This window comes from Dryobates pubescens, chromosome 13, assembly GCF_014839835.1.
Source record: "Dryobates pubescens isolate bDryPub1 chromosome 13, bDryPub1.pri, whole genome shotgun sequence".
Taxonomy (NCBI): Eukaryota; Metazoa; Chordata; class Aves; order Piciformes; family Picidae; genus Dryobates; species Dryobates pubescens.
The window spans coordinates 1,914,620-2,058,798 of NC_071624.1; the positions used below are offsets into that span (position 1 = coordinate 1,914,620).

The 144,179-nt window shown below is 41.8% G+C and overlaps 1 protein-coding gene across 1 annotated transcript; it reads left to right on the forward strand.

Moving 5' to 3' along the window:
• Positions 1-13,881: 13,881 nt before the first annotated feature.
• SPSB4 (splA/ryanodine receptor domain and SOCS box containing 4) lies at positions 13,882-106,623 on the forward strand. The gene is made up of 3 exons (XM_054166577.1): positions 13,882-14,182; positions 37,214-38,070; positions 106,426-106,623. Exons 2-3 carry the CDS (start codon positions 37,377-37,379, stop codon positions 106,551-106,553), a joined length of 822 nt encoding a protein of 273 aa, XP_054022552.1. The 5' UTR covers positions 13,882-14,182; positions 37,214-37,376; the 3' UTR covers positions 106,554-106,623.
• The last annotated feature ends 37,556 nt before the right edge of the window (positions 106,624-144,179 follow it).

Below are 144,179 nucleotides of genomic sequence, written 5' to 3' on the forward strand. Positions count from 1 at the left end.
GAGGAGCCGCATTGACTTGCTGAAGTCCACTGGAAGTTAGTGTTTCATCAGAAGCAAGTGTCCAGTTGTGCTTGCTGTTGCTGGGGGCACCTGCATACTCCAGGGAGCTCATGTTCAGCCAGTGTCAAAAATACTGAGTGTGTATTGCTAGGACAATCCCTCAAACTGTCTCTGATATCTAACATTACGCTGGTGAATGTGATTAATTCAAGTCATATTGAAACGTGAACTGATCTTGTGATAAAATACCCATGTAGCAGACCTCTGAGCATCATCTGAAATTCAAAAGTTACGGAAATACCCTAATGTGTTTTAGAGTTGGACTTACTGCTGTAAAATATGAGGGAACAAAATTCATATAGAAACACAGAATCATAGAATGGCTTGGGTAGGAAGGGACTTCCAGAGGTCACCTAATCCACCGCTATGCAGTGAGAAGGGATGTACTCCACTAGATCAGGTTGCTCAGAATATTGCTGAGCCTGACCTTGAATATCTTCAGGGACTGCCCTGGGCAAGCTGTTCTAGTGTTCCACCACGTTCATGGTAAGGAGCTTGTTCCTAACATCCCTCTAACTTAAAACCATTGCTACAGCCCTTTGTACAAACAGTCCTTTTCCAGCCTTCTTGTAGGCCCCTTTCAAGTATTGAAATGCCACTATTAGGTCTTCCTAGAGCCTTCTCTTCTCCAGGCTGTACAACACCAGCTCCCTTGGCCTGTCCTCACAGGAGAGGTGTTACAGCCCTCGATCATTTTTGTGGCACTCTTGTAAACCTGTTCCATCAGCCTCATGTCCTTCCTGTGTTGAGGGCACCAGAGCTGGATGCAGCACACCAGGTGAGGTCTTGCCAGAGTAAAGTGGTAGAATCACCTCTCATCTTCTGGCCATGCTACTTTCGATACAGCCTAGGATGTGATTTGCCTTCTGGGCTGCAAGTGTACATTGTTGGCTGATGTCCAGCTTCTCGTCCATAGCTCCCAAGTCCTTTTCTGCAGGGCTGCTTTCTGTCACCTCACGCCCCAGGAATCCCCCACGGAAAATGAGGATTTTTCTTACCCAGGTGCAGGACCCTGCTCTTGGTCTTGTTGAACCTCATGAGGTTCAGCTGGGCCCATGTCTCCAGCTTCCAGAAGTTTAAATGCTAAACTTTCATTTCATAACCCACAATTATCTATATTTAGTGCTTTCTTCATGTGAAAAAATCTATGGCAAAAGCAGTTAGGTCTTCAGTAACATAAAGGATGTGTAATTTTGATCTGGCTCAAGCTGAGGGTGTTTATCTACTGTGTGAAAACAAGGAGAGGTGACCAAATGACAATCTTTCCTTATCTGGAAGAAGGGAACAAAGAGAAGAAGATTTTCATATGTATTTCACATTAAACATTTTATTTCTCCTGTCTTTTTTCATCAAATGTTGTCTTGCTTTTTTTCATACACCTGAAATAAACTCCATCTTTTAATTTGTAATGAATACAGCTGTACAGTCAGTTGTTGCTAGAAGGCAAAAATGTCTGAGATATTTGACATAAAAGGAAAACACTGTTTTATATGCCTGTATATATATACTTAGGTATTGTCAATATATGTATGCTTTGAACGGTCTGATGGTTTGTTTTGTAAGCCTAGGATATGGTGGGAAGCTAATGTGAAAAATGTAGATGGGCTTGCTGGCTGAGTGGGCTGTGTCCAGCGGGGCAGAGCCAGGTGAGTCAGTTTGTTCTGTGGCACCGCACCATAACTCACTCTCTTTAGATCAAAACTCAGCAAACAAATCTTTGTGAGTGTATTAGCATTTTTGGTGTTGAGTTTTTATCTAAATGGTAAATCATAGGCTTCAAATAAAATAAGAGCATCAGTTATCCCCAAATATACTGCAGAAACTTGCTGGTTGAAAGGCAATTCTGTTGGGTTTGAGTATTCTGCTGAAGCACTTGTAGATAGGAATGCTGTGCTGCAGACAATGTGTTGATCCAATTAACTGGGGAAAAAAGAAAATGAAAGCAGCAGAGTAGAATCTATCAGTTCCTTGTTTCACTCCCGGCACAGAAAAAAAAGTAAATTTTTCCCTCTCTCACTCTCCACAGTTTCCATTAAATGCCCTTTCCTCATAGTGAACTCAAGGAAACTCAAGCTGCTAACTAGTGTCTAGGATGATTGTGCTGTGCTAGTTTTTGTCAAGCTAAAATTTGGGAAGCAGACTCACTTTAGGGACAAAATACACAGCAGTACTAACTACTAAGCAAAACAAGTTGATATAATGGAAGTTCTGCATAGATCTAAGCTATACCAATATGAACAGGGACATTTGATTTCTGACTTCTTGTATTACTCCAAAGGTGGAAAACCAAAGCATGTCTTCAACTGCACAGCCACTTCATTTTCATTTCTCAGGGCTGAAGCCCTGCTGTGATGGAGATGCAAAAGAAATCATGGATCTCAAGGTTTAGGAGCTTTTACACCAAAATTGTAGACATCCAAGGAGACTCTATATTAGACCTGAATAGCTTTCCTTCTTTCCCTAAATAAACTAACTCAGTTTTCTTTATCTTTTACAACTTTAAACTTGCATTGTATCTTCTCTGTACTGATATGGCAGTGACACATTTCTATATTTGCTCATCTTGATCTCATTCAGAATTCACCCACCTCCTGAATATTAGCCCTGCTCACTTTACTCTTCATCCTTATTTTTCTGTGACCTGCTGTACTTGTTGGAGCAGATGTTACTATGATCCCACCTTTTCTCCCATCTGGAAGGCAGATGGACTAATTCACAAAGAGTCACTATTTGTTCATGGATCAATTTTCAGAGGCTCTGAAGTGAACAACTGACAACCTTCCCAAAGATGCTGAACATGTCCACGCCTGGGCAATGTTCCACAAAACGAGAAAACTCTTTTAAGACTTTTATATATATTCCTCTGTATTTATAGGAGTGGGAAGACAGGCAGACCCTTGTAATATTTTTGAAGTTAGGAGATTGCTTTGTGTACCCCCTTATGCAAGTGCCTCTGCATTTTTATTTCATTCTATTTTTCAAGAGAGAAAATGATGCAAAAAGAAAAAAAAAAAAAAAAGAAGCAGTTATTCTCCTCACAGCAACTGTGATAGTTGAAATATCTTACAAATTCAGCAAGGATTGTTTATATTGACCTGTGATCTCTTAGATTTTTCAGTTTCCCTGCTGGCATCCTGCTCTTGATTTAAATATTTGGTTTTTGTTGCCTGGAGAGTCACTATAGCCTTGCTGTTTAAATATGACATAAAACTATTTATCCTCTGCTTTCAGAAACGTTGGAGAAGTACAAGATGGTCTGGAAGTACACTTAGTCTTTCAGAGTTTAGTTACCTGGGGGATGTGCACCACACTGTATCTGACATGATGCAAATTGCAGATATATTACCATAAGGAAAAGCTCTGTCAGAGGACAACTTGTTACTTCATGAATCCTATTTTAGAAATAAGTGAATAATGATTTTCAAGGTGGGTTCTTTGTGGTTTTGTTTTGTTTTGTTGCGAGTTAGATGATGAGGTTGTTTTCTTTGTCTTCTAAGATCCTGAGTTTCTGTTTTAAAAGACAGTCAGATGTGTTCCTCTAGACAAACAATTACGCCAGACCAGTATCTCCACTGCAGTCAGTGTTGTTTTTCCTCGCAGATCCTATCTCTTCTGTGCATTGTCCCAGGTCAGGCAGGCAATAGTTAAGAGAGAATATGAACAGAGACTCTGTATGTACTGTCGGTTGCTGGAAAGTGGCCCTGTCAACATGACAGTCCCATAAAGAAAGTGATACATTTTTGCTTCCAACACAGGATGGCACAAGAGTCGTAACACATTTTAATTGAGAAGTGGAAGGGCTTTCTTGTACAAGCTGGCCCATGCGTATTGTGTGCTTTTCACCTTTGTTCACCATCTGTCCTTGCTGGATCTGATGTCTGCCATCTGAGGGCTGCCTCCCTGATGCTTAATTCTCTGATTAGATGCTTATGGCCCCCTCAAAAAAAACCCCAAACCCAACAGAAACCCAAAGACAATCAAGTGTCTTTGTATGCTACATGCTTCCATATCCCCATGGTGCTTTTGTGTGTATACCCTTATGAACAGCCTTTTGTGTGTCCAGACCCCAGATGGTTGCTGCAGTCACAGCCTTTAGGAGAAGAATCATATTCAAATTGTCTAACAGATAATAAACTGTATTGACTTCGGTTTTGATGTGAATGGATGTTTTCAAGTTGAAGCAACAAAAGATCTCCTGGGGAAAATTGTTGAAGATATGTGCCATTGTAAATCTTGGTGAGGGGGGGTGGGCTGTGGGGGTGGAGTGTGCGGGCAAGGTGAATACATTGCAACGACTTACAGGGCTTGCTGAGGAAACAAACACTGCAAACTTTTAACTTTAAACTAGAAAACATAGTAGAATTAGTAGAAATTATCTTAAACCCTATCAGATGGATGCTTTTGTACATTCTGGATTCATACACACCATATTTGATACCTGCAATATTGTGCAGTTTAATTTTACTGAAACAAAATGCTTTCAAGAAAAAGTTTTTTGTCATGATTAAGTTAGAACAGTGATGTGACTTTTCAGCTCAGTCTCTTCTCAGTAGTGGCACTTTCTGAAGTTTATGGCACGTTCTCAAAGAGAGTGGCTGCTTCTAGCAGTGATAATGCTGACGTTCAGAGTTGTTACCAAGGGGTGGTGTACAGACCAAGGTCACTGCTAAATCTTGTGTACCACATTGGGGTGCAGTAAGCAAAAGGTAGCACCTGTGGGGAGGAGCAGACAGGACAGGTGACCCTAAACTGACCAACGAGGAATTCTATTCCATGGATATAATTTTCAATATAAAGCTGAGGGATCACTAGGGTAAATCATTTTCTTCAATGGCTGCTGTCTGAGGAGGACCCTGTTCTGCCATTGATCTCAATCCATGTGTGCCAGAATCCAGTTCCCATCTGCCACTGAGTCAAGTCTGGGACTAATAACACAGAATCAGTGGTGACAGTGATATCATTGCCATCAGAGAGTTGGGTTTGATATTGGTTTCTATTGATTTAATTTTATTACATTTTTTGTTAAAGCTGGTTTAGTTTCTTTCCCAACCCATCAGTCTCTCCTTTATTCCCTTTCTCTTCCCTTTGGCAAGGAAGAAGGCTTCATAGTGAGTGTCTGTCACTCCTTTAGTGGCTGGTTCAGCCATAACTCTTGACAACTTTACAATTGCTAGGGTATTCCCAGATATTTGCAATGGCAATAACTGAAAACCTTTGAGACTCTCTCCCCTCCTCTCTGTCCTTTAAATCGGGGAAGAGAAAAATGTGACATAACCTGAGAGTTGCAGATGTTTTCAGATGTTTGAGCAAAACAGAGTCCATACAGATATTATTCAAGCTTAAGTGGCATCCCTGAGTAAGTATTATAGGGCTGGAAAACAAACAAAACAAAACAAGCCAACCAAACACTTGTGGGGTTTTTAATTTGTTTTGTTTGTTTTAACATAAGGAAATATGTATTGATGTATTTTTTTCTTTTTTAGCTTTCTGAGTTGTGCTGCTAAAACATGGTTTTCTAACAACTGTGTGGGGTTTTACAGGTCTTTTTAGAAGCTGTAATTAGCATTGGATTTCTTTTTTTGTTTAACATAGAAGGTAAGATTATGAAACAGTAGAACTCTTAGATAAACCTAATACTCCTGGAAAAAAAAAAAAGTAGTATGTAAACCCCTATAAAATGAAGGTTCATGTCTGGAATATACTGGGTAACAGCAGCAGTGTATTTTTACAGGGGGGATGTGAATAAATTAATTTTTCATAGTGTTTTGGAACATGCAGGATTGTTCTTCCAGGGGCAAGGCAGAACACAGGCTAAATTCTCTCTTTTCAAAGGGGAAGATTGTTTTAGGAGCTACTTCTTCATTTGCCTGGTAGTTATATTTTAAAATCTCATAGAAATTACCCACTAAGCAGTTTAGGAAAGTAGTTTTGAAATTAAAACCAATCTGTTTCAGCAAAAGAAAAACACCACCAAAAAAAAAAAAAAAGCACTGTTTATGACTGATACAGTTATTATTCATACATAAATACAAGTAGTATTTCCCCCCAAAATACAAGTAAATATTTTCCCCAGAGATACATTTTAGGGAAATCTTGGTGCCAGATCTATCTATGCTAACTCCTTGTAACAGCCAATGTGAAAGAACAGCTAATGTGACATGGTTTTGTACACTCAAGTTGCCTGTGACCCAAGGAATGTATCTTGTGGTGATTCAAAAGTAATTATTTTGGAATGTCATATTCGTATTAAAATAAAAAGTCAGGAGAGAAAATCATTACAGTCACTTCTTGCTAGCTGTGAAGGCAAAACTCCTATGGGAGGCCGTAAAGACCTGTTCTCTCATTTGACTGACTCAGTGGACAAGAATTGACTGGCCGCCAGCTGGAGACTCAGGGGTGACCTTATTGCTTTCTACAACTACCTGAGGGGGGGTTGTAGTGAGGCGGCGGTTGGTCTCTTCTCCCAGGCAACCAGTACCAGAACAAGAGGGCACAGTCTCAGGCTGTGCCAGGGGAGGTTTAGGCTGGAGGTTAGGAGGAAGTTTTACACAGAGAGAGTGATTGCCCATTGGAATGGGCTGCCTGAGGAGGTGGTGGGGTCGCCGTCGCTGGGGGTGTTCAGGGCGAGGCTTGACAGGATGCTTGGTTGTATGGTTTAGTTGATTGGGTAGTGTTGGATGATAGGTTGGACACGATGATCTCGAAGGTCTCTTCCAACCTGGTCTATTCTATTCTATTCTATTCTATTCTATTCTATTCTATTCTATTCTATTCTATTCTATTCTATTCTATTCTATTCACCACCACTCTCTGGGCTCCACCCTCCAGCCAGTTCCTAATCCAGCACAGAGTGCTGCTGTCCAAGCCGTGGGCTGACAGCTTGGCCAGGAATTTGCTGTGGGAGATGGTGTCATGATTCAGTCTAAATCAAGCTAAGGTGATATTGATACATTGAAGAGACTTAAGTAAGCTCCACTTGCACCCCAAACTCATTAGTGTCACTGTACTTTTGCACAATTGAGTACATTATATACTGCAGTGTTACCAGTCTTGTATACTTCGTATGAACTTGTTCTTTTGCCAGCTGTTGTCCCAAAGTCTATATCCATCCTTCTTACAGAGAATTTTGTATGTGATTTGTCTCCTGAAATAGACCTTCCTACAGCTGCATTTGACTGCTATAATGTAGCCTGCGACTTGAGAGTTCAAGCTTGGGCAAAATATGATTATGTGCATTATTAGATTTCAAAGAAGAGATCACAATGCCAGAGTCTTGTGATGTGAAGTAGCTGCCAGTTAGCTCCTGAAGGGGTTTGTGGCATTATGACTTGAAAGGGTCTAAAGTAGTTTTCAAAGCAAGATCTTAAAAACTGTCTCTTTGTACTGGACTGCAGCAACGGTGAAGGTACAGCCTCTCTAGGCTTTCCAAACAGGAACCACCTTTCCAGAGATCATTCTCAGATAGAGGTCTCTGTGTTGGAACTTAACCACTGGAACTTGCTCTTTAGGTTGTGCAGAACTCAAAATAAGGAAGTAGAATGAGTTTTGGATTGTAGTCAGTACTGTAATCATCATCATCGAATCAGAGTGGCTTGGGTTAGAAGGGACCTTTAAAGGTTGTCTAGTCCAACCCCCCTACAGCGAGCAGGGACATCTTCAACTAGATCAGGTTGCTCAGAGCCCTGCCCAACGTCACCTAGAATGCTTCTAGGGATGGGACATCTTCACCTTCTCTAGGCAACCTGTGCTAGTGTCTCTCCACCTCCATTGTAAAATATTTCTTCATTCTCTCTAGTCTGAATCTTTTAGTCTAAAATCATTACCCCATTGTCCTGTCACAAGAAGACCTGCTAAAAAGTCTGTCCCCTTTTAAAATAAGCTACTTTTGCAGGGTTAAGTATTTCTGAATGTCATCCTTATTTCTCACATACAGCATGAAGGATTCTGTTTAGAATCTTTGATCTAATGAGACATTTATGTACATGGCAATTTCCTAATCTCTGTGGGTATTCCTCTCTGGGATCATAGGGAGATATTACTCTAAGAAGGAAAATTCTAACTTCTGCCCAGTGTCTTGTGAGAGAGATCTCAGTCTCAGTAGCAGTTTATCAATTCATTAAGAAATGCATGTGGTTTAGTTTCCTGATTAATAGCTTTAGTAGACTCCAAGTAGCATCATAGAATGCTTTATGTTGGAAGGGATATTTAAAGGTCATCTAGTCCAACCTTCTGCAGGCATCAGGGCCATCTTTAACTAACCAGGTTGCTCAGAACCCTGTCCAACATTATCTTGAAGGTTTCCAGAGATGAGGCTTCTACCACCTCTCTGAGCAATGTGAGCCAGTGTTTCACCACCATCATTGTCTGAATCTCCCCTCTTTTAGTTTACAACCATCACTGCTGTTCCTGTTGCAATAAGCCCTGCTGAGAAGTCTGTCCTTATCTGACAGTGCCAGGTTAATAGTTGGAGCCAATGATTTTAAAGGCCTTTTCCAACCTAAATAATTCTGTGATTTTAGGATTCTCCCCTTTAAGTACAGAAAGCCCACAATAAGGTCTCCCCTGAACAACCTCTTAGACTCTCCTAACAGCCCTTGGATAATTTTTGTGGCCTCCAGTCCTGCTCCAACAGGTTAATGTCCTTTTTGTGATGAGGAATCCAGAGCTGGACCATGTATCCCAGGTGAGGTCTTACCAGAGTGGCATAATCCCCTTCCTCAACCTGCAGTGGTAATATCTGAATTCACTGTTACAAGCACGTGGCTGTGTCAGAAAGAAAACCCCGGTGCAGAGGAAGCTCTTGTCACCAGATAGTGCTTTGAATGGCTAGAAGGTGGATGCTTTGGTGTTTCCCTTTGTTACAAATGTTCAGCACTTGTGGAAGCAGAGCTTTAGCACTGGAGTACATTTTAAGACTTAAACATCTTAGGTGGGAATTTTGTGAACTTGAGACAGTTATAGATAAGGTCTACAAGAATGGTGACAGTAGTACTATCATACCTAAGAGGTCTATTAGAAGTCATGGGTTGCTTGATCACTTTAAATAGAAAATATGATAAAATGGTATGTTGTTCTTACAATCCATAAATCTCAGTTGTGTATTTGTGCTGCCTGGAGGACTTCAAGTTGGGCTTTGTCCATACTGTCCATTCTGCTGATAGCCTTATTTTGTGGCCTTGCACAACTCTTCCCCTTGTCCTTATTGGGAGCTCGCCCCAAACTCAGACCTACATTCAGGCCTGCACCCTAACAGGAAGAATTCCAGGGATGTAGGCATATCTGTATATGTATCTCTACATCCTAAGATGTAGAGATACAGAAGCAGTGTCCAAATGATCTTTTATTGTCTGCTGTTCCTGCCTGTGCTGTCAGGCAGCTCTGACTGGAAAGTGAGATGGCTGCAGGGCTGCTGTCAGCAGAGCAGTTCAACGTGGTACTAAAACCCAGAGCACAAGTTGCCACTTTGAGTATAGCAACACCAGAAGCCCAGAAACCAAGTGGGTAAAATAACAGTTAATTGATTTATTTAGGTCAGGGCTCAGTACTTTGTAGGAAAGATTTTTTTCATTACTCTCATGGAGTTGAGAGTAGATAAAGATTCACCATGTAATAAGTGTGGAATTTAGCTTCACGATGAGTCTTTACAGGAAGAACTGCCCAGTTGGGCAGTACACACCTCTTGGTCTGTTTGCCAAGATCAGATGACAAGATACAACATAAAACTAGGAGAACTGTGAGACAATTAGAAAGCAAATTGTTGCTGTCATCTAAACCAGCCCTTTTCCCCCCCCCCCCCTCATCTATTTTTTCTGTACTGCACTTACTCTTGCATGGGCAGCTTTTAGCTTCAACTGTCTGCCCAGAAGTTCCAAGCAGATAGGAAAGGCAGAAGAGTTCTCACCTGCCCCTCACCATCTGTAGGGGTGTTCTCCTATCATGTAGAGACATGTGTTACTATTATTAAGCTTTCTTTTCTGACTGTGATTTTTATTTCATGAGGTTTAGGTTGGATACTAGGAAAAATTTCTTCTCTGAAAGTGAAATTTATTACATCCCCTCTCAGTCTTGTCTCCAGACTAAAAAGCCCCATGGCTCTCAACCTTTCCTCACAAGGCACATCCTCCAGTCCCTTAATCATCCTTGTAGCCCTCTGTTGGACTCTCTGAAGTAGATCCCTGTTCCCTTGAACTGGGGAGCCCAGAACTGGATGCAGTATTCTAGGTGGGGCCTCTCTAGGGCAGAGTAGATGGGGAAGAGAACCTGCCTCCATCAGCTGGACACACTCTTAATGTATCCCAGGATACCATTGGCCTTCGTGGCCACAAGGGCACATTGCTGTCCCATGGATACCTTGTTGTCCACCAGGACTCTCAGGTCCTTCACAGGGCTGCTTTCTAGCAGATCACCTCCTAACCTGCACTGGTGCAGTTTATTACTCCTTCCCAGGTGCAGGAATGATTGTGTGTGTCACTGGGTTATCTTGAAAAGTTATAGCATTGTTACACAAATGTGCACCTATTCCTTATTTTCCCAGGTATTGCTGAGATCAGCTCAGAAGAACTGGCAGTGTCTATATGTATTGTAGGGCCAAACGGCCCCAGCACAAACCCAGACAGACACTAAGATGTCTAGACATGGTCCCCCTCTCCCCCCTCCTTCCTGCAGAAGGTCAGGGTAATGTGGGAAGAGGAACAAAGGGGACAGGACCATGTGTTTCTGGTAAATATGCCTTGGTTAGCCTTGCTCAAGCCTTGCGTGCTTGAACCTGTTTGGACCTTGTCTGGCTTGAAGTTGCCTTGAGTTACATAGCCTCCAGTTGCCCAGTCTAGCGCCTGGGATAAAGCCACAAGCCTACACACCACAAGCTACGAGAGAAGCCACGAGCTTAGGAGTCAGAGCCAAGCCTGCTTCCCATTGCAACCAGGATTTTGCCGTGCTTCAATTCACCCAGGAAAAAGCAAGCACCTGTTGCAATAGTGTCATTAATAGCCCACCGTCTGCTGAAGCCAAACCAGCCATCGAAGACCGCATGGCATTCCTGCGGGCAACATGCTGTGCCTGGCACATGAAAGCACCCCAAAGCCTCTAATACACAGCAGCAGCACTCCCCCCACCTTGGGTGGAATTATCTGTGAGTAATTAATTCACTGCCTCTTTTGCTTAACTGTTCTTGTCGAGTCTTCCCCCCCACTGTGGTCGAGCACCATTTCACTCCTGGGGTATTCTCTTTCTGTTACGTTCCTCCCGGTTTGTATAAAATAGTTAAACTGTTATAGTTGCCTAAATACTGTACATTCCCATTGTAAATGTATTCTAACCGTACACCCAACCTTTTGATAAGTTTTGGCAATTTTCATATTAATAAAAGGTTATTAATATTTTGATTAATATTGACATATTGTTTATAAATAAAGGAAATATTATGTCCTTCGACATTATACATGTTCAAGGTCGGGTTTAAAATCTTGTTAATATTTTCATACAATTGTTTGCTCTTCTCTTAATGAGCCCTGTGGAGAGGTGTATATGTTCTCATCTATATACAAATAGCATGTTCTAACCTTCATAAGTCAAAATGACACTTTCTGTACCCTCAAGTGTTTTCACATTTGCACATGAAGCATCTTCCCAAAACTGTGATTGATCTCTGCATTGTTTAATTTTCAGACCTACGTGCCTAAAGCTGGCTAAAAAGACAGAAAAGTTGACTTCTGATGTAATTTCTTTAGTCTTCTTTCACAGAATTAGTATTGCAAACCACGTACAGAGTCTTTCCAAGTTCTTTTTTGCATCAATCCTGGCACAGACACGAAGGACCACATCCTTACTGAAAAACATACCACTTAGTCCCAAAAGAAGCGTTAGGAGACACTTCTGCTGTGGGAAAGTGTAAGAGAAACAAGTCTGTTAGGCAATGAGGAAAACAAAGTAAAATATCCTTGAAAGCACAAGCTTGCCCAACTTACTGTACTCAAACATTGTCCATTCCAGGGCTCCTCTCTCAAATGAGTGCTGTGGAAGATATATTAACCAATAGCAGGTTTCAAATGCAGAAACTTTTCTGCTAGTAAGAAGCACAGATAACTACTCATTTCAAGACTTCCATGTGTGTGTATAAACCAGGCAAAGTCTGCTGGAGGGAATGGGAAGCAGCAGAAAGCCTTTTCTGTGCTTAAAGAACTGTGGAGCACATAGAAAATCCTCAGTCAGCCTGGTTTTGGCAGGGTCTGGAGGGGAGCTTGAGTTCACTGATGCTTTCTCAAATATTTTAGCAGGGTTCTGGAGTGTCTGACCCGTGGGACACACCTCCAGGTTCCCACAGAAGGCGTGCTGCTGTTATCTTACCCTTTTTTTCCCCCATGGCATGTGTGAAACACACGGCCAGTTTTAATACAACTTATACTCGGGGTTTCTTGACTGAAGACTCTCAAAGAATTTGCAGAATTTCCTCTCCAGTTTTTTTATGGTCTAAGTGTGGGTATTTCTCTTGTCTGGTGCAGTTCTTTACTAAAAGCCTGTCTGACCCTAGTAAAAGAAATAACATAGAAATAAATACCACTGTGAAATAATAGGGGGTGAAATCTTGCCTTTGTATCCTCGAAAGTGTAAAGCACAGGAAGAACAGGAGAATTTGAGGAGAAATACTTACTTATGTATGTTCTCACCTTTGCAAGGGTTTTTTGTCTCATCCTGCAAGAGACACTTATTAAATATCACCTTTATGACTGCTTTAAAGCCTCTGAGAGAGTTTAATCTAGTTTTGGAGTGGAAAACACATAGCCGACTTGAGGAGAAGCAGCACCTGACACTCTTCTCTGGAGCGCTGAGCCAAGCGCTCTGTGTGTGAGAGGGAAAATGCAACATCTCTGTAAGCCTGTGCTGGTGTTTGTGGTGGGGTTTGGCACCAGAAACTTAATAAAAACCTCATTGTTTTTCAGGCTGGTATTAATGAGTAGTGATGGCAGCTCACCCCTTTGTTTTGTAACGTGCACTGGTTTGACTGGACTTGTCCTGAAGAAGACTCGAAGCTTACCTGGAAGTGTGGGTTTGGTTTTGGCATCCAGAAGCGTAATTAGAGCTTCACCTGCATGTCTGTGGCCTAGAGAGATCAAATAATGCAAGGAAAATACAGATGCCTATCTTTGATGGCAGAGCCAAGCGCGCAGGACTAAATCCATGTGCAATCTGCCAGGTGTCCAGCCCCGGCTCTCCCATGCAGACCACGAGGTGCCAGCAGGAACCCACGAGCAGGATCTTTGGCGTTTTCCTGCTGCTTCCTTCTCAGCGAGGCAAGCTGGCAGCCTTGGCGGGGGCTGGTGTCTTCTCCCGGAGGTGCTAGGCAGGCTCCGGGCGGCGGCGGGAGGAGGGCGGGGGGCAGCTGAGCTCCGTGCTGGCCGTTCAGAAAAGTTTGTAGGTGATCGAGGGCGAGTTCCGGGCTTGAGCGGCTGCGGGGGGCAACCGGGCCCCGCTACGTGGAGCGGGCGGCGGCACTTGCGGCGCTCCGCGCCCGCGGGATCCGGGGCGGGCCTGGACGGGGGGGGAAGGGGCGTCGCCATCTGTTGTTAATTCCCCGGTCACTGGATTAGTGACCCGCGGTGATGAGATCAGCGGGATCGGCTTTCGGAGGAGGCACGGCACTAGCCGCGCTCCCCAGCTGCGCCGGCTCTCGCATGAGGCGGCGGTGGCGGCGGGCAGGCGGCCCAGAGGGAAGCAGCGCGCACAAAGCCCGGTAGCCGGGCCACGGGGCCGCCTCCCGCCCCCCACCCCGGGCACCGGGCGGGGCTCCCGGGCGGCCCGGCCCAGCCCAGCTGAGCGGAGCCCGGCAGAGCGGGGCTGCGCCGCGCCGAGCCCCGGAGCTGCCCGCAGCCCTGCGGGCGCGGTGCCCGCCTAGGTGCCGGGCCGCGGCGTCTCCCGGCTGCTCACAGGAGCAGCAGCTCGCTGGGCTGGAAGGCAGCGGCTAGGATCGGTCCGTCTGCCGGGGAGAGCACGGTGTGTGTGGACGGTCCTGCGAGTCACGGCGGCCGGGGACTGAGTTTCTTAATTTGTGACCCGCGTCTCATCCTCCGGATTCTGTTTCTCCTCGCTTAACGGATCGACGGAGGAGCTCGGATGGGGTTTTGCGGTGAGTTTGCCAGGGATGGGTTCCTCCGTTCGTGGAAATTCCGCGTTTTGTAGTAGAGGGTATAGAGACGAGGTGTTTTTTTGTGGTTTGTGGTGGGGTTTGTTGTTTGTTGGGGTTTTTTGGTTGTTGTTTGGGTGTGGGTTTTCTTTTGTTGTTGTGAACAGTGCTGTTTTTCAAGCTGGTATTTAAAGAAACGCGCTTGTAACCCTCTTTCTGGTTTACCGTGAAACATTTTACTATAGTTATTAGTTATTGCCATGGTTATTAGTTTCCTGAGTTGTAAAAGAGAATTATTTGTAGACGTTAGATAGCGCGAGGTTTGTATGTCTTATAAACTGAGTTTATTTAACTTCGTGCTGGTGAAAGCAAAACCTCTTGCCCGATGATGGCCACAAGCTGACATTTTACAGTGATCACTTGGTGCTTTTTCAGGTTGTAGAAACCAGATCTCAGTTCAACTGTTCCAGCATTGACCTGTCCATTCAGTAAAGGCTAGAGGCAAGCTAAACCTCTGTGCAGCCAGGGCTGGATTCGTAGGCGAGCCTTGGGTTTCAACAAAGGAAGGTATTGACTGACTTTGCCCTGGCGCTGCTCCGAACTCTCCCAGCCGGGCGGGTTTGCTGGCGCTGGCTGGTCGCTGTGCCCACAGAAGGACCAGCGTCTGGAGCTGAGCTGCCCTCCCAGTCTTGCTTATCCCTGAGGAGACGCTCCGGCGTCAGGGCATACCAGGAGGCTGATGTGGCAGCGTCCATGCTGGCAGCCTACCGGTTTTATTTCTTTGTGTCTAGGACATAGCTGTTACAGGAGGAACGCGTCCTGTCTAGGGAGATGGCCAGCTGCTACCTAAGTTGCTGGCTTGATGTTGGCTGCAGCCCTCGTGCTTTAAGTCACGCCTGATATTCTCGCAGCGCCCTGTTTGTCTTCGGTGACAGAAGCGATCTTTGTAAGGTATCGCCGCATTGTGAAAGAACTTACTCTCCGGGGAAAAAACAGCTTGTGGACGAAAGTGGCCTGGCTTGTGCAGCGTGTCCCTGGATGGTGCATTGTTAATGTTGTTTCTGTAACTGAAGCATCTTGTGGGGATGCGACTATCAAGTTGCCGTTCGGTTATTTAGTGCTGCTGACGGAGCAATGCCAGATACCGCACGACCTCCTGACAACGAGCGGAAGTTTTGTAACTGGTCTTGGTAATCGAAGTCTGTTTTTTCCTGGGAGCTCATACACCTTAGTGTCTTGCTGCTGACTCTGGATGTCCTTGGACGACCGTCCTACTCCTTAGTGTCCGTGCCAGGGCTGAAGGTACTTCCCTGCGTCACAAGGATGGTAAAACTTCCCAGCTCGGTGCCTTGCTGAGGCCCTCATGTGGGTGTTGCTCTGGAAGTGCATACTGGAGCTGCTGGGCTGGGAGAGCCCTGTGCTCACACAGATCACCTGCTCTCTGGATGTCTGTTTGGCTTTGTAAATGTCACTTCAGCTTGTTTGAAACCCCAAGCTTCCTGTTCTACAGGCTTTGAGACTTAGGAATAATAAAGCAGTGGCACTCTTTTGCAAGGAGCGTTTCAGCATGAGATGTTTTCTTTTGTATAGAAGCATAGAAAATACCTCCTAGAGAAATACTAATTGGCTATGTTGCTTCTTTAAAGAACCAGAACGTCTGATTTTTGGTTTAACCAAATTTCTGAATGATGGACCGTCTCTCCTGCGACTCCATGAGCAACAGCTCATTAGTGTGTGAGGTTTCATTGTTGCTGTGTAAACTTCTGTAATGGATTTTCCATGTACCAAGAAAAATTGAGCAAGCTATTTTTGTCCCATTTGCCTTCACAGTTGTTGTTTGTTCCTCTTCTGTGCATAGGTCACTGTCCTCTTTGTGGGGAAGGAAAATAATTTTCACAGTGGCACTCAATGCCATATTGCAGGACTTTGTATAATGGTTGCTCTGGGTTGGTTTCTTTATTTCAGACAGCTGGTGACTATTCCTTTGAGACATAGTGACTGCAGCTGAAGAGAACAGAGCTTAGGTTCCTGAGATACTAAAGATACTTGGTTCAGGTGATTAGCAGCATCAGGTTAGATACTCAGTTGTCCCATTCTCATAATTCTTCTTGATCAGAAGGAGGGTAGAAAGAGAGATTTCTTCACCAGGTGTAAGTTCTGTAAGCCATGCTATGTATTAACTGTCTTCAGTCTGCTTGGCTACTCACTACTACTGCACTGGCATCCTTTACTCTTTATGTGCCGGGGCAGTGTCACTTTAGTGCAAATTTAAGGCCTTCTAAGTGCTTCCAGGCATGGTAAATCCCAGCCTGAATAACAATAACATAGAACAGCCTTGATACATGCTTTCATCTTTTCAGTTAGTAAGGATAAATGCACTCATCTTCTTAATAGAATATCTCTGTAAAGCAAATATGGATGCATCTTCTTCTTAGCAGGTTCCCAAGGATAGGGGTTTGACACAAATGTTGATGGACTTAATGCCAAGACAAGACTGACTGATTACAGATAGGAGCAGAGACTGATATCTATCTTCCTGACACCTTCTCGGAGGCAAACCCGGGCTTGTGACTGAAGTGAAAGACTCAGTGTTGGCAAAACTCTGTTTAGATGGATGCAGCAAACTCATTCTAGTCTCAGTGAGCTACACAGCTTGAGGCTAGTGGTGATGCAGGCAAAATATGTCGTCCTGAAGACTTAAAACATTTATTAAGCCAGTATAGATTCATTCTCTGTGATGAAGGCAAGGCTTAAGGCTGCCCCTTGAACAGTTAACCAATTACTTGGAGACAAAACTCAACTATGTACTAATTCTGGAAGTTAGTGTTGTTTGGCTTATTGTTTTAAAATAAACATGTGCTGTGAGTTGAAACTTGCCAGACCAGATAGCTCCCTCACCCACACATATTTTTCCATGGGGCTGTGTACATGGTAGTGAACCCACGTCACTCTCTGCAGCACACCTGCCCTTCAGGGATGGCTTTAAGCTGGCTTTGTAATGTGCCATTTAGGCAGCTGAGAACTCCTCTGAGCTGATGCAGAGTTGTGCTGTAGGATAAGATGTTAATGCATCATGTACTTCCTGGAAGAGTTTATGGCTTTGGACTTCTTTTACTTTACTCAACTTCTCTTCAGGTCATCTGTGGGAGTTGGTTGGTTGTGGCATTTTGTTTATTTGCTTTTAAAAACAAGGCTGATAGATCATATCCTACAAATACATTAGAATGTAATGTATTTGTATAGAATGTTACATTAGAATGTAACACCAAGATCCAATCTGGAGTTTGCTGATAACAAAGAATCAGTAGTTGGCCATTGAGAAAGTTGTTTGTTACACTGTCCGAGCTTTGAAGACAAGCTGTGTGCTTCGCTTGTGCTCTCTCCAGGGTAAAAGCATTGGAGATGGCGGAAGGTGCTATTGGAATCTTGCTTTAAGGTGATGCCCAGCATAATGTCAGGAAATGCCTTTGCTTTGCCTCAGTTGCTTGTACTGCTCTGCAGCACACGGTCACTTAGATTGTGTGGTGATAAAATTTGGTTTGGGGTTTTTCTGTGTGATTAGAAAGCTGACAATATCAGTAATCAGTAGCATTCACAGCCTATCAAGGAAAAATCCTTGCCCTGAAGAGATTTTATTTTAAAGCAAAGCTTAAAGAAAAGAATATGCCCCAGAGCCTTGGTGACAGTATAGAAAAACGCATATAAGAGGGGAGTATGAAAACATGAATTATATTTTAGGAGAGGTGCTTGTGGGGTGCCACAACTTTGAGCTGAGAACTGCAGCATCAAGTTCACTGGTAATGTTGGATGGTTCTAGTTTGATTGTCTCTGCTCTATTAAAGATTGAGCCTGCCCATCAAGAGTACTGGGTTGAGGTCACTGCTTCCCTTCCTTTGCCTCCTTTTGCACCAAAAATGGAGTAGTGACAGCTACTAGTTTGTTTAAATTTACCTGTGTGTTATTTATATTTTGGGGGGCTAGATGGCTGTCCTCTTTACATCAGAGACTAATGCAACTCTTAATTTGTATGACAACTGAAATGCAGAAATTGAACATAATTCGCTCTGTTTTGGCCAAAGCAAAAAAAACAATGATAAAACCCAAACCAACCAAACAAAACCCCAACCAACCAAAACAAATACCCCCAAATGAAACAAACCAAACAATACATGAGAGAGCATTTATATATGTTGTTGTAGTGTGGTGTTTGGGTTTTATTGTTTGTTTGTTTTGTTACCCCCCTCCTTAGGAAGAGGTGCAGTACCTAGGCTAAACATGGGTGCTGGGCTGTGACCTGAATCTGTTCATAACTGAAGTCACTTGAACTTAGACCAGCACGGAGGAGTATTTTGTATGTGTTTTTGCTTTTCCCTGCTTAGTTTTTTGTGTCTTTGCATTGAACATTGTGGAGTGATCCTGCTTATGATGACTGGTGTTGGATAATAAGTTTTATTGTGCTGCACTGCAGAGTGGGATGACTTGGCAACTTTATCTTTGAGGATTTGTCAGAGGCTGAAGTGACAGGCAAACTTTGGTGTGCAGCACAGAGTGCAGCACTGTATGAAATCAATCTTTGAGCTGACTGGAAACTAATTCTTTGAGAGCTGGACAGCCGACTCTTTAGTTGAGTTTGCTTTCTTGATTTAAACACATACATTTCCAAAAACTTGTTCTGGTACTGCCCTGTCATTTTACCTAACCACCAAAGCCTGGTGTGCAATTGTCTGCTTTTAGACTGGGTTGTCTCTGTCAGCAATTCCTAAAGAAGATCATGGAATCATAGAGTGGCTTAGTTTGGAAGGAGCCTTAAAAAGTCATGTAGTACAACGCCCCTGTAGTCAACAGGGACCAGGCAGGTTGCTCAGAGCCTCATCCAGCCTGTCCTGGAACGTTTCCAAGGATGGGGCATCTACCACCTCTCTGGGCAACCTGTGACAGTGTTTCATCACTCTGTGTGAAAAATTTCTTCCTTACGTCTACAATATGAATCTTCCCTCTTTTAGTTTAGAAATGTCATCCCTAGTCCTGTCACAACAGGTCCTCCTAAAAAGTCTGTCCCCATCCTTTTTGTCCACTTTAAATACTGAAAGGCTTCAATAAGGTCTCCCTGGAGCCTTCTCTTCTCCAGGTTGAACAACCCTAGTGATTTTTCTGCTTTGTAGCTGAATATATCAAAGTTCTTGGGGATGGAGTGGAAGAGGAAATGGGGCAAATACCTAGACACCATTCAAGCACCTTCTGCATGTAGGAGTAGTGGCTGTTTTAGGTGACTTTTATTTTACCTGGTTATTGGACCAGTAGGCTGCACAGTGCTTGTTTCCAATTGCTTTAAAATTCATTAGCCTTTGTTAAAAGTGGTGTATTCTTGAGTATTTAAAAATCCCCATATGTAGAACTGACCTTTCAAGGAGGTGTTAATCATGCAGGCACACTTGCATTGCCTTAAGCAAGGTGTGATTTCCTACCCTCACCCCCCAAATGGCTGTAAGGTTTAGGCTCTCCATTTAATTTTAACTGCTGCTCCTCCATTTCTCCTTCAATGAATGCAAAACCAAATTGCCTCCAGTGGGAGATGACATTTGAAACTTTGCTGTCCATGGAAATCCCTGAGTAGTGATTGTAGGCATAGTCATGATCTGTGTTCTTGGTTTCTTTATTTTTCCTTTAGAATATTTTGAAAACCAATTTTGTTAGGAAAGGATAAAAATGGCTTGGAAGAAAGACTGGAAGAAAAATTGTCTTTGTGGCTGTCTTCAAACATTAATTCCTCAACGTTTTGAATTTATTTTGTGATTAAAGAAAGTATTTTATGCTAGAAGCACACAAAACTCAATAATAATTGCACAACACTATCAACAATGAGAACATGTGAGAAAATGCCATGACAGTCAAGCCTTTGTATAGCCAAGGAAATAGCTGGATTGTTTTGGGTAAAGGGAGTTTTAAACTCAATGCTTCAACTATTTTCTAAGTTACTAGGTAAACAATAAAACACTTCTTCTTTTGATAATTACTCTCAGGGTAGCCTGGACATAGGGAATAATCTGGGGCCAGTACTGATACTTCTGAAACTTTGTTTTCCAAGTTAAATATTTTAGATACTGTTTCCAGAAGAAGTTCTGCTTCATTCCCTGCCAAAGGTTCTCATGTGCTTTTGCCAGCAGAATCAATGTAGTGTTTTGGAGTAAGTAGTTGCTTTGAAATAAAGTTCAAATATTATTTTATTCATATTAGTATTCCTTGCCCAATATAGTATTTTAATGTGTCCAGTGTTTGACTTCATGTAGGTGAACTGTTGGCTTAGGTTAAAACTGATTCCAAGATTCAATGTAGCTGATCTGGGGATTTAAGAGTTAAGATTAAATCCTGGTCTTTATGGCATTGTTTATGTTGCATTATTTACTTTTCTGCCTGAGACAGTTGAGGTTAAAAAAAGCCCATTAAAATTTAACTATTCCTTTTTGTTATCTTAAAAGTTTATCCTTATTTAACCTGTAAAAAGATGTACTTATGGGTACTTACTTAGATTTGGGTAAGATGTTTGCATGGGGAATTGAATATATGTTCCTCATGGTTTTTCACCAATCTAATTGGACTTAAGTTGAGGATTGTAGTGTATGATGCTGGCATGTGCTGATCTTTTTCAAGGCCCTGGGAATCTTGTGGGGTTCCAACTGTTTCCTTTGGGCAGGGCCATTATTTTATACTTTTCATAGGAAAGAAGCAGCAGCAGTGTGCCCTTTAGGCACGTGTTAAACCTGTTAGCAAATTAAATTTGGAGTGCTGATAGAGCACAGCAGCTAGGTGCAGTGTTTTGGTTTGTTCTTTTTTGAGGGGGTGACCAAGGTTTAGGTTAAGGGAGTTCAGGTACATCTCTTTTTTGTCTTCATAAGTTATGATGCAGCATAAAGAAACCAAAATGCTGTTTCTCTTCTTGCTGATAACTGTTGTCAAGCATGTCAGAGATGACAGAAGTTGTTTGAACTACAGATGATGACACATCAAAGTGTATAAAAGGATGGCAAGTGTTGCTATCTTGACCTCATTTTGACTGCTTTGTTGCATGTTAGTGTTACACCAGGTTTGTGCCTGTGACTTGGAGGCGTCCATAAGTTTCAGTATTGTCAGTTTCTGGTGCTGTTAACACCTGGGTAATACTGGGATATTCTCACCTCTAATTTAGAGTGTACTGATCTGTTACAAAATATTTCTGTAGTCCTTTTGGTTTTGATGTTGTGAGATAAAAAGACTGTGTTTTCTATCATCTTTCATATTCAAAGGCAAATAATGAGGCTGCTGACTATTTAAAATGATCAAAACATAAAGTTCCTTTGTACTTTGGTCAGTGCTGATGTAGCTGTTTCCAGTAGTCTAAGGTTCAGCATTGAAAGTGCCGTGGTCACCTATCAAAGATGTGAGAATACGCTTAGGAAGGATTTGTTACAACATGTATCATATCTTATTCTTTGAGGTTTAAGTATAACAAGATACATTAAACAAGCATGAACATGAGATCTGGAATATGTACTGCTTGTTCTTAATGTTCATATTAACGGTATTTGAAGCAAAATGTGTGGGTGGAGAGAAGAAAGAGAGACTTGTCCATGCAGTAACTCTTATGGCAGCAGTGTGTTGAAGCTGGGACATAGCAGGAGAGAATAAGAGTATTCAACAGCAGTTCTTGTCAAAGGGTCTAAGCCTAGGTTTTCATCAGGATTTAAAACCAAAACAGGGAATGAAAATAGGCAGGGTGCACGAAGGAAATGGTCTGCTGCAAGATACTTCTGTGATGCTCAGACTCCTATAAGGGATCACTGCTGAGCCGGTAACCCACTTTACCTCACCTCGGTAAGCTCCAGTGGAGAAGTCTGTGAGGCTGCTGTCTTCAACTCCTGCCTAGGGATCATAGAATCATAGAATGGTCTGAGTTGGAAACGACTTCCAAAGGTCTAGTCACAGAATCACAGAATTGTCAGGGTTGGAAGTGACCTCAAGGATCATCTAGTTCCAGTCCCTCTGCCATGGGCAGTGAGATCAGGTTGCCCAGAGCCACAGCCCCTCTGCAGGAAGCTGGGGCATCCTCAACTAGATCAGGTTGCCCAGTGGCCTTTCAGGTTACAATTGTTCTTTTTTAAAGTGAGCTATCTCCAGCATTGGTAACTGGCTTGCATTTCCTGCTCTTAGACCCCATGACAAGAAGAAACAGTTCATTTTTAGTCTCATACACCTCTTTCTAGCAATGTTGAGTGATGGTGCAAGAGCCGAAAAAAAATCCGTACGTGCAGAGCCATCACAGTTTGACTGTTGGAAGAAGGCACTGAAGGGAAATTCGAGCTGAAATGTATCAACCCTCTGGGGACATGAGTGACTGATGAGCCAGCTTTTACTGCTGTACTCCCTCCTCAGCCTGCTAATAGGGGACTGTGAAGCAGAACATCTCAATGAATACAGAAGCCAATCCACTTGCTTTATTTTTAGATTTGATGTTTTCCCTGTGGTGAAGTAGTTTGGAACTTGGGGGAGCTATGCCCAAGGTTGGGCAGATATGTAACTGTAGTGAACACTGGTTGGTGTGCAGTTATTTTTTGAGGTGAGAGAGCAGTTTCTCTTTCCTTGTAGTTAGAAGTTGGTGTGATAGCTTGTGTGGTTGTTGGTGTAATGTAATTCCAGTGTCTGGAGACCTGACATCCTGTTTGCTTTGCAAATGGATGAATAGAGTGAATTAATGCAGAAGTGTTTTTCTTCTCATTTTGGGTGTTGGAAGGAGTGGGGAAGAGACTGCCTGAATGTGGTACCTAATTGTAGATGTCTGTGTTAGCAATGCGGGAAATATAGTAGTGAGTGTAGCTCTGGAGCACTGCTGGCAGTGTAGACGGCTTGGGTACTTAACTCAGACACCTAAACTGTGCAGGGCAGGCATCTCCTTACATCCACTGTGACAAATGCGAGTGGGATACTTCCTCTGGGTGTTCTTACACACAGGCATAACTGGTGTCATATTACAACTTTCATCACGGAGTTCCCACTGAAGTGGTCTTCACAAGGGATTTTCTGCATCTGCTCTTTTTGATCTGGATGTTTGCATGTAGTGGGTTTTGCTTCCACAGCTGTTCCGCCTTTGGTTTCCTAAGGGGTAAGAAATGTGGTGTGCTGAAAACGGAGCTGGGCCTGATAGTCTGTTGTATAAATATAACCGTAAGGGCAAATTCAGGCAGTATTACAGCAAAGATGTGGGTTGATGGTCTTGTTTGATGCTTCTTACAGTGCAAGAAGTAGTCTTTATTACATGTAATAATTAGCTTTTGAAATAAAGAGGATTATCTTTCATTTTAATCACATTGCCTTAATAGCAGGGAAGAAAAATTAGCGTTTTGTGAGAGTCCCAACTCTATTGTCAGTGTTTTCCAGAATGACATTTTAATTGAATTTTGTATTTGTGGAACTGATACTTAAATCTTGTAATTCTCATGGGTTGTTGCAAATTCCCTCATTGTATATTAATCAGTTGTATTTTTGGAGCGTTCAAACTTCTGTCCTGCTCATCTTACAAAAGAAAAAAACATTAAACCATTTTTTGTGAAGGGAATTATTATTTCAGTTGGTCATTATTAATACACCTCTTAATATTAATTCAGCTACACTTCTCTTGCAAACACAAAGCATTATATAGTTGTTTCATATCCAGTATGTGAATAACTTGTAGATAAATAACAAAAATAGCAAAACTAATGGATGGTAATCAGTGTAATGGCTGATGATAGATTGTGCTCTACTGGCAGGGAGCTTGGGCCCAGATGTAACACAAGAATGTGAACTGCTCAGGACTGGTGAATGTGGTGTTCTCCAGATGCTTTCTTAATTCCTTCAATTAACTTGATTAAGCAGCTTAGCTTAAATAAGCAGAATTTGTGACTTGGAAGTTCTCCCATGCAGAATTTTCTCATTGCCTTAGGAATTAATTCCTTTAATATTTTGTCTGAGTAAAGGAGGCAGCCTTGGTTGCTCCCACATCTTGCACAGACATGAGATGGTGGATACTTAGCATGAGAGGCACACACAGGGGTGTTTGTTTTCCCCCTCCTCAATTTGGTCTAGGCAGAAGTCATAAATCACAGTGGTTTCTACACAGTGCAGTTGAATGGAGACTGACTACCTTATTTTTCATTAGTATTGAAAGTTTCCCTTGCTTAGATCACTGTGAATCCACTGTCAACAGCAAAGAGTGTGCCCTCTTTTCCCTCTGCTTTTTCTTCTGCTTTGGAGCTCTGGTTTGTAATGCAAGGTTATCTCCAAATACCATCCACTGATATCCAAGCCAGCTAGGTGGTGTATCTGTGATGGAGCCTGGCCAAAGCACTTCACCAAGTATTTGTCTTTCTATGCTTGCTGTCAACTGACTACTCTTGTATGCTTCTGACCATTTTAAGCCAGCAGTTCCCAAGCAATGGAATTTCTCTTAGGGACTGCTTTGGAATATAGTTAAGCATTCTAAGTGTGCCTCTGCAGTCCTTACCAGGTAACCTGGTGCATTCTCTTTACTTTACCCAAAGGCTTTATGTTAGACAGGTAAGTTAGATGGTAGCACAAGGTTCCTGTCCATCTCTCCACTAGCTTTACTTGTGGACATCTCCCGTTTCAGTAAGGACATCAGTTATCTTACAGTATCCTATGTTTTTCAGATCAAAGAATGGCCTCAGATGGGACCAATTCCTGTGTGAATTAAGATGATGGGGCCTGACTCTTCTCAGTGGAGCCTAGTAATAGGACAAGGGGCAGTGGGCACAAACTACAAAGCAGGAAGATCTACCTAAACGTAAAGAAAAACTTCCCTGTGGTGTTGCTAGAGCATTGGAACAGGCTGCTCAGACAGGTTGTGGATTCTCCTTCCCTGGAGGGATTCCAAACCCATCCGGATGTGGTCCTGGGCAATCTGCTTTGTTGCTTTAGCACACGGGTTGGACTAGGTGATCTCAGGAGGTCCTTTCCAACCTCCACCATTCTGTGGTTCCATATCCTGCAGACCCTGTTTTCAGCTGCTGGCCCAACCAATTGTTGATTCCCAACTGTAGGCCTTTTAGTCTGGTTTTTGCTCTACTTCCAAGCAGGGATATGGGTAGGTTCCACTGGTACATGGCCACAGGTAGTTTTGGACAGTTTTCTGAAAAACCACAAGTATTTCTGCAGTACTGGGAGTTGCACTGTCTCGCATGGGATTGTCATTGAAGCCATGTAGTAGTTTCAGAAACTGCAGTCTGTGTTTAAATGTTTTTCCTCATAAGAATTTCAGAGGGAATCCTGATGCTAATTCTGCCTTTTCTCTTCCCCTTGATTATACTGTGTTAATAAAACATAATGACATGTTTTGGTAATTATTGGTTAGTCTAGGTTGGGATTGAAGTATATATCTGCTATTTAATGAAACGTGGCGGTTGAATGTACTTCCATGATCATTTGCTCTCCAGCAGTGCCTGATGAACTGTGCTAACCTTAAGAGCCCGTGCTGTGGAGCTGGAAGTAAATGTCTTAAAAGGATACCCAAAAATGGCAAAAATATTAGAGTGGTTTTGGTGGTCTTTGTACATGCGTTGGTTTCTTCCCATTTATGTTGATTACAAGGAAGACTTTACATGGGTTAATGTGTTGATTCTGGAAGTGTGCATAATTAATTCCTTCCTCTTTTTTCTCTTCCAGTTCTGAACAAGATTCACTTTTATGTCCATTGCAGAAACAGGCGTTAATTTTATCCCAGTGATGAAGTTGTCTGCATTGTAGAATCTAAATTTAGTCAGGCAAATCCTACCTGTAGAGTCTGCTTAATGTTTGCAGCTGATTTTTATAATTTAGAAACAGTGGTCTTTCAGGAATCCAAGTGGGCCAGTGCCTGCAGAGAAAGAAAGAGCAGCATCCACCAGTGATAAGTTGTGATGCTGGGCCCCTGGAGTGAAGTCAAGAAGACTCATGTGGAGAGGAGTTGTGAAGGTGAGGGAGAGTCTGAGCCTTAATTTTTCAGAAGGGAAAACCCAACAGGGACACACAACTTAAGTCTTTCCTTCAAAGAGAAGCAAATTTAGATGATATCTTCAAGATTCTTTGCAGCAATATTAAATGAGAATTGTGTCTTAATGACTAGTGAAAGCTGGTTAGCTTTTAATAAACCAGTCTTGTCAAACTGTAGTTACCTTAGGGATGTTTCAGCTTTTTGTGAGTAATTGAGTCCTAATATGAGAGCAGATTGAAGCCCATCAGGAAGGCTGCAGCATTAAGTGAGCCACATGTAGTTTACCAGTACTGAAGAAACTGAGTGGGGGATGTATAGGAAAGAAGAGGAAGCCTGGAAATACTGGGACTGTAGCAGAAAGCACCTTGCCTTAAATCCCTGATGAAGATGATATACAGGACAATTGAAAATAGCTTTTTCATTCCTTCATTTGCTGTGGAGGAAGATCTATGTCAATGAGAGAGATTATTCTGGTAGTTAGAAGCATGAATAAACTTCTGGCTATTAGCATTGGATTTAACTTCCGTACTGTGTAAATGATTTTCTTCAGACTTGATTCTACTTTTGATCTGTCTTTACTCGAAGTGGTAACAGAGTTAATAATAAATATAAAAAATCAAGAGTAGTTGTTCTTGGTCCCGTGATTCTAGCATCACTTTCCATGTCTGCACAATGCTCCTAGGAAGAGTATATGTCAGCTTGTCTTCGAAAAGAATGATTGGAACTTAAACCCCATGAGATTTCTCATATCTTTAAATGCTTTCTGTTTTTAAACTGTTGGCCAAAGGGCTTGCTTCCCTCTACTGAAATTATTTATAGTTTGTGCAGTATCCAATGTGGTTTCAAATTCCACAGTGGCATGGTGTGTGCGTGACTTCCAAGTCTTTTGCAATAGTTTGCTTGATGAATGCAAATTTGCATTTATGCTCAGGTAAATGCCTTGGTTAGATGGCAGATGAGTCTGGAAGGATGTTTGTGTTGATCAGTTCAAGTCCATCCTGCCTGTGCTGTTCTTGAGGATGTGGTAAACAAAAACAAGTCTAGCTCAAATAAAACTGAAAACAGAACAATTTCCCCAGTCTTTGTTCAGAAATTCAGGCCCTATTGACTGGGTTAGGTTTTTGTAATTTTTTTTTTAACGTATGCTTTCACCTGTTGATGTAGCTCAGCTTGTATTTACTGATGTGCTTTCTCTTTGTCAGTAGCATAGCTGATTTCAGCTTTACCCTGAAGAAAAATACTCGGTTGAAACTGGAGCCTGAGTTACTAGAGAATTGATTGTCTGGCAATTTTAGATGATGTCTTCAAGATGCTTTGCAATTACATCAAATATGCTTATTTTGTGCAAAGATTAATTGGATCACACTCATTTTTATGTAGCTTTTACACACTCTGGAAAGTGTGATGTTATTTATTTTATTTCATTCACAGTACACCTAGAGATTAAGTACTGATATGCTTTTATTTTCATCAAAATTTGCATTTTCTTCCAAATAATTTTCAGTCTGGTTTTTTCCCTTTCCCCCAATGCATTACAGAATGAAATACAATTAGTAATTACTTGTTAAAAATAAAATGCTGCTTGAAAGAAAATTTTCTGTGGAAGGCTGCTTAACAGTAGGAACTAAATTGTGGAATTATTTTGAGAAGTACAGACCTTATGTTGGAGCTTATAGATCAGTCTGTGTTGAGACTCCTATAGGTAGGCACAAAGCTGATTTATTTTTATCCATACCTCTATTAGGAAGTCTAGTGTGGGTTTAAAGTACTTTCCTGTGGTCAAAAATACCTGGAATTGTTGGCTTTTGTAACACAAAATTCTTCTAGGATGTATAGTTAGGTCAGCAGTAAAGTGATGTAAATGCTGCTCAGACCAGCAGCTTCTTTTACTGCATTTTTTCTTAGTTGGGGGCTGTCTGATTTTAACACTGGAAACAGTTGGGGATAGTTCTTCTCTGTAGAAAGGTCTGTTTGAAAATGCAATTTCCCCCCCTTAATCTGGCTCTGGGACAGTGAAAGATCTTTAATGACTTAAAGCCCTGTGGCTTTTCCCAGCCTCTCCTGCATTACCAAGTGCCCTATTTCCTAAATTAACAGCAAACACAAATTAAAATGCTACTCTGTAAAAATTGGTAAAAAAATTGTGTAAGAATCCATTTTGTTGCTTAGTGCTCAGGTGGTTTGTTCCTACGATATTACTTTCTTTGTCATCTCCTTTTGTCTGTGCAATTGTTTTCTGCTGACAGATGGGCTTTATCAGAGGCTGTGTTCAAGGCAGATGAAATTCTTCACTGTTGTTTTAAAAAATATGTTGATTTTTTTATTGAGCAGGAAGTTGGTTTGTCTTTTTGTTAACACTCAAAAGCAGTATGTAATTTTGTCACCTCGCCTGGGAAATACAAAATCATCTTCACAGTCTGAATTTGTGATGATGCTTCCTTAGCATATGTAAAGTGTGTTTACTTAACTTCTGTTCTTTACAAGAAGTCACTTTAGAAACTACAGGGCTGATTGAAGCATTACTTCCTGGGTTTTGTCCAGTGTTTGACTGGATGTGAAATCTTTAGGACGCTTTGCCTGCAGTTACAGCTTTGAAGTGAGCTTGTTCTCTTCCGAGTTCCTTGGCAAGATGTCAACTTGCAGCCTAGCCTGTTTTTCCATGTGGTCACTTCCAAGCTCTGTTCTTTCACTGGCTGACTCTCCTGTAGGAGCATAGTTATCTTTGGGCCTGCTACTGTTCTATCAGATTTGTCTGATGGTGGCTATTGACTGAAAGAGTTAAGGGGGAAGGGTTAGGAGGGGTGCAGATGGTGTGATTGTGTAAGCCTATTTTCCTACTAAACAAAAGAATACGCTTTTGTTCAGGATCGAACTTGTTCTCGGGTATTCATCTCTTACATGTTTGTGCAAGTACAATGGCTGGGTTCCCTCCAACCCTGCCCTCCCCCTCTCCCAGTGTGATCCTGAGTGGAGGGAATGGGCTTGAGCCCAGCATGCCTTTGTGGCTTCCCCACAACAGATCACCCACGGTTTGTCCAAGACTGCCTTTTTGGATATCTCTTCTGCATCAGTCTGTTCAGCTCAACTGTGGGGGAAGGAATAGCTTCCACTCTTGTCTGTTATGTTTGGCCAGAGCCACAGTATGCTTTTGTCACTGGAGTCTGTTGGAAGAAGTAAAGTCATGCAGGTCAGATTAGGAACTGCCCCTAATGGGCTGAGGCAGCTGGAGCATCTGATGGGTTTGCTTCTGGCCCACCAACAGTGAGAGTATCTGATAGATACTGTTTGTATGCTGCTGCTTCAGTTCAAATGAGAATTAAAGTAAGGCTTAGAAGCTAAAGAAAATGACGAAAGTCCTGACCATTCCAGGAGCACTCCCAACTTCAAGCTGTTAGCAAATGTAACATTACAACTAGTATACAGGCTAAGCATGAGAATTACCTACTGGAAAACATCTAGACACAGATGCTTTGAGAGTGGAGCCATTTTCCTTGTAGAGTCTGGTATATCTATAACAGCTGTGTGATGCTGTAGATGCCTGCAGAGCTGAGTGGCCCCCCTTATGCCCATGTCTCTAAAAAACAGCTTGTAGACTTGGGCTCCTTCATGTTTTGCAAGGACTCACTAGACTTGGAAAATGTTGACACATATTGTACTAAGACTGAAGCTTAAGCTAATGGGCTAGATTTACCCAGAACATGTTATTACAGATTCTGCAGCTGCAGTAAAATCTGGTGAACAATTGTATCAAGGGAGAAGAGCTCATCTGTCTGATTGTCACTTCCTATCATCTTTGGGCCTTCTCTCAGTCATCTCGGGGATCATCTCTGGAACATGCCCTAGAGTTTGCTTTGCAGGAGTCTTTTTGGTTTCTATGACTTTCTTTCATTGCAATGGCCAACTGGCTTCAATGTACATTACAACCAAAGGAAGTGCAGCAGCTGAAAGACAGTGGGAAGGTATTCAGACACATTTGAGGTCATCATTTAATGAATGTTGTGGTTTTGACATAAAATCTGTAGTAGTATTGATCCTTTACAAAGCTGGAGGTAAAATTTTAAATAAGTGTAAAACAAATTGTCTAAAAAAAAAAAGTTAATCTGGTGAAAAATAGTAATGACTGGAGAGAAATTGCAGTATTAAAACTTAGTTATTCATTGGGCTTTTAATCTCGCATGGTCTGACACCTATCAGTTCCTTACTTGGTGAAGCATGGCTCAGTAGAAATGTAAAGTGGCAAATGAGCCTGTAAAATGCAAAGTGGAGCTGTGAAAACATAATTCTCAATTTAGTGTTAAGCCTTTTTCATGTGTTAATTTGCTCTTCTAATAGAACTCTGACACTTGAATATTCAAAATGGCTATGTCAGTCATTTAGTAAAGATGGGAAGGTATTCACTGTAATAGAAGGGTGGCTGAAGGATGAAGGATGTGTGATTGTGTGCCCGAAGGGTGAAGATACAAGCAGCAGCTCATGACTCTACTGGATTTGTATGTGAAGCTCAGTTGTTCCCCTTGGGGCAGCTTGGAGTGACAGGAAATTCACTCCATGGTTTGATCTGCTGCCTAAAGGAGATGGTTCTACCTTTTCTCTATTTTCTCTCTCTTTCTGTCTGCCAGAGCAAGTGTTTACATGACTGACTGATGTGCCAGGTCGGAGGGCTTCCACCTGAAAATAACCTAGCAAAATAAAATAGTAGATTTTGCCCACCTCTCTTTAATGGGGCAGACCCATCTCAGGGCTATTTGAATGGAGGATGCTGCCAGACAAAAGGGAAGAATGAATAGATAGGAATGGGTGGAAAAAGGGACACTGCAGCTTGAACATCTTTAAGCTTATGGTAATTGTGGAATCACCCAGGTGTTCCTGTTAAATGCCCTGAAAAGAGGAAATGTTTCCTTTCAGTAACTTTAGAACTGGAATTTTGCTGTTTATAAAAAGTACTTGCATAGTTAATAAATAAAAATCACTTTTCTTTTATGTTACTGTGTTTGTTTTTGAAATCATTGTTGTGTTCTGAGAAGTCATTATGCAAAAAACCTGTTCACAAATTGGAAGTGGTTTTTTTGTCATCTTTCGTGTTTCTTCAGACTATAAAAGTTTGCATCTAAAACCAAAGAGGCAAATTCCAGAAACGCATGCAGAGACAAGGCACAAAACAAACACAAAACCTGAAATCCATCTGGGCTCCAAAGTGCAGTAGATGGAAGTATTAAAAAATATACGTTCTGCTGTATTCCGAGCTACTCGAGATTCTTTCTGAATTCTTCATCATATGACTAAACTGCTTCTAACTCTGATGGTACAGATGGTGTGGTATTTCAGATTATTCTAATTCCATAGCAGCTAAATGCATATTCTATTTTAATAACAAGCTTATCTTGCCTTTTGAAACAATTGCGGGTTTGTAACATGACAAAATAAGTTACTCTTGAGGGAGCTTTTCAGGACTTGCATTCCTTTCAGGAATTGAAGTCATGACTTACTGCTGCATTGTTTCTCCCACATCTTAAATGTCATATGCTAAGTGTGCATACAACATAAAATTTTATCTGTACAGCAGGACAGTTCAGAGTATCCAAACATTTTTGGCTGGTTGCATTGCTACTGTATATTGCCAGTTTGACAAAGGAAGCCAACATTGTTCAAAATGGGCAATAAATCAGCAATGTTGGATACCAGGATGTATAGCTGAATCCAAGCTGGCCAATCATTTTATGGTGCCAAAAATGTGCTTAATTCGTTGTCCCCCTCAAAACAGTGTTGTCATGGTTATGTAGCTGTTTGCACACTGGGAATATAGTTGATAGACACTTGGCCCCGTGCCTTTACATTTGTCTGGGTGGAGGTAAAAAATCCTTGTTCTCGACCTTATAAACTCTTCTTTATCAGTTTACCTAGCACAGCAGAGCTGATGCTTTTCTTCTTCCTGTTCTGGGGATGTGTTAGGACCAGAGCAGTCAAACCCTTAGGTTGTTGGTGCTGTTCAGGCATCTGTGGAATGAACAATTTTGGTACCCACAGAGAAGATGACCTCGGTTCAGAGCCTCCTGTTTCAAGTACCATAGTGTTCAGGAGTCCTTGCTAGCTAGTGAAGCCAAGGTTGGCAGGGAGGTGATAAGGAGGTCAAGGAGACTGCATGAAGGGAAAAACTCAGGAGCGCTCAGTCAAAAAAGAGTGGGAACTGCTGTGTAGAAGCTTGAAATGCTGCTAGATCAGGACATCATCTTCCATTATTTTTCTGATAGACAGTTTCACTCTCAGTTATTGGTTGTGACTCACCTAGCTGCTCTCACTTCTTTGTTGTCAATTTAACAGAATTAACGTAAGACTTAGTGTGCTCCTACTGTAGTTTTAAATTGCGTTTATGTGGTGTCATTTCTTCTCTGTTTCTCAAGCTTTCTGCACATCTAGCTCATAATCCAGAGGGAAGGATAACTGAATGCTGAAAGCTGACTTTGCAGAAAGCCTGCTTTTTTCTATCAGCAGTTATGTTCTTCTGATGCCAGCATACTGAACTGTTAAAAAACGCACCCTATTTAATTACAGCAAAGCAATGTCCCAGCAAGTCTTTCCCTGGTAAGTATAATTTGTGTTTTTATTGTGGATAATTTCCCTAAATACTTTGGCAGTCTGTAGGAGGACACTGTTAAGTGACGTTGACATGCTTTTGCTGTTTGGATTTGGCTTGTTCTTTTTCTTGTACAGTAGGTTTAATCTAATCATTGTACACTGACAAAGCAGAGAATGTAGGTTATGAGAACTAAGTCTTCTCAAACAGAAGATTTCCAGTTGCTGAAGTAGTGTACTAATGTGGTGGTCTTCCCTTGCCATGAAAATACTACTTTATTTTCTACAAAACACCTTTTATGACAGGGATAACAGATGAAAAGTAGTGTTTCAGTTGTAGTCACTGAGTAGGTTTAGTGGAGAGGTCATATATTAAGCTAGATGGAAAAAAATATTTTGTAACTCTTGTAGTGGTTTGAAAATAGTGGAAGAGCAAAGCTTTGGGAAAGCCTTCAAAGCAAAATTATACAGTAAAAATGTATGTTCTTTGATTTTTAGAAAATATTTATGTCTAATGAGAAGATACAGGTAAGGAAATCCCAATTTCACTGAGTAGTGTAAGAGTATACAAATTGACATCATTTGAATGGTGGTGCTGAGCTTTGGCAAACTTTTATTAATTCAGGAGATGATGAGGAGGGTTTACAACCCAATATCTCTGTAAATTGATTGAATAGTACATAATCTGCAAGGATTGATATTCAGTCCTTTTGGGTTCACACAGGGCTTTTACTGATCCTGTGTGGTGTAGCCATCCAGCCCTGCAGACAAGAAGCCACTCTGGGGTACCTTTAACAGATGAGCTGAGTTTTGCTACACTTGGAGCATTTACTCTGCTTTTCCAACAGCCTCTGGTGTGTAGTGGTCATGCAGCTCAATGGAGAGAAACTGCCCGGAGATCCTGATGGTAGTGATGCGACTGTGACATTTCTGAGGCCTCTTCATTGGAAGAGTGATTGATTTTTTTTTTTTTTTTAATGATTTTATTACTTTTTGTTGTTGTTGTTGTTTTTGAACTTGTGGAAGTAGAGAGGCCATGTTTGCCAGTGGAGATGGGTTAGGCCCTGGTAAGCATTCCTCCAACAGTTTCTGAGAACAGAATGATGCTTCTGATGCTCTTCCTTGCCTCGGTGTGGGTTTCTGCCATCTGCTTGATATAAATGGACAAGATGCAGACAAGAAATGGGAAGGGATGATCTTGCTTTTGAGACAGATTGCTCCTGGAAGGAACCAACAGGACTGTTGTGAGCTGCCAGGAGGACATTCAGCACAAGTATCTCTCTGTGGAGCTTGTGTTAATGTCACATGAGTTGTGAGCAGGAGGCATGTGCCCCTTACTGCCTCATCAAAATTTTCATGTTGGCTACTACAGATGGAAACTCCCAGGCTCCAATTTGTGCCCATTGCCCCTTATCCTGTTTCTGGGCACCACCAAAAATAGTCTGGCCCCATCTTCTTGACATCCGCCCTTTAAATATTGATAAGCATTGAGAAAATCCCCAATCTTCTCCAGGCTAAACAGCCCCAGGTCTCTCAGCCTTTCTACATCTTTGTAGCCTTCTGTTGAACTCTGCTAGTCCCTTGTCTCTGTTGCTCTACAGGTATAAGTGATTTGATGTTGATTTTTTAAAAAAAAATGATTTATTTTATTTCTTTCTTCCTGTTTGCTTGTTCAAGCCTGCTAACACTTGAATTACATTACTAGAGGGTTAGGTGTACCCATACTAGAGGCTGAGAACATCTACCAACTAGCATGCAAGAGAGGATTGTGTGGTGGGTGGGAGAAAGCAGTTGATGACAGGTAGGTTTTGAGCTGTACCACTGTTTTAGGAACTGCTGCATCTTCAATCCATCAGTGGCTAAGATTTTTACCCTACTATCCAGTCCTATGTCCATACTTGGCTATTTGGCAAAAGGTTGCATTAATAATTAAGTTACATGGTAATGTCAGTGCATGAAGAAACCTAACTGTTGTAAGCTATGGTTTCAAACAGAAGTACTTGCTCAGAACATCCTGGAGTAAGGGCACTATTGTGCATGTATCAAGGTAGTCATAATGATGTTTTGCTCTTCTGAATGACCAGTATATCTATTAGAATTACCATCCTGTCTGTTAGCAGCCTATTTATGTTGCAATTCACATGCATAAGGAGGAATGTCTGTGGCTCGTCAAGCGAGTCACTTCAGTGTTTATCATCTGTGATGTGCCGGGAAAGTGTTTGTGACAAGTTTAGTTTCTCATGTGATCAGGAAGTGATACAGGAGGACGCATTGAGGACTTCCCCAGCTTCTCTTCTCAGCACCCTGACAGGAACGTGGCAGTTGCCTAGTGTTTTTAAAGAGGAAATTTTCAAAGGCGTATAGAGCTAGACCTCATATAGAAAGTACTGATGTTCCCTTTGACCATCTGACCTTTTCTCTTTTCATATCCTTCTCTCAAGTTCAAATGATGAAGCACCTTCTTGAAAGGAACTGCACAGTCCCTAAGGGCACATCCTCCTAGGAAATCTTGATGTTTGCTCCCTCTTGCTTCTTTGTGTGTATGTCAGAATCACTATTTCACTTTCTCCTAGGATTATTAGTGTGAAGTAAAGCATTGAAATTTCAGTGGGTCAGATTTGCCATTGACCTTTGAAACAACCTGTGAGTGCTTCTGCAAGAGTGGAAATTGCATGAAATGAAACGTAATTATTGTTTAAACTTTCAGATTTCTTTTACATGGTCTGGAAAGGAGGAGTAGAGATCATTTAAGCTGATCTTATGTGGGGAGCTCCTGTGTGTTGTTCAGGATCAACCTGCAAGCACGGCATGAGGGGCTTTGGGGGCTTATGTTTGGGTTTGATTTTTAAAGATTAAAAGTAGGTGCAAAGAGGTGGCAGTTTTGTGTTCAGATGTGCGTATGTATACTCACATGGGATCAGCTATCTGAAAATAATGTTTTTTTACACATGAATTTGAAAAATTGATTTTTACTTTAATATTTTTAAAAGAAAACTTTCACATAACAGACATTGCTTCATTTCTGTGTTTAATGCATGCAGGAAATGCTTTACAGTGTTTGCCATTGTAAATAATATGAGGAATTAATTCACTTCTAAAACATGGTCAGATGGTAAATTTAACAGATGTTCCTTTTCCTAGACTTCTCTTTTTACTTCCTTCCGTTTTGTGTACATGCTTTTTACTTATCCTCTTTCAGACATGGTCTTTGTGATGAGGGTGTGAGTTCTTTAAACAGGATGAACATGGACTTGTCACCAAGTCAAGTCATGCAAGATGGTTTTTGCAAGACACTGATGCCCCTGTTTTGTGCTTCATGAAGACCAGCTGTCACCTAGACTGGTGATTTTTGCTGCTTCTGAAATATTTCATCACTCTGTCAGTAAATAAACAGTGTGGGTCTGCTCAGCTATATTTGAACATTTCTGGGCTTGGCACTTACTCTGCTAGAAGACAGAAGTACATCTGCTGGTGCAGATACTTTATTTGATCTTGTGTTAATCAGCTATTTGAGTTTATAGCACTTTTGTCTTAATTTTTATTCCTTTAGTACTTTTAGAGGTTCTTGGTTTCCCTTTGCATTCTACTTGAGCCCAAAAATGTGAGTGAATCTAACTTAGCCAGGCCAGAAAGAATCTTTCCTGGGTGCTTTTTGACTACCAGCTAAATAACTGCATTTGACTGTGGAAGCACAGAAATAATGTACTTCATAATAGTGTATTCCCCTTCGTATATCTTACTGTGTTCATCCTTCTCATCAGCCTAATACTGAAATATAGAAAACATGGAATAGCCTGCTGGCCAGTAGTTTAGTAGCTGCCCATTAGAAAAGTCTGCTAAAGAACTGAAGGTACCGTTTTCTGCTTGTCCTTCCATGACTCCTCTTCCCTTGTTCCCCTTTCCCTCTGTTTTTGTTTTGGTTTGGCTTTCTCCCAAGCTCCTTTATAAAACAGCTAAAGCTAGATTTTAATTTTTTTTTTTTTTTAATTTAAGGATATATGGTAAGTAAAGCATTTAAATTTTGAAGCCATTTGGTTTTGGCTTCATTTGTTTCAGTAACACTGAAGCTCTCTGGGGAGAGACCAGCTAGAAATAACAGGAGCTTCTAAGACTAAGCGAAAGTGAAGCTACCAGTGAACATAAAGTTTATTGCTGTTGCTGGGGAATGGTGTAGGGCTTCTTCAGCATGACTGTGAACTTGGCCAGACAGAATAGGTGGAAGGGCAGAAGGTGGGGAATGTCTGCATCCTATTATGAATTGGAGGAAATGACTGTCTGCACTCTGCATGCTGGTGGGCTCTGTATCCTGCTGGCAAGCTGGTCAATGCTGTAGGACATGGGACAAAAAGTGGTGAACTGTCAGCTTTGGTGTGCAAAATAACTACTGGGGGTGAAAAGTTCTTTAAAAATATGCAGTGGGTTTTCTGTTGACTTTCTTTAACTGGAAACTTTCTACTTTATTTCAGGAGCCTTTTTTTCTCTGAAAACATTGCTGCTAAAAAGTTCCAAACAGGAGAAGTAACTCCAGTCAGCTTGTCAGGTCACTGGCTCAGAGTAAAAGCGCTTTCATGAGGTAACGTTGGGCCAAAGTCAACTTTTCCTTCTCCTTTGTAAATCTGCAGCCAAGCAATGGGCCAGAAAATCTCAGGGAGCATAAAGTCTGTGGATGTGAGGGAGCCCCCATACAGACCTGTTAAACGAGAGCTGAGAGGCCCGGATTTTTGCAAGCCGGCGCGACTGGACATGCTGCTGGATATGCCCCCTGCCAAGCTGGAGGTCCAGTATAAACACGCTTGGAACAACGAGGATCGCTCCTTAAATATATTTGTAAAGGAAGATGATAAACTGACTTTTCATAGACACCCAGTTGCCCAAAGCACAGACTGTATCCGGGGCAAAGTCGGCTACACGAGAGGCCTCCACGTCTGGCAAATCCACTGGCCCACGAGGCAACGGGGAACTCACGCCGTGGTCGGTGTCTCCACGGCTGAAGCTCCGCTGCACTCCGTGGGGTACACGTCGTTGGTCGGTAGCAATAGTGAATCGTGGGGCTGGGATCTGGGTCGCAACAAACTCTACCACAACTGTAAAAACCAGCCTGGGGTCACGTATCCTGTATTTTTGGAACCGGATGAGTCTTTTGTACTCCCAGACTCCTTACTGGTGGTTTTGGATATGGACGAAGGGACGCTTAGCTTCATGGTAGATGGACAATATCTTGGAGTGGCCTTCAGGGGACTGAAAGGGAAAAAACTTTACCCCATAGTCAGTGCAGTTTGGGGGCACTGTGAAATTACAATGAGATACATCAACGGACTTGACCGTAAGTGTTAACTCTATTTCTTCATTAGGCTTCCAACTTTGCAGCATATTTTCCTTTGTGTTTTTGATGTGAAAAGTGTGTGCTGAGGGGGAGTGGGCTGTCCACAGTGAATGGATTGCATCCCATAGTTGCTGTGCACAACTGTTTTTTGTCTGGTGGTACAGATTGCATCAAAATACATTGCCTGTTGTCAAGTGAAAAACTGTGACAAGGAATCTGTGGCAAGTAGAGTGGCAAGAAACTTGTATCCATAGAAAGTGAACAGGCTGAGAAAAAAGATCTTGAGCAACTTCCTGGATATATTTAACAGTAAACCTGTTATTTACTGGAGGATATGTTTTAAATCTATGCTTTTCAAATAGGATTTGTGGATCCTGTAAGATTTCCTTGTAGATGGCGTGCATAAACATACTTGAATGCAGGCCAGTGGGCTTTCTTTCCATAGTTGCCTTTCCAAGACCCTTAGGAGCAGCTGTGCATCCCCAGGAATTTGGGAGCTCAGGTCAAATACTGTTTTCAGCAGTTTCTGTGAATGGGAGCTCTGTTCCTTGTTCACTTCAGAAGGTGCTCTTACAGGGTACTTTTATCTCCAGAAATGTGGGGTTTGGGATAAGCAGTACTATTTTTGAATGAAAGGGGTAAGATCAAATTAAATCATAATGTAGTAAGAAGCAGCATGTTGCTGCTGTGACTTTGAAGTAGCAGCCCACCAGAAGATGAGTTGCAGAACTGGGTCTTGTCCAGTGCCTGGGAACATGCGTGCTCTGCCGGGTCCATGCACAGCGTGCATTTAGTCATGCCTCACCTTGGCCTTGTGTAAAGAGAATAATGGCCAGTGTGCAGCACCTGCCTTTCAATTGGTGGTTTCTAAAGGAATTTACCATACTTTCTAATTAGGACAGGGTGGTCTATTTTTTTTTTTTTTCCTGTCAAAAATTAATTCTTTGCTCATTAGCCTGATGTCTGACATACAAAGTAGAAACATAATTAAATAATTTGAGCCTTTGGAGGATTATCTTTTCATAAACATCTGGAATAAGCACTGGGGGAAAGAATCTTTATCCACACAAGCCTTGTAGGTTGTTAACAGCCAGATGCTAAATGGCAGCTTCCTGAGTACTTTCATACAGGGGAAATACTGGAGTACTGTTAAGTATTTTGAAATTCCTCAGACACTGCAGAGAGTGCTGTGCTAACAGCTTTTTTTTTTTTTTTCTTTTTTTGAGGGTGGTAGGGGAGAGATCCTTCTACAAACTGAATATTTGTGTGCAAAAGCAATTTTTATAATACTGGGAATGTCTGCCAATCTAAGCAAAGTACAGCCTGGCTTGCTCCACCACATCCACACAAAGAAGTGCTCTGCATTCCTTATGTAGCCTTCACAGGGCTACTCAAGGGAGCTCTGGAAGGATGAAAACACAGGAGGAGGATGTGAATGAGTGTGGTAGAAATTACAAAATAAAAAGGGCTAAGTAGAGAAGGATAGCTGTGGCCTGTGAGATGGCAGAGGAAAGAAAAAAATCCCATCCGGTTTCTTGTGGGATAGTTTTGCTAGAAGAGGCAGGATAGGTTCTGACGATGGAGGCTGGAATCAATACGGTTGACCAATATGATCGAGTATCGATCCTTTATTGTTCCAGTATTGCAGGCCTATGGCATAGGCCTAAGGTGTGAGTATAGTACAGTAAAGCATGGAAGAAGAGGGGATAGGAAAGGCAGAAGTGTGTAGCAAGGGAACTTCCACAACTTATATAAACTCAGAGTGCCTTGTTGGCATGGACTCATTGGTTCCCTATGAGTGACCACACATCACACTGTTATAGATTATTGGTCCAACTACTGATGGCATGCGAGGTTTGTTGATGCAGGTGCATGTCCTGTTGTCCCAAGATAACTTGCTGTGTTTATAGCTCCCAGCGTCTTGTTTTAGTTACATGCTACAAGACAGCACTGTTTTGGCACACCGCTAGCTGGCTCTGCACTTATGCTGAGCATGGCCTACCACCATGTCAGGCTCTAGGCCTGCACTGCCAGATTGCTCACACTGCTCGTAGCTGGCATTGCCACAAGGTTCCTAAACTATCCCTGAGAAAGTCAAAGTAGTAATTTTTATTTTAAGCACTAAATGAAGGCTAAAAGTAAACTTGTAAACTGAACCTTTATGTAGGCCTGTGTGTTCATCTGATCATGTGAAGAGGAAGTTTAAAGCCACTTTGCCATGGGGCAGTTTGATATCCTGGAATCACGTAATTTGTTATCACATGTTCACTGATCCATTACTGTCCTGCAACAAAAGCAGCATTCAAGAAACCAAAGTAGCTGGTTTAACTGGTACTCTGAAGCAAACACACCTTGTCTTTTCTGCTCAAAGTGTTTCTATCCAGCCAGTCTTTGTGCAGCAGTGCAGCAGAGGTTTTGTTGTAATTGTTTGCCTGCCTTTTAACCTTACAAATTCTCCTTTGTTGTTGTGGTTCTTCCCTGGAAATGTCTCACACTGCTGATTGCAGCTTTTAGTAAATCTGATAATGGCAACTTTGCTGTGTTTCTGAGAACTGTGCTGTCAAACAGTGACTTGTAAGTTGCTATTTAGTGATTGATGGTTCCTGCTCAGAATGCATACCACAGCTTGACGTGGTTGCTTGTGTGGTGTCTTACAGAGCAAATGAAGACCCTGACTGCAGGGATTTCTAGTGTTTTCAATGCTTTCTGTTTGAAAGGAAGACCTCTGAATACTTTGAAGGCCCATGCATTTCAGTTGCCTGGCAAAGAGTGAAAGGCTTGCAGGAGTGGAAGAGTGAAAGGGTGAAGTGATGGGCTTATGCAGCTGCAGTGAACTTTAACGTATGTCATAGAGGCCATGCAGGCTTTGTAGTATGTCAATTACTGCATAGATGGCTGAATCAGAGGATGGTAAGGCTATGGGTCAGCAGAATCTGTGTGCCCTCTGGATAGTGCTCCTAGAATAATGCTGTAATTAAAATCAGTTGTAGTTCTTCTAGCTGCATCTGATGCCATGAGCTTTGGGCTCCCGTGATCCTGTGCTGTGACTTTCACAAGACAGTTATTCACTCACATTTGAGAGACTCAGAGTTGCAAATACTTGTTAGGGTTTGGGAGGGAAGGCAGGGAACAGGATGAAGAGTGCTTATTGGAAGCACGTTGAGTTCTTTCCAGGATTAAATGCTATCAGCATTTGCCACACTGATGTTTGCCTAGTGCCTGAGTTTTACAGAATTTTACACCAGACTTCTGACTCATTTCCTACTGCAATAATTACAGCCACCAAATAATGTAAATGCAGTATATGTTGGTAATCACAGAATGTTTTCAGATGCTCTTTTCATCAGGGTATGTTGCATGTTTAAAAGGAGCTAAGCTATTTGTATCTGTTTCCTGGTGAGGAGTCCTGGAGACTGTTTATAGCCTGGAACAGAGAAACAGCAGAAACACTTCTGTATAGATGTGCATTGCAAATCATGACTGATACCCAAGTCCCTGTGTGTTTAAACAAAGCGGTGCAAGGACAATATGACAGTGCCATGGTGGAAAAACTGGTCGTTGACTAGGTGACTTGAATACAGCGATTTACTTTTATCCTTGAAAATATCTGACAGAATAATCAAAATACTTCTGGAAGTCAAAATACTTTTCATAAGCATGCAATGTGGAAGACCAAAGCAGATGATCTGTATATAATAATCATCTGGATTCCTGTTTCCTGAGCACAGGAAAGACATGTACCTGTTGGAGTGGGTCAAGAGGAGGTCACAAAAATGATCCAGAGGCTGCAACTCCTCTGCTGTGAGGGCAGTGTGAGAGAAGAAAAGGCTCCAGGGATACCTTTTTATGTCCTTTCAGTACTTGAAACGGACCTATAAGAAAGATGGGGACAGACTTTAGCAGGCCCTGTTGTGACTGGGAAAAGGGGTGATAGTTTTAAACTAAGGGGAGATGCAGACTAGATAGAGAAGGCTTTGCTTTTTGTTTTTTTTTGTTATGCTAAGGGTGGTGAAACACTGGCTTAGGTTGCCCGGAGAAGTGGTAGAAGCTCCATTCCTGGAAACATTCAAGGTGAAGTTAGATGGGGCTCTGAGCAGCCTGCTGTGCTTGGAGGTGTACCTGCTTACTGGAGGAGAGTTGGACCTTTAAAGGTCCCTTCCAGTTCAAGCCATTCTATGATAATAGGTGATCCATAGACATAGAATTTCATAGTGCATGTCATAGGTACAAAATTTAGAAGGCAGAAGGAGATTGCTGAAAGCTTTTATTTTTGCCCCTTTTTTATTTTCTTTTTTCCAGCCATCCTTGTGTGATATTGTAGAGTTGGTCAAAATGAAGCCCTGAGTGCTGGCTGGAGTGTTTGTAGGCCTCTGCGGGCCTTGAGGAGCCATTTGGCATGCATACATCAGCACAGCGTGCTCTCACTAGTGTCATGAGGAAACATCTGCAGGTGTGCCTCAGCACTGACATTCTGACCATCTCTAAAAGTGCCTGTTGGTAGTGCTTTCTAAGTTCTACATTCTCTAACATGCATTCTTGCTGAGAGTGCAGCGCTGGCTGCTACAGCTCCTGCTTTGGAGTGAAGCATTGGGGTGGGATACATTTTGGAATGTGTCCTGACAGAGACACTGTCTCCATGTGATGGTGACAACTTCCAAGGCAGCTACAACTTGGCAAACTGTTATTTAAACTCTTGACTGTTGTGCACTTCACAGAACTGCAGAACGTTAGGGGTTGGAAGGGACCTCAAAAGATCTAGTCCATCCCCCCTGCCAGAGTAGGGTCACCTAGAGGCATTTATGAGGCATTTGGGGTGTTGGCTGATTTTTAGAATAGAATAAACCAGGTTGGAAGAGACCTTCAAGATCATCATGTCCAACCCATCATCCAACACCACCTAATCAACTAAACCATGCAACCAAGCATCCTGTCAAGCCTTGCCCTGAACACCCCCAGCAACGGCGACCCCACCACCTCCTCAGGCAGCCCATTCCAGTGGGCAATCACTCTCTCTGTGTAAAACTTCCTCCTAACCTCCAGCCTAAACCTCCCCTGGCGCAGCCTGAGACTGTGTCCTCTCGTTCTGGTACTGGTTGCCTGGGAGAAGAGACCAACCTCTGCCTGACTACAGCCCCCCTTCAGGTAGTTGTAGGGAGCAATAAGGTCACCCCTGAGTCTCCTCCTCTCCAGGCTAAGCAACCCCAGCTCCCTCAGTCTCTCCTCCTAGGGCTTGTGCTCCAAGCCCCTCACCAACTTTGTTGCCCTTCTCTGGACTCGTTCCAGCAAGTCAACCTCCTTCCTAAACTGAGAGGCCCAGAACTGGACACAGGACTCGAGGTGCGGCCTAACCAGTGCAGTGTACAGGGGCAGAATGACCTCCCTGCTCCTGCTGGCCACACTGTTCCTGATGCAGGCCAGGATGCCATTGGCCCTCCTGGCTGCCTGGGCACACTGCAGGCTCATGTTCAGTCTACCGTCGACCAGCACCCCCAGGTCCCTCTCAGCCTGACTGCTCTCCAGCCACTCTGACCCCAGCCTGTAGCTCTGCATGGGGTTGCTGTGGCCAATGTGCAGAACCCGGCACTTGGATGTGTTCAATCTCCTGCCCTTGGACTCTGCCCATCTGCCCAGCCTGTCGAGGTCCCTCTGCAGAGCCTCTCTACCCTCCAGCAGATCAACTCCTGCCCCCAGCTTGGTGTTGTCAGCAAATTTACTGATGATGGACTCAATGCCCTCATCCAGATCATCAATAAAGATGTTAAAGAGCATGGGGCCCAGCACTGATCCCTGGGGCACACCACTAGTGACTGGCTGCCAGCTGGATGTGGCACCATTCACCACCACTCTCTGGGCTCGGCCCTCCAGCCAGTTCCTAACCCATCGCAGTGTGCTCCCATCCAAGCCATGGGCTGACAGCTTGGCCAGGAGTTTGCTATGGGGAACGGTGTGAAAGGCCTTGCTGAGGTCCAGGTAGACTACATCCACCAGGCGGGTCACCTGATCATAGAAGGAGATCAGGTTGGTCAGGCAGGACCTGCACTTCCTAAACCCATGCTGGCTGGGCCTGATCCCTTGGCCCTCCTCTAAGTGCTGTGTGACTGCACTCAAGATGACATGTTCCATAATCTTGCCTGGCACTGAGGTCAGGCTGACAGGCCTGTAATTCCCTGGCTCATCCAACCAGCCCTTCTTGTGGATGGGCACCACGCTGGCCAGCTTCCAGTCATCTGGGACCTCTCCAGTGAGCCAGGACTGCTGAAAAATGATGGAGAGTGGCTTGGCCAGCTCATCTGCCAGCTCTCTCAGCACCCTAGGATGGATCCCATCTGGTCCCATGGACTTGTGGGGATCCAAGTGGCTAAGCAGATCACCAACTACCCCATTCTGGAACAGAGGAAGACTATGCAGCTCCCTGGCTCCTTCTGCCAGCTCTGCAGGCCAGCTGTCTGGAAGACATTCTGTCCTGCTCGAAAAAATTGAGGCAAAGAAGTTGTTAAGTAACTCTGCCTTCTCCTCATCCTTTGTTACAACATTCCCCTCTGTGTCCACCAAGGAGCGGAGGTTGTCCCTGCCCTTCCTCTTGCTATTAATGTATTTATAGAAGGACTTTTTGTTGTCCTTCACAGTAGAGGCCAGTCTGAGCTCCAAATGTGCTTTTGCCTCCCTAATTTTCTTCCTACAAGACCTAGCAACATCCTTAAACTTTTCATGGGTTGCCTCACCTTTCTTCCAAAGATGATACACCCTCTTTTTGTCCCTTAGTTCTTTTAGAAGCTCATCACCCATCCAGGCTGGCCGTCTGCCCCGGGGCTCATCTTCCGGCACATTGGCCCAGCCTGTTCCTGCGCCTTCAACAGTTCCTCCTTGAAGTAGGCCCAGCTGTCCTGGACCCCTTTGTTTCTAAGGGCTGTCTCCCAAGGAACCTTCTGAGTTAGTTCCTTGAGCAACCTGAAGTCTGCCCAGTCCAGAGTGGAGGTCTTCTTGCTGCCCCTCTTAGCTTGACTGAATACCGAGAATTCAATTCTCTCGTGGTCGCTGGCCCCTAAACAGCCTCCGACCACCACATCACTCACCAGCCCTTCCCTGTTGGTGAAGAGGAGGTCAAGCATAGCCTTGCTCCTGGTAGGCTCACTCAGCACTTGGGATAAGAAGCTGTCCTCCATGCACTCTAAGAACCTCCTGGACTGTCTCCTCTCTGCTGTGTTGAGTTCCCAGCAGATGTCAGGCAGGTTGAAGTCGCCCATGAGGACAAGGTCAGGAGATCTTGAGACAGCCTTAAGCTGCCTATAGAATGCTTCATCAACTTCTTCTTCCTGGTTGGGTGGTCTATAACAGACTCCAACCAGGATGTCAGCCCTGTTGGCCTTCTCTCTAATTCTCACCCACAGGCACTCAACCTGATCGTCCCTAATCTCCAGCTCAATGGCATCTAGTGCCTCTCTGATGTACAGGGCCACCCCTCCACCCCTTCTTCTTTGCCTGTCTCTTCTGAAGAGCCTGTAGCCATCAATTGCAGCGCTCCAGTCATGTGAGTTGTCCCACCACGTCTCTGTGATGGCAACTGCATCATAACTTTCCTGCTGCAGCAAGGCTTCCAGCTCCTCTTGTTTGTTACCCAAGCTTCGTGCATTAGTGTACATGCACTTCAGCCGGGCTGCTGGTTTCACCTCTGGCTCAAGCTTATCACCCCCAGACTCCTGCCTGGGGGGACTGGTTTCAGCCCCTTCCCCCTTCGAATCTAGTTTAAAGCCCTATCTATGAGACCTGCCAATTGCCTTCCTAGAATCTTTTTCCCTTTGAGGGATAGGCCATTTTCATACACTCTGATCTTTCCCCTCCTCTGGGACAGATGTGCTCCATCTGTTGCCAGCTGACCTGGTGCAGTAGAAAGTTTTTCAAGATCGAAAAACCCGAAATTCTTTTGGCTGCACCAGCCTCTAAGCCACTTGTTGACTATGGCTGCTGTCCTGTTCCTTATGGTATTCCCTCCTGTAACTAAGGGTATAGATGAGAAAATTATTTGTGCACCTGACCCCTCAATGAGATCCCCCAGGGCCCTAAAGTCATTCTTGATAGCCCTGGGAGTTCCAGTTGCAACATCATCATTCCCTAACTGCATAACTAGTAATGGGTAGTAGTCAGGGGGCTGCACCAAACTGGGCATCCTTCTGGTAACATCCTTGGCCCTAGCTCCCGGGAGGCAACAAACTTCCCTGTGAAGTAGGGTCTGGCCGACATATGGGGCCTTCTGTTCCCCTCAGGAGGGAATCACCAGTGACAATTACCCTCCTCTTTTTTTTAAGGGAGCAGGTCCTGATGCCAGGGGAAGGCTGTTACGCTGCTTTGTTACCTTACGCTGCTTTGCCTTAGGCTGTTTTGCCTCAGGGAAAACCCCAGATTGTGTGTCCTCCATCAGAATCACCTTCTTTATGCCTCTATCTTTATGCCTGAATCTCCTCCTCTTCAAATTAGAAATGTTGATTTCAAAATAGTGACTCTCAGTTTCCCTTTTACTAGTTCAACTACTTCAAAAACGCTGTCTAGGAGACTGCTTATTTTCTTTTGTCTGGTATTTATGGGTTTGCTGTTAAGGTGCAAAGGAATGCTTCTTGAGCTTGTCATTGATAGCCTATTGCTGTCCTTGTGCTAAACCTTGCATAGCCCTTACACAGTTTTGAAAAGTCTGATTGTTGTGTTCAGGAAGCTGGAAGCATTTGTCTTAGAAGAATATTTTACAAATGTATTTTGTGTAAGACATTTGTGTGTACCAGTTCATATTTTAACCTACAGACTCTTCTTGGAGTGTTTGGTCCTTACCAACAAGGGTCTCTGGTCTCTCTGAGATGTAACTGAGCACTGCCCTGAAGCATGTAGCCTGTTTTTAACATCCATGACTATTTACATCTCCCAGTGAAATAAAATTATTATTCCAAGTGTGTGCTTCAAACTTAGCTACAATGAATGAATAGGTGGATCAAAGCAAACACTCAAATGGGAGTTCTGGGGTCCTGTTTTTACATGCCAGAAGCCTGTTCACTGTACCTGCAGTGAGCTTGTGCAAACATAAAACTGAGGATGTTTGGAGAATATTGGCTCAGTTCAGGGAGCTGCATCTGCTCCTGTATAGAGGCCTGGGAACAGGAATTCATGTTAGAATCCTGCGCTCCCTTTCCATTCTGAGTTGCCTGTGAGAAGGGTGATTCCTTTGGTTCCTTTTCTGAAGTTTAGCTTCTGAGGCTGTCTGTGCCATCACAGTCTACCAGAGAGAAGCTTTGTGGTTGTTCTGTGCCATAGGTGTGGTGTATGGAGAGAGGAGGGGGCTCAGGGCACATCCCATGCTATTTGCTGATGGAAGTACAGAAGGTTAGGATGCAGGATCCGTTTGAACCTTTTGTTCTTGTCCTTAAGATCACAACTTATCCCTTGATCCCTTTCAGATGTTAGGTTGCATGTATCTGATGTGAAATAAGGATGAAGTTTCTAAACTAAAATAAAAACTTCAGAGCAATGGAGCTAAGCACAACATCTTTCCCCTTTCCTACTGTTCTCAGTTTGGTTTTATTCGTGTTGGTCATAAATGCTAATTATAAATATGGACTCTTCCCCTTGGAGGCCTTCTTGCCATCAATAAGTCTAAGTAAAAATTGCAGAACTGGTAACTGCTGGGAGAAATGTTTTCTCTCTCATCAGACTCTCTGGGTTTTCCCTGCAAGTAGTTTTCAATGAAATTTTTAAACGGATGTGTTCTTTTATTTATCTAAACCTGTTTAGCTTATATTACATTTATATCATTACTCTGGGGATCTCAACAGAAATAATGTACTCTGGAAACCCAGTATTGCTAAACTTCAGGGAGAATTTTCCCTACAGACATGCAATCAGAGGATGCAGTAGTAGTAATTTAGCAGCTAATGCTGTGAAGAAGCAATCTTAGCTTTTGAGATAATTTAACAGGAAACAGCAGTTTCAGTTCCTATTTCAGGAATCAGATTGTTGGGGTTTTTTTTTTTTTGGTCTTCCTCCATGCACCCCCCTTTCTGGGGCTGAGTGCATTTCTTGTCCTTTAATTTGCTGAAATCTTAATTCTCCACCTTTTCTCAGTGGCTTGAAACCAACACATTATCACTAGAATATGCCACTAGGTTAATTGTGTGGTGTGTTGTGTTTCCCCTTGCCCCCCGCCACCTTCTGCCCCTTCCTGGGGGTCTCTTCAGGAAATCTCTTTCCAAGATACCGTGTTGGTGTTTTGGTGTTTGGTTTCTGTTTATGTTTTGTTTTTGTGTGTGTGTGTTTTAATTTTCCTTTCCTCCCTTCTCCACCTGACTTTCTCTTTAATGTTACTACACTCCTATTAATGATAAAATCCTACCTAGCTTCTTTCTTTTCTTTTCAGACAGGGCGATGTTTGTTACATTGGGTGAGTGTTGCTCTTCCAGAGGAAGGACACTTCAGATTTTGGAGTATGACTTCAGCTGTAATGATAAATTATTTGTGTCTTTTGGGGTTTACGTTTTTCATTTTTTCATTTGTGTAACATAATTGTAACCTTGCAGAGCATCATCTCATTATCTCAGATGGGTAGCAAATAGTTGCTTATGAAAGTAGGTAGCTAGCTTCTGAAGTTCCTACCCTTCTAACATGAGCTTTGTTTTGTTCCATACATTTTTGACCTATTAAGACCTCCAGTGGTATTCTAAGATTCCTCAGGGAATCTAAGGCACTCATTAGCCTTACAGATAACAGGGGGTGTCCTCCCTTGCAATCTAGTCTAGTTTGTTTATTTAGCAGGGGCATTCTTCATTTTCAGTAGCTCCTAAGGATACGAACAAGCATGAGCAGTCCACAGATGTGTTACAGTTTGTTCCTATCCTGACATATCTGGGCTTTTTCTTCTTGCTTTGGTTCATAAAAATGTCATGGCAAATCTGACAGTTTTAAGGAGAAAAAAAAAAAGGCATGTTATTGTGTTCTGAACATTTCCACTGATTCCTTATGTATCCTGTTAGTAAGAAATAAGAATTTTGAGCAACAACTGCACATCTGTTCTCAAAACTGAAGTCAGTTTAAAGTTGCTGTAATCTAAAGTTACACTTTGAATATTGTATTATTACTCTAATATATCAATTAGAAATCTGATAGCCTTGCTTAATCCTATTATGAGTCTACTTGAGCTGTGATACTGGAATTGCTCAACAATGTGAACTAATTCTCACAGGTTTGTATTAGACAGGGAGATATGTAAAGGGAATTTATTTTCAGATTTGCTTGAGCTGTATTGCTGTTGGACATTGCTCATCTTCCAGGTCTATGTTGTGGTGAGTGGCAGTTTGTGTACTAGTCTTCAGATTGCAGCAAACCCCATATTTTTATGGGAAATGTAGAGGCAAGGTGACCTAAACCAAGCATGTCCAGAAATGTTGTTATGTTTTGCAAATGGTTCTACTGAAATTAGTGACGATGCTCTCTGCCTCCATGTGTAAATGAAAGGGAAGGCTGCCCCAGCAGTGACACTGTTAAAGTAATGCCGAGGCTGTAAAGTCAAAGCTCTAAGAAGCTGGCAAGTGGCAGAATGGGAGTTGCTTATTTGCAGCTGTAATTCTGAACTCAGCAGCCTTCAGCTGTACTGTGTGCCATTTTCTCCCAGACAGTGTTTTGCCCTGGTACAAGTCTGAGAGTTCTGCTGCAAATTTTTCTGTTGCTTTCCTACCAGCAGTTTTTCATTGAATTATCTCTCTCCAGTCCTCTGTGCATGTGTGCTGCTGTGTTTGGTAATTTCCCCTGTAAAACTGCTGGGGAAACCTGACAGAGCATGACAGTCTCTGTGTTCTTGGGTTCAATTTTCTGTTGCCCTTTGAAGATAACAAATGAAGAGTTCTGATAGTGATGATAGGGCTGGATCAAAGTTCCCCCTCTTCTCAGCTATACACAGAGAATTCAAGTAATCTTAATCTTTCACTTTAAACTGTTTTGGAGTGGGACTGCTGATCTGATCTGTCTTCAGGCCTGTTATCAAACTGGTTTGTTAAAGAAAAAGTTCTGTCACTAGAAGTGTGAAATGTGACATTTCAGTTTTCAGCACTAAAACTTGGAGTTGAGACAGAGGAGGTATTAAAAGTTACTGACACAACCGAACTTTCTGTACAAGAACTATGAGAATTCTTCCGGTTCTTAAAACACTCTTAAAAACGTTGGTGGTAAAATACAGAGGATAAAATGATGACACTCCTAAGAGGATTTCTTTTGGTAATTTGAAACTAAGCATTTTTGTGGAGCCTTCTGCATGTTGGCCAGGATTCTGCCTGACTGTTTTGGAGCTACACAGCTTCAGCATCAGCCCTAGAACTGTCGGTTACAATGGGAAGATTATTCAATGGCAGCATGGGATAAATTTGCTTTGGATAACTGCGGACTTTGCAGGCAGTAGTTGTGAGGCAGGTGTCTTGTGTTACCTCAGATCAAAGCTATATATGTATTTTCCCATGGGCATGCCTAAGAAAACACAAATTCCATAGATGTGTCCCACTCATATCATGAGTGACGATGTAAGAGTATCTAGATACCCTGCCTTATGTGAACATCAGTTCTGGTGCCCCAAGTGTAAGAGGGATATCGAGCTTCTGGAGTGGGTCCAGAGAAGGGCCACAAAGATGATCAGAGGGCTATGGGGACAGGCAGAGAGATGGGGCTGTTTAGCCTGTGAAAAGAAGGCCTGCAAGAAAGCTAGGAAGGGACTTTGTACAAAGGCTTGTAGTGATAGGATGAGAAGGAACACCTTTAAGCTTGAGGAGGGTAGATTGAGACTGGGTATTAGGAAGAAATTCTCTATAGTGAGAGTGGTGAAACACTGGAACAGGTTGCCCACAGGTCATTGATGCCACCTCTCGAGGTGTTCAAGGCCAGATTGGATGAGGTCTTGAACAACCTGATGTATTTGGAGGTGTCCTTGACCATGGTGGGGGCAAGGGTTAGAACTAGATGATGCTTAAGGTCCCTTCCAACATAAAGCATTCTATGAATCTATGTATATTTCTTTCTGAAAGTAATGAACTTTCACACATAGCATATATTTGGATTGGTTTATTTGCAAAAGAGAAAATTACTTATTAGCCCTGTCTCTGCCAATTTCTTATCAGTGGTTGGCCAGACAAATTGCCTTATTCCAGAGAAGTCATATTTATGAAACCAAAATGTATTTGGAGCAGGAACATTTTAAGATGAATAGTTTCTGATTGAGGTTTTCACAATTGCATTTTCTCATAACAGACATTTTTATTTCTACAGCATGCTACATCTCCACTGCAAATGAGAATTCATGTCTGCATGTATTGTTTGCACATGAACTTTAAAGAAGACATGCTTCTGCTTTTCAATATGGAGTAACTGTTTAATAACATTCTTGTGTCTGTCACATTGGTATGGTTATTAGTCTTTCAATGGTTTCAGCAAGCTTGACAGCTATAGTATATTTAACCAAGACAAAATTATTAGATTCATTTAAATCCTGATCCCCTTCCTCATTTCTTGTAGTCCCTACCTTTTATATTTTTTGGCATTTTCATAAGCGCCGAACCTGTAACTGCTCTCACAAATACACTCCTGTCTATCAAAACAAAACAGAGTGTGGGATTATATTAGTACTGTGTTCACACTTCCCAAACTGAAACATTTTATGCTTCTGAAAATGCCTCTTGTTTTTACTACATAAAATATGCATTTTGATCTTTACTTAACAATTATTTAAAATCTTTATAAAGGCTTATGAATTAGTCTTTATTTTTTAAAAAAGTCCAGATTTTAGTTGTAAAGCTAGCTTATGCATTGTGAAAATGTTTATGTTCACTGAATGAAGTGAACTTGCTCCCCCAGTAAGTTTCCTGTGGTGAAATGCATCATCCAGCCACAGGCACCACTTGGAATGTGGTCTTCAAAGAGAAACAGCCCTGCAACATGCTTGTGGTTCATGTACCTTCAGTGACAGCTGCTCTTCCAGCCTTCTTGTAAACTTCTTATATTCTCTGCATTATCACAGAATCATAGAGTGGTTTGGGTTGGAAGGGACCATTAAAAGTCATCTAGTCCAACCCCCTTGAGTGAGCAGGGACATCAGGTTGCTTAGAGCCCCAGCCAACCTAAGCTGGAGTATTTCCAGGGATGGGGACATGTACCACATCTCTGGGCAATCTGTGCCATTTTTTCCCTGTAAAAATTCTTTTTTCTGTCTACTCTAAATCTCCCTCTTATAGCTTGAAACTGCCACCCCTTGTCCTTTCACAACAGACCCTGCTAAAAATGACTGTCACCATCTTTCTTGTAGTACTCCTTTCAGACCTGTTAACTGCCACAGTGCCAAATTATCACTTGCACTTTAGAAATCTGTAAAATTTTGCCACTGATGATGTCAAAGTCTGACACTTTTTTTGAACCAAGCACTGTGGCAATGAATGACTTGGGTTAGAGCAGTCCAAATGTGTGTGTTGTCTTCTGAAGAAATGCTGGTTAGTTTCTTGGCTCATACTGAGTTTCGTTGCCCTGGAAGGTCTCCTCATCGCCTGTGTGGACTCACTGTATCTTTGTTATTTTAACTAAAGCAGTTGCTTTAAGGTGCTGTATGTGGCTGTAGCCATGACTACATTACTCCTCCATGCATGCTTGCCATATGTATAAACAATTTGCTGGTTTTAGTGGTGTGACCTATTGGCCTCTGCCTGTATAAACAAATGAAGGCCAAAGTTCAGAGAGATCAGAGGGGGAACTTTAAACATCCTGCAAAATCTGCAGTCCATTAAGCGTAGGTTAGTATTTAGTTACAGCCAGTCCTTTTGTACTGCGAAATAATTTGTTCATGACACATTGGGGGAAGGAGGATAACTTCACCTAGAGACTTCAGGAAGCGTAATTGCTTTGGGTTTAGGTTGAGAAGCCAGCTTCAGTGGTATACCTTGCCTTGGGAAGTAATGCTAACACATGCTTTACTTTGCTTTTTGATTGGGATCTAAATGTTAAAATTGTGGAGACTGGCCACTGGGAAAAAGGGCTATAGTGTACAAAGAATCAATAGTATCATGAGGCACAGATGACCCACAGGCAACAGAATGCAATTTGTGGCAAGGGAGGAGGTGAAGTGAGCCAGCAGGTCCTGCCAGCAAGATCAAGACATATACTTGAAAGAAGAAGACATTACTGCTTAAAAGGCAGGGAAGTATGGTAAGAGGGTTAAAAAGGGGGAAATGCTATGATTTTGACAGAAGGAAATAAGCTTTGATATAGTAAGCCAAGTAGCACATGGAAAAGAAAGGTTAGGACTATCCAAGCTCCTGAAAGACCAAACCTCCCTATTTTAAGTTCTTTACTGTCATCAGTAGTTTTTCTGGCAGGAGCATGGGAGGTCAGTTCTCAACCCCAGCTGTATGGTGGGCAGTGAAAATTCACCGGTCTCTTCCTGGTGTTATGTAGAGCTGTGCTGGGCTTCCCTGGCCACTGGCAACTGCTTGTTTTTGTAAGTCAATCTAAGAGCCTGTGTAAGTCAAAGAACTTGACTACTGTTTGCTGTATTTTCAGTATTAATTTTTTACAAGAATCACTCTGCTTTTGCTATCTCACAGGATCTTTTGTGACTTCACAACTGAACTTCTCAGCGAGTAGAAATGGGTGAACTAATGATATTTCTGGCTCTGAGAGTCTGAAGTAACCCTGCAGATTTTTCTGATTAAAATATTCTGAATTTATTTCTGAACTTCTGTTTCTCTAAAATTCTGTTCATCTTAATTTTCTGGACACTGTTATCTCTACGTAATAGATCTTGTATCCTCTAAAAAATTACATTCAGTTCCAGGTGTAACTCATCACCAGTAAGAAGTTTTAAAGTATTTTTTTATTCTTGGTCAGTGAAATTATAACAGAAAGCAAGCACTTTTAAAATCCAGCACATAACTTGATGTACTTGAACTACTGGAGTTGCAGCCTTTTATCATCATCCTGGGCAACACTTCTGAAGTGAAACTGATAAACTGGCAGCATGAACACAAATAGCATTTGTATGCAAACAGCAGCTTCCTGAGAGTGCAGTTTTTTTTTACCTAAGTCACTTGCATAGAGCAACTTCCAGGCTTTCTCTGGCCCATTTTTTTCTAAACACCTTTACTACATAATGTATAGACAAACTATAATCTTAAAATATTCATGAGGGGGAGTGTTGGGGTGTGTGTGGGGAAACAGTTTGTCTTTTAAACCAGAACAGAATTGGAAGAAAACAGAATGATGTTTTGGACTTTGTACCAGGAGGGGTTGTGCCTTCAGCAACTTCTCTGGCTGTGGAGCAGCATCAGTTCCATGCTTCTCTGGTTCTCTAGACATCCAGCACCTGTTGTGATGTTGAGATACTATCTGGTTGTAGTGTAGCAGATCTGAGAATTTGTCTTGTTTGGGGCCTGTATATGAGATGTTGCATACATGAGCAATTAGCATCTGAAAGCTTACTGCTGAGGAGTTGCAGTGGAAGTTAATTGGCTAGAGATGTAATGTTTCCAAAACTGTCTAAAAAAATCATGACACTTGGGGCAGGGGGAATCTGTCTACTTAGAGGGGTCTCCCCTGCCGTGTTTTGCAGTTACTGGGAATTACAGGGCTGTAGAATTGGCCCATCATTTTGTTTGCTGTGTTACTCTGAGAGCCTGAAAAACCATTATGCTGCTGTGGCAAATAAGTTTCTCAGCAACCCACTTGAACAAGCTAGTCAACAATCCCTGATCTCCAGGTAACTTCTCACCAGATTGGTTGGCAGGAACCACCATCTGCTTTATGATCCCCATGTTCCTGTGTTGATAAAAGCTGCCCGAAAATGGAAGTATCAAGAAACAGTTTGTGTGTGAAACATGAGCAATCATAAATCTAAAAGCCATTCTTACCCAGTTCTGTGTTACTGTCATTCTGCTTTAATAGAAATTCAGTGTACCTGTTCTGATTTATAAGACCTCTTAACAAGCTGTTACAGTGAGCATGTTACATTAAATAGGGAAAAGGTCTTCTTTCCTAGGCAGAATGTTCAAAAAACCCCAAACAAACAAAACACCACAAAACCAACACCACCACTAAAAAACCACAAAAACAAACCAACCCACACCCAACTGTATCTGTAAAGATTTCTGTTATCCTTTATGTACTTAGAAGATAACAGCTTGCAGATGTAAATATTCAAAACTCAATATGAGTTCTGCTATCAAGTGGTACTTACATAAGTGTGTTTTATGTTCCTAAATCCTAACTAACCCATGGATAGCATTCTGATTTTAATGCTTTTTGGAAGTGTCACAAAGGTGAAGTCTCTTGCAAGTGAAGGAAGATTACTATAGGAAAATAGAAAAAAGGCATGTTGATCATTAGGTAGGAGGGAGCTTAATTTAGCCTTCTGTACAAGTATTTATTTTTCCATCATGACAATTACTTGTAATAATAAATGTGTTTATTTGCTGTTTTTCCCTTGCTTGTATGTTTAGTCACCCTTATGAACAGGATAAGGTGTAGAATAGAATAGAATAAACCAGGTTGGAAGAGACCTTCAAGATCATCGTCTCCAACCGATCATCCAACACCACCTAATCAACTAAACCATGCAATCAAGCATCCTGTCAAGCCTCGCCCCGAACACCCCCAGCGACGGCGACCCCACCACCTCCTCGGGCAGCCCATTCCAATGGGCAATCACTCTCTCTGTGTAAAGCTTCCTCCTAACCTCCAGCCTAAACCTCCCCTGGTGCAGCCTGAGACTGTGTCCTCTCATTCTGGTACTGGTTGCCTGGGAGAAGAGACCAACCTCTGCCTCACTACAACCCCCCTTCAGGTAGTTGTAGAAAGCAATAAGGTCACCCCTGAGTCTCCTCCTCTCCAGGCTAAGCAACCCCAGCTCCCTCAGTCTCTCCTCCTAGGGCTTGTGCTCCAAGCCCCTCACCAACCTTGTTGCCCTTCTCTGGACATGCTCCAGCAAGTCAACATCCTTCCTAAACTGAGTGGCCCAGAACAAACCCCATTAATTTTAACCTCTCGTAGGATACATTCTCTCTTCAGTGCACAGCTCTTTGCAGTGTTAAACAGGAGCTTTTGGGTAACTCTAGCTAGCATTTGAAGAAATAAATGAGTGTAGGTGTGCTGACCTACTCCTGGAACAGGTGAAAATGACAATCAAATATTCTCTCTGCTTGGGAAGTTGCTCAGTACTAAGAAGAAAACTGTTAGAAAGCCACCTGTTTTTCAAGATTTTAGGATTGAAATTTTGAGCCTAGAAGGCAGATGATAAATCTGTTTCCCAGCGCTAATCTGACAATAATGTTCTGATCCTTTGTGGAATTCGGTAATGGCTGTGTGCTCATCTGAAATCTATGGGCTACTGCTGAATGGTACCTTCTTGTGCAAAAGGTCTTCTCTGTTGATTGAGCTGGTGATGGGGGAATGCCTTCTGCTAGAGAACAGGTTTGGGTAATGCTGTTTCTCTGCAGCGAGTATTGCAAAGTACTGTTTTTTTTTGTTGTTGTGGTTGGTTGTTTTATCAGGAGGCAGGGAAGAAGATGCTGTGCTGCCCTTTTCTGAGTGGACTTATTCTGCTTTTCTTTCTTTAATCTTCAAACAATGCTGTCTCTGTTCCTATGGATTTGAAAAATGAGCTCTGTTCAGCTGATTCTGCTAGTGCCTTTGCAGAACCAGCAGTTAGAAAAAGTCTTGTGATTTAAGAACTGAGAAATTACCTTTGATGCAATTGGAGTAAGCCAAGTGAATGACTCATAACAATGCGGTTATGCAAAGCTGTCTAGATGGGTCTTGAACGTTTCTAAATTTGAACGAATCCTCTGAATATTTACCCCCCCAAAAATGTATTTGATTGTCGAGAAGTCCTTAGTTTTGTTTATCATTGAAAAACCACAGTAGAATGGATTCATTTGTAGAACACTTCTCTTAACCTGCAGAATAAGAAGCCACCCAAGAGATGGATTTTTTTCAGTGGGTAGATGAGGGATGCATTGTCTAAGGGGCCTTCTGGACCTTCTCACCACCAATGCCTGTTGTACTTCTGGTTCTTGTCAATGTTGATCTTGGTCAGAAAGTTTAAGGGCACTTTGACTTTGTTTGGCAGCTTGTTTTTTTCCTTTACCTGAAATGCTGTAACTGGTAAGCAAATACTACCTTTTTTCCCTAAGGGCTGGTGTTTGATACAGCATGACACTTCTTCCAAAGAATTAAATGTTCCGAATGAAGCAGGATTAGACCTGCAATTTTTTCTGATCTTTATTTGTCTCTTAGGTAATGATATCCATGTTTTGGCTGCATTATAAATTTACAAGTAAGTTTCTGCAGACAGTCCTGAAGTATCCATGCCCCATACAGGCCATCCAAGATGAATTAATACATGTATTTCATTCTTACCCATTTTAGGGACTGTCCTGAAATCCTCATCAAACCCATTCAGCATTTTTTTGAAAACGTGGAGCCAACTATGTGATTGTACCATGGTCTCCCAAGATGCTACTACACTTTTTGCTGGGTAATTGTAGTAGAGAATTCACTGGCCTCTGGGGCACTTCTCTTGCCATCAGCGTCTGGTTGTTTCCTGGCTACCAAGAAAAACAGCAAACAGTAAATGATTTCTGGTTTTAATTAGGCTGACAAAGACATGTGCCCTTTAGAAGGTGTAGACATTTAGCGTGGTGTCCCTGGAGGCATTGCCTGGATGTCCCTTGCAGTTGCCTGTGCCCAGGGACTTAATGCTCAGCAGGCTGTGAGGGTATGTGTGTATTTCTTGGCTTCTCCCTCACCTTTGCAGTAACCCATTCTCTGGAGATCTGTGTTGCCTAGTGGTGGCTGTCACTCTTAATTGCTGAACCTTCTGGCACATCACCATCTGGATCACTCTTGGCCTCCTCTTCTTTTTCTTGGCCTTCTCCTCACTGTTCAGATGCAGCCAGCTGAGACTGAATTCCATGCAGCTATATAAAAACCATTAGGTGGCTCTAGCTGGCTCTGCAGTGTGCCACTTTAGTAGCCGCAGTGTGCTGTTGGTCCTGAAAGCAGCATTAGATTGACCTCCTTTTGGCTATTGAGAGACCAGGGATTCATTGTTGCTGCCTTGAACAAATAACTGGCAGCAGTGGTGATCTTGGTGAATGCTTATTTAAACTCTTCATATATAGAGGGATTTAGGTGTCTTTTCAGCCGCTGCAATTTGAGTTTAGTCTGTTTTTAAGTCATCACTGTATGAAACTAGAACCTCTACCACTGGAACGGTGACTCTGCGGCACTTGAGCTGGTGGTTTTGTGCTCAGACTACAGAAATTTTCATGTTACTCCCACTCAGACCTTCTGCAGTGTTTTCCAATTTATCTAGGTGTTCCAGTTGAGAAAACAAGTGTATTTTCAATTACCTAGTCAACATGATATACAGTGGGTTCCATTACAGAGGGAAGCACATAGGGTTTGCTTCTCATGGATCCAGGCTGGAGATGTAGTGTTCAGATGAAGATTAACTAACAATTTAAGCAGAATTTAGGCTTCTAGTATTAGAAACTGTAATGAGGAATAGAATTACTAGGCAAGTGAATTTATGTGATGATAATTGTGATTGTTCCATGAGAGGGAGTTACTGTAATGCTATTCAGAGTTTTCTGAAGGCTGTAACACATGTGGGAGTAAGGGCAATACACAAGGCTCTGAAATTCCAGATATTTCAGAGAACCTGGCTAAAACATCCCATCTAAGAAATTTGAACACTGGATAAGTTTGACTGTTCTTTAGGGAACATGTTTTAAAAGACAGGCAACAGAAGACACCAGGAAATGTTCAGATTTTAAGTTGGGAGGAGATTATTAGTGGGATTTCTGCTGGGATTTACTTTGCTTGGTGTGTTAATGATGAACTGGAAAATAAGGTGAAGTAGTAATTAGCACAGAATTTTTTAAGGTGGATAAACCCAAATTGAACTACAATCAGAGCTGCAGAGAGTCCCCCAGTGCTTAGCAACTGGATAATATAGTGGCAGGTAAAATTGAGAACTGCACATTTGGTGCCCAGTAAAGCGTAGTGGAGGACTGGAAGCATTGTGCATAATATTATGAAAATATCAATAAAGAGTAATCCAAAGGCATAATGTGACTAGGAACAGAGCAGAAAACCTGGTTATGTTCTTGTGGCTAGCTTGTATCTTGAATACTGTGTACTCTTGTTGTCCTTACCTGTTCTCTACCCTTTCTCCCCATCTACTGGAATAAGTGAATACTAAACTGAATAAATACTAAAACTTATTAGGTTAGATAAGAAGGCTCGTGCACAGGGAAAGAATAAATAAATGTGGATCTGACCAATGGTCCACCTAGCTCGGTATCCAGTCTCCAACTGTAACAATTAATAGCTGCTTAAGGCAGAGCATCGGGACTGGGTGAGTGTGCATAGGATTATCCATCTTCTTTCCCTGCTTATGGCGAGACTTGCTTCATTTGGGTGATCTCTTAGCATCTAATTGTCTGGATTTGAGTGACTGACTTAGCCAGATGTGTTAGTAATTGCCCTGGTTTGAGTTAGAACTAATTCTCTTCTGTGATTTTATTTCTCAGCTCAGTCTCTTCTCAGTGACAGCACTTTCTGGCGTTAACAGCATGTTTTCAGAGGCAGTGGCTGCTTCTAGCAGTGATAACATTGATGTTTAGAGTTACTACCAAGGGTTGGGGTGCAGACCAAGGTCACTGCTAAATCTTGTGTACCATGTTGGGGTAAATAAGAGGTGGCAACTGTGGGGAGGAATGGACAGGACAGATGATCCTAACTTGACCAGGTAGGGACTCAAACTGTTCTGTCTTTGATCCCAACCTATTTGTTCCTGAATCTACTTCCAAAAATACAGCTCCTGAATCTGGTTCTCATCTGCTGCCGAGTCACCCACAGCATCAGTGGCGGTGGTGATATCTTTGCCATCAGGGAACTGAGTTTGGTATAGGTTTGTGTCTATTTGTATATATTCCATTATTGCTATTTTCATTGAAGCTATTTTAGTTTTCTTTCCCAACCCATCAGTTTCTCTCCTTTATTCCCTTTCTCTTCCCCTTTTGGAAGGGAGAGAGCTTCATAGAGAGTGTCTATGACCCATCTCATGGCCAGCCCAGCCCTAACCCTTGACAGCAACCCTTAATAGGTTTCTAAACTCTCTAGTCTCCTTTCATGGAACTGTATAAGCTTTTGGCATTCAGAACAGATTATGGCAGCTTACATATGTGTTTCGTGACAGGCCACCTCCATTGGTTCATTTCAACTTCAAACTCTTCAGTCTGCAAAAGAACCAAAGAGAGTATTAAAAAACCCTAAACTTCTGTATTCATAAATGGCAGAGAAAAAGTAACTGTGGAAGATCTTGTGCCAAAATCTGACTGAGGGGTTCCAGGGAACTAGCAGGTGCCTTACCTTTTTAAAAAAAGAAAATTCATAGATTGGAAAAATCAATTCTATGAATCATGGCAGTGAGATGATGTGGAAATCAGAAGTATCAGTGGGCTTGAAGAAGTGTTAAACGTATTCATAAAGGATCTTCTGATATTGACTAAACTTGGCAGTCCAGTTACATGCTTTAGCCCAGGAAATGTCATAAAAATGGAAAACAAAATAGCCTTAGATAAACTCTGATAGAATTACCTGCTCATAAAAAAAAAAAAATTGACATTTAACTAGGTGCTTCTGTGTGTATTAAAATAAACATGAGACTTAGCTTTATGTTTATTAAAACTAAAATGCTGAAAGGTAGCAAAAGTGGGTTTGTGGCCCTACATATAATCATCTCTGATAGGAGAGAGAGTGTAGCTTGGTTTTTAGTGCAATGCCAAGTAATTCTGAAGAGGCCTGAAGCCATTATGAGTTGCAGTAGGGATTATAGGATTGGTTGGTCTGGTCACATAAGGTGAATTTCATTTGTGCTTTGCTTCTATGAATAAGATTAAAATAAAGTATGGAAATACTACTGTTAGAATGATTTGATATTCCGTTTCTCACATGTGCTTTCCATTACCAACTAAATGCTTCAAATACTTCCAGGAGACTAAAATCACGTTTTTGTCAGACACCGTTTATAAAATCGTTTCAACAACTGGAAATGGAAACATCTTAAAATGGATTATTACAGGTAAGCCTGAAAGCTGCCCTCAATAAAGATTAGGCTATGGCAGAATTCCTGCTATAGCTTGATAGTGGAGTTAATTTAATCTTTTTTTTCTTGAGCTGAATATGAGCATCTGTTCACATTTAGGTAACCTTTAAACCTAAAAGGAAGCTGTATGTGATGTTTGCAGGTATCCTTATAGCCACTCAACAGCTGTTCATTCACAACAGGTCGTCACAAACAGATAGTAACTATAAAACATTCCTTCCTGAGGAAGAGCAGCACTTATTTTGCCTTCTCTTCACATCTATCTATCTGTATGTATGTATGCTTACTTCCTTCAGGATAACAAGGGATGCAAATGTTACTTTCTGACTAATTTTATATCTGCTTGATGAGACAGAATTTTGTGAGTGATGTTAGCAGGCTGGTACCAGTAAGTAGTTGGTACAGTATCTGAAATACTGAGTTGTATTCAGAAAATGGTTTAAAACTGATATTTCTGCAGTTGCTGATACACACCCTTGAAATAGCTCACTTTAAATTCTCTCTGAATTCATGGGAAATTTGGCTTTTTTGGTTTGTTTCTATTGTATAAATATGGATCAATTCCTTTTAAATATTATGGATTTATACCCTAAATATTTGGTGATTGACACTAGTTCTCTTTTGTTTCTGCTTTTATGTTTGAAGGTGGATGCTCTTTAATACGTCCTTGGAGCATTATTGCAGCATGTGACAAAAGCTTCCTCTTGCCTAATGTTGTTGCATGCTTTCACCGAGTGTTATTGCAAGTCTGGTCTCAGTGAGCTGGTTGTGGAATATGATTGTAACTGAACAGAAGGCTGGGAGTAAAGAATTGGGATACCTCTTTGTCAGTCTGAAGTTGGTGTGGCTCTGTTTGTTGTAAATCTTCATCTCCTCCAAAACATCACTAGTAAACGATGGAAACAGCATCCCAGGCAAGCTATTGGCAACACTTTGTTGTTTAAAATACGATGGATTACATGAAGAAAAACGTATCCATTTTTACCTTTTTTCTTTCACTCAGGGAAGCTGAGGTTTGAGAGCAGTTAGTTATGGAACAACCTCAGAGTAGTTAATTTGAAGATTGACTTATCTGCCACTGAGTTTAATTTATTTGACATGTATTAATTCAGTTCATTACAGAATGTCACTTTCTCCTTATTCCTTGAATTGGAGCTTAACTTTGTCAAGATACTCTGTTAGGTAACCAAGTCTTCACCCAGCCCAGCATGTCACCACCTATACCCCCTGCCTAGTTTCTTCCATGTTTTCTCCTTCAGCAGCACCAGATGTCCAGCAAGCTGTTTTTAGCAAACTCCTGTGCCTGTTTACTGTTAGATGGTTGCACTGGAGAGTGTTGAGGAGGTCAGCAGCTGACCTATTGCAGGCCATAATTTCAGCATTAAGATCTATTTTGGAGCTAATCCTGTGCTCTTCTAAAGGGGTATCTGAACTCCATAGCTCTTCTATTTATTTTTTAACATTTTTTCTCTTAACCACTCTTTTCTTCTAAGTATTGTTTTAAATATGGAGTGTAACTAGACAGTATGGTCTGTGCAATCCTCCCTGTACTCATTGGTGTTGTTTTACTGACCTCCACAAAAAACTAACTTAACAGTGCTTTGATGGTGTTAGGGCTTTGATACACTTAATGTTCTTTGCTGATATTAAGGTCTTATTGAAGTGTCAAAAATACTAAGGAAGGGAACTGAATAATGTGTACCTCATACAAAGAACTTGACCATGGAAAACATTGCTTTCCTTTTGATGCTGGTGGTTTGGGTTTATTTTCAACTGTCTTAGTAATCCTCTTCAGTCATCTTGGTTGATGCATCTTGGTGGAGTGCGTGTGAAGAAAAAGGTGATCTTTTTTTTCCTCCCTTGTCTTCCACTTGCCTTGTGTTCTGTGTACTTTGTTTCCAGTTTTGGTGTTCTGGCCATAGTTTGTGGGTTTCATTCTTCACAAGCATAGAATTTGCTTTCTCTTGGGGAAAATAAAAATTCAGAAAGAAGCAAGCTTGGGCTGAAGTCACAAGATAAGAGGAGACTCCCTGGGTCAATATTGTCCATAGGCTGCTTACAGGGCATGGGAGCTAAGTTTAGGCACATCTGGGTTGGGTAAACTGAGTTACGCTCCAAGGAGAAAGAAGAACATGTGAAATTACACAGCCTAATTCTTTGCCTTGTTTTGTTCTGAAGTGTCTGGGTATTGTAATGTATAGTCTTCTATACAGAAATTGTAATGAATCCTGGACTGAAAACAGAGGAGGGTAAGTTGATAGTGTGGCCACTTTGGGGTATGGAATGATTTAAGGGATAGTGTTATTAAAGGTGATTTTGTTGAGGAACTCTATTTGAGCTTCATATTGATATTGACTCCCATTCAAATGGACATCAGCATGTTTTAAAGATGATGTTTTGTAAGAAACATGAAAAATAGAAGTAAGAGGCTTTTGTATAAGGATCAGTTTTATTAGATGCTTGTTTTTGTTGGTGTACATTCATGAGCTTATATTTTTGAAGCATGTTTGTTGAATAAGCCCTCAGTGTAAATTTTTATTTGCTATTAAATTTTATTAGAAAAATCTTTTGACTAGAGTACTACTGTATTAGAAACACAGACTCTCTTATTCTACTTCCTGCTTGACATTGCTTTATTACAAAGAAACTTTTTGTGGAGAAAATGGTCCTGTCTGTCTTGCTTTAGGTACATTACTGGAGAGTTAATGTGTCCATGTGCTCCTAGAAAGTTCATAAGGCAAGGGAAAAAGCTTTGCACTTTATCTAAAAAGCTTGTGTTGGGATGAAGCCAAACCAAACAGTGGTACCTAGCTGGGTTTAAGACTTGCATCTCTCTCTTCAACTGTTGCAGTCCCTTGGGATCCATAGGCTCAGGGTCTGTCTGCAGATGCTGTGGATCCCAGTATCATATAGAAGAAATATGTGAAGTATATCTGGGGAGAAATAAAATTGTATTCTTTGACTTTTTAAAGGGAAATTTCCCTTGACAAACAATTCCTGTAGGTGAGTGATTACTACTTTCTATTACAGTTTAAATGTGTGCCTTCAATGCTGGATTTTAAAAGTATGAGTAGACCAAACAGCAAGTCATAAATCCTCATGAAAACTTATTGAAATTATTGGAATATGGTGGTGTTTGGTTTGTGTGGGGGTTTTTGTTTGTTTGTTTGTTTGTTTAAATCATACTTGGGCCTTGTTTGTTTTTGTTTAGTAAAGTTCAGAAGCTTGTGTTATTCAGAAACTCCACATCACTCCTGTGTCAGATTTTTCTCTCTCTCCATATATCTATGGTATCTGTATAGGTAGAAGTAAATAAAGCACAATGCTCTTGGAAGAACCATCTTCTGTCTTTGGCTGTCAAGAGACATGGTTGCCCTTTGTGCAGCTGTTGGGTGCTTTGCTCCCTTCCCTGCATAGTTCACTTCTCTTTGCTGAATGCTCCTCCATCCAGAAACTGCATTGTGATGTAGGAGTTTGTATTCCAGGCGAAAAACAATGAGAGCGCTCTTGGAAGTCACATGTATAGAGCCCAGAAGGATCTGCTTGTTAGGAAGAAAGTATGAACTGGAAGCAAGTTGCATATTTTATAGTGAGGGTAATTTATTGCCCTTTGGAGCACTTTATCAGGGGATATGCAGTAAATTCCCTTAGTTGCAGAGGGGTTAAAGTTCCAAGTTCAAGTACCCTGATAAAGCTATATTCCATTTATTGGTTCCAGTGGTGGGTTGCAGGGTGAGATCATGGCTGTTACTGTGCAGGGTTAAAGTTGGGTGATTTTAAGCTGCTGGGATTCAATCAGTCTGAGCAGAAGCAGGTGTTGAATTGGCTTTGTTCTATCCCAGCCAGGGCTCCTGATTTGTCAGTGGGAGCACAATTGAGTACCTCTGACAGTGCAACCCACAGTCATTTGCGTAGTTTGTAGCTATGGCAGCCAAGGTTACTAGCCTGCTGCTCCTGGGATCAAGTTTAGAGTTATGACAAGTAACATAATGTGGCCATCACATGCTCCACTTTGAAATAGAAAATCAGCCCAGGCTGGGGTTCCTTTAGCTCTTGGGCACTGAGGCAGGCACTGGTCTTTCTGTCTGTGGATTAAAGGTTTTCAGGAATATATATTGCAAAGTAACCCTTAGTACTGGCTGATATTCATGGTTGCCTGGGTGAGGCATGAAAGATGTGATAATGTTTTGTTCTGCAAAGCCTATGAAACCCTTCAATGGAATTGGGGCTGACTTGTCAGTGGATGCACCCCCAAGATTGTCACCACTGGATTCCTGTCTTTTTGTTGTTAAAAGCCATAATTTACTAATGTTTCTTTCAGACAGCAGCTAATGGATATACGGATATTTTATGTCATCTCTACATCAATAATGCAGTAGGGGCCACATAAAGAATTGATTTTTCTGTTTGGGGAGGGAAGCAGAAGGATAATTTAACTCTTGAGTAATTCCAGTTTGATGTAGATTCTAGTTGTGACCTTGAAGTCGCATCTGAAAACAAGGAAGCTAATGAGTAAAATTTTGTAATTATTTTGGATGACTCACTAAATTATAGCCATGCAATAAAATCAATATTCCCTGGAGCAAAGTAAGTTGTGCTGCAAAGACAGGTTAGTGCTTGGGACTATACTGGTTGTGTTGCTTTGTTAAATAGGTTGCAATATTAGTGTTATGTTGTCTGGAAACTAGGTTGTTGGTTTGTTGTTTCATTATTTTGGTTTTTTTGGCTGGGGTGGGGGTTGGGTGTGTTGGTGGTTTGGGTTTGTTTGGTTTGGTTTGCTGTTGTTTGGTTGGGGTCTTTTTGGGGTGTGTTTTGTTTGTTTGTTTTCCTCTGTGAGGTAGCAGCATGTGCTCTTCCCACGCCTGTTCTTCAGTCAGAGAAAACCAGCGCTTCTGCTTGCAAGTGCCAAGTTTTCTGTGTCCTTTGTGAGGGTCAGTGCAGTCCTCTAAGCTGCCTTCAGACAGGAGGGTGAACTTTAGCTTTCTTGTACCTTTGCAGGTGACAAGAAAATGCTGTGATTTAGCACAACTGGTCCTTGTAAGGAGCATATTCAAAAGGAGGTGGCAATTCCATGGTTTTGTAGAGAGCTTTGGGAGCATTTGCCACTTACAGATAAGCATGGAATAACTTCATGAGCTGCAGGTTTGGCTGACAGAACTTCCCCTGCAGGCTGACATTAAGCATTTAATTCAGTATTCAGAATTTCAGAAGCCTGGATTTTGTATGCATGAGTTGACATGCACCTGCTTGGTTTGGTTTCCCTGAGTAATGAAGAAGCAGTATGGCTGTGCTTATTTCTAGACTTGGATTTTTTTTTAAAGGTTTGTTTTTTTTTTTTTAACCCCCTTTGGCACACTGTAAATATGTGTTCAAACATTTGTAGTAAACATGCATTTGGGAAGAAGATTTGCAAGAACTAGAGTTGTTTACATATAACATATTTTAAGAGGAAAAAAAATATTTCAAATGAAGCTTTTGCTCACCTCTGGTACTGGCAGCTTTGTTTAAGATGCAGCATTCCTGTGCAGGAAATACTTCAGAAATGTTATTACCATTGCTGTTAACCTGGATTTTGAATTAGAATAATCTGGATGTTGATATTCCTAACATAAATTGGATAGTGACTTCTACATAAAGGATGAGGATTTATAGATGTGGTCTTCACATACCAGTGCTAAAGTGAAGCCCTTTGGACAGATATTCTCTTTAATTTATGAATATTGATTTTATTTCTTTAAATGTATTTTTAACTTCTCCTTAGGCTCAGGTTTAACCCTTTTCCCTTGCCACTTCAATTCTTTGCACTATGAAGGAAAAGAACATGATTATGAAATCTCTTACTCGAGCTTTCTGATCTGACTGAGGCAATGGTCGTATATCAAATCTGCACCTGTCACAATAGTAGGATTCCTGCAACTGATGAAACATGACTGTAGCTGTTATCCAGCAAAAGACAGAATGTGAGATGCCTTAATATGTGTTTTGACTCCCATTTTGTGGATGGCAAGTATGCTTCAGGTAGCATTTACAGATTAAATACCTTGCCTCTTCCTTTGTTTTATATGACAAAGTGATAAGTATAAGTGAGATTTCTCTTCCATGTGGTGTTTGTGGTTTTTTTTCCTGGTTTCTGAGTAATTCCTTGAACTGGCAAATAAGGTACTAAAAATTGAAAGCCATTTTGGTGCTGAAAATCTTCTTGCATTTATAATTCATTTCAAGAAAAGTTTTTTTGGTAGGCTGAATCTTGTTTCTTGGTGGAGTATCTTAGCAACTCCATTTTAACTTCAAGCAAAAGCTTAAACCATAAGTAAACAAACTTTATAACTGAAGAATGATACAACCAATATGAATGTTGGATGTCTTTTACATGACAAACAATAGTGTGTTTTATTTAGTATTAAAGGTTCTAGTTCCATGTTGTGCTACAAACCACTTAAGGGCTTCCTTATATTGCTCAAGAAGTTCATACACGAACTAGTTGTACATTTGCCAAAAACTATTGTGCCAGTGCTCACAGACATCAGTACAATACAGAAGTCAAACTTTGGTGCCCTGGTGTTCAGTTCAGCAAAGATGTTTGGATAATGAGGAAAGCTGAAGGTGCTCATGCTGTGCCTGTGTGCTGAGCACCACTCCCAGTTTGGGACATCTCCTCTGTTTAGTCTTCAAACGTTGTGCAAGTCCATTTGAGGTCAGTGGCATGCAGGCACATGATTAACTGCACTCGAGATCTTCCTGGTGCCTGTTCTGTAGAAGGGACCAACCTGCCAGTGACAGACCTTGCTTACCTGCACGTCTCACCTAGCTAGCTGATTCACTTGTGCTGATGGAGCTTATGAGAGCCTCACTCTTCTGTTGGTACACTATACGTGAAGATAATCAGCTGTGATTATAAACTGATTTTTCTGGTTCTGAAAGAAAAAACAAAAACACAATCAACCCCACAAATTCTTTTCAGTCTTTCATCAAATATTTTACTGCTGCTTAGAGAAAGGCATGCTATGAATACACTTCATCTGCTTTTCTATTTGCCTGTGATAGTGAAAACTCACATCCCACTCTATGACACAAAGAGCAGCCGTGCTTTCTGCCTGCACAGTTCTTGAGCTGACAGTCTTCAGTGAGTCTCCATTGTGCACTCTGTGCCATCATCAGGCCATACTTTATTTATTTATTTATTTTGCTGGCAAGTCTACATCCTCAGAAAGCTGATGGAAAAAGCCCAGGTTTTGTTTATACTGACACTTCATCTTCCCATGAAATGTTTACTTTTATGATCATTGAATTTTAATTTCTTGTATTCTGCTGAATGTTCACAACAAGGGGAGGTGCACGCATGGCTTTGGGGGTATTAGTCTGTGGAAGTCCACAGGTGCTGCAACTTCAGAATCAATCCATGTTTATTGGTTGGCTTACACACACTGAAACCTGAAAAATTGTTTCCTAGGATTATTTTTTTTTGTCAGTGCATGCACAGGTAAAGTCTGATAATCTAATATATTTTAACCACAGAGCAAGGTCTCTATAGCTCACCCCTCTTTCAGGAGTCTCCTGAGGCAAGAGATGGGAGCAATGGTAGGCACGAAGGGACCCCCTCTCTGAGGGGGGAAGGCATCTTCACCTCCTACTGCTGTCACTTTCTGCTGGTGAGTTCAGCTGAAGAGGGAAAAAGGCTGAGTCATCCATCAGCTTATTGTAAGACAGCTGTAAATTTATCCTGTCTGGAGTTCCGATTCCATTAATCAGCACAAAATAACCACTGACATCACATGGGTAACACTGAGCTTGTCTCACTGGAAGAAAGCTGAGGGAGAAGGGAAGGGATAAATGCTTCTGAAATAGTGACAAAAGGAGAGATTCCTTCTACTGTAGACTGTGTGTGTGTCTGTGATTATTAGTTGCCTTCACAAACTACATGGAAACAATTAACTTGCAGGCTGCTGCACTGGGCTGGTGTTTTAAAAATAATAAAAATCTAAACATGAGGGTAACCTGTGCCTGGGGCTAAACCTGTGGCATAGGGAACAGGTTTCTCATAGTATGTTTCTTAATTGTGGACAACCTTGGTTGAAATCTTGAATTCAGCTTGCAAAAATGTTTGAGGAGGATGTGGCCAAAATAGGATGTGTATTTAATTTTTAGTTTTTATGACCATGTCTTTTGTATTTCTGTGGTTAAAGGCTTGTGAATTATATGTCTCCATTTGAACTTTGAGGTAAGTGGAAGTGTGTGAAGTGAACCGGTTTCCCCTGCGTACCTTGTGCTTATTTGGTGTGCTTAAACCTACCAAGGCATTAAAGTAACCTAGCTGCTTCCAGTTCTGGGCTCCTCAGTTTAGGAAGGATGTTGACTTGCTGGAGTGTGTCCAGAGAAGGGCAACAAAGTTGGTGAGGGGCTTGGAACACAAGCCCTATGAGGAGAGACTGAGGGAGCTGGGGTTGCTTAGCCTGGAGAAGAGGAGATTCAGGGGTGACCTTTTTGCTCTCTACAACTACCTGAAGGGAGGTTGTAGTCAGGCAGAGGTCAGTCTCTTCTCCCAGGCAACCAGTACCAGAACGAGAGGACACAGTCTCAGGCTGCGCCAGGGGAGGTTTAGGCTGGAGGTTAGGAGGAAGTTTTACACAGAGTGATTGCCCATTGGAATGGGCTGCCTGAGGAGGTGGTGGGGTCGCCATCGCTGGGGGTGTTCAGGGCAAGGCTTGACAGGATGCTTGGTTGCATGGTTTAGTTGATTAGAATACATAGAATAAACCAGGTTGGAAGAGACCTTCAAGATCACCGCGTCCAACCCATCAACCAATCCAACACCACCCAAACAACTAACCCACAGCACCAAGCACCCCATCAAGTCTCCTCCTGAAAACCTCCAGTGATGGCGACTCCACCACCTCCCCAGGCAGCCCATTCCAATGGGCAATCACTCTCTCTGTATAGAACTTTTTCCTAACATCTAGCCTGAACCTCCCCTGGTACAGCCTGAGACTGTGTCCTCTTGTTCTGGTACTGGCTGCCTGGGAGAAGAGACCAACATCCATCTGTCTACAACCTCCCTTCAGGTAGTTGTAGAGAGTAATAAGGTCACCCCTGAGTCTCCTCTTCTCCAGGCTAAACAACCCCAGCTCCCTCAGCCTCTCCTCGTAGGGCTTGTGTTCCAAACCCCTCACCACCTTTGTTGCTCTTCTCTGGACTCGTTCCAGCAAGTCAACATCCTTCCTAAACTGATTAGGTGGTGTTGGATGATCGGTTGGACACGGTGATCTTGAAGGTCTCTTCCAACCTGGTTTATTCTATTCTATTCCAAAGGCAGATTAGAAACATGGCTGAAAGTGGGGAATAGCATGAAGGATTGACATTATTTTCTGTCTGGCTGCACAACAGCCACACAGGCAGCAAAAATCCACAGCAGACTAAGTGGGAAGAGTTTGCAGTCTCTCGTGGCTATGGCTGGCTGTAGCTTTGTCAGGAGTAGTATTTTAGCTGTATGAATGTTTATGAAATCTCTTTTATTTCCTGAAGCAGCACTGTTGTGGTTAGAATCACTCCACAGCAACCTTGCCCGAACCAGCAGTTAAAATTGATGTGTTGTTTCCACCCCCTACCCCCACACCCCTTTATTTTTCAGTCCAATGTTACAGATTTCATAATCTGTTAAATAGGGCCACAGAGTAAATTAGGAATTTTGCTTTAATTTGAAAAAGGCTAATTTATAATGCCTCATGCAAATCAGCTCTTTAGCAAAAAGCCCCAGGGAGCATGTGTTTTCGGTTCTGTGCCTTTATCAAATGGATCTGTTGGTTGGGAGCTCTCACAGTACAGAACAGAAGAAGCAGGTTACTTCTGTGCTTGGCTTATGGAAATGAGATTTAAGAAATCAGATAGTGATGTCTAGATTTGCTGCTTTGAAATGGAAATTGGTTGCAAAACAAAGATGTTGCTTTTATGTGGGTCTCTGATAGTGCTGGTACAGGAGGCAGGAATGAAGTGTAAGGTATTAAAAGAACAAAACCACCCAATCCTCTCTCTTCCTTTCAACCCAGCTATATGTAGTCTGTGTTTAAAGAGTTGTTGCTTCTGTCAAAAACTTCTCAAATTAACATAAAGACTATAATTCTGCTAAGCAAATGTTTAAATTGTTCACTTCATATGTACACACAGTGGGATCCATGCAGGCAGGTCTGGAGGTGGGAAGCCAGAAAATCCTGCCTGGCTTCTGACTCCCAAGGCTCCCATTTCATCACAAGCACCTGAATTCCCTGCAAAAGAACTGACGGTCCTGGGCCCCAAGTGCTGCGGGTGGTTCAAGAACAGCAGGAAATTGAGGTCCTAGGCTGGGGTTTTAAGATGCTTAATGTCCTGGAAATCATTAGTGTCATTGTGGGAGCATATATGAGTTAATCAGTGCTGTTACTGAGCTTTGTCTCCTTATTTTCCTGCAAGTTTTTAGACCCTAACATTATAAAATGCCATGTTAGGTATTTTGGTGTGTGCATTCCTCTGTTAAGCAGGAGGAGGTCTGAAACAGACCTGCAGTATATGCCATTGCTGAGGACAAAGTACAGGTGGCTGCAGCCAACACAATGCTGTTAGTAAAGAACAGGACTTGAACTGGCCAGAGCATGTGTCCCCTCTTATACATGAAGTACAAATAGTGAAAGGTTTCCTCTTCTGACTATTTTCCATGCATTAAAACTTGAAAAACAAGAGGAGGGTAGTGATTGTGTGTGGTCTGAGGAAAAGATTCACTAATGTAATATGGAAAGATGTTCTGCTGACTCATCCCCCTGGGGATCCTTTGAACTTAAATGTAGCCGTTTAGAAGTGAGCAAACTTTCTGCACAGCATGGCATATTTATGGTCTCTTTCTCTGAGTTCTGTTACTTGCTAAAAAAAAAATAAAATTATTTAGAAATGTATAAATAAGCAGCACCTATGGAATTAACATGTTGAAAGAATTAGCATGTTGAAAATGCATGTTCTTTCCCAGAGGGAATTCTGGACAAGCACTTTGAAGTTTATTCTTTGTGTAGCTACCTAATTTTTATTCAGATGACTTGAAAGGCTGCCAGCTTCTTTGCTGATTCAGAACAAGCTGATAGTGTTCTCACTCCCTGCTGCAGAGATATCTGTGTCTTTGGTGACTGGCCTGAATGAATTAATGCAATGTCTGTGGGGTAGAGCTCATGAAGCCAGTGCAGAATAATTTTTAGAGAGCAATGGTCTCTCTTTTCATGTAAAATCAAATGCAACAGAAGTATGTTTCATATACCTGTAATTAGGAAATATACCTGTAATTAGGAAATGTGGTGAGTGTCACTGCTAAAAATGTCACAGCAGGTTGGAGATCATTCTTTTTTTTGGGGGTGGGGGGGTGGGGGGTGGTGGTGTAGAGATAACTGTTCTACTGAATTGTGGTCAACCAATTGTTTTAAAAACCTGGCTGTGAGTTGCAGTCAGAAGCCAAGCAAGTTCTGTGTGGGTTCAGTTGCTGGTGGTGTGAGCAAGAGGTAATGCTGCTGTCGCTGGGTCAGCAGCATTTGAAGTGAGGGCTGTAGGCTTGCTAGAAAGCTATTTCTCTAAGTTACTTCACCAGCTCTGGGTGCTTCCTGTTTCTTGAGGGCACGTTGCCCCTTTTCTTAATGTTTCCAGCCCCTCAACCTTTTAGTATCAGGTGTTTGGAGCAGTGGTGTTATTCCAGTTCTCCAGGTGTGTTGCTATAATTGTGGGTGACTGTCATCCTTCCAGTAGCCAAAGACACAAGTCCAGAAACTTGAAGCTGTATTACCCTGCAATTTAAAAAAAGATAAATTCTTGGGTTAGGGTTTACAGGATTATTAATTTTTTTTTCCTTTGAAACATGCATCTTTCTGGTTTATTTCTTCTTAATTAAAACCCAATTTCTCACCATAAGATTCTTATTAAAAACTTTGCCGTTAAATATTGTAGGGCTTGATATGTGTGATTAGACAACTTGCATTAAAACGTTCAGTGTTTAATTTGGTGTCAGCGTGCAGTGTGTGCGTTTAATCTAGATGGTATATATTTAGTACTGGCTCTGGATTTTTAGTGTTACAAAATAACAGGTGCTTCATCAGTAGAGCTGTGCTCTGCCAAATGCTTTTGTATGGATGTAAGATACAGAGTGACCCAGGCTTGGCAACATTTGTGCTCTGCTTTTTTTACCTTTCTATTAAAATGTAGCCCTTAGCTTTGTATTGCTGTGATCTGATAATGATTCAGGATACTCAGGTGCTTTGAGAAGCGCGGCCCGTAGGCAGAGATAGGTTCTCTTCCTCTTCTGCTCTGTTCTAGTGTGGTCACATCTGGAATGTTGTGTCAAACTCTGCTTCCCAGTTCAAGAAAGACAGGGAACTACTGGAGAGAGTCTGGTGGAGGATCCACTGGGGACTGGAGCATGTCTGATGAGAATAGGCTGAGAGACATGGGGCTGTTTAGCCTGGAGAAGAGTAGACTGAGAAGGGATCTTACCAATATTTATCAATACCTGAAGTGGGGTGTCAAAGAGGATGGGGGCAGACTGTTTTCAGTGGTACCCAATGATAGGATGAGCAGCTAAGGGCACATAGTGGTACCCAAAAGGTTCCACCTAAACACGAGGAAAAACATTTTTCCTGTGAGAGTGCTGCAGCACTGGACCAGGCTACCCGGAGAGGTGGTGAAGCGTCCTCTGGAGAGACTGCAAACCTGCCTGGATGTTGTGATCCTGAGCAGCCAGCTGTAGGTGACTGTGGCTTAGCTGGGGGGTAGGAGTAGGTCATCTCCAGAGGTCCCTTCCAAGCCCCACTATGCTGGATTATGTGATACTTCTGCAGTTTTGGTGAATGAAATATAACAGGTGAAGAAGCAGGTGCAGTCTGTGCAAAGATGATGTGCTGGTTTACAGGGGGGAGTGGTGTTCTTGGAAACTGGGTCTATCCCTGCCTAGTTGTGATCCAAGATGGTGAAACCCCAATGATATATTATTGCAGACTGCCAAATTTTCTTCCTAAAATCCCAGGAAATGAGAGTATGAGGAGAAGGAATCCAATCCAGACCATGTATACGTCTGTGAATAATGGTCCTCAGGAAGACAGTGTCAGAGAATAAATCTGTTTTTTTTTTTTTTTATGAAGAAGCACCTGTTGCTTTTCATAGAAGCTATAATCCTGGAGCAGCTGCTGGTTAAGAGCAGTAGTGTCAGCTCTTGGGCCCAGTGTGTTTAAGACCCTGTGTGTGGACTCACTCATCTGCTTTATGATAAACACTGGCAGTACTTGGACAAATGGAGAGTTACAGAAGGCTCCTTGTTGCAGCTCAGCAGAAGTTTCTTTGCCCTCTTCAAGAGGCAGTATTAGTCATCTGCAAGTGTTAGATGCCATGGGGATGTGCTGGCTTTTCTCTTCCTCGCAGCCCTTGACACTGTCTGCTTCTGTCTGTCCCTTCCAGCCTCTCCAGAGGACAAAAAGGCCCCACAACATTTTAAAGAGAATAAATGTGTGTTGTTCTGTGTCTTGAATCTGGTTTTAACAATGCCACAGCATAGAAAATTGCCAAATTGTGATGGTTTCGTGGTTCAGGTTCACGTGCTGCTTCCCTCATGGGCTGAACTGTCACAAAGATGAGCCTTCAGGAAGTCCTGATTCATCAAGAGGGGCTTTGAAGCCTGGTGTACTAATAAGCCATTTAAAACCTATTTTTAGACTAGAAATAGAGAGGAAAAACCAACTTCTGTCTTTTGGGATTAATCTTTTCCTATCTTTCTCTTTATGTCTTGTTTTCAGAATGATTGCATAAAATGAGGAGAAAGCCAAAGCCACAATATTTTAACCTTTGATAAAATCTAATAAAAGCACTGAGTTACTTTTTGTGGTCAGGGGGAGCATGCCTCTGAAACAAGTCATGATTTTTCCTCCCTGTAAAGTGCCTGAAGATGACGTTCTGAAGATGCAGTTATCCTGGTGAAACTTCTTGTTAATGTCACTTACATTAAACTCATGTGGCTGCTCTCTTTTGTTTAAGAGAATTCGACTGCTAAGTCTCAGGTTGGATCCACCAGGCTGAATCCACCTTGGGATCAGCTTCTCATAGTTGTGCTCCTTAGCAAAATGTGATGGGGAAAAGAGGAAGCAAGCCATAACATCTCCACTGCCACTGTTTGTCTGTTTCCTAGGAGCTGATAGTTCACAGTCCTGGTGTAGCTCATGAGGAAGCAGTTCTTAGTAATAGAAGAGAGGTGGCTTTCTCTGTCAACTAAAGATCACAAAGACATTTAAAGTCCCTTTCCCTTCCTCCTGCTCTCCCCACTATCTTGCCTGTGTAACCAATATCTATATGCAGTTTTCAGGGGTGAGGAAGTCTGGGGTTTTTAATCAGTGAGTCTATTTCTTTAATGTGTTAGAAATCACTTTTTAAAAGTCCACATCTATGATGATGTTTCCTTGAAGCTGGGAGGAAGAAATCTCTAGAGAGATTCCAAACCTGCCTGGACATGATTCTGGGCAACCTGATCTAGGCAAACCTGCTTTAGCTGTGAGGTTGGCATAGATGATCTCCAGAGGTCCCTTTCAGCCCCTACCAGTCTGTGCTTCTGTTAACAGGAGTCACCTGTTAGATGGCTACAGCCTATAGCACAAAACTAACTCCTGATGTGACCTGACATTTATTCATGCTTCATCTTCTTTCTGTTTAAAACACAGAAACAAATAAAAAAATTCTTTCTGTTCTGGTATTTGTTGTCATTGTGAAGGTGTCCTTTGTCAAGGTCAGGTAAGCACGGTAAATCCATTGGTAGAGGCTTGTGCTGGGCCGCTCTGCAGCACCTGCAGTACCCTGAGCCCTGGACCCAACCACTTGGCCAGCCCGGATAAATCTTAATAATTCAATGGACATGGTGCAACTTTCTGTATTTGTCAAGATATTAATGATATTTGTGCAGTAAATATAATTCCATTTTATTTAGACATGCAATACATGCTACTGGTTGCACTAATATTCTTGTTAGGCTTGATTTGCTTGTTTTGGGGTTTGTTTGCTGACTGTCAGAAGAAATCGTGCTAGGCTGCACAGCAGTGTCAGTTGGACTTTGAGGATGCAGTTGAAAATGGATGTGTGTCCAAACTCCCTGTTTTGCTTTGAAAATGGGGTGGTCAACAATCTGTTCATTGCTTTAGTTAGCAGATGTCTGTCACCATGAATATATCTCTGTTAATACTATTTAGAAGGTAAAGGAAACATAACAGCTCCAAAACCAAATACACTCCACTTGTATTTTTGAATGTCAGATTTCTTTTGGCTGTGTATCGTGTGTGTGACTGTTTGAGGCTGTGCCTTTAAGAAAGGGACAGTACTGGGACACTGGCTGAATGTTTTTGTATCAAAATGAAAACACTCTGATATTCTAAACGAATTTCATTGGTAGACGGGCAGAATGCAACTTTAAGGTGTAGGGCAGTTGGAATTTTTCCTCAGTTTGGGTTTCAGCCTGTTCTGCCTGCCTGCTTCTCGGCAAACTAAGTGGAGCTGACCTTGAGATAAGCAAAACTAATTCTGCATGTGCTTTTGAAGCCTAATAACATCTCTTTTCCTTAATAACTCCCTTTCTTTCTCTCTCTAACCCCTTTTTGGGAAAAAAGGGAGGTAGGTGGGGAGAGAGGGGGTTACAGGGAGGGAAACCCTCCTCCCCGAGGAGGGAATTTTGTTGTGTTATTTTTCTTTGCTGTATATTTCTGTATATATATTGTAAATACCTGTATATATTGTGTTATATATAGCCTGCTTTCTATATATGCTTGTAAATATAGTCTGCTTCTCCGACTGAGTTTAGCTGTGGTTTCTTACTCTGTGGGTGAGGGAGAGCTAGGCCCTCTCTCGACCTACCACAGTGTGCTTAGAATAATAGAATAGCTTGGTTTGGGATGGACCTTCTAGATCATCTAGTTCAACCCCCTTGACGGGTGTTAAGCAGGAAGCCATTCAACCTGACCTGAAATGTTTCTGGGGATGGAACATCTTCCACGTATCTGGGCAACTTGGGCCAGTGTTTCAGCACCCTCACTGTGGAAAAAAACCAAAACTCTCTTGTATTCAGTATAGGTCTTCCCTCTTTTAGTTTAAAATCATCACCCCTTGTCCTGTTGCACAGAACCTGCTAAATAGTCTGTCCCCATCTTTCTTAAAGGCCCATATAAGTACTGAAAGTCTACAGTAACGTCTCCCTAGACCCTTCTTTCCTCCAGGCTGAACCCCAACTCTCTCAGCTTGTCCTCATAGGAGAGGTGCTCTGGCCTTCTGATATTTCTTGTGGCTCTCCTGACATGCAGATGCTGTATGGTTCAGAGGACAATCATTCATTGATCCTCAGCATTCAGAGAGCATTTGAACACTGCAAAAAGAAGAGTCACCAGTCAAAAAACCAAAAAAACCCACCCAAAACCCCACCAAACCTGATAAGCCTTTATCAGGTCTGCTGTCATGAAAGGCAGTGCTGTTCTTCCACTGACTTCAATAGTAGTAGATCAAGCCCTATTGTATTCATTGCAGTTGAAGCTCCATTTTCTACCTCACTTCCTGGCCTGGCAGCATCTGGTGAGCATTTGCTCACTTTGGACTGAAGCTGCAACAATGAGGCTTTTGTTATATTGAGTATTTTGGAAGACTATGAAGTGGCTGTGTGAAAGTTAATTTTGGGTAGTAGCTCATCACTGTTAGCATGTTTTCTGTCACTCTCTGGTTGATGCTGCTGATTCAGTGGTGTGTTGCTTGGTAATGTGAGCAGCTTTTTCGCAACAGAAATTAAACTGTGTAGAGGAAATAATTCTCTGGAGCTGTTTGTGGTCTCCTTAATGAGTGGGAGTTGAGATTTGGGCAAACTATAGAAATAGGGCTGATGAAGTGGAACTCTTCCTGCTTCTTATCTTTGGTAGCTTATGATTCAGCTATCGGTTTTGGCATTCAGTTACTTCATTTGGTCTCCTACTGCAGCCAGCCTTGGAGACACATGCTGATTATTTAGTAGTAATAGGTCTGAAGCACTCAATGCATAAATGTACAAGAGTAATAAACAAGTCAAATGCTATTCCAGGTGGGAAATAATATCAAGTTGATGACTGATAGTACCACAAGCTCTTAAAACTTTCTCAGAATTCGGGGGAGGGAAGGATGTTTAAACACACTAACTTTACATGTCAGGTTTATTGCTTGTTATTAGTAACATTTATATATTATTGGTACTAATGTGTCTCATGACTTTGCCATGCAGTCAAGTTGTCTTTTTTCCCCCCCAGTTAAGCAAAAGGGGTTATTAACTGTAGGTATCAGAAAACAAGGCACAAAGGCAAACCATTGAAGTCTCTGTCATCTCTCAGCCTGTTCCTCACTACAGAAATGGCTCAAATCTGTGATGGTAGCTGGAGGTGGAGTGGGTGGAGATTAGGTGGGGTATTTTTTTATTGCATTTTCCCCCAAATCTTATAGTGGAAATACCTTATGACTGAGAGCGGAGATTCCTGGTACTGGATTGCCAGATGGCCTTTTGCTGGTCACACTGCTGTCCCTCATCCTCCCTCAGTATCTCTGTATGTGATATGGGAGTGAGCACAGTCATACAATCAATAAGTTTGGAAGAGACCTCAAAGATCATCAAGTCCAACCTGTCACCCAAGACCTCATGACTACTAAACCATGGCACCAAGTGCCACGTCCAATCCCCTCTTGAAGACCTCCAGTCTGTGCTCCCCTCATCTCCTCATAGTCCTGTACGTAGGTACAGATTTATTTTTTAACGCACATTGAAGCTTAGCGTCATAGAATCATAAAATTATTTGGGATGGAGGGGACCTTGAAGACCATGTAGTTCCAACCCCCACCCTGACATGGGCCACTACCCATGTTGCTCAAAGCCCCATCCAACCTGTTTTCAAACCCTTCCAGTAGTGGAGTATAAACTTTCTGGGCGGATGTGGATACCGCCATTCAGATTAGATTATGCTGCACTGCCTCACTACTCCTTTTAACATAGCATCAGTTGAAACTAGAACAGGCATCCAAGAGAAAAACTGGAGATACAAGCAGGAAAACATAAAGGGTGACTATATTTCTGTAGTCCTTACAGGAAGAATGAGGATATAGTGCCTGTGAAGCTACACAGTGCATTTTATCTGGAGGTAAAGACAGTGTGCCCATAGTTAATTTTATGCCATTTTACAACTAGGCTCAGTTACCAGTCCTGTGGGGCCATGTTAGCACATAGTATTAATCATGTGCCAAAAGCAGAGGTTGAAAAAGACCTTTGGTTCTTACAATAGTAGTTGTTTTTCAGAGGAAATCTTTGTGCTGCCTTTGGTGTGGTTTTTTTTTTGGGGGGTGGGGGGTGTTTTTTGAGCTTGATTGCCAGTGTTTGGGCATTAGGTGTGATTCAGACTATATATGGAATATATTCTTTCCTTAATGATCCCAAGTCTCCAGCTATAAAGGAACAGTCATTTATTTAAACTAGACTACTACTGGGAAAATACTGCTTTTGTGTCACAAACTTTAGCAATTTCATGTTTCAGCTTTAGCACTATTATTGCCATTAATAGGGTAACAAAGCCAAAGAGAGAGAATTGCTCCAAGCGTTTGATACATGCAGAGCTGATGAATGCATGTGATGAAGTAGTTGGCTTCAGCTTTTGGTGGTGAGTATTGCAGAAGATACTGTGGGTTAGGTCACAGAAGATACTGAGAGCAGGGATTTGTGAAAGGGAATTAGCCTGCATGGAGCAATGAAAAGGCCTGCAGTGGTGCTGTAATATTGCAATAATTCATCACCAGTAAATTCTTTGCTGGTGGCCAGCAAAATAAGGGTATGGAAGTAGAAGCTCTTGGATGAAATTGTTTGACAGATTGTAAGTGCAGTTTTTCTATACATTTAGAGAACAATGGAGAAATTTTACTTGAAAACTAACTCTTTCCTTTTATAGTTTTAGCTGAACTTCCATTATGACAGATCTACCCAGAACAGCCAAGCACTTTGTTCTTTTCTGTCGAGCACAGAGGTGGGGTACTCTCTCCTCTTATGCTCTGCCTACAGAAAAACTGTCAACAGTGAAGGGAAGGATTCAGTGGGAGAAAGTACAGCTAAACCTGTTGTAAACAGAGAAACTGCAAACATCCCTGTATTTGTCATGAGGTTCTGGAGGTTAAAAACTGTACCTTATCCTGGACCTGGTAGCTGGCAGTGTTATGCCTCAGTGTGGCTGCACTGTGCAGGAGGATGTGTGGGGCTGGAGCTGTGGGGAACATGTAGCATCCTGGCACCCTTCAGAGGAGAAGAAAGGGGCAGAAAAGGAAGAAACAAAGTTTGGACTGTCTCAGCATTAAGTGTTTTCCTTGTGGGAAGCGATTGGGCTTGTAGTTTCTGCTTTTTAAGGAATTGGAGAAATGACTTGGAGTTTATTTGCAGAGCACAGTAAATGCTACTATTGACTTGCAAAGTAAGCAAGAGCTGGGATGAAGTTTTCAGCAGTACCTGGGCATTCTGTGGGGCACCCAGGTTGTGCCAACTGCCTCAGAGAGCACAAAGGGACTTCTTGTGATGAGCTGTGCAGAGATTTAAGGAAGATGGAGTGGCTTTCCTGCTTTCCTTCCCTGGCAGCATCCTTTAGGGTGGTATAATGGCTGTCATGGCTACAGGATCAGGATTTGTAGAGGGCAGGAAGTGGCAGGTACATGCTGCAGCATCTCCTATGTGTGATGGCCAATTGGCAGTCAGTATGGAGAACCACCTCCTTTGTAATGATCTTCCATTGCTGAGCACAGTTCAGCATGCAATCCTCTACTTCCAATTGAGAGTTTTGCTGTCAGATACCACAGTGTGGGACAAACCAGCTCAGATGCAGAAAGACATGGCTGAAATGGAGAAGAGTGGGCTCATGCCTTGTCTAAGGCTGTACACAAGCAGATTCAGACAGTGGAGGAGGGGCATGCATAGCCAAAGCAGAAAATGGGAGACGGAGGAAAAAAACAAAAAAAAATCAATAGTTCATTAGATTTTTAGAGTAGAAGGAGGAGAAAAAGGATCAATAGTTCATCAGCTCTGGAAACTTAGCTTGTAAGATCTGGTTGGCTAACACAAATATTTTAGTGGAGTCATCGTTCATGTTCCATGTTTTTAACTAGTGCACATCATGTAACAGCCCATATCAGTATATGCAAAAGAATAAAGGAGAAGTAGAATTTAAGGCCAGTTAGGTTGCAAAGCCTTATTTAGAGGAAGGTACTCTCTTCACGAGAGCTTGTTGACAAATACAAAGTAAGTCTTTTGAGGTTCTTCATCCCTCCTCTAGCAACACCGTCTTCACCACAAACAGCATTGCTCAACATTCTGCAGGTTTCAATTAGGATTTCAGTGAATGTGAGTTTTGTCTGCAAGGTCTGGCATCGTGGTTTTAATAGTTTACAGCCCAGGTGAGAAGTAAATACTGTGTTCTAACAGAGAGATTTCAGGCCCAGGTGTGAAGTTTTCTACAAAATGAGCTCATTTACTTAACACATATGGGCTAGAAGTAATGATTATACTGCAGAAAACTAATAGCCACTGGACTGTAAAGGTGTACTTTTAGAGAAGGTAGCAAACATGCAGTATTAATTTGGACTGGCACTGAATTCATAGTGGATGTTAATAGTTTATGTGCAAAGAGTTACTTCTAGTACAAAGTAGCTATTTATTGTGGCTTTGGTAATGTAAATGATTGTGTATTGGCTGGCATTAACCACTGATGGCCTCATTTGAGCCCATGAAAGCTTTCTGTATAATAGCCGCATGCTCTAATATCTACTAAGACATGAATTCTCTCTTGTGTTAAGGAATATCACTTGGCTTTAATATGCCACTGTGTTCTCTTGTTCTTCCTGGAGGAGAACCCTCAAGTTCTCATTTTAGCTTGGCAGCAGGCGCTCAAGCGGTACCTGTCAGAACTGGGAGCAATCCCTCTGCCTGCATGTGTCTCTGTAAAAAATGCAGCAGTTAACTCTTGTTCAGCTAAAATATTGCAGCCAGCTTTTTAATGGCTACAGATTATGAGAGCTTCAGAGTTCCCTGTAGCCCTTGAAACTGATGAGTGCACTCCTGTCCTCCATGCATGAATAATGGATGACCTTGCTAGCTTTAGTAAGATACAGTGAATTCTCTTGTCCTTTCAGGGTCTTTTCTCCCTTATTGTTACTTAGCTGTCTTCCTGTTTGAAGGGAATGAATTAACCACAAGTCTAAAAACACATTTAGCAGATAGTTACATTATATGGATAAAGCAGCTCCATTTTCAAATTCTTCATCTGAAATCCCTCTAGATGTACTAAACACCTCTCTTGTGCCTTGGGTAAGGCTACAAACCAACAAGTAAGTTGGAGAGCTTTATTAGGTCCTAGTGAAACCCTCAGGGCATTGCTATAGGAGGGAGGGAAGAGCGCACCCTGCACAGTGGGCAGAGCAGAGCCTGAAAGGTCCATGCTTTGGGGCAGGTGATGTATTAAGGAACATCTGCAGCTGGTTCCACCTGTGCTCCTGTTCAGGCCTGTCTCTGCCCCAGTTGGCCTAGCATAGAGGTTTGCAGTCCTTTTTGTGTTTGCGTTTTGGGCATTTGATACCATTTCTGAAAGTCAGAAAATTCTGTTGAAATGCTGTTGCACACTTCCTTGGATGGCTAGAGAACAGATACTTGCCTTTCTCTTTTTCTGCATTGAACATCCCTTTGAATGTCCTATTTCAAGTTTAAATCTGTTGTTCTCTGCTTTACCCAGTACAGCTGCAGAGAGATTTTTGGCATGCACCGTTAATTTTAGCAGCTTATTTCTCAACATTGAGTAGATAAGGCAAAACCTGAGCATGGCAGGGATTGACAGTGCACCTGCTGAAACAGACTGCTCTTTCTAATCTGTAATTCCCAGTGTTTATTTTAAAAGAAAATACTTTGGTTGGCAGACTATGAAGTGTGCAATGCTAGCTGAGTAAGCCCCAGCCTAGCTGGGTAGCAAGAGGTAGAACCAGGTTGTGACACCTTGTGCATTTTCTCAAGGCAGTATATCCAATAATTTTTCAGCTAGTTAACTTGATTTGTTGACCCCTGTTAAGAATAACTGAGCCCTGACAAAATTGGTTTTGATTCATGAAAAGCTGTGGCTGAACTGGAACATTGAAATTCTTTTCTAGGATCTTGTGACATTTACATACAGACCTAAAATAGTTGAGAAGAGGTGCAGTTTATTGGTGTACCATGCTAACAACTCAATGCTGAATCATTTTATGCTATATTGCCTCATCTTATGGTTATTGCTGTTATTGGCAGGCCAGAGGTGAAGGGCTGGAGTCTCTGCTGGTGTATAACTGCCCAGCTTTGGCTTGATCACATTGCTACAACAAAAGCTTAGGCAGTAAAACTAACGACTTTGTGCCATGTAGTGAGACCCTCTCTGTTTTATTACTAAGGATTTTTTTCTATGTGAATCACTGTTGCCTTCCCTTGCATTGCTGTATTTCTATTATCTCCATGATCAAACAATCTCTCCAATTGAGAAGTATTTGCAGACATTGCTGCATGCAGAAAGGCCTTGTGACATCAGGAGTGCACACAGGTTTTCATCAAGAGCACTGGAAAGGGAAGAGTTGGCATTAAGAATGCTATGCAGCCTCAACTACCCTTACTGGTAGTTACTGCTGGGGGTCTGTGCAAGCAGAAAACCTTGCAGAAAGCAGATATAACCAGCTGAAATGAGATGGCTCTTCTAGATTCCCTTAGGTCATTGCTTTTCAGGCTGGAAACAGTTATGCTTCTTCCAGGCTCTCATAATGTTGAGCTTCAGAAATACTCGTTATCCATTTTTCTCTTGGAAGCTGATAATCATCCAAGCCTTTGATATTTGTTTAAATATACATACATGCGTATGTAGAGATGTGTATTTCAATTAGTTACCCAAATCAGTTTCTGAATGTAGTATGGCACCCAGTCACTTTGTAATATTTATAATTATCATGCTAAAGCATGTAAATGGCAAGACGTAATAGTACCAGCTGATTTAATAGTTCATGGCTGGTTTATTCCTTGGATATCTGGCTCCCTCTACTAATCGTTGCCATAGACAAAATGAGAAAGAGAGGCCATGTATTATTTTATAGCACAGGAGAAACACTGGAGGAAGGCATTCAGTGATGGTAGAAGTGGTTATTGAGGCTGTCAAAACTGTGTTACTTGCTGTGCTTAATTTAATGGTTATCTTCTTCTAGAAGAAAAGTGGCATTCTTAGATAAGATTATAAATCCACATGCCACTTGCCATATTTACATGATTTAGATTTCTGCAGGTTTTAACAATTGCTTAATTGTGGTGCATAAATTACTTATATTTCTTGTTTCTCTCCCTGACAATGTTCCACTGAATTTAGTAAAGACTAATTACTGCCATCCCCAGTAGAGCTGCTGCTCTTTTACATCAATAATCATTCACAACTTGCTAGATGCCTGCAGCTACAAATCGGTCATTTAAGCAACCCTGGGAAGTGTTTTGTAATTTTTTTTTTTCACATTATACAGCCCATCTGGTAATGGAAAAAGCTAATAGTTATAAGCATATTATCAACTTGAAATCAAGCCATTTCTGAAGCACTGTAATTACCAGTTACTTCAGTCACTGAGTTGACTCTGAGCACGCCCATGTGGGCTGCTCTGTGCCTGTAGAGGACTAGGGCTTTTCCCTCTTGCTTTCTTTCTTGCTCTGCATAATAGACTTTTAGAATAAAAGGTCATAGAATATTAGGCCACCTAACAGTGGCCGTCACACACATTTTGTAGCTGCAGCCTCCTGTACAGCTGGTGGTGCTTCATGGTGGGGTTTGGCCAGGCAGGGCTTGTGCTTGTATTTGGAGGGCTGTGTTACATAAAGGGCCATAGCCCAGCACAGCACTTCTGCAGAAAGTAAAAGGTAGTTTGTGAGCTGAAGACAGGCTCTGAGCAACCTGATCTAGTTGCTGATGTCCGTGCTTACTAAAGGGCTGTTGGACTAGATGACCTTTAAAGGTCACTTCCAATCTAAAACCTTCTGTGTTTCTATGAATGTGTTAAAGATGTAAACAACAGGTGTGAAACCACAGCTTGGTTCAACCAGCCAGGCAATTTTAGTAGTACTTGAAAGGTTCCCGAGGACAGCCAGTGCGTTCCTTGAGACCTACCTTCCTTCAAATGGCCTTTGTCTCTGGAACCAGGTTAGTACCAGGCTTTGGTTTGCGACATAGTCACTTTTGAATAAGCTTAAGAACCAGGGAAGGAGTCATGGAGCCAGCTTCAAGAATGGGAGTCTTGAATCTGGCTGGGAAGAGGAGCCACCTCTCTCTGCTCTTCCCTGGCCATAGATCTCTTATCTCCACCATGAACCAACACAACCACAACATGGAACAGGTTTGAGAGGCATGTTTTGTGTTGTTCCATGGTAATAGTGGGTGCATTTTACAGCAGGAGTAAATTTAAAAGAAAATTAATTAATTTAAGTGTGTGTTTTGTTAGATTCTACCATTCAGTGATGTTTTCAAGAACAAGTTGAATAGAGTTTAAACAGAAATTTGTTGCAGGGTAACTTTTCTGTAGCTCAGATAATATTTCTCTTTAAATTGTAGCTGTATACTTGCTGGTTTATTTTCTGGTGCATGCTTGAATAACAAAAGAGCATAGAAACTAAAACTTTCTGCATATTAACCAATCAAATTAAAGGTGGTGCTGAGAGACTTGGTTTAGTGATGGACTTGGCAATGTTGGGTTAACAGTTGCACTCAGATTATATTGAAGGTTTTTTCCAACCTGAATGATTCTGTGTTACAGCTTGACCCTTTGCTACTCTAATACTTGTTACAAAGAAAAGAAGCTTAGACTGCTCGAAGGCAAAGCTCAATCAGTTATTGAAATAGTCTATATTGCATTATTTATAGCAGCAATTCAATGAGCCATGGTGTGTTGTGTTTTGGGTTTTTTTAAAGGCATCTCTTCATCTACCAGAAGACGTAGTAGTTCTGGGCCAAACAGTTTTAGTGTCTCTTCCCTCCAATCCTGACCTTTCCTATTCTACAAGTATCTAGTGATGAAACTTCCATTCTCTGACCCCACAGATTATTGCACAGCTTGTTTCTGGTACTCTTCTTAGACCCCTTTTGTATCCAAAGTTGTGTGATTTCCTAAGCAATTGCTCTTCCTGCTGAGAGCTGTGACATTCGGCATTTTTATTTTTTGTCTGTCCCATTGTCTCCTGATCACTGCTCCCATCTTAACAAGTTCTGTGGTGAGTTCTGTAATCTTTCTTTCTGAGCTAAATTTAGTCAATCTTAAATCAGTCTTAAATGTCGAATTACAGATGTTAGAACATTACAAGTGTACTAGTGTAATCCGTTCATATACCATATACTACAATTTAATGGTTGTGCACTAGGAAACTGGATTAGGGATTTCATTTTATACCAAATCTAAGAAACTGAAGGCTGTTTTTTCTTCTTGTTACAAACTCAAAGCAGCCGGGAGTATGGCTGAGCTTTGCCTTTGACTCGCACTCCATAATTCACTGCTGAAAGACACTTTCAGTGTCCATCCCTTGACATGTTTTGCTGCTCATTTTCAGAACAAGCCATCTGTTATCCTCTCAGTGTATATCACAGCCACTTTTATTCAAATATGCAGAAAGCTGCTGAAGCAAGAGAATTTTTTTCAGGCACTTAAGCCTGACTAAGTAGAATGAGTGACATCTAGCTTTGCTCCTCAAGACTGAACAGCTTAGTAATGGAATTAGGCTGGGCACATTCAAACCAGAGCATTCTGCTGTCATTTCTGCCTGCATGAGCAGCCACTATGATTTTTTCTAGCTTGTCATGATAAACCAGTCTAAGATGACAGTATTAATAATATGAAAAGTTAATTTGACAGGATTTTTGCTACTAAGTTAGCACCAAAACAGTTTTGCCAGCAGTTCTCGCTAGAAGCTCTTGGTGCTAGTCAGTGACCTCAGGATCTCTGTGATTCTTTGCAGGAACTGATAGCACTTGTGAGGGTCCTTTTCTTTTAATCTGCTTCAGAAGAATGCTTCAAATGCAAATTTTTTGGTTAATGTGTGTGTGTATATATAGATATAAAATTTTCACTTTTAAGTTTGGTGGCTGTGCTTCAAAAGTAAGGATGCTGACAGAGCAATGAAGTGCTGTTGGTAAATAATTTAGACTCTGGTTGCCACTAGCTTAATCTTTTAGTTTTTCTGAGCAGCGCGTGAGTGTGAGTGAAGCCTTACTGTAGGTTGTACTTTCAGTAAGTCAAGTCATGGTGGTTTGCAGTTGCTGTTCTTTGGTTTTCTTCATCTCTCTGCAGCAGGACAGGCAAGCAGGGCAAGTATGTCACTGGAGCAGGGAAGCGGGATGATCTCAGGGTTCATACCTCAGGATGTTCCCACAGCCCTTCTTCTCTCTGTGTAGAATGAGGTGAGGCAACAGTGTCCCCACTGTGATCATTCCCCTTTGGACTGGAGCAGCTTTTCTGGTGCATGTGTTAGGTGAAAGATCTGCCGAACTCATTGTGTGGTTCCGTGAGGACGTTTGCTTCTGGACAAGAGTCAGAACCTATTTTGTGTCAGGTTGAGTTCATTGTGATAACGTGCCCTTCCATTCACATGGGGATTTCTCAGCTCTTCAGGCCTGCATAATGCTCATACAATGTTTGGAAGTGTTCTCTTCTAATTTTTGGCACATCTAATGTCCAGCACATTCCAAACGTGAACCATGGCAAGACAAACGTTTCACCTGGATCAGCCTCGTGAGCTGGATCTTTGCTGCTTCAGCAGTTGAAACAGAAGGCATAGACAGAAGCTTACATCTAAATGTTCTCCTATAAAATGCTTTTAGACAGAGCAAAGTGCTGTAGCATTCCTCCAAATTACAATACAGAAGGCCCTTCAGGGATGTGTCAGGTCTAAGTGCATAACACATCAGTTCAGAGGTGGCTTGATGGAGCTGTGCAGTGTGTGTGTAGTAGAGCTAACGCAAGTGCTTTGGCTAACATTGTGGCAGAAATGTGTTTGAGCTAGGAATGAGTTCTCTGTGACTGCCACGTTTGCAAGTGTATGTTGGTTTGCTATTCACAAAGCTTCTAGATTCCCCAAAACCAATGTTTGTTTTTTTACAGTGTTGAAAAAAATGTTTTGTAGGCCCTAGCTAGCCAACGGTGACAAGTGCAGTCACACTAGGTACCCACAACCTTGAAGTGACGCAAGATGATAACTTTTCTGGGGTGTTGTTTTTTTGTTAGTTAGATATATAAAGTTGGTGACACTGTGTTTTGTTCTCCCTACAGATATGAGCAATAACTCCTCAGTGTTAATTCATTGTGCGTCTATTATCCAGAGTTAGATACCTGAAAATTTGCTGAAGTGCCGCTAATCGCTGGCCCTGAGTGAATGTGGTGTGCTCTGTCCCATGCCTTTCAAGTTATTTTCCTAACTTCTCTCACCAGTTACTGGAAACTAAAATATCCCTCAGATGTCTGAATCGTCCTTTAGTGTTAAAGACAGCCAGTCTATCACTTGATGCCAGGTGGAAGCATTTCCCAGTACTTCTGTTTGCTTGGTCTCCAGTTGTGTAGGAGCTTAGCTCCTAGAGTGACATCATGTAAGAATGCTCAGCTTCCGCAGAAACTTCCATTGGTGATGTGCAGTTGCACTTAAGCTATTCCTTACTTCCTACACCACGTTTCTATGAATACTTTGAAAGTGTTTTAATGCATTATTCTTAAACTACAGTGACATTCTTGGAGCAAAGATTTGATTATGTAATTGTTAACAAAGGAATCATAGAATAGTTTAGGTTAGAAGGGAACTTTAATGGTCATCTGGTCCAACTCCTCTGCAGTGGGCAGAGACATCTGCAACTGGATCAGGTTGCTCAGAGCCTCCTTTTCCAACCTGGTCTGGAATGTTTCCAGGGATGGGGCTTGTATCATGTCTCTGGGGAACCTGGGCCAGTTACTCAGCATCTTCAGCGTAGATAATGTCTTCCTTATATCTAGTCTGACTCTGCCCTCTTTGAGTTTATAACCGTCACCCCTTGTGCTATTGCAGTAGGCCCTGATAAAAAACCTGTTCCTATCTTTCCAATGGGCCCCTTTGAGTATTGAAAGGTCACAGCAAGGTCTCCCTGGAACCTTCTCTTCTCCAGATTGGACAACCTGAATACTCACAGGATGTACTGGAGGATGTATGTATAGGAGAAGCTCTTGTGAGCGATAAAGAGCTCATATACTAGAGCTCTGGCCTTCTGAGAGGTACTGCCTGGTGTTTGACCACAGGTTAGATGATCTTATATTCAGATTGAAAAAGTTATTTGGCTGTTATTTGACAAGTTATTTTGGAGCCAAGTGAACTGATTTTTTCACAGCATTTTGGTGCATTCCACAAATCTTTGTTGTCAACCCTTGTGATATTTGTTGTGGTTCAGACATAACAGATTTCCATAATAAGGGCTATTTTAATTGCCTGTTACTACAACTGTTAATCTGTGTAACATATAATTAATAGAGAAAAGCAATATATATCCTGCTTCTGCATATAGACCATGCTCTTGTATTTTAAAAAGTCTGCTAAAACTTTAGTTTCCACTTAGGAACAAAAATTCAACATTCAGAGTCCATGGTATTTCCCCAGCATGATTTATAAGACAGCAAGAAATGGAGAGCTTAAGAAAAGGGAGGAGGGTTTGGATGGGAACACTTAAAATTTCTTGGCAGATGCTCACTGCTGGGGAAGCTTAGCTTTTTTTCACTTTCCTTCTGGGAATGAGAGATTTGAAGGAGGAAGTAGCTGATCTGGGTTCCTGAGAGTGCTTTCTCAAGGCAGGCTTAGAGAGCAGGCTCATTTACATCACAGACAACATCCCTGTGAAGAATGTAGCCTGTGCTCTTAACTTGCTAGGGCTAGCTGATGCTTTTGGGAGCAGAGCCATGGCTTTGCCAATGGCAACTGGCACCATGGCCCAACTGGAACTCTAAGGAATTTTTTTTGTGTGCACAACCCGTGTTCAAATGGACTAAGCTAAATCATCTATCAAAAGGAGAAATGCACATAAAATTAATTGAGCTTTGCATATTTGAAAGCAAGGTTTCTGTCCTGCTATGACTACTGTTTTCAACAGTCCTGTCTCACTGAAGAGGTCCCAGATGACTGGAAGCTGGCCAATGTGATGCCCATCCACAAGAAAGGCTGGAAGGAGGAGCCAGGGAGTTCCAGGCCTGTCAGCCTGACCTCAGTGCCAGGCAAGATTATGGAACAGGTCATCTTGAGTGCAATCACACAGCACTTGCAGGCCCCTTCTCCCAGGCAACCACCAACAGAACAAGAGGACACAGTCTCAAGCTGTGCCAGGGGATGTTTAGGCTGGGTGTTAGGAAGATGTTCTTCACAGAAAGAGTGATTGCCCATTGAAATGGGCTGTCCAGGGAGGTGGTGGAGTGACCATCACTGGAGGTGTTTAAGAAGAAACTGGATGGGGTGCTTGGTGCCATGGATTAGTTGATTAGAAGGTGCTGGGTGATTGGTTGGACTCGATCTTTCAGGTCTTTTCCAACCTGGTTAATTCTATTCTTCTAAGCACAGGAGAGGAATAAATTTTGAAGCAGGCAAAAAATTGTGACCTTTTCTGTTGCTAGTAATTGCTCAGTCTATATGGATCATCCCAAGCATGAATTTGATGAAATGAGAAGTAGTATGTACAACTGGCTTCTAAAAAATGTGATGCATCTAACAAACAAGTTGATGGGATGCTTTTAATTTTAATATCTTCCTATCATCCTGGAATGTTACAGTTGCAGTGTACTGAGTCCTGATCTGTACTGGAAATCTGAACACATGGTCTGCTTTAGCCTCAGTATGACTTATCTTCTGTGAGATCTTCAAGCAATGGTCCAAGTTGCTCTATGGAGTTAACTACTCTGCTTGAGCAAAAGGTAATTGTTCAGAGCTACATGGAAGAGAGGTCCAGAAGTTTTGATTAAAAAATTCATCTGATTTTAGTATTTTAAAGAGAACAATGTCCTGGAAGGTCAGTTTTAATTGACACTAACAAGGGAAAGGCAGTGATGATTAATACATAGTCCTGCTTTTGTCTTCAGAGAGCATATCAATACCAACAGCTTGTATGAAAATGTGGCCCTTTTTTTACTAAGCTGGAAGGTTACCTTAGAGACAGTGAAATGTGTATTTCAATTTTAAAAAATCAAGTATTTACTATTAAAACAAGAAGTAGTTCATATTATGGAATGCATGACATAAACTTACAAATATGTCATTAATAGCAGAGGTAATATGAAGTATAGGTTTGTATTGAAAACAACGCACTAAATAGTCACACACGGAAAGGAAAGAAGCCTTTATTTTTCTTTCCCTTTGTTCATTGACATTTTTCCACTGATCTTTGTGCAGTGCTTGCCACTCCCAAGTTGCTTTTGTCTTTGCCAGTAATGTTTTCCTGAATCTCCTGATATCCCAGTCTTCCCAGGCAGGGCATCAGCAGGAGGGAGCATGCCCTGCCTTCCACCCTACCTCCTGCCCTCCCTGAGGTCCTGGGAATCACAGAATTGTTTAGGTTGGAAACAAACTTTAAGATCATCGAGTCCAACTGTAACCAAGCACTACCAGGTAACCACTAAACCATGTCCCTCAGCACCACATCTAGCTTTTAAATCCTGCCCAGGACGAGGACTCTGCCATTTCCCTGGGCAACCTGTTCCCGAGCTTGACAACAATTCTGGGGAAGAAATCGTTCCTAATACCCAACTTAAACCCACTTTGGCATAACTTGAGGCTATTTCCTCTTGTCCTATTGCTTGTTGCTTGGGTGGAGACCAACACCCAGCTCACTACAATGTCTGCAGGGGAAACCAGGCACTCCAGGTGATAGAGGGCTCCAGGTCTCTGCTCTGTCTCTAGTATTGTGAATGTGGTGACAGAGCAGCACACAAGACCTGTGCTATTGAGTTCCCAGGGGAGTACTCCAGAGTGGGTCATGTCCCCTCTCTCCTTATATCTTGAGCTGTGAGGTGCTTGGAAGGATAAACTCAGTCTGCTTCTTATTGCTGCAGTGCCCTGGATCTTTGTGTCTCTGCATTCTGTTTCACAGCTCTGAAGGGAGCAATTTTTCTTCATTTATGAACCCTACTTAGCAAATATTTTTTTTCCCTAGTTTTTGAAAGAACAAGAAGGAAATGTAAGACAAGTGTCGTCAGTACTTTGGGAAGTTAGATACATAAGTGGGTCAGGTTACCCTAAACTTTGAGTTTTCTTGCCCCTAGTGCTTGACAACAAGCTGGTTGAGGGTTGTGGTTTTGATTCTGTGTATGGCTGAATTTATTTTGAACCAAGCACAGGGTCTTGATTTTTCCTCCTGGGCACAGGAGTGAAAGCATAACCAAAGTAAACAACTAACTAATGTGATGGGTTTAGAAGGATGGGTTAGATTGAACACTCCCTAGGAAGTCTGATCCAAGTTCCCACCACTACAAAGGATGATTTTGGAAAGCTGTGTGCAGCTTTTTACCCAGTCATTGTTTACATGATTAACTTAAAGAAATACCCAAGACCTCAAAATGGCATGGTTATGTGGGTCATGTCTGAGGGGTCAGAGTCTAAAACATCTGTTTCAGTTTACAGGCAGATTGACATCAGAAAGGACTTGGCAACAGAAAAAAAATGAATGATCTGTGGATGGGGGACCTCATTTAACAGTATTTACCCTGGCAAAATTCTCTTTGGCTTTTCTGACAATTCTGGTGAAGTGAAAAATGGCTGAGTGGACAGGGAGCAGAAGGAATTTGTTGGGAAGCATTCTTTGTGCTGTGCGTAGTTCTGAGTGTGCTCTCAATACTTGGGGTTTTAATGACTGAGTTAAAGAATTTGGTTTAATAATTTAGCATTTCATCTGTTGCACCAATGTCACATACGTTTTGAGTTTAAAAAGGGCACAAGATGCTGTGCCTGATGTTTGCAGACCCATAGGTAAAAAGCCCAGTTCACTGAGTGACACTGTTTGCTTTGAGAGCAGGAGCATAGAAGAAAGGCAAGATGATGGCTGATATGAGGAAGAGAGGAAGATGAGCTAGTACCTGAAAATCTCTTCAGGAATCTAAAAACACATAGAAATTGTTCTAAGGTTTTTAGTACATATTCTATTTCTTTCATTCTAGGTTTTGTTTTAAATCAGCTGTATTAGTGGGTTGATAGAATTCCCCTTCCTGCAGAAATTAGGTATGCAAGTACATTAGAGAGGTGAATGAATTGTTCAGTTTTGCTTTGTTGTTCACAGATGCAGTTTTGTAATTACCAGTCTTACAGATTTACTCTGGGATCTGAAAATCTAGATAAGTCTTTAACAGCTTTTCTGTGGGCCAAGTGATGCTTTCCTTCACACCTGTGCAACTGCATAAGCCAGCTGGCAGCTGAGGCAGCGAGAGCTGGAAAAGGCTGTTTATTAGACCAAGCATGTTTGATAATGAATCAGTAAGAAGTAATAAACCCAGGTCTGTGGTGGCTTATAGTTCCTTCCAGAGCACAACCACACTGCTTGGTGGTTCAGCTGCCTTTGGTTTTCTTCTCATCTTGTTTGACAACAGTGACATCCTGTGCAGATGGTGGTCATAAAACAGGAGTAGACAACACAAAACATGAGGACAGCAGGAGCAAATGTGAAGCTGGGAGGTGTGTGGGGAGGAGCGGGCTGTGGTAAAAGACCTCAGTCTCTGCTTGCTGTCATATACTTTGTGTGAGAATTCACTGGAATAGGGAGGGGGAAGAGTCATCGTGTGTGGTTAGAGAAGTCCAAAGAAAAATGTGTTAGCTGGATCTGATGAGCTGGAGGAGGACAGGGAAGAAGGAAGCTGTGAGTTCCATTTGTAGTTCTCCAGAAAATACTAAGTGTGGTGAGGAGTAGGATGATGTCTGAATAGAGAATGGCAGCAGGTTCCAACGCCTTTTAGCCATTCATGCTGGAGAAGACAGTTCAGAGAAGGTTCCTGCTTTCCATATGTGCAGTAGATGAACCAAGTGCAGGGAAGCTTTGCCCAGCAGTGCTGCCCTGGAGCTGAAGAAGTTCCGTGTGAGTAAAATTTGTTAGATATCAGAATGTAGTAATCCAATGTGAAATTCCAGGATTTTTTCATTTAAGTTTTAATATTTGTCATCATATTGGATCCTTACCATGCACCTATGAGCAGGAAAAGCCACTTTAGTAATAAACCATTCTCCTTGGCCCACCTACTCCACACCTTTTCCTTCCCATCGATGTGGGTACTTCAGGGGCTTGGGGTGGGGTAACAACATATACAACAGGTGTTGGAATGCATGATACAGAAATAGTTTTTCCAGGTGCTATTTCTTACAAAGTAACCAGACCATTAGTAAGACAACATGTCTGGAGTGCCAGTTGTAGGCAGTGTCACAGCAGTGTGAAATTCCAGAGTTTTGTCAGGGTTTAAAGACAGTAGCAGAGGCTTGTGATGAGATGAGCTGAGCAATGGTAACAGCAACCCTCTGTGCTGTACCTGTGACACTGGACACCACTTGTGTTCAAAATCACCGTGTTAGAAATGTCTTAAGAGAGCATCCATTGTGTTGGCTTACTAGGAACGATGACAAATCCTAAATTCAGTGTGAAAGTAATTCAGAACCCATTTTCTGCTGGTAAAGGTTGTGGTACTTAAAAAACCAAAAATCACTTTCAAGAAACTGAAAATAAAAACAATACAAAACCAATGGGATCAAACTCATTATATTGAGCCTTCATAGTTGCAACTTCATAGCTCCAGATTTATTCCACTGTAATTCTCTTAATATAAAAACTGGAGTAACAAAGGGGTGAGTCGGATCTGTTGTGTGCACATCTACCTTAGAGATCATTGGCTCGTTAACAACTGCAGTAATATTTCAGTGACACACTGCTGCCATTTTCTTTTTGCTTGGTTTGAGAAAATCTGCATATGTTGGAGCTTCTGGGTAATTCAGATTGGAGCAGTTGAGGAAATGTCATGTAACAACAATATGAGGAATATAGTCAAATATTTATTTGCTTAAACAGCTCAGCAGAATTTGTATTCATTTTAAGTAGGGGAGACATCAGTTCTGTTGTCCTGTCAATGTGGTGCAGAAGATTCTTTGAATCAATGTAATTGCTAACTAGAGTAAATTACTGTTTAGTATAATACTAAACCTCCATATAGGAAACTGATAACAAAAAGTTGCAACTGAGAGCGGGGGTTGTAAGCCGTGGAAGTCGTGAATGAGTCATTTTAGTGTGGTAGTGGTTAGGAGTCCTTGTGAGACTCCAGCGTGCTGGGCACAGAACAGGGGCATACTTCATCATGCCTCTCAGGGGTTATGTTGTACGAAGTGCACACAGGTAGATAAAATAGGCTTAAGGGAGAAGGGCAGATGGGGCAGTCAGGCAACCCAGGACCCACCCCTTTCAGCACATAGTTCCAGCTTTTTGTCTTTTTGCACGTCTGCTTTCCATTCATATTCATCTCTTTCTCTCCTTAATACAATGTGCTCAAGAACAGATAATTTTGAGTTTTATAATATTTTAATCAGTACAAGTAGGTTTCCCACCAAGAAATCTCATTGTCTGCTGTAAAACTATTAAGACACAAATATCACAATGAATTGAGGGGGAAAAAAAGACCTAAAATCTTTCTGATCCTCACCTTGAGTAATAAAGTCCTGTTGAAGGTTGCTATAGGTGTGAATCTCTGTGTGGGTATTTTGTATGCCCATTAATGAAGCACATTTTATGAAGAGATACAACACAAGGAATTATTTCAGCATGTATCTCTCATCATGTTGCATGTTGTTTGCTGCCTGTGAGCTCCTTTCACAAGAGCTGTCTGCAGTGGCTCATTCTTGAAACCTGAACTTCATTTTAGCTTTCTCTGTTACTGCTTTGCCTGTAAATCTCCATTCCATAACCGCTCAGCAACGTTGTTTTGAACTCCAGTGCAGCTACTCAGTGAAATCATCATCCAAGCTTTAATCTTCTCTCACCTTGATATATTTTAACTCCCCTCTTTATGGCCTTGCACCCAAACTGAGTTTATTGGTGATAAGAGTGTTTCTAAAAGTAAAAGCTATGATGTGTATGTTAGAGATTAATTTAAGCCAAAGCCTCATTCCCGGCATGTTACACTTGGTGAAGTTCAAGCTGGGAGGAGCTGAGGAGCCAGGGTTTGTAGCTGAGACTCATTGCTAACATCATGCACTTGGTATTATTTGTTTGTTACTTTTAAAGAACTTGTATTTATATTAGACATCTTCCTTACTACAGCACATTCAGATCATCGCTGGAGTAACTGTCTCACTTGACCATTCATACGGCATTCAAGAGCAAAGCAAAAAGTTGTTTAGTGGCAGTGTTTGAGGGAAGGAGAACAAACAAATCAAGGCCAGAGAGCAAACCTTTGCAGTTCATCTTTTCTATTCACATTCTTCCCATGCACATGGGGAATAAAATAATGCACGTGCTTTCAGAAGGGAAATGGACACCGTTCTCACTCATGCTCTCTGGCATCACGCAAATCCTTCAAGCCGTAACAAAACCAGCTTATTACAGGGTTTTCCTCCTTGTAAGAGAGCCACTTATTTACTGGTTGGATTCATTAGTAGCTGGCTGTATTTTGTAGTGTCTGACTTCTGTAGAGCAGTACAATTGGGTAGTTGGTAGACAGAAGAGCTAGTGTGGTAATATGTTTTCAAGTATGAATGATGCCTGTGATTATTTTGTTGTTGGAAAATGACGTTATTACCTTTATACATCTAAATGAGCTATTGTAATTCAGAAAATGAAGGTTCTCAGGAAAGTTTCCATGGTGAAGTTTGCTCATAGATTTGGCCTGGGCCAGACTTTGTGTTTCTCCTGTTCTACATATTAAATAGACTTGATATGGAGCCCTTTTTAGGTGGCTTGTAAACCCAGCTAGAAGGCAGCAACTTCAGAGCATCCAGAGCCTCTCAAAGGAGGCTTTCTACAGATGTATGTCTATATGACTTCATGCATACAGTCAAATACTTCAAATGCACAAAGGCACATTTACTTTTCTGGAAATAACGCTTTTAGAACAAATATGATTCAAAAAAGTGTTTAGGCATGCACTTAAGTCTAATAAATTGAAATCTGGAAGAATAAAGGTTAAGCCTGTGTTGAATTTGTTGGATTTAGGTACGTGCGCTGATGCTTGTGAGTCAAGACCAGCTGTTGAAGTCTTGTGTATGGGAGATGGCAAACACTGAAATGCCAAAAAGAAATTGCAGGGAGATACATATTTGTGCTCAAATGAGAGGTTCTTTATCAAACTCCTAGCAAGAGACTACTGGCTTTTGGGATTAGTTTGGGTTCGTTTTCATTCTTTCTGCTTTTCAGCTCTTTCCCTCTCAAGCACGCACAGCTGGAGAGCATTAACTGAAAACAAATGATGCTGTAGAATATCTGCTTGTTCATTGCTGCTTTTTCAGCTTAATTCTTCTAAAAGATACCTGATTAAAGTTTTAAACTCAGCTTAACTGCATTTAACATTAAAAGCTAAAGGTATCTCTAAATGAGTCTCTTCATTGCAGAGGAGAGAAGGAGGGAAGTTTACCCCTGATTTCTGTTCAAACTCTGTTCAAGCTTTCTTGCCTTCCTTCTTCCCTTTAATTTCAAGCACCAAATTTTTGTGGGATGTGGGTCAACTCAGATACAGGGAAGTGTTTGTGTTATTTTTGTATTTTTACATCCCCACCCTGCTTGCTGAAAGCAGGGTACTGGTGTGGTACATCTGAAAGCTTAATTTGTCCTAGTAGACAACCGCTGGAGACAGCAGCTTTGTCTGATAACAAGAAATTTCGCCATCTGCCACCCGTTTATGCATTTGAAGAAGCGAGTGTGATAGCTTCCAGCTGTAGAGGACCAAGCTACAGTGGTGGGAGGGCAATGGATGGACTGAAGGAGGGTGTGCATGGGTTCTGCTTATTTAATAGCATCAGCTGCTCTGACGGGGCTGCTCAGAGTTTTGTACATGCCATGCTTGTGAAGCTAGCACAACTTTGGTACTGGTCTGCCAGAGGAGATCTTGGGTAGATAATCATAGAATCCTAACACCATTTTAGTTGGAAAATATCTTTGAGATAATTGAGTCCAACCATTATGTAATTCTGCCAAGTCTGGTATTAAACCATGTTCTTCAGCACCCTATCTCTGCACTTTCAAACATCTCCAGAGATGGGAATTCAACCACCTTCCTGGGTATCGTAGTTTGGGCTGGGTGCCTTCTGCTACAGGGGTGTTTCATGTGTCCAGAAGTCCAGCCCAGTGGGTGGACTCAGGAAATTAGGTATTTCTACCATAATCCCTTGCACCATTACAAATTTTGTGGTGGGGTCTGGCACTTCCTCTTTCCTTCCCTCTCCGAGACTTGGTAACTGGGGGAGAGATCTCCGGGCCATAGGCCTGATTGGGCCAAAGGCCACTGGGGGATGGGCAGTCTCAGATCTGGCCAGCTGAGACCAGCCTAATAGTAGTGGGGGGAAGGAGGAGCCCTGGGGATTTTGGGTGCACCCTCAGGTGGGGTTGGGGGTCTTTCTGGGTTTATTTTGGTTCCTTTCTTGTCACTATGTTTTCTTTTTTTGTGCACACTCACTGTTCTCTATTTAAACTCTTCACTACTTTTGCAATCAGTTTGTCTGAGTCATTTTTTCTGTGCGTGGTGGGGAGGGGGTTTGCCCCAACCCATTACACTGGGGAGCCTATTTAAGTGGTTGAGAACTCTTTCAGTGAATAATAATTGTTTTAATATCATTTTAACTTCCCTTTGTGCAACCTGAGGCTGTTTCCTCAAGTCTTGTCACTTCTAGGGAAAAGAGATCAGCACCCACCTTGCTCCAACCTCCTTTAAAGTAATTGTAGAGAGCAAGAAGGTTTCCCCTCAGCTTTCTTTTCTCCAGGAACAGAGAGAGTTACAGACAAACAAGGGAGTTTGAGACTAACAGTGATGCTCTTTAAAAATCCCCAGTGTTGACTTTTGATTTGCAGAGTACTTCAGGGGTGATTCCTCCAGATCACCTGGGCTATAATTAAAAGGAGATGCTGGAAGTTGCTTCATTTGTGTGGTTTGCTGGGTTAGGGTGCAGAGCTTAAAGACATCTGTAGGGAACAATAGATCAGTGACTTCTTTTATCCTGTTATCCTTTGACTGGATTTTCATTGCTGTTAGGAGATTTATTAGCATTTTTTATGGCTGGTCATAGCCTGTGTTCTTTAATAGATTATTTGCAATTTCCTTTCTCTAGATTGTGCCATTTAAGTAACATGAGTCAAATTTTCCATCAGTTGTATTAGGGAAGCCATAAATATGTCATGGGATTTATTTATGTACCATATCATGTGGGGGAAAGAATGTGACCTGTACTGCATAAAATTAAAGCAATAATTAAGCTTTGCCAGAAAGTTTGGAAGGAAAACTCTGAGCTTATATGTATTTGTATGTTTATTGTATGTGGAAATTAAATGGTAGTTGCAGATTTCCCTATACTTTAAATCACCCTAGTGGAAACACTTAGGCCATCTTACCCCTTAGCAGGTGTTTTAGGACTTGAAGGAAAGGGGGAAGTTCAAGGAAAAAGGTTTTAAAGAAAGAATGCTGCAGTCTGGAGTGTGGCAGGCACTCAGGGCCATGATGGGGGACAGAGGATTGTCACTCGGTACAGGTAGGCATCAGGTAGCAGAGCTGTGATGAGCCCTGGAGAGAGCTTTTGCTCCCCCCTTGGTTTATGGGAGGCCCACCAGAACAGAGACAGCCTAAGAATGTCTTCTCTTGTTAGTGTGATCTCCAGAGGTCCCTTCCAGTACCTACCATTCTGTGATTGTCCTGGTTTCCAGCACATCCCTGTGCACCATGTCTTTACTTTTGTAATAGGCAACTTTCTTTCCCGTTCTTGAGGTCATGCTGCTTCACCTCGCACCTCTGCCTGGTGGTGGGCATTCTGAGTCCAGAAAGGTGGTTCTACCCTGGCCTCAGTAATGAGCTGGTTTTTCCCTTGGGCACTGTTGTTAGTACAGCAAGGTTAGGACTGGGAAGATGCCAATTATTTAATGGGGTGTGATTGTATCTCTGTCTCATAGCACTGTATTCTGACTTTAAAGCTGCCCTGCAGAGATTGGAAAAAGTAACAGGAATCACTGACTAGAAGTGCTTTGTACTAAGGACAAAAACATAAACAAATACAATGGTTTGGTGTCTTAGACTGATGAAATAATAATAAAAAAATGCTAAATTTGATGGCAGTGTTTCTTGCAAAAACTTCTTTTTTTTTCAGCCAGCTTTAATTTTGCTTTGTGGTTTGAGTTTGTTTTCCACAGACAACTGATTTTTCTAAAACAAGATAAAAATAGATTGTTAATGGATTAATGAAAGCCATGAACTTTATGTGCTGCTAGAGTTTCATAAATTTCTTTTAAGAATGGGTATTATCATTTGGCGAGTAACTGTTGTGTGCTAAAAGCTGATCTTCTGTGTGAGCCTTATGTAATGTTTCAGTTAATAACATTTAGTGTTATTGGCTGCTAAATTACTTTAGTATCTCAACTGTAAAAGCTTGTTTACAAAGATGAGGCTGTCCTGTTGGGGTGCCAGATTGTTAAATAATGACAGGTTGCCAAAGCTGAATGAACTTTTCAGCTGGTAATGATGTGCAAATTGCTATTGCAGAGGCATATTTATTGGAGAAATGCTCAGGAGCAAGTAGTTGTTTTTAGCTGGTTTTAGTTACAGACATTTCTTTCCTTTTTGTCCTTAAACACTCAGTGATAACATTAGGACAAATATATCTGCCTATATCAACATAGCAGTTATGGGTTATTAATAGCTAGATAGCTTCTTAAGTAGCTATTTTTATTTAATTAATTTAATAGCTATTTGAGCTATTTTTAAACTATTAGCTGTTATGTGAAATAGCTATTTAAGCTATTTTGAAGTCTGCTTGGTGAGAGCAGCTGTGCATGAGAAGAGTGGCCGTTGCTGTGCCTTGTCCCCAGCTCCCAGGGGTTTAGGTGTGGATGTGTATAGAATCATGGAGCCATTAAAGTTGGAGAAGACATCCAAGACCATCAAGTCCAGCTGTTAGCTTAACACTGCTGAGTCCACCACTAACCCATGTCCCATAACTATTCACTTCTTAAGTACTTCCAGGGACAGTGACTGCCACTTCCCTAGGCAGCATGTTCCAGGGCTTGGCAAGCCTTTCAATGGAAAAAATGTTCCTAATATCCTACCTAAACTTCCCATGGTGCAAGCTGAGGCTGTTTCCTCTCATCCTGTCTCTTGTTACTTGGGAGAGGAGACCAAACCCTAATTGGCTACTACCTCCTTTCAGGTACTTGTAGAGAGTTAGGTCTCCCCTGAGCCACCTTTTCTTCATACTCAACAACCACAGTTCACTCAACTGCTCCTCATAACACTTGTGCTCTTGACCCTTCACTAGCTTCGATACCCTTCTTTGGGCATACTCCACCAGCGCCTTGATGTCCTTGTACTGAAAGCCCAAACCTGAACCCAGCACTCAAGGTGTGGTTCTCACCAGTGCTGAGTGCAGGGGAACAATGACTTCCCTGCTCCTGCTGGCCATGTTATTCCTGATACAGGCCAGGATGCGTTTGGCCGCCTTGGTCACCTGAGCTATGCTGCTGGCTTATGGTTAGCTGGTTAGCACCCCATCTCTACTGAGCAACTTCCCAACTGCTGTGTCCCAAGCCTGGAGCATTCATGGGATTGTTGTGACCCAAGTGTGCAGATCAGGGCACTTGGCCATGCATGTAACTACAGTGCAGGGAAAGGAAGGTTTGTTATGGAGTACCCTGTGCTGCAGCCAGTGGTGGGCCTCTTGCAGATACACTTCTGAGGAGCAGTGGAAGGGAAAGTCTGGTTCTAAGCTGTTTTGTTTTCTAATGAGCCTTCTTGTAAACTCGTGCAGTGTTGGGAGGCACTGGAATTAAACTCTGACACACAAACTCAGCAGTACTTTTTTGTTTTTAACTGAAAAATAGTTTTCTGTAATGTGATAGTTACGAAGAGCTACCTCTGGTGAAGAGGTTTCATGATAAGCTTAAATGAGAAGAATCTTGCAGCATGCTCAGGAAGGTGGCAGGAGCTGCTTGAGGCTCAGTTCATGTGTCACCTAGCCAGCTGTAGCTTTACTTTTCTCTGTGAGTTCTGCTGTAGCCTGAGAGGAAGCACTAGGTTTCGAGTGCAAAATTTGCTCCCTTGCCCTGGAGTGTCTCACTGTGAATTTCGTAGCCTAGCTGGGAATTTAACACAAAGAGCCATTATTGTGAATCATGTTTTCTTTACAGTTTTGCATTCCAGCTCAGCAATTCATTCCTCCTTTTGCTAATGGCAAGAATGTTGCTGGAGTTTGCATAACCTTAGCAAAACGGCCAGTTTGTGTTCTTCTGGGGGGCTTGAATGCTCTAGTTCCCTGGCATTGTGGATTTTAGTCTAAAAATCTAGCACTTAAAATATGTATGAGGAATATTAGGTAGTGACATGTTCTGACAATCAGTTTGTGTCTCTGAAGTTGAACGTTTTTCGAAGTTAAATATTTGATGTTGTGAAAGACTTTCATTAGCTGAACTTGCAGCTAACTATGTAGCTTCAGAATATTCATCTTCTCATCTCTTGTATTATTAGAATATTCTCTTCTCAACATTATTTGTATTATCTCAAATGAAAATAACATTTTGGAAATGCTGTTTTGAACATTTGGATGTGTTGTTGAATGTTGTGAATACAGAGAATCAGCATGTGTGTTTTAGGCAGGGTGTGCAGCAATCTATATATACTCAGGGTGACCTTTTCTTTCTGAAAGGTGTGAGTTTTATCTCTGACTTAATTTCTCTGAGAACCTGAATTACTTTTGATATTTGCATGTGTATGAAAGAGACAGTTCAGGTGTTACAGCAGATGATGACCAGCCGCTTTGCAGTGGTCCATGTCCTCACCAGCATGTTGTGCTTAACTTCATCCCAATCCTGTCTCCCTGAGCTCCAGTGCAGGGAATGCCAAGCAACTGGTGAATCATTGGAGCTGCAGAGGGGGCATGGCAGAGGCTGGGCTTGGCACCTAGCATCAACACCAGATACTGGCACCTGATGAAAGCTAAAGCATCTCTGAAATTACCACATGCTTATGTCTAGTTTGCAAAGTAGTGGCATTGGGGTATGCCTTTGTTCTGCCAGTTCCCAAGGCAGGAGACCTGCAGTATGGCATGCAGTAGTGCTCACCCAGCTCAGGGCCACTTAGGCTGGACATTAGGAATGATTTCTTCTCCAAAGGGTTGTCAAACTTCAGAACAGGCTGCCCAGGGAAGTGGCAGGGTCTCCACTCCAGGAGGGATTCAAAAGATTCAGATATGATGTTGATGGACAGGGTTTAGTGGTGACCTACCAGTGCTGGGTTAATGGTTGGACTTGATGATCTCCAGGCTCTTCTTCAACCAAAACGATTCTATGATGTTTTTGCCTTCCGGGCACAGTGTTACTGAGGGATGCACCTAGATGCCAGAGTTGAGAATTGCTCCATGTTGCCATCGAGCACAAGTTCAAAAGTCATAATTTTCTGAGGAGCTTTCTTCTGCCTCTTCCCCACAGTCATTCAAATGGCATCCCCTGGAACTCTGCTCAATTTTCAGAACAACCTGGTGCTTCTTAAAATTCTAGCTTTTTTCCAATTGGTAAAAATGTGGGATGTGATGTATGGGAGAATGGATTGAGGTATGCGTTAAGGTACATACCAACTATGATGCTTCTTGTGACTTAGGCTGCCTAAAAATTGTCAGTCTTTAAGTTTATACAGTTTTCCATTTTCCCCATAAACTCTTTTGAAAACTAAGATATTTTTGAATGGAATTTAATATTTGATCAATTATAACTATTAGCTGTTGCCAAAACTTGTAACTTACAATGCTGCTGTTGTTGCAGTTTTCCCCCAAGTGTTCACAGCCAGCACCCCAGAAAATATGAATGTATGTAATGAGAACAGGTTTATCCTACAGTAATTTGTTGTAGGTTTGAATTGCTTTTGGGTAGAAAGAGGAAAATCAGTGTAGTAATTTTCAAGTTGCAAACCCACTTTCACTGTGTAATTTAGCAGCTGTTGCAAATACTTGGGAGCATTTTCTTCAGCATTTGAAAATTCCCTGTGGAAGTGAGACAGGAGATGTTCATTTAGCATGAAAATTATTTTAACCTTTTCTTAAATTGTGTTTTGAAGTTCAGGATTAAATTTGTGCCTGGCTGCACAGATGGCTGCATTTTACATATTCCTTTGTCTAGGGGAAAAAAAGAGGGATCACATGGTTAGTTAATGGCTTTAAACACTCTTATTCTTCTTTTACATCTTTTTAATGGGGCCTCAGAGATTCTGGGAAGATACTTAGAAAATTGTTGTTTATGGTGTAAGCTGTATTGTATTTTGTGTCCTGGAATTCATGAGCTATTTTTGCTCCTACTTATTAATCCTGGTTAATGAATTTTACAGCTTCATCCCTTAAGATGAGTAAATCTGATCTGTAAAATAGAAACCAGAATCACCAATGTATAGAAAATGTTCCTTTATTACTGGAATGTGAGGGCTCTGATGCTTTTAATCTTTTAACAGCCAAGATTATAGATGAAGTGGATTTTTGTGGAAAAGTCACTGAAGTGGTTAAAAAAGACATTTTAGTTGAAAAAGCTTTTTAATCTTTCAGTGTACAAGAGAATGCTCTGTAAGATTTCTGCCCCTTGGGAAACACCAGAGTGAACTGTGAATTTTACAAATCAAATGTGATGCTGGGACCAGCAGTCAAAAAAACATTAAGGCAGTGGTGTGTCTCTAGAACAGACAATGATCACATACAAAACCAATCCATAAATTGGATATTTTGTGCTTTGTAATGTTAGTCTTTTTTTTCCCCCCCCTTCTTCAAGTAGGCCTTAAAATAATGTCAGCTGTACAGTGTTGTACAGTGTTGAGCACATCTAAGTCATCTCTCAAGTATGTGAAAGGTTATAAATTTTTTTTAACTTTCCCTTCATTTGAAAGTGCTAGTAAAGTAAAGGGCTACTACTGTTTTACCATTTAAAGAGGAAGAGTTTCCTGTAGTCTTCAAAGCTTTTGCCCTTTCAACCAACATGTGCAACTAAATCCAGCTGGTTCAAGTTCTTGAAGATAGCTGTAGCTGGTTAAAGACCTTACAGCTTTCTTCTAGTTCCTGCTGCAAAAAGCTTTCCACTGTGAACTCTGGAATCTTGGAGCTTGTTCGTGCTGCCATTGGATGGAAATTCTGTGATGTTCCCACAATTCTATGTGAGTCTTGTAGACCAGGATGGGATTTAGAGGAGAAAAGGTTTGAGATGCTGCGGATCACTGTGTTTCAGTCTCTGATATTAAGTGCCATCAGCCAGGTATTTCTTCTAACATATACTTAACTTCTATTAAATTAAACTAAACTGTTGGTGTTTGTGTGTACATCTCATAAGAACACACCTCCTGCCTTCTAGTCATCTGAATCCTCCCTCCCTAATTTATTCATAAAGGAAATGGTTACATTTCCTCTAGACTTTGAGGGTGATTTGTTTAGGTTTTTGCCTGTGGTGAAATTCCTAGAAAGAAAGGCTGAGAGTGTGTTGCAGGAAAAGCAGTGCTTGCTGAGAAATTTGGTTACCCTTCAGTACTGTTTCCAGTTCCTAAGACACAGAAGGAACCTGGTATGTAAAGGTCAGAAGTTGCCGGCATAGTTCACATTAACAAGATGTGACAAATGTTGTGTTATAAACAAAGATCTTTGTTGTGTTAGAAATCTCTACAGTTTGAGTCTGAAGAGTGCTTTTGGGTTTAGGATTTTGAGCCTTACAGATAAGGAAGTTCAGTGTGAAACTTTTCAGTCACTTCTTGGGGGTGAAATGTGTAGAATTTGGCCTTTTCCTCTGTTGATTATCTTAATTACCTCATGATTGTCAGCTTTCCACTGTTACTGTCTTTGTGACTGTTTAATATAATGCAGAATCTGTGCTGATAAACAAAATGTTGCCTGTGAATGGAGATGCTGAAAAAGTAACTCTTTTTTTTTTCCTTCTCTCTTCTTTCTTGTTCTCCAGCGGAACCCCTGCCTTTAATGGACTTGTGCCGAAGATCAATTCGTTTTGCTCTTGGCAGAGACCGCCTGCATGACATAGAAATTCTACCTTTGCCTCTGTCTCTGAAAAATTATTTACAGTACCAATAAGACGTCTAGAACTCTGGCCTCACATTGGACTTCATCAATGCAAATGGCAGGAAATTGTTTACATCAAAATGGACATTCATGATGGACATTTAAGTGTTATTTAATTTTTAATATATATTTTTTTTCTGAACCAGTGAAGGCAGATCACTGTCAGGGGGACTACTAAAGAATGTGAAAGCGTTGACTGGATTGAGATTCATGTACTATCTGTTGCCTGTTGTGTTTACAGTCCTGAAGGCCATTATTCTCCTCTCTAATATGGTGGTTCATCTTCGTTGCCTCTGGTAAATGCCAATAGGAAATCTGACCTCTAGCATCCAGTGTCATGCAGGATAGACCATTCTTCAGTAATGTGATTTATTTTGCACCTCAACCCAACAGATTAAATATGAAGGGAAAAATCTTCACAGTAACTCTGGAAAAGGTTACTCAACATAATCAGACCTCTAATAGCTAGAAGTGCTAACATTTTTAAAAGCAGATTATTAGCTAGAAGAATGTACAACTTAAAAAGACAAGAGGAAAAGCTTGCTGTATGTGTCAGAAAAAGACAGCTTTCAGACATGGTAACAGTAACATACAGTCTGTAGTTTTCAAGACCAAATCTAGTCCCACCAAAGTTCTGCGATTTATCACAAAGCCTTCACCATCCCAAGAATTAGGATATATGTATTTTAGAAAGCTTGTCACTTTTTTATTTGAACAAATTTATAATTTTTATGTGGTATGGACTCTTAAGTACTTGGTTTTCTTTTTAATGTATGTGTGATTATAATGTTTATTTATCTGTTTAGAGTCTGTGGAGTTCTCAACTGTTTCCTGTCTTGGGGTGACTGATTTTGTTGTGGGTTTTTTTTTGTTTGTTTGTTTGTTTCTTTGATTTCCCTCAACTCCACCTGAAATGTATTAATTTTCCAGGCTCATCCCATTTTTTAAGATGCTGCTTTCTATTTGCATTTCGTACATGTTTCAAGTTATATGCCTGATCAGTTATCTAGTTTTTAAACTGGAACTTGTTGTTATGGCAGAATGTCAAATGTTTAGACTGAGCTGCCTTCAGCATATTTTAATGTGAATTTACTGATGAATGAGGAGAAAATTTCTAATAAAATCTACTGTCCAAAATGAAACTCCTGTCTCCCTTGAGGAAGTGTAAAAGAATGTAGCACTGCATACTGAGTCAAAGTTCAGTTCCTCCTGCAGCTTTGCAAATGTTTCTGTTCGTCACTTCCATGGAATTGCTGCTGTGGGTTCATGTGAAAGACATAGCAGGCAGTTTCATGCCCTGTTCCTCGTTTGTCCCACTCACTTGGTATTGCTCTACTCCTGCTCTTAACACAGTTCTGGCCAGATTCCTCTAAATAAGGCTTCAGTTTTGTGCAAAGCTGCACTTTGAGACACTGCTTCTGAGGTAGGTGGACACTTGTGTGCTGTGCAGTGACAATACAGGCAGAACCACTGACCCACAGATGGTTGCTCTTCTCTTGGTCACACCAAGGAAAAGAGAAAAATGAGAGAAACAAGATACAAAAATGTGAGCAAGTGTGGAAGCAGCAAGGGCAGTGACGTTGCGATGCTGTAGATGGTTGATGCACCCCTTCATGTGGGATTAGGGCTCTCTTTTCAAGGGTTGAAGTCTTTGATATGGTTTTATTGGTCCACAGAAGTCTTGTAAGGAGGATGTACTGTGGAGAGTATTGACAACAGTTTACTGTTACTGCTAACCATTCCTTTGCAAATAGATTCTCTTCCAAGTGGGTTTATAGGGAACCCAGAGTGGCACCTCCTCACAAAATGTGCTGAATACAGTCTCCTCTAAGTTGGAACTCCAGCCTGGGTAATGTGTTCCTCACACTGTTTCATTCTTCAACCAATGCATTTGAAGCCTCCCAGTCTCTCTATCCTGAGTGCAGGAAGATACCTATGCCACTGCAGGACATACCCAACAGAGAGGATGATTGCTTATGACAAAACTGTGCTACCTGGATAGTTGCAGTGAGATCTCTCTTGCATCTATGTTTTTACTGCCAGCTACTTTTGGCTTTCATGACATCAAGAAACACAGACAATGGATATGATGGTTTTCAGCTTTCATGTCCCTGTGTCAGAGGAAAAGAAGTATAGCTTTTCTAGGCATGGGCTGGTAAACCAAGGCTAGTAGAAACTCTTAAAACACATGAGTCTTTATTGTAGTACTTAAAGGGCACATGCCTGGGAGCAGTAGTCAAACTTCAACCTTTGTGCAGTGTTCCTACTAATTAGGGGGTGGCAATAGGAAGTATTTCACCTGTTCTTTGTATTTGGGTCTTTAATATGGATCCTGTCTAGGGAGTATGAAGGTGCAGTAATCCCTTCTGTTAAAACTGTGATTTAGACTGTTGATATATGCTTTATAACTTCTCATTATTTCTTCTGTGGTGCTGTTTATCATCCTTCTGCATGTCTTGTGAGGGAAGAGGATAGTGCACATCTACAAGGAACAGCTGAAGGAACTGGAATTGTTCAGCCTGAAGAAAAGGAGACTCAGGGGAGACCACCCCACTCTGTACAACTCCCAGATAGGAGACTGTAGCAAGGTGAGGGCCAGTCTCCTCTTCCAAACAATAAGCAATAGGACAAGAGGAAATGGCTTTAAGTTGCACCAGGAGAGGTTTATGGTAACTAGTAAGAAAAATTTCTTCACCAGAACAGGCTGCCCAAAGAAATGCTGGAATCTGCCATTCATGGCAGTGTTCAAAATCATGTAGATGTGGTGCTTAGGAGCACAATTTAGTGAAGGACTTGGCAGTGCTGAATTAAAGGCTCGATCTTGGAGGTGTTTTCCAACTTTAATTATACCGTGATTGTATGGTTTATCCACCTAAAGGTGCTGGTTTTGTAGTCATGATTCTCAAGTGCCACTGACCCCAACGGTACTCTTTAGACTTAGTAAAGCTGTAGTTTTATAACACCTAAATGTGGGATCAAATTGGGGAAGCTATTGTCCTTTAGTATAGTACCTGTTTTACACACGTGCCTACTAACATACAGAGGAAATGAAACTCTGAAGGTTTTGTTTCTGCTTCCAATTGGACCAACAGAAACATTGTAAGTCTGCTTTCTTGTCCAGAGGTAATGTAACTTAACTAGAGAAATGGTGAAGTTTCATTTTAGACATGTAGTCTTTCTGCTCAAGTTGTCATCTTGACAGATTGACTCAAACTTTTTTTTTGTTGAGGTAAAATCTCACTGCACATTTCTCAGTCTTCATCTGAAGCTGGAAAAAACTATTACAGAGCAGCTATTTAGGAACCTTTCCAGTGTTTCTGATAGTTCTGTAAGAGCAGCAAGCCAGCAATGCTTTGGAGTTCCCTTCTCATCTCCATTACAGTTGATACTGTTGAACTACAACCATATGTTCTCACATCAGTCAGCAGCAATCACTACACAGCAAGCTTTGTATCGGATCCAGCAGCACTTGTTCAGGTACGGCTCCCACTGACATCAGCAGGAGTTCTGCCTTAGTCAGCACTGCTGCTCTAGGTTCCCATGTAGAGATCTCCAAACATTTCCAATGCGTTGTATCAAGTGATGCTTTATTACATGTGAGCAATGTCAAGCAGATGGTTTCTGAAGCAGTTTTTTTAATTTGGCAAAACCTGCTGGCAAGTGCAGTTAGGTAAATGTTGTGAGAAAGTTGAATGAAAAAAATGCAACTAGTTGAGGCAGTGAGCAATAGCCAAAGGGGAAGCTAGACTTCTTGGCTCCTCAATGATGATTTTCAAAAGCTTTTTAGTTCATAAACCTTTACAGTCTCACAGTGGTTTTTATTCTGTCTACTTAAAGGAATGTAGGATCTTTATCCATTCCTGTTTATCTCACAAAAGAATGTCTGGTGATCGTGAAGTGGAAATCCTTTGTTTGCTTGATTCCAAAAGACACCAGAAAACCTCCTTCCTCCTTGGGAAATGTCCTCTGTAGGTACAGAGCCATAAGAAATATATAACACATCAACCCAGATGCTCCCCAAGCGCTTTTTTCTTTTTCTTTTTTTTTCCTTGAGATTGCAACTGTTCCTTCAGAAAAGAACTCAATGTGTTCTGCAGGCACTGTCCAATATAAATGTGTTTTGAAGCTTCTACTACAAAGCAGATCACCCTACTGAAGCAAACTTGAGTGTACTATATAGTGGACACAGAGAACAAAGGTCCAGAGCTCTAAACAATAGCATTTCTCTGAGACTTTACCTTCTTTTATGCCCATTAAAGAGTACAAGTAATATCAAGTGCCAAGAAAAAAGTTGTTTGTTGTTCCAACATCACTAGGTGTTTAGTGTTTAAAGGTTTCATCAATAGCATCTTTTTTCCCCCCACTAAACTTGTTTCACAGTTGGAATGTCCCAAAGCTCTAGGACTGACTGTTTCAAAAGCCTTCGGAGCACTCTGGGTTCTGCAGTCATATGAAGTAGGACCCTATTCCACACACGGTTCTGTTGACATGTACCAAATTAACTACTAGACCAAGAGCACAGCTGCTCTATCATTACTGCTGTGATGGCAGGAGCACATAGGGGTACCAAACTATCCCAAATACTAGCTAAAGAGAAGCCCAGTAAGTAACTGGCAGAGCAGAGCTCAGGATGGGGCTCAGCAGGCCAAGCAGCATTGAGACAGCAGTGTTCAGCGTATCTGAAGAGATTAATGAATGGCCAGGTTAAAAGGGTCTGTGTTTCAATTTGGAAACATCTTTATTAATCCTGTTTAAAATAAGTGTTAGGATCAGGTACTTCCAGTTCACTTTGTGTAGCTGTGAAATTGTAAATTTTATATCTATAATCTTTCCAGGTGACAGTAAACATGGAAGTGGAGCTCATGTTTTTAGTAACTTTAACATATCGGTGTGGGTACTTAGAGCTGAGGCACCTAGGTCCTTGGATTTTAATATGATGTTTCTCTGTCTTTTGAAAGCTAGAGCAGCAAAGACAAGTGTCTTCAGACTTCTAAGGAAAAGCAAACAAAACACACAAATGATGTTTCTGCCATTCCTCATGTACAAGTTCTACTGACAGCTTCAATTACTAGTTACAACCCATCACTCTAGAGGCTCTTAGCTGAGGGCAGGGTTTGTTCAGAGGTGCCTGCCTCATTTTCCTCCATATTTATTTATTAAAAAAACAAAACAACAAACCCACACCAAAAACAAAACCAGAAATAACTGCTGAACATGTACCTGGGAAACTAACACATGTTTTTAATGGCAAAGTGCTTCAGCCCTTTTTTCTCTTCACTTTGAAAAATCAGGTTGGCAAGTGCAGTGCTTCTCACGTAGCACAACGAACAGCTCTGCTCTAAGGCAAGGGGCCAGAATTTCGATATACATATTTCAGTATGCTTCTCAAGTACCATAAAGGTGCCTGTGGCATTATTTCAGGGACTGGAGTTTTACCTTATTTGTAGATAAGTTTTCACAGCATGCCATGCATGGGAATTAACAGGATATGAATCCTCCTGAGCTAAATATTCTGTTTGCTTTCTGGTTTTGGAATTGACTTGTAGAAATACAAAAATACCCTTCTTTTGTAAGTTTCCTTATTGAACCTGTATATTTTTGTGGTCTTGCTATAATTAAGGATTCCAGAGGGCAAGTGACATATTTTATGAGACTATCTGATTGAAATTCAAAAGAGGAGATACTTTTAGACACAGATTCTTCTCCACTGAAATTTTAGGTTTGATAAATGTTGGTTTTGTGCCTTGTTATAATCTGCATTCCTGAACCACCAGCAGTTCCTCTGTTCTCTGAGGAACCTGCCTTTCCCCCCTCTAAGAGGAACTAATGACTTACTGAGTTCCTGCTTTTTAATATTCTTCTCCCACCGTAGTTGCAGGTACAAACTTCTTTGATGATATAATTGATTAACTTGGGTAAGTTAAACTTCAATCACTAGTTTCAAGTTGTATTTTGCTTTGAGGATCAAAGCTTCAGCCTGCATATCCTGAAAGCTGGTCTGGTTTTTAGAGTATAGCATTAGTCTCATTAAAGAGATTATCTTTGTCTGTAAATGTAGTCCTGTTTATATCCTGCAGTAATCATGCCTACATTCACACCATCACATCTACACAGAATAAAACTGAAAAGAGCAGATGTCATATATTTAATCAAGATCTTTCCCTTTCAAGATTTTGCTGTTTAAAGAAAACAAAGATAAATGGGTTCTGAGAGTTTAAATTCTCTGCTGTTTTCACAGAGCTCCCTTTTGAAATTTTTCTCTTTTTTTTTGCCTATCCATACTCTGCTTTCATGGAAAAACATGGCACAGCCTTGCTATGATTATCTATAAAGGAGTCAAAAAGAAGAAAGTACCAAAAGTCTCTTTGAAATGAAATGGAGAGGAAGACAAATCATAGGAAGCAAAATTGCTCCTTCTCTGTTTTTACCAGTTAGAATATTAATATGGAACTCAAAACTGGACCGCAATGATTTTATCTTTTGTTCTGTCAGCCATCCCATCCAAACACTTAACTTTGCTTGTCACACAGCTCCCTGGCTTGCCCAGTCAGTTAAAGTCACTTTTCTCCACAGCAGTCAGTCTTGTTCCTGCTAAATCAGTGCCTGAAATCTTGGCTTCCCTTGGCCTGTGTAGGCCAACACCATCAACTTGTGACTATGTTACTTGGCTGAAAGCTCTCTCTGTTGGTCCGTAATGGAAATGGGGCCCCTCTGCCTACAGTTCCTTATGACTAACTCCATGAAGCCTTCAGAACTTGTTCCAGAAGTTCGTGTCAGAGGTACTGCTGGATTTATGGTTGCTCATAAGATCATGCATTACTGAACACAGCTTTTCAGTGAGATTAGCAAGGTTTATAAAAAGCTACTCCTCACTTAGAGTGGCACAAAAGTAGTACAGAGATAGACAGAACAACTGAAAACTTAACTTTCTTTCCCATTATCATTTTGAATAGGGGAGGGGTTTATTAGTTTAGGTGGGAATATTTAGGATACTTTGACATATCAAATCATATGTACATATCAAAGTTTTTATTTCAAATTGCAGATTTTTTTTTCACTTTCCTTTATCTAACATCTTAGCTTTTAGTGAGAAACAATGTTTCCTGGCACAGAATTATGCTCTCTGTGTTCCTCTCTTCTGCTCTCAGTTCCTGGAATTTATGTTATTTCATAATTATTTGTTTTCCTTGTTCTAGAGAAACTCCTTTGGTCTAATCCTTTTCTTCAAGAAAGCAGTATGAAACTGTTGCCTCCAGGCTTGTCTGGAAGTGCTGTTCATTCTATTAGCAGGAGAGGTGTGGAATGGTAAGGAGATTGCAAATAAACCAGAATTTGTAAATTAGAGAGATGTGTTTTTAAATCACAAACCCTCCATCTTGGCAGGCTAAGCTGTATCAAAAGTCCAGTTTCACTCTTAGTAGGAATTGCTAAGCAATGCATGGGAAACACAGATCCAGCACATGTCTCTGAGTTCCTCTCTCAAATTCAAAGCAGATTTTCAGCTGTCACTGGTTCCTAACTCAAGAAATTCTAGGCAAGTGAAGTTGCTCTTGGCCACCTGTAGCTTTCCCAGGGTCCCTCTGCCAGATGTTTGCTCTGTCTCAGCAGCACAAGCAGAGCAAGGAGGTCCCAGAACATTGTTATCTGCTATATACATTAAGCAATGCAGAGAAAATTTCTGTTTCTTTGGCAAGCTGTGCTGCTTTCTGTTGCTGGTGAAGGGAGGGAAAATGATGAAGGAAGATTTACTTGTGAGCAGGTTTTTTCCATAGCACCCACATGGGAATAGGCAGGGGAAAGAAATCAGATGTTTTCACAGATTTTTAATTCTAGAAGACACCATCAGCTCATTTAATCTAATAGTTTCAGAAAGAATGTCGTAACATCTCAGTTTACCAAGTCAAACCCTTCCATTGGACTGTTGTAATGAGCTAGAAGACAACAAATGTGTTTCTCATTCACTATTTTTTATTATATCTTGATTTTTATTGTGCATATTAACAATTAATGCTGAGAATGAACGGGTTTTCCCCCCGCCTAAAATTATCAGCCTTGCGCTGCTAGCTGCTGGTCGTTCGTTTTGTATGACTAAAAGTGGTCAATGGCTCAGAGTTCAGATGGAGAGCGGTGACAAGTGGTATCCCCTCAGGGGTCCATAGTGGGACCTGTACTGTTTAATAGTTTTATCAATGACATAGTGGGATTCAGTACACCATCAGCATGTTTGCTGAGTGGTGGTGTCTGTAAGGCAGAGGGACAGGGTGTCATCCAGAAGGTCTTGGACAGGCTGGAGAGGTGTGCCCAGGTGAACCTCATGAGGTTCTCCACAGCAGTTACAAGCAAAGATTGTCTGTGAAAGTTCCTGGTTTCTCCCAGTCCTTCTGTTTTAGCGCTTGTGTTATGCTTTATTTTCAGACAGATATAACCACTATCTAAAAATAGAGCAGGAAATGCAAAACCAAACAAAAGTCATCATTATCCTTACTTGCTCTTAAAAAGACTATTCTTCAACTTTGGAAGATAAGTTTAATAAATTCATCTGCCTTTTCTGTCTTAAAATTTCTGCTTAGTTCTGCATTTTGTATTTTGTTTCTTTCACTTGATCACAAAAAAAAAATTATTAAAGTGTGGTAAGTCACTAGGTAAAGCTTTCATCTTTCTCGGTACCACCCTGTACATATACAGAGATCCATCTCTGGGGAATTTTGGGTTTCTGCCTCCATGTCATATGGCATAAAAAATACAAACTTTGTTTGTTTTGAAACTTACAGACTGCATTCATGTTCAGTCTACACTCCCTTTGTCTCTAGGTGTGGTAGGTTGAGAGAGGGCTTAGCTCTCCCTCCTCCACAGAGTAAGAAACCACAGCTAACTCAGTCGAAGAGCAAAAGCTATATATTTACAAGCATATATGGAAAGCAGGTTATATATAACACAATATATACAGGTATATACAATATATACACAGAAATACACAGCAAAGACAAATAACACAACAAAAATCCCTCCCTCAGGGAGGGATCCCCTCTTTGGAACCCCCTCTCTCCCCCCCTTACCTCCCTTTTTCCCCAAAAAGGGGTTAGAGAGAGAGAAAGGCAAGTTACTAAGGAAAAGAGTTGTTAGCAAGCTTCAAAAGCCCATGCAGGATTAGTGTTTGCTTATCTGAAGGCCAAGTCCAGCAGTTCGCAGAAGAAGCAGGCAGGGAGAACAGGCTGAAACACCAAACTCCCCCAACTCCCAAACCGAACTGAACTGAGGAAAAAATTTTCCAACCGCTTCACAATCTAAAGCTGAATTTTTGTTTATCAACCAATGAAATTCGTTTAGAATATCAGAATGTTTTGGTTCTAGTACCAAAAACATTAGCCAGTGTGTTCCAGCAGTGTTTGTTCTTAAAGGCACAGCCTCAAACGACCACACTAGGCCACAAAGTGACTGTTCTGTATCATTTTCACATGCTAGGGTTACAGATAGTAAACACAGCTCCTCACCCACCCACTGGTTTGCTCACAAGTGATGTTCTCAGGCATGTGCCTGTGTGAGAGGGTCCTTTCCCCTCATGGACTTTTTTGGGGTACAAACAACCACAACTATTGATGAAGTCTGGATGAAGTCCCATGAGGGCTCAATACAGACCACTTTCTAGGTCTGTTTTTAGATTGTACTTGCCTTATTCAAAGGTCTGGTGTATTAACAATTCACCATCATCAACACGAGCTTTTCCTCATGCTTTTTTTCCTTGTATATATTTATAGACTACAAAATACAGAGTAAAGGAATATTCTCTAGCTCTCAGGCAGAGCAACACAGACTGGCCAAGGTTAAAATGTATAGCAGCCCTGGGTCTTTCATTTGAAAATACTTGCAATGACAAGGAGAATTCATAGCTGGAACTTGGGGCCTGTGAGGGCAAACCTCAAATACTTGGTTTAGTATTGGGCCCCTCACTACAAGAAGGGCATCGAGGTGCTGGAGATGGTCCAGAGAAGGACAATGAAGCTGGAGAAGGGTATGGAGAACAAGTACCATTAGGAGAAACTGGGGGAACTGGGGTGGTTTGGCCTGGAAAAAAGGAGGCTGAGGGGAAACTATCTTTCCCTCTACAACTCCTCAAAAGGAGGCTGTAGCCAGGTGAGCGCTGGGCTCTTCTGCTGGGTAACAAGCAAGAGAAGGAGAGGAGATGGCCTCAAGTTGCACTAAGGGAGATTTAGGTTGGACACTAGGAACCGTTTGTTCTCTGGAAGGGTTGTCCATCCTGGAACAGGTTCAGGGAAGGGGAGGTTGTGTCCTGTAGACGACCTGTAGATGTGGGGCTGAGGGACATGGTTTAGAGGTGATTTGACAGTGCTTTGTTAAGGACTGTACTCATTAGGAGATCTTAAAGATCTCTTCCAACCCAAACAATCCTATGATTTTTAAGGCACTGGAGGCATCAAAGTGATGGTGTGGGACAATGTGGCCTGGAGAAGCTGAACCTGCAGCAGCACTGTCCCCCTGTCTCTGCCATGCTGCCCCTGTCCTGAGGAAAGCCAAACATGGGAACATTCTAACAAATCTTCATCTTCAGAGGTATTAGCGAGAGGGAGGCTTTGTGGGCGTAACCAAATGACAATGGAGTTTAACCCTATGGCAAGGGAAAAGTAGGCTGTGTAGATTCTGAGTGTATATGTCCAGATCCAGGAAAGGGATTTAAATGGGACCCCCCTACCTCAGAAGCTCCCCCCCTGCCAGCACAGTCCACATGGACTCTGTGAGAAGGGGGACTGGGCACTTCCCACACAGCCTGCAGGGTCAGTAATGGCGGAAGCCTGTCAGACAGAGGGTGAAGGTGCCTGTGGGCCGCAGGACTGCAGGTCAGCACTCAGGTCTGTTTTGCCCTTGCTGTTGTTTTCTCTCCAGAGGAGGAAGGGCAGGTAGGATTCGATGCAGTTGTGTCAGTGTGTGGGGACAAGGGAGGGCAGCCCAGGTAGTGGTGAGAAAGAAGTCAGGCCTGCATCTTGCAAACAGAAACATCTGGGTGTGGGGACACCCCCTGAAGTGCAAAATGATTGCAGAGGGACAGTGCGAGCCTAATGCATGTGTCAGGAAGGGAAACACAGCTTTTTAGAGATGAAGGTGATGAATGCATGTTTTCCCAGGGAGAGTGACTCAGCAAATGCTCCCAAGTTGGGCATGGGCTGGCCTTCCTCTCAGGGGTGATGGTAGTGGCGCCAGTGACGTGAGGGGTTCCCCACAAGTCCAAATGGCCCGTTGGTGGGGGTGTTGATGTTTGACCTCCCCAGCTAACTGCATGGTGGGCTTGACTGGTCTGTCCTGAAAGGCAAGGATTTGACCGAGCTAATAGCTCAAGAAGCATAAACTGATTTTCATTCTGGGGAGTATTTCATCCAGTCTGGTCACCCTTGTCAGATGTAAATCTAAATCAAAGGGGAAATCAAGAAGTCATTCTCAACCCCTCAGCTCAGGCCTGGTGCAGTTTTCTGTCTTTTTCCTTTTCTGCTCAGGTTCTTTTAGTCTTAACTAAAGGAGGAGTAGAGGAGCGGGAAATGGGGTAGATGTTTTGATGTACTTAATGTTATTGCTGTATTCCAGTTTGGATTGTGGACAGTAGCATTGCCTTCAGACTTTTTTCCCAGAATGAAGTCATGAATTGCTGCTAAATAATTCAAACCTTATTCAAATTGACCATTTTATTGTGTAAGAGCTGAAGAGGTCATACAATATAGCATGAGGCCCCAAGCTCATCAGTTACTGCAGAGGGGAGATAGACAGTTTTGGTGCACAGTCAGCTGTCAGCAATTCTAATAACCCAGCACAACCCACTTGGGCAGACTGACAGACAAATATTTAGGGGTTTCTCTCTTTTTTCTTATGGTGTCTTTTTCCAATTTCCCTCTAAGAGGCTCTGGTATGATAATTGTGTGTTGCTAACTTTTGTCTAAAGGCATCAATATTCTGTATTTGGCTTCATGTTTTACAACCCCCTATTCATAAATTACTACATTATGATTCATGTTCTGTTATGTCTGTTGCTTAATTAGTGTCAAAGAGTGAAGTACAGCATAATATATTTCGTACTTTTTGCACAGAATGTTTGTGAATGCACTGAGCTGCTGTCTCAGAAGACTGGTGCTAGGTGGTTTGTAGCTGGGTGTTTCAGTTTTCTCATAATTTGGAGTAATAGGAAAGATTAGAAAAATGTGGTTATTCTATGATCTTACTTTCCCAGGTTTACTGCCGTAAATCACCCTAAGAGCCTTTAGATGCTGCTGAAAAGGGCAATCCCATCTTTTCCTCTCATCTGCAGAAAGGACTGTGCTCTGCTTTCCCCATCTTTGTGCTAGGAGTTGTGCGGCTGTGCAGGCAGCAGAAAACGAAGAAAACAAATTAGCTTTCAGCTGTATCAGCAAGCTGGTTTGACTTGCCACATACCAGTGATTGCTGGTGGTGACAGAAAAAGGAGCAGGAGCATAGAGACATGAGTGTGGGTTCAGATGGGTTTAAGCTGAAGATGAAACCACATCTGAAGAAGCAGCATAATGGAGGGAGTCATTCGTCTTTTGTGCAGGTATACTGTATCTTGAAAGAGACTTCTGTGTTCCTTTCATCTTTTTAGCCAATGGACTGTTGCACCCAGCCATTTTACCACCTTTCTGGATGCAGTGCAATGCAACACCTCTTCCCCTCTTTCCCATTTCACTTGTTGCTTTTTTTCCTAAATTACCTATTTGCAAATAAGAAACATTTTCACGTATTTTATGCATCCAAATTCTGTAGGACTTCCTTTTGTCCTGCTTATCCCATATTCCTCAAAACAGCAGAGTGTTTTCTGAGCAGAGGGAAGTGCACTAGCTGAGGGATCAGGTGAAATCCTTTTGGTTACAAAGGATTAGTACAAGTGCTTACGTACCTATTAGCTTGGTTGAAGGTTTGGGGTATTGTTTAGTTTTTGTTTTGTTTAATTTTTTTCTCACTTGAGGTTTGCTCTTTGTGTCAGATGTAGAATTCTCTGTTTCAGAAAGCTTGCTGGATTTCTTCCCACTCTTCCCCCAGCAGTGTTACTGGAAAGCAACTCAAGCTCACTGTTTTAGTCAATTATTCTGTGGTAGGTTGAGAGAGGGCTTAGCTCTCCCTCCTCCACAGAGTAAGAAACCACAGCTAACTCAGTCGAAGAGCAAAAGCTATATATTTACAAGCATATATGGAAAGCAGGTTATATATAACACAATATATACAGGTATTTACAATATATACACAGAAATACACAGCAAAGACAAATAACACAACAAAAAATCCCTCCCTCAGGGAGGGATCCCCTCTTTGGAACCCCCTCTCTCCCCCCCTTACCTCCCTTTTTCCCCAAAAAGGGGTTAGAGAGAGAGAAAGGCAAGTTACTAAGGAAAAGAGTTGTTAGCAAGCTTCAAAAGCCCATGCAGGATTAGTGTTTGCTTATCTGAAGGCCAAGTCCAGCAGTTCGCAGAAGAAGCAGGCAGGGAGAACAGGCTGAAACACCAAACTCCCCCAACTCCCAAACCGAACTGAACTGAGGAAAAAAAATTTTCCAACCGCTTCACAATCTAAAGCTGAATTTTTGTTTATCAACCAATGAAATTCGTTTAGAATATCAGAATGTTTTGGTTCTAGTACCAAAAACATTAGCCAGTGTGTTCCAGCAGTGTTTGTTCTTAAAGGCACAGCCTCAAACGACCACAGTCCACCCCTTTCTAAACAATTTCATTGGCTGTTCGTACTGTCCATCCAATCCAGAACAATATTTACAGTTCGTAAGTTAAGTTCATCGTCCATTCCGGCTATACTCAGATGTAGATGATTCAGAAGTCCAAGAAAATCCAAAATCAAGAAAATGGAAAACAGTTTGTCTCTCCGCAGACGAAGCGAAGAAAAAGGGAAACAGGGACTCAGGGACTCTCAGTTGACTCAGGGCTCTCAGGGTTCTCAGGGTTCGTGCACCGTAGATTCCTCAGGGACTCTTTCCTTTGGACGCGCTGTAGCTGTACAACATTCTGAAATTAAACTCTCTCAGCTAAAGTTAAATCTCTTTGTGGAATACACTGAATTTCACCATTCTCTTGCATTACCCAATAAGTGTGACCCGGACCTTCTGCTGAAACCACCCCTCGGACAGGTTTAGCCTCTCCTGAGGGCGAAAATACCCAAACAGTTTTACCTAACAGATTCTTTTCCCTAACAACAGGAACTCTATCACCTTCTACTTTCTGTAGCAGATCAGAATGTGCAGGTCCAGCTCGGTTCACTGAACCTCTACTGTTCACTAGCCAGGTTGCTTGTGCTAAATGTTTCTCCCAGTTTTTCAAAGATCCACCTCCCATGGCTTTGAGAGTGGTCTTCAACAAACCGTTGTAGCGTTCAATCTTCCCTGCAGCTGGTGCATAGTAAGGAATATGGAAAATCCACTCAATACCGTGCTCTTTTGCCCAGCTCTTTACAAGGTTGTTCTTGAAGTGAGTTCCGTTGTCTGACTCAATCCTCTCTGGAGTTCCGTGTCTCCACAGGATCTGTCTCTCCAGACCGAGAATGGTGTTGCGTGCAGTTGCATGTGGGACTGCGTAAGTTTCCAGCCATCCAGTGTTTGCCTCTACCATAGTAAGCACGTACTGCTTACCAGAACGAGAACGTGGTAGAGTGATGTAGTCAATCTGCCAAGCTTCACCATACCTGTATTTGGACCATCTGTCACCATACCACAAGGGCTTAATTCTCTTTGCCTGCTTAATAGCAGCACAAATGTCACAGTCATGGATGACTTGTGTGATGGCTGCTTGTTGTTCAGGTCCCCAGTGGAAACTGTTCCTCTTTCGAGTCACATCATACAGAGGTTTCACAATCTGACTGTATCCAGGAATGTGTAGTCTCCAAAATCCCACTATCCCCAAGAAACGTAGAGTTTCTTGCTTGTTCGTGGGATTTGCCATGGTAGAGACTCTATTTACCACATCCACTGGAATGTGTCGGCGTCCATCCTGCCACTGCACTCCGAGAAACTGGATCTCTGTGGTAGGACCTTTCACTTTGTCTCTCTTGATGGCAAAACCTGCATTCAGGAGAATGTCCATGATTTTGTTACCTTTCTCGAAGACTTCCTCAGCAGTTTTACCCCAGACGATGATATCATCGATGAACTGGATGTGTTCTGGAGCACCACCTTCCTCCAGAGCATCATGGATTACTGCATGACAGATGCTGGAGCTGTGGATCCAGCCCATTGGCAGTCTGTTGAAAGTGTACTGGATTCCTCTCCAGGTGAAAGCAAACTGAGGCCTGCATTCCTCTGCTATGGGAATAGAGAAGAAGGCATTAGCAATGTCTATGGTAGCATACCATTTGGCCTCTTTGGATTCCAGCTCATACTGGAGTTCCATCATGTCTGGTACTGCTGCACTCATAGGCGGAGTTACTTCATTCAGGGCTCGGTAGTCCACTGTCAGACGCCAGTCTCCATTCGGCTTTCGCACAGGCCACACTGGACTGTTGAAAGGTGAATGAGTTTTGCTGATGACTTTCTGACTCTCCAACTGACGAATCAGATTCTGAATGGGCAACAAAGAGTCACGGTTGGTTCTGTATTGTCTGTGATGCACAGTCCGAGAAGCAACCGGCAACTTAATGTCCTGAATCTTGTGTTGTCCCACAACTGCAGATTCATCAGAAAGCTCAGGTCTGGCAGACAGCTTCAGTTTTTGTCCATCAATTTCTACAGAAGCTACTCCAAAAGCCCATTTGTAACCTTTAGGGTCTTTGAAACGCCCTTCTCTCAGAAAATCAATTCCCAAAATACAAGGTGCATCAGGTCCGGTCACAACTGTATGCTTTTTCCATTGTTTACCAGTTAAGCTTATATTAACCTCCACTTTACTTAACTCTTGAGATCCACCAGTGACTCCCAGAATAGTTATGGACTCTGATCCCTGATAATTTGATGGCAATATGGTGCACTGAGCTCCTGTGTCAACCAAGGCCCTGTACTTCTGAAAGTGTGAAGTGCCAGGCCACTGGATGTACACATCCCAATAGATTCTGTTATCTGTATTACCCCTCTCCTCCCCCTGGCGGGAGGCAGGGCACCCCTAGTTATGGGGAACATGTCCACAGGTGCAACGAGCACACTGTGCAGTGTTAGAACTGGAGCCACTGTTGGAGCTACTAGAGTTGTCCTGGGGAACTGTAGAAGTAACAGCTACCCTTCTGGTATTGCTACCTCGGGTTCTGCCACTTTGCAGTTCTCTCAGTCTCCTGAAAAGATTAGAAGTTGGTTGACCATCCCACCTGTTCATGTTCTCACCAAACTGATCACGCAGGGTAATCCAAATAGTCCTACGTGACTGCCTTGGTGGTCTGTTTTGGTTTGATCTGTTTTGGAATGACCTCCTTGGAGGATGTCTATTCCTCACAGATGAAACCTGTACCCACCTGAAGGAAGAATTGGAATCATCTCTTTGTGCCAATTGGGAGATGGTGTTTTTAAATTCATCCTTCAGCTCTTTCATGCAATTCTCCAGTTTTCCAGACAGAGTTTCAATGGCTGAAACCAAAGAAACACGTGTCATGCTATCATCCAATTGTCTCAATTGATCAGTGAATTGGCCAACCGTAAGAGGAGCTCCACCATAATTTCTTGCTACAATTCTGCTTGCCAGAATGTTTGCATAATTGGAAGGAGCAAGCTTGATGAGCTTTTTAGTAAGACCATTTCCTACAGGAACATCATCAGGATTCAGAGATTCATGTTCACCATAGAGTACCTCTCTAACAGCAAATTCTCTCAGACGCTTAATTCCCTCATCTATGGTAGTCCAGGGCTTAGGATTCCATGGAAGATCATCTCGGGAAGGGTATCTCATGAGAACCGCCATTAGAAGGCGTATCCACAGATTAACCTTACCGAGAGCCTTGCCTAGATGTCTATCTATTCCATTATCCTTCGAGAGAGTTCCTAGCTGGGCTGCTGACTTGTCTCCAACCATTAGAGCTGGAGCACCTGTATCATAACATCTACCAAGCCAAGCGAGAACTGGCTCCTTATCTGCTCTGAGATAGTCTTTTCTCACATTTCTAAGCTCCTCACGTGGTGAAGAGCAGTCGGTTATGTCATCTTGTTCTTGCTCCTCTGCCTCCTGTTCCTCAACTTGTGGTCCCAACAACCTCTCAAGGATCCCTTTAAGCTGAGAAGCACCACCACTAGCTGCTGTCCTACCAAGAGATGCATCTCGATCCTCTGATGATCTCAATAACTCAGCTATATTTTTAAGACAAATTTTTTCTTCCTCCCCAGCAGAAGAACCCTGCTGTGCATCCCCGTCAGCTCCTGAATCAGCTTTAGTCTTACCCTTCCTTGTTGTTAAAACTGCTACTTGCTTTACTGGAGCTGTGTTTGGGTTTCCAGCTGCCTTATTATCAGAAGCTGATAAGCTTTGAGACAGATTAGTTGCTTTGGAGGACGCTTCCGCTCCTGCCATGGAAGAAGGAGGAAATGACTTTGCCTCGTTAATGGTGGCTGCCTGGGACACAGGAGCCGCCATGTTTGGGGCTACTGTAGCCCCTGGCTGCTTGCCAGAATCATCACCATTGCTATTCAGAGCTGCCTTGCCGATTGACTTTTTAGCTTTATCTTTAACTGACACAGATTCTCCATTATCATCCTCACTGGATGTTCCTGAAACAGAGCTAGGGTGGCGTTTTCGTCTCTTAACCCTCCGTTTTATAACAAAACATGCCTTGGACACTTTTTTCTCCCGGTACAGTGCTACCAACAAATACACATTAATTATCATCATCAGCAGGACTACACACATCAAGAAAATCAGCTTTGGATCCCAGCCATCACTTAAAATTACCCTTTCACCGAGCGGAATCTTAAACTCTTTTATCTCAATAGGGAGTGTGCTAGATGTAACATTCCTGTACTTTTTAACATAAAAGAATTCCAGGCACTGATCATACAGAAGCCGAATCCTGTACTTAAACCACAAATATAATTTTTGCATTATATATTTACCTATCTTATCGATAATCATACCCAGGCAATACTTGTAGATCAATACACCAAAGACCGAGAAGAACAGACGCTCAAAAAGCCAAAACACCTTCATGTTTGCTCGTTCGACTTAAGCAAGCAATAAATCAAACTAATTTGTCAACAAGCCCCACGTTGGGCGCCAATAAATGTGGTAGGTTGAGAGAGGGCTTAGCTCTCCCTCCTCCACAGAGTAAGAAACCACAGCTAACTCAGTCGAAGAGCAAAAGCTATATATTTACAAGCATATATGGAAAGCAGGTTATATATAACACAATATATACAGGTATTTACAATATATACACAGAAATACACAGCAAAGACAAATAACACAACAAAAAATCCCTCCCTCAGGGAGGGATCCCCTCTTTGGAACCCCCTCTCTCCCCCCCTTACCTCCCTTTTTCCCCAAAAAGGGGTTAGAGAGAGAGAAAGGCAAGTTACTAAGGAAAAGAGTTGTTAGCAAGCTTCAAAAGCCCATGCAGGATTAGTGTTTGCTTATCTGAAGGCCAAGTCCAGCAGTTCGCAGAAGAAGCAGGCAGGGAGAACAGGCTGAAACACCAAACTCCCCCAACTCCCAAACCGAACTGAACTGAGGAAAAAAAATTTTCCAACCGCTTCACAATCTAAAGCTGAATTTTTGTTTATCAACCAATGAAATTCGTTTAGAATATCAGAATGTTTTGGTTCTAGTACCAAAAACATTAGCCAGTGTGTTCCAGCAGTGTTTGTTCTTAAAGGCACAGCCTCAAACGACCACATATTCTTACTGGAGCTGTGTAGGTCATAATGCATCTTGTCATTTTGCTTCAATTCCAGACCCTTACTCAGGAAGGTTTTATTTTCATTATTTGCTGAGTATTTACTTGATATTGAATGCAGTGGGGTTTTGTTTGTTTGTTTGTATTAACACTATCTTACTGACAAATTGATTTATAGTCCAGCTTGTAGGGCAAAGTCCTATATAATCTAACAGAAACCCACAACCTTTCTCTGAATTTTCTTTTAAAAGCCTAAGGATTTTCTAATCCTCTCTCAAACACGGTACCTGTTTGAGATGCAGGTGCAGAATCCATACTGAGTGCTTCATATATGAAATACTGCAAACAGCAAATGTGGCCAGGACATCAGCAAGTGTTCTCTGATAAAATAACGTCTAATGGGGATATTTTGTGTGGCTGTTTAGGTAGTTTCTCTGACGACATGGATTCGGTGAACGACCACATTGATTTTCATTATTGTTGGTTTTATTTTCCTTACACTGCCGCTTAGTGGTCAGTGCTGTGTCATGAAGAAATTCTAGCTTCTGAGAGCTGAAAAATCACTGTCCCAAATGTCCAGCTTTTGGGGGGGTGTTCTTATTTCACAATGGAATGGCAGTAGAACTAAGTCTCAGTTCAGAGTAAGCCTTTCTACATCACCAGATGAAATCTTGTTTAACCACAATTTTTTTTAAGCAATGTGATTGAAGTCCCTGCCAAGAACTTGCAGCCCTGCTGCAGAGAAACAAGATTGCACTTCCAGTTGGAGAAATATGAACCTGTAAGTGAAAAAAGTTTTACCTCTTTTTCTTTTAAAATGCTGCTCCCATTGATGTTGTGTATGTGTCTTGAGATCTTGTCTGACTTGGCTGATTCATCTCTCCGAAGTCGGGTAATGGAAGTACCTAGAGGGCAACTCATCCTAGCCTGAAGTCGTCCCAGTGAAATGAGAAGGAAGGGTGTTTGGAAAGAGAAATTAAATATTTTTCATGTCTAAAAATATAATCATGTGATTGAAATTGTGATGTTTAAACTTAAAAGTATTCTACTTACATTTAGAGAATCAGACGCGTTTAAATGCAAAGTCCAGTTTTACAGATAATGTGATTGGTTTTGAAAAAAAAAAGAACTGAATAAGACTGCAATGCAGCAATAGCTTTTCAAAACCAGCCTTATTCAGCACTAACATAATTTTTCAAAGATGCCAACCTGCAAGTGAACAACACTTAGGCTACTAAATTCCTGGAGTGCTCTTGAAAATGTCACAGCATAACATGGAAGTTCTGATTCAGGGAGACAACCCTAGCAGGGAAAGAGTTTAAACAAGGTTTTAGGTCCATTTCTGAATTAGGGCAGTTAATGTTGCTTCCATGATAAATTGATTTTCACAAAGCTTAAGAGTGTGTTTAAATTTAAATATTCACAGTATCACAGTATAACTAAGGTTGGAAGAGACCCCAAGGATCATCAAGTCCAACCTGTCTCGACAGACCTCACAACTAGACCATGGCACCAAGTGCCACGTCCAATCTCCCCTTGAACACCTCCAGGGATGGTGACTCCACCACCTCCCTGGGCAGCACATTCCAATGATGAATGACTCGCTCAGTGAAGAACTTTCTCCTCACTTTGAGTCTAAACCTCCCCTGGCGCAGCTTGAGACTGTGTCCCCTCGTTCTGGTGCTGGTTGCCTGGGAGAAGAGACCAACCCCTTCCTGTCTACAACCACCTTTCAGGTAGTTGTAGAGGGCAATGAGGTCACCCCTGAGCCTTCTCTGCTCCAGGCTAAACAATCCCAGCTCCCTCAGCCTCTCCTCATAGGGCTTGTGCTCAAGGCCTCTCCCCAGCCTTGTTGCCCTTCTGTGGACACGTTCAAGGGTCTCAATGTCCTTCTTAAACTGAGGGGCCCAGAACTGGACACAGTACTCAAGGTACGGCCTAACCAATGCAGAGTACAGGGGCACAATGACCTCCCTGCTCCTGCTGGCCACACTATTCCTAATACAGGCCAGGATGCCATTGGCCTACTTGGCCACCTGGGCACACTGCTGGCTCATGTTTAGGCAGCTGTCAATCATCACCCCCAGGTCCCTTTCTGTTTGGCAGCTCTCCAGCCACTCTGACCCCAGCCTGTAGCTCTGCATGGGGTTGCCGTGGCCAAAGTGCAGCACCCGGCACTTAGACTTATTAAATGCCATCCCATTGGACTCTGCCCATCTGTCCAGTCAGTCGAGGTCCCTCTGCAGAGCCTTTCTGTCCTCTAACTGACTAACATCTGTTCCCAACTTGGTGTCATCTGCAAACTTGCTGATGACTGACTCAACCCCCTCATCCATAACATCAGTGAAGATATGAAAGAGGATGGGGCCCAGCACTGTTCCCTGGGGGACGCCACTGGTGACTGGCCGCCAGCCGGATGTGGCACCATTCACCACCACTCTCTGGGCTCGGCCCTCCAGCCAGTTCCTAACCCAGCACAGAGTGTTGCTGTCCAAGCCATGAGCTGACAGCTTAGCCAGCAGTTTCCTGTGGGGGACGGTGTCAAAGGCCCTGCTGAAGTCCAGGTAGACCACATCCACAGGCCTCCCCACGTCCACCAGATGGGTCACCTGATCATAGAAGGAGATCAGATTGGAGAGGCAGGACCTGCCCTTCCTAAATCCATGTTGGCTGGACCTGAGCCCTTGGCCATCCTTCAGGTGCGCAGTTATTGCCGCCAGGATAATCTGTTCCATCACTTTCCCTGGCACTGAGGTCAGGCTGACTGGTCTGTAGTTTCCAGGTTCCTCCATCCGTCCCTTCTTGTGGATGGGGACCACATTGGCCAGTTTCCAGTCATCTGGGACCTCTCCAGTGAGCCAGGACTGGAGGAAAATGATGGAGAGCGGCTTGGCAAGCTCATCTGCCAGCTCTCTCAGTACCCTAGGATGGATCCCATCCAGTCCCATGGACTTGTGAGTGTCCACGTGGCTCAGCAGGTCCCGAACTAATTCCTCATGGATTTCCAGGGCATCACACCACTCCCTGACCCTATTACCCAGCTCAGGAGGCCACTCATCCTGAACTCCTGCCTTGCTATTAAACATTGAGGCAAAGAAGGTGTTCAGGACCTCAGCCTTTTCCTCATCTTCGGTCACCGTGTTCCCCTTCAGGTCCAGGAAGGAGTGGAGGTTCTTCTTGCCCTTCTTTTTAGTGTTAATATATTTGTAAAAATGCTTTTTATTGTCTTTCACAGAGGTGTTCAGCTTCAGTTCCAACTGGGCCTTTGCCTCTCTAATTTTATTCCTACATAATCTAACCACTTCCTTGAAGATACCTCGAGAAGCCTTCCCCTCCTTCCAAAGGTGATACAGCCTCTTTTTTCCCCTTAAATCCTCCAGGAGCTGCTTGCTCATCCAGGCCCAGAGCCTTCCCCGCCAGCTCATCTTTCGGCACATGGGAACTGCCAGTTCCTGTGCCTTCAAGAGCTCCTGTTTGAAGTAGGTCCAACCCTCCTGGACCCCTCGGTTCATGAGGGTTGGTACCCAGGGAACTTTACAAATAAGTTTCTTAAAGAGGCTGCAGTTTGCCCTCCTGCAGTCCAAGGTGAAGGTTCTGTTGGTGCTCCTCCCTATCTCCCTGCAGATTGAAAACTTCACTCTCTCGTGGTCACTGCACCCTAGGCAGCCTCCCACAGTCACATCTCCCACCAGCCCTTCCCTATTGGAGAAGAGCAGGTCAAGCAGAGCCTGTCCCCTGGTAGGTTCACTTAACAGCTGCATCAGGACCTCAAAATAGTCTCTCAAAATGATGGCCTAGCTTAGCAGAAGGGAACACCTGAACCAAGAGTGATAAATGAATTGAAAACATCTAGAAATTGTTTTTGGAGGGACATGAATGAAAATCAGGAAGATGGGTTTAAACCAAGCTGAAAAGTATTGTGATATCAAGAAAATGTGTTAATTCAACCTTTTTTTTCTTTGCCTCCTTTCGTGTCATGAACAGCTATTAAAAAACCCCTGAATTTTGCACCTGTGAGGTAGAAAATGTACAGGGTCTGAGGACAATGGGCAGTGTGAAGCAATCCTTGGAAAATAAGCTGCCTGAGGCAGGAAAAAGTAAGAGAGATGAGTGAGTAACAGAGTGGTGGAAGTGTTCAGTTTCTTATAATGCTGGTGGTGCTCTCATTTAAAACTTTCTTTCCTATCAATCACTCTAATCAGTACAACCTATCTTCTCTCACATTTTAGCCTTTCACAGTTCATGAAGATGTGAAATTAGTCAAGCAAAATAATTCTGTCACCACTCTGTAACAAATCTTTAAGGTTTATTGAACACATTTGAAAATAGTCCAGGAGAACAGCTGCACAGGATTAATCCTTCTTGGGGCAAAAGCTGATTTTTCCAGACCTTTACGTGTACTTCACGGTCTCTTTCTCAAATGACAAGCCTGTTTCTATTAATAAGCTGAAACAAATCAACAATTAATTTTAACATATTGTTTGCTTGACAAAGAAATCACCTGACAAAAATCTCTGGCAACAAGCAACTCAGTTTTGACCTTTTTGAATGAGGGCTTTCAATAAATCCCAGCCTCATCACTGTGCCTTCTGATGGCTGTTCAGTCCTCATGTGAAATTAGGTCTTTGTACCACAGTTGACCTCCAAGCCTTCATGACCGGTTCTTGTCATACTTGGCAGTACCCCTGGGCTTGAAGTGTGTGAGGCCTGAAAAGTTCCCTGAAGAGGTCTCTAGCAAAGTTTCATGGGGTTCTGTAAGAAGTACATGCCGTTGCTCCCTACCTTGTATCAACTGCAAGGTTTTAACAGATGTCTGCTGTCTCCTGGGTTATGCATTGAGCATTCCTAAGTTCATGCACATGCCAAAAATAACAAGTTGCAATTTATTTTTATTTCATCTGTTTTTTGTTTCTTTAGTAAAGGGAAGCAAATAAAGAGTTTATTTATGACAGAAGGAAATAATCTGTTTACAAAAATTCCGTGCTCCAAATTACCCTCTGGCTTTATTACAACCACTCCAGGAAGAGAGCTTTCTGTCAGCTCTTCTCCCAGCTGTGGCTGTACCAATAGGGATACTGAAGTCTGTGGGGCAGGAGCTACTATGGAAAGAAGGATCTCTTTAATGAAGCAGCAGCCTTTGCTCTATGGAAGCATTTTTACAGCCAAGTCAGTGATTTCTCCCTATATATTAACAACAACAATTGCAATTTCCATTAAATACCTGGTGTAACCGTTTGAGGCTGTGCCTTTAAGAAACAGACAGTACTGGGACACTGGCTAAATGTTTTTGGTACTAGAATAAAAACATTCTGATATGCTAAATGAATTTAATTGGTGGATGGACAAAATGCAACTTTAAATTGTAGAGCAGTTGGAATTTTTCTCAGTTTGGAGTTTGGGGGTTTGGGAATTTGGGTTTCAGCCTGTTCTCCCTGCCTGCTTCTCCGCGAACTAGCTGGAGCTGACCTTGAGATAAGCAAAAAGTAATCCTGCATGGGCTTTTGAAGCTTACTAACAACTCTTTTCCTTAATAACATGCCTTTCTTTCTCTCTAACCCCTTTTTGGAAAAAAGGGAGGTGGGGGGGAGAGAGGGGGTTATAGGGAGGGAAGCCCTCCTTGGGGAGGGATTTTTGTTGTGTTATTTCTCTTTGCTGTGTATTTCTGTGTATATATTGTAAATACCTGTATATATTGTGTTATATATAACCTGCTTTCCATATATGCTTGTAAATATAGTCTGCTTTCTCCGACTGAGTCTAGCTGTGGTTTCTCACTCTGTGGGGGAGAGAGAGCTAGGCCCTCTCTCAACCTACCACACCTGGAAAAATAATTATTTTTTCTCCTTGTGAGAATGGAGATCCTCATACCAATCTTGCAGGTGCCTCTGATTTTGTGGTAATGAGTCCAGAGCTAAGCAGTATAAGATCAGGCTGAGAAACCAGGGTGCTCTTATTCCAAAGTTACCTTGATCTAGAACAATCTATATTTTTGCAGATAGCTAATCATCTCTGAAGAATCACAAAAGGTCATCACTTGGCAGAGCTATTTTGCTGAATTTTATAACAGTAAAGATAAGGAGCCTTTTTTCACTTGAGGAATGGATGGTGGGTATACTGCATGCCTAAGCAGAAGTGATACAGGTACATTAAACTTCCCTGACACTTGAGCTTTCCACCTACATGAATTTAGTCTTTATTTCATGGAAGCCTGTGGCAATGCCAGCGACGAGCAGTGTGAGCAATCTGGCAGTGCAGGCCTAGAGCCTGACATGGTGGTAGGCCATGCTCAGCATAAGTGCAGAGCCAGCTAGCAGTGTACCAAAACAGTGCTGTCTTGCAGCATGTAACTAAAACAAGACACTGGGAGCTATAAACACAGCAAGTTATCTTGGGACAACAGGACATGCACCTGCATCAACAAACCTCGCGTGCCATCAGTAGTTGGACCAATAATCTATAATAGTGTGATGTGTGGTCACTCATAGGGAACCAATGAGTCCATGCCAACAAGGCACTCTGAGTTTATATAAGTTGTAGAAGTTCCCTTGCTACGCACTTCTGCCTTTCCTATCCCTTCTTCTTCCATGCTATACTTTACTGTGCCATACTCACACCTTAGGCCTGTGCCATAGGCCTGCAATACTGGAACAATAAAGGGTCGACACTCGATCATATTGGCCAGCTGTATTGATTCCAATCTCCGTTGTCTGATAGAAGCCTATTCTTTTTAGAATACATTCATAAAGGCTATCTACTGAGGTATGCTGACATTTCAACACGTATGAGCTAAGAGTCTGCTGATGGACAGAATGAACAAGTCTTCCATGGTGCAGGTTTTATTCATGCTTTTTCTTTAGAAAGCGGAGTTTGAAGCATGTGATGAATCCAAAAGCACAGTGGCTCCAATTAAGGACTGTTTGGCCCTTGCTAGACAAACACTTTTTGATGTTTGCTGTAAATAGGTAGATAAGGTGATGGAGAGATAAAAGCAAAACACCATGATGAACTGCCAGTGACATGGCCTGTGACTATTTTAAATATATACAAACTAAAAACATCTTTGCCATAAGCATGCAGTTCCTGGCTCTGTTCTTAATTGCTGATAATTGTATGCGATGGATTTTTACAGCTCAGTTCAAGAAGAAAGATATTTAGGTAAGAAAGAAGTGTGTGAGCTTGTGCTCGAACAAGGTTGATAGGATTTTCCAGATGGAATGCAAGAACAGCAAGAGATGACATAAGAGTACCTGAATGTCATGTGTGCCACCCCAGTGGCATCCAGTAACCACAGCACACCTGGCACCAGGCAGTGTCTGCATTTTCAGAGTTTTTGTCTGGGTAAGAATGATCCAACTGTCAAACACTGAGTCTGGAGAACAAAAAGTTGAGCACGATAGAGGTGTACAAAACTCTCATGTCATATTGTTTCTGAAAGAACAAAGTTTGAAGGACTTAATAAGAACAATAATAAAGCTAAATAAACTAAATAAGAGACAAGGAAGGAACTGATCTAAAATAGGGTTGCATGGAGCCACACACACATACATAATTAAAATGTGTTATTACTGTTGCTCAGATGCTCAGTAGGATGTCTTAAAACTTGCCTTCAAGTAACTATGCAGGAATCCTTTAACCCTACTTCTGCTGTCAGAAGCTGTGCTCAGTGCTTATGGCTTATATGTCTGGAAAAGGCATAGAGTGCTCAGTGAAAGCTGCCACATGAGATTGCTTTGATGGGAAGTTGTTTGAATCAATGAAAACAAATTATGCCACTGTAATTGTTGTTCTCTTTAAATCATTTACTCTGATGCTTTATGAAGAGCGATGTTCTGCTTTCAAGCATGAAGTCTTTTGTAGCCATTGCAATTTTAAGGATTCCTGTGGTGTCATTCGAGTCAATTGGAGTTTCTTGCCATCTTGTGTAACACCTGAACTAGATCTTTAGTGGCCTAATGACTGAAGTGTGATGCTTTTGCAAATAACCTGACACACAGTTCTGATGTGTGGGGCTGTATTTAAATCTGAGACAATATATTTAATGGATGTAAAGGTAGGGTTTTAACATTTTTTTTTTCTATTTAGAACTACAGATATTTACTTTGCTTGTCACAGTAAAGTCTCTGATAGGCCAAAGCACATTTCTAATACAGGTTTCAACAGGTGTATAGTAGGTTCTGTTTGCATAAGCTATTCCATGTAGATCCTTATGAACATAACCTGATGGAAGAAGTTGATGTACAAAGTCTATTTCTTTTGCACTTGGACTGTCATTTGAATCCTCAGTTTATGGTAGTTTTTATTTTCAGAGATATGAGTGACTGCTGGAAGGCAAAGTTGGATTCATGGTACCCAGCTTCAACTACTCATGTTACTAAAGGTCTTCATCGCAACCGTGAGCAAAGTGCATCTCAGGTGTCCAAAGGTACTTTTGAGCACATAAGCAAATTAAGATTACTCAAGTTCTACTTCTCTCCCCCATCTTTCCCATTTATTCAAAGCAGGTTCTGAAAATAAATAAATAAAATAAAGGCTTTGTGGTACTGATATTACTGAGGGGAATTGCAAGAGTACTTGAGACAGTGAAATTAGAGTTCCTTTCTAGGCAGTCCTTAACACAGGCCTCAAAAATCCCCCTCACAATGTCATTGTGTATTGCTAATGAGGCTCTGGTAATGCAGAGCAGTCTGCCTCATTGTTTAACATTCAGGGACATGCTTCAGCTGCCGCAGCATCACAAGCCATGTGAGCTGTTATCGACATTAGCAAAATGCTACTTATTTCACATCCAAACACAGTACATTGGCTATTAGCAACCATCTGCCCACCTGCCAATGGATTTAGTGCATAATCTACACTCACTCACCACATTGCAATGTAATGACACGCTACTGCAGTGACGACAGCCACGGAAATGGTAACCTTTGCCCAAGCTGCCAAGTGGAGGATGAATATTTCTTACTGAATAAGAGAGGATGTGCTTATTTTTGTACCACATTCTTGAGTAAATTCTATGAATGAATTGAATGATGGCTCAGATGTCACCTCAAGCAAGTGCTCTCTTCTTGTGTCAAACAATGGTGTAAATCAAACCAGGTATAACAATTCAAGAGCTCTTGAGAGCGTTCTATAACTGGTACAAAATAGAGTGGCAATAAGCAGGTGGTCTTTACTACTAGTTTTTTTCTGGTACCAGAAAATTGATTCTTAATTTGAAGTAAATGCTGATGTGAATTAAGCAAATCTCTTTTAAAGTTCTGGTCATCAATGTGGTTGTTGGGTTATATTAATCATTTACGATCATAAGTGAAAGAGCAGCCTTGTCCTTTAAAAGGCTGAGCATGGCAACACACACTAAACACAAGTAAATAGTAATCTCCTACAGACCTGATAATTATAGAGTCATAAAATGGTATGGGTTGGAAGGGACCTCAAAGATCATCTGGTGCCAACCCTGCTGCCATGAGCATGGACACCTCCTTCTAGATCAGCTTGCTGAATGCTCCATCCAGCCTGGTTTTGAACACTTCTAGGCTAGGAGCCTTCACAACTTCTCTGGCTGACCTGTTGCAGTGCCTCACCATCCTCATGTTGAAGGAACTTTTCTAGCGTCTAACGTAAATTTAGCTTCATGTGATTTGGAGCCATTAGCCCTTTTCCTATCACCATATGCTTTTGTAAAAAGTCTCTCTCCACCTATGCTGTAGGCCCCCTTCAAATACTGGAAGGCTGCTATGAGGTCTCCCTAGAACCGTCTTTCTCCAGGCTGAACAATCCGAAGTGTCTCATCTTGTTTTCATATGAGAGGTGCTCCAGCCCTCTGAAGCTCTGATGGCCTCCTCTGGACCCACTCTTACAGCTCCATGTCCTTCTTGTGAGATTTCCAGAGCTTAACACTGTACTCTAGGTGGGGTCTCATGAAAGCACAGTCGCAGAACCCCTTCCTTCAATCTGCTGGCCATGCTGTTTTTGATGCAGCCCAGGATGCAATTGGCTTTCTGAGCTGTGAGTTCATGTTGCTGTCTCTTGTTGAGCTTCTCATCATCCAACATCCCCAAGTCCTTCTCCTCAAGACTACTCTATATCCGTTCTCTGCTCAGCTTGTGTTTGTGCTATTACACAAAGTATTGTAAGAAAAAAAAGGATAAATCAAGAGTTGAAGGAGGTGGAAAATTCTGATAATTTAAACAAAAGTAATCTTTTTCCTTCACTTCATTATTTTAATTTCCCTATCATTATTATTTTAGTCTAATATGGTAACTTTTATATGAGGGTATCTGAGTGTTGCACTCATTAGATTTTGGTAATATGTTAATTTCCATGGTAATATGCTTCATTTTTCTTTCTATATTACAGAATTAGGTTACTGGTGGTCTCTGGAGGAAATTCAGAAATGAAAGTTGAAATTGAATCAACTCTGCATCAGTCATGTTGTACACTCTTGCCTTGAGAGTAAAGCGGTTGTGGATTGGGCTCCGGGATCCAACACAGTAGGTACTTGTCTTGACACATATAGATGAATCATGTCAGTGGAATATGGTTGCATGAGAACATCAAGTCAAGCACCTTAATCTAAGTGCCTGAGGTCTCTGTTGCATTTGCAGCAAATGTCAAACATATTAGCTGCACTAAGTTTTTGTGCTGTTTTTCTACCTGCACTGGTAAGTAGCAGCAGAAAGTATTTGTCTGTTGAAAATCAGTAGTTAGTACAGCAAGAAGTGTAGGAAAGAAATTATGTGCCTGCAAAAAGATTGCTTGTCTGTCAAGGAATATGAACCTGGGCTTGTACCAAATGGGTTCAGAGTTGGATTTCTGTTTTGCTCATCTGGAGGCTCAAAAGAGTAACTAATTTTTTGATGTAACAGTTTTAAACAGCTTGGTGACCCTATTGGTACTTTTTGACATAATCTTCCATGAAAATGTGACCTTTACTATTATTTGCATGCTGTGTATGCAGTCCAACTCCTATACCTCTACCTAGGAAATTCTTATTGACCTTGACTAATGAAAAGATGTTACAGAAAAGGTATGATGCTCCTTTACAGAACCTGTAATGGATCTGGGGCATGGATTTTCTCCCATAAGTAATCAAGGTTAGTGAGATTGGAAAGTGCTCTGGAAAAAGAGAAGTAATAAAAATAGAAACCTGCAGTTGCATGCTGGGAGTGTTGAAACTTTAAATTTCAAGGAGCAATGTGAGTAGGTGTGAAAGCAGGGAAGGCATTTCTCCATTCCTAAAAGTTTACCCAGGTTTTTTTGATTGCTAAAATATGATTGGAAAGAGGCATGAAGTTGCATCAAAGGGATTTTTAATGGGGTCTAGAAAGCCCAAACTGGGGAGGGGGTGGGGAAAGGCAGTTCCTTAATTTGACATGTTTGTATGATGGCATTTCTAATCTGTTAGTATCCTGGTCTTGCTGGGATAGAATCTTCAGCCAGCCATAGGGTGCAGGCCCTTAGCAGTTTGGAGTCAGCCAGAGCAGCTGCCTCAGGTTGTGTCCATGTGTATCCCAGACCATAAACTTCATGTTCATTATAAAGGGGGAAGCTTAATGAGGAGAAAGAGCTTCTGCTTGGGCTTTTTGTAATCCTGCTTCTCCCTCTGCCTGCTTCTTTCCATCTCTGAAAGGGCTCAGTTAACCGTTCTGCCCCTGAAGACTGCCTTCCCATTTACTGTCACTGCCATGCTTTCATTGGGCTGAGTGTAACTGTATACTTTATACTGCTATTGGTATTAGTTTCACTGTTTCATTAAATGTTTTAATTTCAGTTTGTGGGTGGTCTTCCCTTTTTCCAGTCCTCCTTTTCTGATGGGGAGAAGTCATCAGGTGATAGAGCAACTGCTATACTTTAGCCCTAGAGGTGGGCTAAGCATAGAGACCTGCCAAAGAGGACTTGGTTTTGGTCTGTAAAAGCATTCTAGATATGCCTCATTGCTTCCAGAACAATCATGTTGCTAGCTTTAAACAACACATTAGTCTGATCTAACACATATCCTGTATGCTGCAGAGAAACAATTCAAAATCAAAGTGAGAGAGTTAGTCATACGTTGGCCAATGGTGATCAACAAATCTCATGTTTGCAGTACAAGCAGGTCATGAAGCCCTCTTCTCTCCCAGTCATTCCAGGGTATTAGGGAGACCAGGGCAGGGAAAACACACTGTGCCCAGTCCCCAGGTTTAGGTGTTGTTTGATACAAGCAGTGTTTCTCACTGCTGCCTGCAGGAGCCGTAGTCTACTGGACCCAGTAGGGCTTTCTCCATTTCAGGGATAAATGGTAGTCTCAAGGTAATGCTTTGGACAAACAGTTGTGCATGCCATGGGGATCCATGGGAATTATGTCACTGTCCCAGCACCACTCCTGCTTAGGTTGAGCCTTTGCTGGCCTGCCTTGCCCAAACTGACAAACCTCTGACGGAACAGCCCTTTTTGTACATTTATGCTCTGTGGGCTAGATGTTCAGCTCTGGTTTTTGAAGTTCTGTGTAAGTTGGAGGTTCTTTTGTTGCTGTTTCAATAATTACAGAATGCATATTTTGCAAAGATTTTCAGCTGCTGCTACCATCTGTCCTCTACCACACCCCAAATACTGTTTTAATCAGCACTTGGCCTCTGTGACCATGCTAGTTGATATGATCCAAATTCAGTACTGTTGGGGATGGGCAGCCCAGAAGTGGGTAGAACAAGGTCTTCTTAATGTTTCTTGTGGGGCTGATTTTAAATTGGATTCCTTTGTATCAGAGATCTGGAATGGGCTATCAGTAATACAGGAACACACATGAGTGAGCCTGGGAGCTAGACATCATTGTTAGAAATAAATGGTGTTTGACATTCTCTGTCAAGATTTCCTACTTAAGCTGTACTTCCTCTTGTTCTGAGGGGCCCCATCTGTACACATCATTGCCTTTTACAACTCTAAATTTCACACCATGCTAAAAGTGCTCCTGGAAACAGTTGTCTCTGATGAATCCTTGCCCTGTGTGACCTCTACATCTGTCATTAAATTCTGTTTTCTCTTCAGTACCTTTAATCTGTATAGAGCTCAGAGTGAAGCAGAAATGAATGCTTCAGAGCATGCAAGAAGATAAAAATCTGTTAGATCAAGTGGGATAGCCCCTCATGTCTCTATACTCAAGAGACAAGTATGGTGTGGACTCTTCAGATCTCTCTTTACTTTGAATAGTCGATTCTGTTCTTTTATATTTGATGGGAATAGTGCTGTTCTCCAACCACCTCGGGTGCAGACCATACTACCTGACTCAGCAGTTTCCTAACAGATGGCGGATTTCTTTCTGTGCCTGAATGCAATTTCTTTTCATTTTTCATCCTTATTGTAGCATAAGGGAGATCTCTGCTGAAAGCTGATTAAAGTCTCCTTGACTTCTATTGCTTTAATAAACTAGGGGGTCACTTTGTCATGTCCAGTGTTACCCCTTTGGGCTTTTTACTGTCCTAACCAAATGCTCCACCATGAAGCGCTCTTGCGGATATGCTGTTAACTGAAATACTTTGCTCTGAATTAACTTGTCTTAAAAATACTCAGTCATTACAGTGATCACTATGGCTCATTAGATCATTATTCTCATTTAAGTAATTATTATGTTGCCAGTGATTCCAGAATCAGAAACCCCTGATTTCAAGGAAAAAAGTTTAAAAAAAAAATAATCCTTTTGAGAAGATAAATGGTGAATCAAGTTATACAGAAGAGATTTGAAAAGTAGTGAGTAAAATGTGCATACTCTTGTTGAATGTTACTCTGGTTTAACAAAATCTAAACCAGTAAGAAACCTAATATTCTTAGTTGTTCCCTACTAGAACAAATATTATAAATAATAAAATAATAATTCTTACATCAGTCTCAGACTCAGCTGCTCCATTGCAGAAGTTTACAGTGAGCCATTGAGCAGGAAGAGCTAGGAGTGTGAACTGCACCTTTAGGTGAACATTACTGAAAACTAATGATGTTTGGAAACAATTAAGGAGGGATGGAGAAATTATCTCACTCTTTTAACAATGTAATATAAAGATTTCCACTACAATTCACATTGCCAGGCAGCTGGGCTAAGCATGTGGCTGGGAAGTGGAAAGGATGAAAGGAGAGTGTCGTGGAATCTCACAGGGAGTGCACAAAATCCATGAGTTCCAGAGACTGCTGGAAAAGGAACTTACCCAATCAATCTATGTTTTTACCCACCTGCCAACCAACAGAGCCTCCATTTAGGATGTTTCCAAAGTAGCTCTTCAGAGGGGTAGAAATGATCATGCTGCAAGCCACCAATTCCCTGTTCGTTGCTCTCCCAGAGGAGTGCTCAGTCACAGAAACAATTTCATTGATGTTTTTACTTCCACCCAGGTTTTTAACAGATGTCTACATCTGCAGACACTCTGAAAGGTGAAGGAGACCATGACTCTGTTGGCTGGTTGGGCTTTTTATCTATTCCATGTGGAAGTAAGGCAAAAATTTAAACAGTATTTTAGTAGCATGTCAAGAAGAGCTTAGCTAGCAAGAAGAGTAGGAATGTTCAGTATGAACTCCTTCGAGCTCTGCAGTTCGGTCGTCTTCCAAACCAACAAGCTTTTGACCCTGAAAGCTCCCAGGAGGTATTTTGCCTCATGAGCATTACATCCAAGATGTAACAGAAAAATAGAATTAACTAATTAATCAGAAAAATGCCCTTTTGAGTCTTGAGAGTGAGATTTCCTTCCTAATGCTTACCAGTTCACTTCTGTTACCCTTTTTTATGCAGTGTCTTGCCATGCAGGCATTCCTGTGAAGAAATAGGGCTGCCAGCATCAAAGAGAGTACTCTGCCTCAGCAAGTGTGACAGAATCAGGCCTTCTCTGAGTTCAGTCCAGACATAACCAATTAATCTCTGATAAATAAATTTGTGACTATGGAGAGAATGAGGAATTCTGTGGTAAGCAAAACGTTCAGCAGTGTCTCAGCTCCTGCAGAGAGCAGTCTGATGCTGACAGTGGGAAGGTCACCCACTGCATGTCCCCAAATGCGTACATGATTGTGAAGATAACACGTCTAATTGCTAGTGGTTGTCCTCCTCGCAGGATTAGCTATGATATAGAACTCAGCTTGTTCTTCAGTTCAATGTAATTAGTTCATGTTCATTCTATGCCTATCAGTCTTGTAATATGCAGCACCAATTCATCAAAGTCATAACTGATCATCATATTTATTTAACTACTAAGTTATTTCCCATACTGAGTCAATATACTTAGCTGATACTTAAATTAAATTAACAACTTCTCTTATAAATGACACGCATATGAGACTTAGAGACAGTTAAGTAGCAAGCTCTTTTAAAGCCACAATGTTTTCCTATGGTGTGATCTCCTTTTGACCAAATAAGTATATTGAAAAAGAACATATCTACAAATCAGGGACCCCTGGTCCAGGCAAACTACAGCTAGCTTCATTCTAACATAGATGAGAAAAAAGAAAAAAATAGATTTTATCTCAGCATTTCCAGTAGGCTGTTCATCTCTGCTTTTAATTTACAAAAGTAGTATTTCCTCCTCTCATTTCTCAGAGAGTATCAGAATTTACTGTCACTTGCCATGAAGAAAGATTATTAGTTTTATAACACTGGAGTTTCATACAATGGAAAAGAAACACTTGGGAAGTTTATTTTATTCTGCAGGTTATGCTTTAAAGAGTCTGTAATGTCTTTACTTTTCTCTGACATAAAGCAAGTGCTGAGAATCTGATGGCATGACTCTTCAAAGCCTGTCATGATTGCGAGGGTCATTTTACTATGTTCTAGTGCTACATTAGGAGAATGTTCTGAAGTAAAAGGGTCCTGGGGTTTTCTCATTCGAAAGCACCATCTAGTGTTGATTTTTAAAACTTTGGCCAAAAATATAAAGATGCCTCTTTCTTTACTGCTCATGTGCTTGTGGTTAGAAATGCATAAAGGGATATCTGGACTCTCTTCACTGCCCCAATGACCATTTTATACATGTCCCAACAAAGTATTTCAACCAGAATATAAAAGTATTTCAAACCAGGATATAGTTCCAGCAGAGACTGCTGAGGAAGACTTGTCATTGCATTTCCTCCAGCCCAGGGGTTAGAGCAGCCTTACTGATGTGGGTGAAAGCGCTTCATATGTTATCATGTTTTAGTTAGCAAGGAAGGCAGTCAACTTTCTGCTGACAGGGCCAGTAGGTTGTGTAAATGATTCTTGAAGTTGTAGAGTACTGAGTGTCTTTTTATCTCAACAGAAACGAGATGTAAAATCTCTCTATGAATTGCTAATACATAAAGTACATACTGGGGCCAGCTGTGAGGAAGATGTTAGATATGAATGTGACGTACAGTTACCTCCTTTGGGAGAAGGACAGAACTAAGTGTGAAGTTCAGCTGGAAGAAAGATGGAGCAGTATCTAGTATGCCTGATGTATTTTGAATTCTAATATTTAATGTGTAGCAGGATTTTAAATTTCAGTCCTTCAAGACCAAACCCATGCATAACAATAATTATCAGGAATCTGACCTACAACATTCTGGAGTCTAGAACACATTTCCAGTAACTCCACTGAGAATTTTGGATCTGTCTAGAAGTGATCTGATTAAGAAAGTAAAGCATGTTCTGAAGAAATCAAAGGCTTATAGCTAAGACTAACAGCTAGGGCAGCTTTAGCAGAATTCCTCAGAGAATTAATGTATTTTAAAGTTGAACCACTTTTGGTATGTGGCAAGATTTTGGCTCTGAAGAAAATGGATGAAATAAATTGACCGATGTCCTGTGGGTCCTTAAAAGAATTCCAACAAAATAAATAAGGCTAGAAAAAAATGAAATACGATGGTTTGAGAACTGGAGGGCTGGAGAGATGTTGTAGAGATGATCTGCATCATGGATAAAAAGTCTGTACAGTGACTTAAGTTTGGAATTTAATGGTAGGGAACAGAGAAATTCAAATTTACTATAGACACTAACAGTAGATCAGCTGCTATTACTACCTTTACGGTGATAGCTGGTGTTGATACTTTCACTCTAGAGCAAACTTGAAGAAATCTTCAGATGGATTAAATATGTTAAAAAAAAAGGCTGAAAAAGCATGTGAAAGCAATTTGTACTGTTTTAGACCAATCAAACCCCCCAAACCATAACATTAAAAGAATGTTTAGTTTAGACCAAACTAAAAGTGAACCACAGCATTGGCTAAGAGGTGAAAATGAAGGAATGTGCTTTTTTCAGGCGAGTTTTGTTATTTATCCAAATAAGGACAATCAAAGTAGGTGGAGAGGGTATTAGAACACTAAAAGGAGCTCCTTAACAAGGACAGAGATCTTGGATGCTAGGAAAGGCAAAAGTAGCTAAAAATATTCTCAAGTCAGGCTGCATTTGGAAATTAACACAAAGAGAAACTTCACAAATGGAGCTGAATTTCTGCTTGGGCAGAATCTTATGATGTGGTAGTTAATACAGATCTGACTTGCAGATCTCTGTTGTCCCTTCTGTTCCTTCTAATAGTGACAGAGGTCAGAGTAAATGATAATACAACAAAATACTCTCTGATTTTTATTCTAGTGTACTTCCTAAGGATAAGTGAAACACTGATTGCATGCTAGAGGAAAAAAAAATGGTTGAAATTTAGAATGTAACCTAATTCTAAGAGCATGCAATTTTCTGGGGAACATAATCTGCACTAATTCATAGAGGTTTTTTTTTTTTAAGTTGAAAGATTCATTAAATACCTCAAGTTTTGGAACTGTCCTTAAAACATTAAACTTGAGAGATACAATGTGACTGTGTACAAAATTGATGAGTTGATCTGAGCTCTCCCAATACAAACCAGCTTCCTTATTGCACCAGCTTCATAAAAAAATGTATCAGAAGTGTAGATTTTTTTCCCCTCCCTTCTTTTTTAGGAGAGTATAAATATCTTTAAAAAAAAAATAAAAAAAAGAGATGACTTTCATATATTTAGGACTTGGATGATATCTGAAATATGCCAAAATATCTCGTTGTATTTAATACCATTTAACAATCTTTGTAGCTGTATTAATGCTGCTGGAATATGGGGCGGATGGTGATGCGTGCAGAGAATAATAATAAAAGAATAGTCTGTGTTACACCTTGTTTTCTGCTTGCATGGAAGCCTCATTCTTGGTTTTTATCTTGAGGCTACAGGTGAATTTTCTATATATGGTGACTTACTAAACATATACACACACTGCATTGTGTATACATGTCACTATATATATGCATATGGATAGGTATGTTGTGGTTCTTTGATGTTTTGACCTGTACGCTGTTCTCCCAGGAAGGGACCACTGAATTGCAAATGTAAGTCTGCCAAGAGTGAATGTAGCTTATAGTTAGATTTTTTTATTTCTATAGTCCTCCTATAAACAGGACCTCATGGACCTGCAGATACTTGGGAGGCTGGACTGAGAATTCGTTTTAAATAGCAATACATGCACTTACTAGATATGAGCACCAGATGGCAATAGAAGGACGTGGGAAACATTTCAGTGCCCTTCTGCTTTTAATTCAATGTCTCAAGAAAATGAAGGGTCACAAAAGTGCTTTGACCATGTTTGAAAATATAGATAACTAGGAATATGTTCAATGAAGCATGATTTTTCTGTTCAGGAAAGCCCAGGATTTAATGAGCAATATGTTTTGAGAAGCAATCTGTTATTAATGCTGAAAATGTAGCCAGATAGCTCCCAGGCCCATGAGCTAAAATCATAATGGAGGTGACCCCCATGCTGAATTTTGACCGTGACACAGTACATTTTTAGTCATCAGACACAGTCATACACTGCTCTGTGTATTTGTATGCAGGGAAAGAAACACACCCC

What these genes read in the sequence shown, in the direction of transcription:
- SPSB4 (XM_054166577.1), top strand. Translation starts at nt 37,377, where the DNA reads ATGGGCCAGAAAATCTCAGGGAGCATAAAGTCTGTGGATGTGAGGGAG. An exon ending in ATACATCAACGGACTTGACC is followed by an intron (nt 38,071 to 106,425) that starts GTAAGTGTTAAC and finishes CTTGTTCTCCAG; the next exon opens with CGGAACCCCTGCCTTTAATG.